At 38.0% G+C, this 144,179-nt stretch overlaps 8 protein-coding genes, 1 long non-coding RNA gene and 3 other non-coding genes across 13 annotated transcripts; 5 read left to right on the top strand and 7 right to left on the bottom strand.

The window, feature by feature from the left end:
* Positions 1–28,026: 28,026 nt before the first annotated feature.
* Positions 28,027–29,117, bottom strand: ch25h (cholesterol 25-hydroxylase). Its single transcript, XM_036571754.1, has one exon. The coding sequence runs from the start codon at positions 29,063–29,065 to the stop codon at positions 28,310–28,312; it is 756 nt and encodes a 251-aa protein (XP_036427647.1). The 5' UTR covers positions 29,066–29,117; the 3' UTR covers positions 28,027–28,309.
* Positions 29,118–35,992: 6,875 nt separating this feature from the next.
* LOC118808872 (interferon-induced protein with tetratricopeptide repeats 5-like) lies at positions 35,993–40,393 on the top strand. Its single transcript, XM_036571752.1, has 2 exons — positions 35,993–36,090; positions 38,573–40,393. The coding sequence occupies exons 1-2, from the start codon at positions 36,086–36,088 to the stop codon at positions 40,005–40,007; spliced, it is 1,440 nt and encodes a 479-aa protein (XP_036427645.1). The 5' UTR covers positions 35,993–36,085; the 3' UTR covers positions 40,008–40,393.
* A 2,076-nt stretch (positions 40,394–42,469) lies between these two features.
* Positions 42,470–47,197, top strand: LOC118808871 (interferon-induced protein with tetratricopeptide repeats 1B-like). Its single transcript, XM_036571751.1, has 2 exons — positions 42,470–42,702; positions 44,454–47,197. Exon 2 carries the CDS (start codon positions 44,455–44,457, stop codon positions 45,880–45,882), a length of 1,428 nt encoding a protein of 475 aa, XP_036427644.1. The 5' UTR covers positions 42,470–42,702; position 44,454; the 3' UTR covers positions 45,883–47,197.
* A 1,892-nt stretch (positions 47,198–49,089) lies between these two features.
* trnal-aag lies at positions 49,090–49,171 on the bottom strand. Its single transcript has one exon. It is a non-coding gene; the product is annotated as a tRNA-Leu (tRNA).
* A 2,930-nt stretch (positions 49,172–52,101) lies between these two features.
* trnal-aag lies at positions 52,102–52,183 on the bottom strand. Its single transcript has one exon. It is a non-coding gene; the product is annotated as a tRNA-Leu (tRNA).
* A 2,814-nt stretch (positions 52,184–54,997) lies between these two features.
* Positions 54,998–55,079, bottom strand: trnal-aag. The gene has a single exon. It is a non-coding gene; the product is annotated as a tRNA-Leu (tRNA).
* Positions 55,080–55,389: 310 nt separating this feature from the next.
* LOC118809568 (interferon-induced protein with tetratricopeptide repeats 5-like) lies at positions 55,390–59,037 on the top strand. The gene is made up of 2 exons (XM_036573012.1): positions 55,390–55,781; positions 56,084–59,037. Exons 1-2 carry the CDS (start codon positions 55,777–55,779, stop codon positions 57,525–57,527), a joined length of 1,449 nt encoding a protein of 482 aa, XP_036428905.1. The 5' UTR covers positions 55,390–55,776; the 3' UTR covers positions 57,528–59,037.
* A 992-nt stretch (positions 59,038–60,029) lies between these two features.
* Positions 60,030–77,842, bottom strand: slc16a12b (solute carrier family 16 member 12b). 2 transcript variants are annotated; one of them, XM_036573013.1, is made up of 7 exons: positions 77,315–77,842; positions 73,876–74,129; positions 70,101–70,204; positions 67,287–67,430; positions 64,991–65,573; positions 63,764–64,023; positions 60,030–60,869 (listed from the first exon to the last, which is right to left on the bottom strand). In XM_036573013.1, the coding sequence occupies exons 2-7, from the start codon at positions 73,986–73,988 to the stop codon at positions 60,637–60,639; spliced, it is 1,437 nt and encodes a 478-aa protein (XP_036428906.1). In that variant the 5' UTR covers positions 73,989–74,129; positions 77,315–77,842; the 3' UTR covers positions 60,030–60,636. The 2 variants fall into 2 exon arrangements, with proteins under 2 accessions (XP_036428906.1, XP_036428907.1); XM_036573014.1 differs by lacking the exon at positions 77,315–77,842 and adding an exon at positions 74,220–74,660.
* Positions 77,843–84,739: 6,897 nt separating this feature from the next.
* Positions 84,740–101,006, bottom strand: pank1b (pantothenate kinase 1b). The gene is made up of 7 exons (XM_036573015.1): positions 100,403–101,006; positions 94,608–94,960; positions 90,524–90,777; positions 87,147–87,323; positions 86,926–87,049; positions 85,008–85,133; positions 84,740–84,847 (listed from the first exon to the last, which is right to left on the bottom strand). Exons 1-7 carry the CDS (start codon positions 100,662–100,664, stop codon positions 84,788–84,790), a joined length of 1,356 nt encoding a protein of 451 aa, XP_036428908.1. The 5' UTR covers positions 100,665–101,006; the 3' UTR covers positions 84,740–84,787.
* Positions 101,007–109,043: 8,037 nt separating this feature from the next.
* LOC118809566 lies at positions 109,044–114,503 on the bottom strand. Its single transcript, XR_005007373.1, has 3 exons — positions 114,414–114,503; positions 109,800–109,883; positions 109,044–109,424 (listed from the first exon to the last, which is right to left on the bottom strand). It is a non-coding gene; the product is annotated as an uncharacterized LOC118809566 (long non-coding RNA).
* On the top strand, positions 113,562–123,992 carry LOC118809565. Its single transcript, XM_036573010.1, has 20 exons — positions 113,562–113,672; positions 114,282–114,360; positions 114,446–114,679; positions 115,327–115,860; positions 116,625–116,738; positions 116,973–117,068; positions 117,256–117,307; positions 117,468–117,592; positions 118,329–118,454; positions 118,561–118,605; positions 118,695–118,763; positions 118,882–118,973; positions 119,424–119,552; positions 120,742–120,871; positions 120,988–121,190; positions 121,552–121,664; positions 121,856–122,346; positions 122,497–122,620; positions 123,447–123,549; positions 123,663–123,992. Exons 2-15 carry the CDS (start codon positions 114,325–114,327, stop codon positions 121,090–121,092), a joined length of 1,887 nt encoding a protein of 628 aa, XP_036428903.1. The 5' UTR covers positions 113,562–113,672; positions 114,282–114,324; the 3' UTR covers positions 121,093–121,190; positions 121,552–121,664; positions 121,856–122,346; positions 122,497–122,620; positions 123,447–123,549; positions 123,663–123,992.
* Positions 123,993–134,340: 10,348 nt separating this feature from the next.
* Positions 134,341–138,229, top strand: LOC118808870 (5-hydroxytryptamine receptor 7). Its single transcript, XM_036571750.1, has 2 exons — positions 134,341–134,835; positions 137,479–138,229. The coding sequence occupies exons 1-2, from the start codon at positions 134,360–134,362 to the stop codon at positions 138,227–138,229; spliced, it is 1,227 nt and encodes a 408-aa protein (XP_036427643.1). The 5' UTR covers positions 134,341–134,359.
* The last annotated feature ends 5,950 nt before the right edge of the window (positions 138,230–144,179 follow it).

Below are 144,179 nucleotides of genomic sequence, written 5' to 3'. Positions count from 1 at the left end.
GAGTTAGAAATTAGAGCTAACGATGTTGCTCTCAACTGCATTTTTTTGTTTTGTTATATTTTTATACACATCCTTTGATAAATTGACCAAACTTAATGATTCAAAATTATAAATATATTAAAACTTTAAAAAATGTTTTAAACATTTGTTTATCACTAATGATGAAAGTGATTTTATGCAATTACTAGCATGAAAATGAATTCAGTGTAACATAAATGACATTTTAATGTAAACCTATAATCATATAAACCTTTGCTGGACAGCAGCAATGCTTTATGGCACAGTGAATAAAAATGATAATGAAAGAATAATCCTAAGAAATGAAAGCCTCTCTAAAATCTGATACATGATAAATGCTGTGATGTGTGCTTGTATTCATGAGTTGTTTCTCATGGTTCATATTACCCGAGAGGAAAAATCTGTGGCTTGAAAATATACGTGAAACCTAACACACCACCTATTCACTAACAAAATCTCCCCTCCGCCCTGCTGCCAAGAACTGATTCTTAAACTTGATATGCCATGATAAGCTAACTGAGAAGAAGACAGAGAGTGTGAGAAAAATACTTTGACCATAAAAACTCCTAGGGGAAAACTACCAGTTAAAAAAAACTCACACTGATGAATATATTAATTTCATGTTCAGACAGCAAGCACTTATTGGTCTGCTGACTTGATATTGTCGGCACCCTGCTGACTGTTTGCCAATGCTGTTCCATGCATACAAGGTCTAACTAGTTTTTAAATGCATTAGAATTAAAATGCATAGAGTTTAAATGCACACAGCCTTTTATTTTGGAAAATAAACAATTAAGAGAGGAAAATGAATGGCTAAGCCTAATATGCTGTGATCGGTTACAGCTGTATAACCAGCTTTATTTCTTATTTTTATTGCCGTTAAAATTTTCTACTAAACTAATTTACAAAGCACAATAAAAGAAAGAAATGAAGGAAAAATAGCTGAATTGGACTGTGAATGAAGTGATGAAACGTGGCATTTTGTCTAAAAATCTTAACCACTGGTGGGCTGTCTGGAAGATGCTGAGCAAAAAGCCAGTGGGCCACCAGTTTTGCCATCAGGCCTACTATTTTTTTTCAAGTATTGTTAGCAGTTAAATAAAAAGCAAAATGACTCTTATTCTTGACTAAAGTCATGATTTAAAACCATTAAAATATATGTTGAATATAAACTTGTAATATAGTAACACGTTGAATAATAAGTTGGGGAACACTTAACATTAAGGGTACATGATCTGCCAGTAATTAAGGCATTTACTAATGAATAACTAATCAGAAAATAATGATTCATTAATCAGAAACAAATGAATAAGTTGTATATTAATAACCACAAGACTAAATTACTAACACATGTACTAATGAATGAAGATGAAGGTGATAAAGGCTTTATTCAGTGCCTGAATTTATTAGGAATTCATGTGTTAATTAATGTTGTCACAAGATCCCCCTGAGACACAGTGCTCTGGAATATTATGAATTGTATGCACATTTTTGAGCTCTCCCGCATCTAGTACACCTGATTGAACTCAACTGCTAATTTACAAGCTCCTGTTGTGCTGGTTGAGGTGTGTCAGAGTGAGAAAAACACAAAACTATGCAGTGTCAATTCTCAATTCACTATAAAAAAAGTAATGATTACTGATAACTCATAATGAATTCAATGTTTGTGCCCCTTAAAGTAAAGTGATGAACCAGTCACACTTTATTACTGATTATATACTAATTCTTCATGATGAGTTCATAATGTTTGTGCCCCCTAAAGTAAAGCGATGAACCAGTCGCTAATAAAATAGCAGGGGTTAATCATTTTACTTACCAAAATGACAGTCATTCCTTTGCCCTCTCAAGAACAGTGATGAAAGATAGGTACAATATGGCTCATATAAAAACATGACATTGATGAAATTCACAGGAATAAAAAGCATATTTTATTATCATCTTATGACCTCTACACAATACACGGAACCAGAGCACGTGAATATGTCACTGTAGTACACTGTAGTAAACCAACACATACTGGTTCTGTAGTTCCACAAACATCTGTAAAACGGACAGAACTGCTGACTAATTAAAGTCACAAAGATATTCATATTGCAGCGGTGTTTCCAAAAAACTCACACAAGCTGAAGATCGAGTCTGTGACTCAGCTTTACTGAAAAACTCAGAACGGAGTACAAAAGAAAGGGGGGAATACGGCGCTAGGTTAGCGCTCGGCTAAGCGCAGTTAGCGCCCTCTCGCTGTCTCAGCTCAGTCTGTTTATTACTAGGCCCTGTGAAGCACTGGCACCGCGCACACACAGCCCTTCACAATAAGAGTCCCTGTCAAAGGAGGAATAAGAAATGAACCAAGCAGCATAAAATTAACATGTGATTTTAACCAGACAGAATAGACGTGCCTGACGCCACATATTACTACTAGAATCACACGACGCTCGTGAGAAACATAAACACCTTACTATTAAAACCAAAAAGGTTTATTGCTAATAAGTAAGCACCAAACCAAATATTTAAGCTACTTTATAACGAATTTAGAAATAATAGTACCTGCAAATCCGTTCTGTTTCACCACAGATTACAGCTGCATGTTTTACACCTTAGTCTAAAAAGAGGTGAGGCACGAACATAAGCTACACTAGCACTCACAACACTCAGACAACAATACCACATGTAAATATTATATCTGTATGTAAATTAGGTATATAATACAGTATGCATATGCATAACTCACCTTTAAAAGTAAGAAAAATGCAAAATATTGCAAAAAGGGCAAAAAGAGAAATAGTGAATTTTTTTTATTACTTCAATTATTTTCATTCGCTTCTCTTAAACATTTTACTAGAGATATTCACTTAAGACTCTATGACCGCTTGACATATAGCATTTAACGCAATTACTGCCATTTACTGGCAAAGAAAAATAGCAGTAATTTCCAGCTGCGGAAACAGTTACAAGTGAAGTGTTACATTTCAAAATGCTGTGTTTCCATTAATAAAACATTTAGATATAGCAATTTTTTAAAAAGAATAATAGATGTATAATGGGAAACACATTTTCATTTTCTGAAGGTGATACTTCTCAGAATAACTATGGTATATATTAAGATAATTCACACTTTTAATTAAATCAAATGCCTATTTTCAGTAAATAAACTAGTTTACAGTTTATTAAACATACAACAGTTTATGTTTCTGTTGTAACAGTATGACATTGCAGTATGACATAGGTAATCATAAATTGCATGAATAGAATGAAACTAACAGAGCTTCTAGCAGTTGTACTAACATTCTTTTTGTATGCTTAATTAACACATGAATTCCTAATTAATTCAGGCACTGAATAAAGCCTTTATCACCTTCATCTTCATTCATTAGTACATGTGTTAGTAATTTAGTCTTGTGGTTGTTAATATATGACTTATTCATGTGTTCCTGATTAATGACTCATTATTTTCTGATTAGTTATTCATTAGTAAATGCCTTAATTACTGGCAGATCATGTACCCTTAATATAAAGTGTTACCATAAGTTGTAATATAGGTTACATACAATACATACAAATATTATTATGTCCAAGGAGCTACTAAAAATGGTATAGGAGCATCCCTTAACCTTAATGTTCATTCAGACCCATTCCCTTCCCTTCACCACCAAGGACACCATGTTTTTACCTTTGGCAAATGGGCAGTGCAGCCCTCTATGTTCTCTATGCTCAACAGACCACAGAACATTAGATTCTTCCTCAGGGTCACTCCAACGCCAGACACTCCACTAGATTAGCGCAGCTCAACATACAAAAACGATTCACTGCCTCAGATTTGAGTCTTATTCTTAAAAGTTGCATCAGTGGAGCATCAGTGAGTGAAAATTGAAACTGTGTTGTAAAGCTACAGTCATGTGAAAAAATTAAGTCAAGGAACATCATTGTACCATAATACAAGTTGTATTGACTCCACACACCCCGTCTCGTCTCCAGGCTTTTTATTTTATTGTTCTGTTTTAAAATATTAGGTTATGAAAAAGTACAAATATGTACTTTTCACCTGGAAAAAACTTATTTAAACCACTGTTGTACCTTTGAGGGAACATTTACACTGTTTGTAACTTGAAGGATAAAATATGTATCTGCACAGAACCTTTATTTCTAACAGTGTGGATAACATTTAAAACAGCTGCCAACATGGCCAGGTCAGACTGTTCTAGTACGTTCAGCCCAAGAGCAGACCATAAGGTGCATAAAGAAGTCTCCAACAATCCTAGAATGTCATCATGGGACCTACAGGTAGCGCTTGTTACAGTTAATATCAGTACATGCATCTAATATCAGAAAGAGACTGTTTGTCATGAGAGATGTGCAAAGAGGTAATCCTTGCTGTCAAAAAAAAGAAAAAAATAATCAAGACAAGACTAAAGTTTGCCAGAGAACACCTAGACAAAGACCAGGACATCTGGAACAATGTACTTTGGACAGATGAATCCAAAGTTGAGTAATTTGGGCACAGTAACAGAAGACATGTTTGGCACAAACCAAACACAGTATTTGAGCACAAGAACCTCATGCCAACTGTGAAGCATGGAGGTAGGAATGTCATGGTTTGGGGCTGCTTTGCTGCAGCAAGCCTGGTAAGCTCTCCATCATAAATCCACTATGAATGTTTTTCGAAGGTGCTTGAGGAAAATGTGTGACCATCTGTCCAAAAACTGAAGCTGAAGCAGAGGTAGACCATGCAAAATTACAATGACCCAAAACATTCCAGTAATTCCAACAAGGAATGGTTCAAAACAAAGAAATAGAGAGTTCTGGGATGGCCAAGTCAAAGCCTGGATCTTAATCCTTTCGAGATGCTGTGGAGGTTGTGCATGCAAGAAAACCCTTTAACACCACACAGCTGAAAGAATTCTGCATGGCGAAGTGGGAAAAGCTTTCTCCCAGTCTGGTAGGCAGTTATAGGAAATGTCTAACTGAGGTTATTTCAGCTAAAGAAGGAAATACCAGCTATTAGCGCATATGGTGTGCTAACTTTTTCCTCAGTAGAAATTGCTATCTTTTTTCTTTTTTGGTTAAATAAATGACAACAAAGTCAAATTTTCATTGTTTTTGCAAAGGTGATGCAATTACATCACCTTTACCTAAAGATATTGTTTGAAAGAAAATCAAATATTGATGTGTCCATGTTTCTTCATAAAGAACTAAATATTTACTGGGGTGTCCTCATTTTTTCACATGACTCTATTTGCCTGCTCACAAACCTGACCCTCTTAAGGTAACAAGGACGGTGGTTTATAAAGCTAGGTAGCTAGTGTATGCTAAGCTACTGCTACCTGCTACTTGGACAGTTCTACATACCATATAGACAGATGTGGAATATAAATTTGAGACTGTCCTAACTTTAAATACCACCATCATTTGTTTATTTTATCCACCTGTTAACCACATCTCAAACATTCACCTAGCTAGGGTAGTGTTTGCTCTCTGCAAGTTTCAGGTTGCCATTTAGAACAGTGAGAGGTTAAAGCTCATACAAAACTAAGCTGCTATGGAGCGGCACACAAATCACCTTTTTCAGATGTGCTAAGAGAGTCTTTGTTTTTAATGGAAAAATGTGAACTCCACGCTATAGTAGCACATTTGACACAAATACCAAACTATACAATTATAATTAGCCATATAAGAAGACTGAACCATTTAACCATGTTTTTGAGTGCAGATGATCTTTAAGTACATTTAGGTAAGTTTTGTGTCTGGCTCTTAGGCATAAAACCTGATGGAATTTCAAATGGATAATTTGGCTTGACCAATGAAAAATTGCCAAAATATGAGCCAGTGAACACTATTAATGAAAAATGAAGAATGCCAGGTGTTCAAAGAGAAAGTCAAGTGAAACAAACTCACTGATTTTTTATTTCACAATCCCATATCACAGTATAGAGAAAGAGAGACGGAGGACAAGAAAGAATGTTAATGATTGATAGATTATTTTGAAAGACTGAGTGACTCAACTACCTATTATGTGTATTGTGTTCAGGCCATGTGGGTTCTTAGGAAGGCTGACGCATTACACACCTTTGCTCTGAATGAGATGGTTCAAATTTGAAGTCTTTATATGTGTTGCTGCTTGCTCTTGTATGCTTTCATGAGCACAATCGCTTTATAGAGGCTTAAGTAACACTGGTGGTGATGACATCAATGGCAGCAAGGGTTTTAGATGAAGTATTTTATATTACTCTTAATGATCACACAACATGGAAGATTAACTCCAGAACAAAGACTGGTTGCAAAGAATCAAGCATGTACAAAGCTGAGCAGGGGTGGACGCAACTGTCTCCACTGCAAAATGATATCTTGGCAAGTGAAATCATCTTAAATTTAGTTTGAATATGTAATATTTCTCAGTTTGAGATTGCTGTAAGAATATTATAAGATTATTTAACATACTTCTAGACATTTTTTTACTATTTTACTCTTATGTCATTAAGTGAAATTGTATCACTATATTAACAGACCTTTTAGCTTGCTTTAAGAAATATGCTTAGAATAAGCAAAATTGTCTGGCGGTACAGATGGATAACATAGAAGAAAAGTAATGAGTACTCAGATTACTTTTACCAGGGAGTAATAAGTAATGTAATGCCATTACAGATTGAGAGAAACAATAAGTAGCTTGTAATTACTTTTTTAAAGATAACTACCCCCAACACTATCTGTACTAACATTAATGCTTGCATTATGTATGGTCGGCTGAGCCTTTGCAGCACTCTGTTCTGATTGAAAAAAAAGGCAACTTTGTGCATTCCTCTCTCTCTTTGCATTTCTCTGCCACACTTGTATAACTTTATGAGATTTTCCATGTCCACTCCCTGAAATTAAACCAAAGAGCCTCTTCTCCATAATGTAGATTATTGCTTTATTGCCTTGTTTGTACCTGTCTTCATTCAGTTATGTCATCACATTACATTGAATAGTCTATGAAAAATAACAAAAATACTAATTTTGCACCATCACAAATAACAGCTATTTTAAAAATGTAATTGGAATAGGTAGCATCGACACATTCAATATATGTTTTTTTATATTTTAATGGGGCCCTTACTGCAAAGATCATCCAACCAACAAGCCAAGGATGCCTCAGCTGTTACATATAGGTATGATGAACAAAATGAAGTGATTCTACTTTGATGTTAGGAAAACTGGTGACCTCGCCAAATGCATGTTTAATATTCTTGACGTTCAGTGGAGCAATACATCAATACTTAATAAAATATTTACGCAGCTCAATCTGTTTTAATTTTCTGTTGTCATTTCTTATTGTCCAATATATAACTATGTTCATAAACAGAATAAAGAATGGATAAATCTGAACAACTGAGGTTGTCATTTCAAAGTACAGGTCACATACAATGGTGGGTCAATGTAGCATTAGGAGCCTTGCCCATGGACCTACCTGGATGGGAACCCAAATGTACTATCCACTTTGCTATCATTATTAGGGATGTACATACTGACTAATTTTTGTTATCCGTAAGCGTTCATGAATGGACATCTGGTTAACTGTGAACAAAAACAGTGAAAAAAAAAGAAAAACAATTAAAAAAACTTATTTCTCTAAACCTAATACTTCGCTTTAGCTCACCTTTTTAGGTGACAGCACAAGAATTTAGCACCACGCATATGAATACATAAAAAAAAATGTTTATTAATCAAAAATAGCTGGGGGGAAATATGTAGGTTTTCATGTCTGATGAGGAACATAATGGTAACTGCCACAGATGAGCTAATGGAGCTTACTGGTGCAACACTGGATGTGACTCATCATTTTCTGCAGATGTTTCTTTTCTCTTCAGTGGGAATGCCTACATGTTAGTTTGTCAATAAAAATATTGTGATTGTTTCTTTTTTTATTTAACATCTGACATCAGCCTATTTAGCAATAAAAGCCTCACTATTTCTTCTCAGTCTTCTCAGTCATATTCTTAACAATGTGCTCTTTGGCAATGCTCCAACATTAAGAAACTTGCGTTTTAGGGTAGCAAAGTATGAAACAACATGCTTACTTGCAAATACAAGCAAAACTTTCACGTTTTTCGGCACCTGTGCAGATCCCTCATCACTACACGGTTATTCATTCCAGCACTAGGACTGTGTACCATTCAGAACTTTTAGATACAGATACCAATTTAATGTCTTTGATTTAGATTCCTGAATAAATCTTTTTACAATTCATTTCTTGTGGTTGTGCTTTAAAGCAGAAATGTGAGTGAGGTAGGTGGTGTTATTCACTGCACTGAAATTAATAACATGCATACGCATGCATATTTGTTAATTTTTTAACAAATCCTTTTGTAGTGTAGCTGTAAGATCATTTTAAATACTACAGAGAGAGTTCACATGAACTCCTGCTTTAACATTTTGCAGGAAACAACATTACACTGCAGACCTTTGAGGAACCAGGGCCTGAGTTCAGCAACCAATGAGCTCAGTAAGTGCTTCAACACTCTGAGGGCTTTAAACTGCATGAATGTAAACAAACCTAACCTGATTCTGAGTTGTTATTTTAAAAAACGCCATGTTTACATTGTGATCTCACTCTTTCATCTCTTACTCGGTTCTGCGTCATCAGTTAAACATTTAAGCACCTTTTAGGGGTTTTTAGCGGGAATAAACATTGTAAAATGAAAACAAAACAGTTTGGCTAAAATTAAAGAAATGATATTTACCAATGCAAAGCAAACATCTGCAAATTGACTGCTTTCTCTTTCTTTTAACCATTTAACATTCTCAAACATCCATGTATTAAGGATTATTTTAAGGATTATAAAATAACTCCATGGAAAACGATGCAAAATGCTGTTATGAACCTCTTACAAATGTGAACAGCTACAATAAGGTTATTTTACCATTGTGGTGACAAATGGGATATGAAGGCTGATGTGTACATCAAGTGTAAATAATAGTCTGTTATATTGAACAACATCAGTAAAGTTGTAACACCACTGACCGTGAAACCAATGACTTTTCTAAAATATAAAATAAAAATTAAATTTTTTTTAATTAAATTTAAAATTACCTAACGTTTCATGAGTTACATCACTGATATATATATATATATATATATATATATATATATATATATGTATGTATATATATATATATATATATATATATATATATATATGTTAATACCTGTTTATTGATGCACAGCTTTTGTTAGCCATCCTCAAGACCTTCAACAGTGACTTTCATTCAATATATGTGTTCATTCCATATATATCAATGCGCATGAAATATATATATGTTCTAGTTACTAAGGCTGCTGTGAAATCAAAAAGGATATCAGCGTGATGTGTATGAAAGGGGTGGGCAAGTGAGTGTGCCAGAGCGAGTGAGGAACATAATGGTAACTGCCACAGATGAGCTAATGGAGCTAACTGGTGCAACACTGGATGTGACTCATCATTTTCTGCAGATGTTTCTTTTCTCTTCAGTGGAAATGCCTACATGTTAGTTTGTCAATAAAAATATTGTGATTGTTTCTTTTTTTATTTAACATCTGACATCAGCCTATTTAGCAATAAAAGCCTCACTATTTCTTCTCAGTCTTCTCAGTCATATTCTTAACAATGTGCTCTTTGGCAACGCTCCCACATTAAGAAACTTGCGTTTTAGGGTAGAGAGAGAGAGCTGAGGTACAGCAGTATGTTATGGTTCTGTGTCTAGCCTGCAGCAACACATAGCTGAAACAGTTGTATTTTCTCCATTTAAAAGTGGTTCCACCGAAACTGTTTCATATAAAAATAATACTTTAGCATTTGTGATGTCACTGCTTTCACCTGCTGTTCTTCATGGACAACATGATTAAAAATCACTGAAATAAGAGTTAAAAAAAAAAAAGAATTATCACATTTTTTGTTGATTAATTTAGGAATGGAACCAAGAATACACAAAAAATTCGGGTTTATTCTTATTTTGATCTTATTTTCATGCCTTCAGAGTTGTGGGACCACAATCGTGTAATGACCCCAAAAATATACTCTGTCAGAAAAAAAGGTTCTGTGCAGGTACATTCTTTGTTCATCAAGGTACAAACAATGTAAATGTACCCTCAAAGGTACAACAGTGCATACTTTAAATACGGTATGTATTTGTACATCTTCATGGCTAAAGATTTTAGGTTTTAAAACAGAACAGTGAAAAAGCCTGGAGACAAGGCAGCGTGTGTGGAGTCAATACAACTTAAAAAAATAGAAATTCAATGGAATTTGGAAAAATTTCCCCTAATTAAAGGAACTGAAGAAGGTCCCTGGAGCATACTACCCCATTGACAAGAGGGGCACCGCTGCAGTGACAGTGTAGTACCTTTTATTTTCTGAGAGTGTATGTTATGAGAGTGAGGAATTGAACTGTGAGCCCACATACATGCCCGTAGCATTTAAGGGGTTGAGTTATAGGAGAGAGTAATTAAAGTTAAGTTAATGCTGATTAATCCACTCAATCCATTGTCTTTGCTTACTGGTCATATGAAACACTTGTGATGAACATAACCACTGTGTGAGGTCTGCTAACATTATCCTAATAGATTTGCGTAGCGCTCTAAGAGCAGCATGATGTTGTTGACAGTAGGATTTATCCACATGGAACCCCCTCACTATTCCGTTTCTCTTTCTCTAGAAACTGCATCATCAGTTCTGGCTTGTTTGTTCCTTCCCTGTGGCTATTAAACGTCTGCTTACAGCTGCACGTCAGAGCCTGTGTTTAATCAGTTTCACTCCTGTCTGCGCTCACTGCATAACTTTCATACTAGTTTCACAGCAGTTTACTGAGCAGTCTGTACTACAGAATATTATTAATAATTAACAATGGATTAATAAGTCTGGAAAATAAAGACATAAATATCAAGCCAGTGTGGGCAAACTCTCCCACAGAACGGTATTTCCATCTTGACATTAGCAAAAACCACAACATGATTAACTATAACCACTGACCATAGCACTGCAAATTCGAGAAACTGTACTGACCTAGATTTTAAGGTCAATATCGGGGGCATATGTCATTCTGGAGAGCCAAATGTTCACTAACATCCAAAAGCATCCTGAAGCTACAGTAAAAAAGCTTTAACTTATCTATCATGTAAAAACTGGAATTCATCATTACTAAGCTAGGAGTAACTTCCTGCTTAGTGGTGAACTGTCAGATAGTTGATTCATCTCAAGTGTCAGGTACTTTACAGGACAATACAGACTTTAATCATCACATCGGTGGTCTCCATTCGATCTGGTGTTTGCATATGTGTCTGTCATTTTTGTCTCTGTTTCCCATCATTCTGTGTACAGAGACACTTTTGAAAGCATAAGATAATTTATAATACCTACAGAGATGGGTACAGTAGCCTGAATCCAGAATGAAGTAAAAATATAGTTACTTCATTGGAACAATCAAGTACAAGTAAAAGTACCTTTCGAAAAAAATAACTGGAGTAAAAGTACAAAAGTATCAGATCTAAAAAATATCCATAGTTCCCTTTAGAACTGTAGTGGAACTTCTAAGTACATCCAGCAAAGGAAGAATAAAAAGTAAGTAAAGAATAAAACAATTGTCTCACCAATACACTTTAGTAGTACTAAGAGTATCATTTACTGAATAGATACTCAGTAAAGTACAAGTCCATGAAAATTTTACTTGAGGTCATGGAACTGAATAAATGCACTAGCTATTACCCACATTTGGTTAGAAACTTTGTCCCAGTTTTTCAATAAAAATCACATTTGGTCACATTTCTCAGTGCAAGTAGACAACAAGAAGCATTGTAGATTAAAATGTGTCACAAGTAAGTATTTTTACGGTAGAACAGTGCACTTAGGATGACTTCTACTCTTTCCAGGATGACCTCTACTCTTTCCAGATCCACTGGACAGTAAGGGTATTACATAAATACATACATACTTACATATGTATATACAGTACTGTCCAAAAAGTCTAACTACTGGTAAACCGCCAAAACATTCACCATCAGATAAACAGAACTTAAAGCTTTCTTCTTTGAGAGAGAGGAGAAAAAGAAGCTCCACTCTTGCTTCAGATCTGAAAAAATCCACTGGTGTTTCTGATTATTCGTTCACTGTGAGAAGACAACTCAACACTATGAGTAGGTATGCAACAGTACAGTGGGTTTTGGGCCACTGTAACAGTACCGTTTTGGTATCAATATATTAAAGAAAAAAAAAACACATCACCCTTTAAACAATGAACTCTTCATTTTGCCTATAGAAACATAAAATTTTCCATTCAGACAAATGGCAGCATGACTTGAGTGGCCTGGTTTCTGTCTCTACTGTATGAGGAAAAAAAATTTAAAATTGAAAGTGCTTCTTGGCTTTGACCTGTATGTGCTTTGTCTTCTCTATTTTAAATAATTAAAGAGAACTAGATAGGTTGTCTGTGTCAGTTCATTTTCAGGTTCTCTCCATGATGTTTCATAGAGTTCAGGAAATAATTTGCTGCTGAAATGTGTGCAGGAGGGGACTTTGTAAAGGCCACCGCACACCATACATGCAGTGTCACGTAGCATAATCACGTAGTGCAGAGTTGCTGTAGGATGCCGGCAGTGAGAGCTAATAATAGCCAGGTTCAAGTTAATTTTTTACTGAATGAAATAAAGCTTTCAGCTTCAGTCATTACACTTGGCATCAGTTTACTACCTCTTCACAAACAGGACGTTATCAAGCTGGAAGATATGAGCTGAAAAAGTCTAGGCTAGTATCGTTAGCTGCAATAACTGACCACTAGCACTTGTCTCTTTACCTAAAAGACTGGCTGCCGGAGTCACCAAGCACTCCTGCATGTCTACTCGGACTGCTGGCACTGGTGTGCACACCTTCATTAAAAACAAAGGTTTCGAATTTTTGGATGCTGTGCAACATGACAAGTCATGCCCAAAGTGTGGTGGCCTTGATTTCTCTTTGTCCCACTAGTGCTCACCATTGTCACATTCAAGGGCTTCAGAGAAATTCTGGTAGGCTCCAGAGATGTTCTGTGGATCTTAATGTACAACATGAGTGTAGTTTGCAGCACAATAAGCAAGTTTTGAAAATTACAGGACAATAACAGCCATATGGTAACTAACTTGTGGCATAACTTGTGCGTGTTAAACCATAGGGGGTGTACGCTCTTAAAAAAGAAGGTTCTTTAGTAAAGAAAATGGTTCTGTATAGAACCATGAACACCGTTTGCATGGTTAAAAGGTTCCCTACATCGTGAAAGGGCACTGTACATGCTTATGTATTCTTTTTCTCTTGAGAATTCTAAAGAATGCCCAGTAGTTTTGGACAGCTCGATAGAAAAGCAATAAAAGGTGCAAAAGTTCTCAATAAGTTCGTAATACGCTCCTAGCTGTCATTCTGTCAGTTTAGGGGTTATTCATTGTGAGACATTTCAATGCTCTAAGTCAGATTATTCCAGATCTAATCAGTCCATTCATGTCAAAGAATAATTGAACAGAGCTGCTTGTGCAATTGCTTACGTACATGGCTTTTAATAATCTCTTTCTGCTGAATCGATGGGTCCTTGCATGCATGAATTTTTTCGAAACGCCGAAGGTTGTATGCTTGTTGAAGCAAAGCCCCATGACAGCCCTGGAAAGCACTGACTGCTTACGCACAGAAGTGTCATATTGTGTTTCTCTGTGCTCCTCTAGAATTGTCTGGGCTTTTAAGAGAAATCTGCATTTTGTATAAAGGTTAAATCATTATGTTTAAGGGCTCACCCAAACAAGTACTTTGGTTATATTCTACACCACAGCAATTCCTGATGTGGAGTGTGCAAAATACAGAGGGTTTGTGGTTGTAAAAGATAAAAGGGGGAAATTAAGAATTAAGATCATCTTGCCATGACTAAAAAAAGAAAACTAAACAGGTTAGAGAACTTACAAACATTATGTACATAACACATAACATTAACAATATAAAATCACAGTAAACTTAAAGGTTAGAGCCCATTTTAAAGAGGAAACAGTGCTTGATGCTGTTCATTTCACCTAAGGAAAATTGTTATTGCTGTAACAAAGCCTCATATTAATGGAATGTTAACTTGATAGGAGAAGCAAAAAAGCATTCTTAATTATAATTTCTTTCTGCAGAACCCTTGGAACCATTAACCAAATGAACTAGAGCACTGTTGGTTGTCTATATGTCTATGAAATGTTGTGACTCTAAGTTGAGCTGCTAGTGAGCAATGAGGAGTGAAAGGAGAGGAGTGAGAGCCCCTTGCTGTGAAAACCTTTGTGCACCCTGCACAGACAGCCATGTCAAGAAAAACAAATAGCACCACTCCAGCTCATATAAAATAAAGAAAACCATTTACACTGAAAACAGTTTTATAAACGATGATTTACTTGCTAACCAATGAAAACAACAATCCACTTCACTTTGTAAATCACATACATTTGCATCATAAAAATGTATTTCATCAAAGTTGAAGAAGGAAGAAAATGCATAGCTCAACTGAGTGCACTCCAAAACAAGCAGAAACTGTATTCCATTGCTACTGTGAAAAAAAGTTAGCATATATTGTAAGTAGGTTTTATTCCAGGTACTTTTAGACCATTTCTATTGGTCAATTCATCATAAATTGTTCACAAGATGAATGCACAAGCAGGTGGGATACCTGCTAGGCAGCCTCCCCTTGTTGATATGTCACTCATTTAATCCCTGAACAGCGAAGATTTCGTAATGATTGGGCCAATAGAAATTCACTAAAATCATTTGGTATAAAACCTCTTTACATTATTTACAATTAAAGTTAAGAACATTTTGGCCTTCTCCTGCAAAGTGACTATTCCCAAAAAGCCTCGCACTTCTATGGGGTGGGTGATGGCCCTCTATCCTGCTTCTCTACACTAAGCTTTTAGATCTGTGTACTTGTTATTCTTCCATGCACTGTCTCTACCCCTTAATGCCACAGGATTGTAAACTCTCTCAGTACAGCTGTGCGTGATGCTACAGCATCATGTCTGGAAGTGGTAATCTCAGGTGGGAAATGATGCTCCCATTCATGGTCCACCCTCAGGTTCCAGCTATTCCCAGGTGAGATTAGCTGAGGTGATATGTGACCTCTGTTTGTCTCTTGTTTTCTGGCCTCCAGAATCTCTGCCAGTTTCTGCAGGAGTTAGTTGTGGTGCCATTTATAGCAACCTCATGCCAGTGCAATCTTCCAGCTAAACAGAATGGGATGGAGGGTTGGATTTGGGGCATTACAGGGTTGGCAGTTTTTCTCAGAAAGGCAGTTTTACCACAGATACAGGTAGCATGTTGTATTGCTTTCTTGCTGCCACTGCCTGACTGCTTTAACTTTGTACTGCCCCTCTTCCATCCTGACTACACAATCTAGGGCAGCAGGATTTTTCAAAGGGACAAAAAAATAATAAAAATGTGAGAAAAAAAGGAGTTACGAGATTTTGACAATGATGACACAAACCTTTGTTGTGGCGACTGATCTTGAGAATCTAAAGCAAACTGAACCGCCCTGGAAACTGAAGAATACTCCTTTTTCAGCATTGTGAATACTCCTTTTTAGGATCTTATTATGTCAACAGTGTCAGGAAATGAAAGCCTTAAAACATCTGAAGATACAATTTTGTGATTCTGAATAAAAAATTCACATAATGAATGCACCACACACAAATCTCCACTGTTGTTTGACTGAGTAGTGGACACTCACCATTGTGCAGTACTAACAGTTCTGCTGCCACATACAAACAAGTAAAAGCAAAAGATTGTTTTCAGACATTTTAGACACTTATGTGGGACAAACCTAGCTCTTAAGTTAGGTTTGAGAGAACTAACATGTTTGTGCTACATAAAGCTTATTCAATTTTTATTTTTCTTTGAAAATTGTCCACCTTCTTTATTTGTAAACTATTTTGTCTTTTTGGCCCTCCGCCACATTGCACTTTGGACTCCCATGACAAAAAAATTGTGCACCCCTTTTTAGAACAATGGGACAATGGGATGATGTGACGTACCTCAGAAACATGCAACATAATTCCTGAGAATGCCAAAAAAGGTCACATATACTACATAGTTAATGTGCACTGGGAATATACAAACTAACTCAATAGCTGTCATACCAATGACTCAGCTAAGTCATGAGCTTTCTTAGCGTCTTCTCTGTAAACTAATTGCTTCTGGTTAACCTGAGTGGTTCCTCAACATGTTGGAGCAGTGCCAAGGTGGCATGACTACATCAATTTACTTTGAATTGTTACCACAGACTCACCATTTTAAACCACAGTGCATACATTATTCTCATAGGACATTGTTTGATGTTTGCAGTATTAAAAGAAAAGGAAAATATTTTTATTAATATTTCATGTGACTGTTTTATATGTCCTGATTTATGCCTTTTTATGTTAAGTAACGCATCCTCCCTTAGCTCTTTCTTCAACACAAGCATTTCCAGCATCACTGGAGACGAAGGCACTGTTTGAAAGCAAACTCTCTTCCTTATGGATTAACACACTTGTTATAAGCATCTTATATTTTACCAAAATTACCCTAGTGGTTTATTTTTTCATCTGACGTACTTAATTGTTCTAAACCTGCCTCGCAGAAAGCTTCCACATGAAATGAAAATACATTGCCTGAAGCCGAAAACATTGCTTTGCGATTGTTTTGAATAAGATTTTGGCCTAAAAGATCAAATCAGTCCAAATCAGTTAAGGTTAACAACTACTGTATTATTATCAGCATCACATATAAAATGGCCATATTTGTTTTGTAGCGCGACTCTTTAATACTTTCACCACCATCAGAACCACAACTGGTTCTGTTGGTTTCTCTACAATGCACCATTTCATGAGTATCGTAAATATCTAAATAAAAAAGGTCTTGTGCTCCAACGAGGCCCCACAGATTAACATTGTTCTCAACAATTTAATTATGTAAAAATCTGTGTAATTGCGTAGTTCTAGCCTGTGGTTAGAAGATTAATAATGTGATTTTCACTTTCTGTACTTTCAAGTTCTGTGGCATTTTTCTTTTTCAAACTAAATTTAGTATTTGGACATGAACAGAATTGAGGGTCTTTTTAACAGCAGTGTGACACAAATGATACAAAGTACCTCGGAAACGCATCATCATCAGAAAATAATTCAGAGCATAGTACCTTAAAATGCAGAAGCCCCATTTAAAAAGTACTTTCGTAATTTAAGTAAATTTGAGAATTTGTACTTTTCTGCTTTAACTTAAGTAAAGAATTTACTGAATTCCTTAGCTGGCTATTTTGCCTTTGTGTACTTCTGCCATGTCTTGCAGCCCATTTTAGGTGCTTCAAACATTCTTCGTTTCAGGTGACAAGCCTCAGCAGAAGTAGTAAATCTGAAACCAGACAGATAGAGGAAATACCTCAGCTTTCATCTCCTACTGTCCCAAAATAAACATTTTCACTGTCCATCTAGGCTGTAACATTAGTTGCACAACAATGTTGCCCTGCCATTTTTCTGTAAATGCCATGCTGGATAAATTTCGGTATCGGGGGACAATGTGCCTTTGTTTTTGTTCCCAGATTAGAGGGACCATGTCATTTGTCTCTGATTTACTCCATTCTCTTTAGACTGCTTTTTTCTTCAAGTTTCTCTGTAATAATGTTTGTGTTTTAGTAAGTATGACACATAAATCTTTCAAGCGTACAATTACAAATATCAAGCGTGACTGGGATTTGAGACATGACACATCCTTTGACCCTGAGCCAAGAAAGTGCACTCTAACATCTTGTATTCCCTTGAAAAAGTGATTGCTCCCTGATTGTCTCACTTTTTCTAAGCGCATTAATGAGTCAGGCCTCAATAGAGGTATCAACCTGTAATCTAAAAAGCCCCCTGGAAAATATTGGATCAGTTTTAGAGAATGTATTATTGATAATGTATCATTTCCAGGCTTTGAATTTTTGTTTTTAATCAAAGTAAAGCAGAAATCCCCCAAGTTACCCTACATACATTTGAGGTTTATGAATAATATTTGCCCATTCATTGAAGTTTAGTTAGCATAGATGTTTAGCATATGTTAACCTAGAAAGACCAAGAAACAACTGATATTATCTCCAAGATTCTTTACATGTAAATGCAGACTGCAGAGAACACAATGGAGAACATCAAACCCAGACCTGACTTTATTTTGCTTTGAGTTCCAGTTTTAATTAACAAGTTAATCACAGCTGTGCTTGGAATTTAAAATGTGTCTGTCTTTAAAATAAAGGTGTCAAAAAGGGAAGCTACATGATATATAATGCATTTCAAAGCATAGTTCCTTGAAGGACCAAATGAGATGTATTGCAAATGAGATGTGAGTGTGGAGAATCCTTAAAAAAATATTATTGATAAAGCTTAATATAAAGGTTCTAGATGAATTAATCCTTTTTTTCTTAGAAATGTACACCCAGCCCAGGTTTTGGAAAACTCATTGAATCACAAGAAATCCTTTGTCTGCTTCCAGACAGGATCTGCCTGGTGTGTCCCACCTTACATTGCTGCCAGAGCTGTTTTGGAAAATTCACAAAAATGGCATAAACAGCTCTGATAATTTCCTAGATAGTAAAGGGCTTTTTCCACTCAAGATCCCCATTTGATGATATAGTCGGATTTGCAGGGGAGACGTATGTGTGAAGAATCTCTTAGATTATCAGAGATGTGGATATCTTAGGTTTTTCCACCTAAGTCTGTGCTATGTCTCAGCATGAGCCCTTTGAGGGAAGACCACTACACTGTGTCATGAAAAAATAAAACAGAAATGATTCACTTTAGTACATTTATTATAACCGATTTACGGCACAGGAAAAGTCATGCAGGGCTGGGAAATCTTCCATTGTATTAGACAGGAAACACCCCTGCTCCCTCCTCTTTTATACACACAGGCCAGGGACAAGCAAACAACACTAATGGCATCTGGAGAAAGTGACATGTTTGAATAAATTACTGTGCTCGTGAATACTGTGTTACTCATGTATTAGTTGGAGGCGCCGGTAGAATGTGGGCTGACCAGTGCAGTTTCCACTGCCTACCTCTGGAAGGTCAGGAAGTACTGGCTGATGACCAATAATCAAATGGACTTTCTCAGCCACCCCACCTATGTGTGTTTCTTGTAAATGCTCCTATTCTGGTAACAGTGAAAAGCAGCACAATATCAATAGCTTCCTTTCCCCAAAATGAATGTATTCTCATTTATTCTTATTTATTTGTTTGTTATTCTCATTTATTCTGACACAAAAAATAGATTGTTAAGATGTAAATTATGTAATTCAGAGTGATTTAATGTGAGGTGGTCTGTTCTTGAGTTCTTCACAGTGTTGGTGATAAGAACCAAAACCAGATGTAATGCCTTTAAAAGCTCTCCCACAGACAATTATTACCCATTTTACCCTGTTACTCTGTTTCCTGAGACATTGTTTTATGGTAGTTCTGAGAGGAGTTTTTGCCCAACGCTTAATTTTTAAACCAGCTTAGGGCAGAGAGGCATATGTAAAGTGTTGTAAGGCACAAACTTATTTTTCCAAATTTACCACTATTCTACTAGTATTACATTAACATTACATGTAAAAACTCAGAAGACAGTTGTTTTGGAAAGTAAATAACATTTAGACATGATGACTGCTGGCAGTGACCTGGAACGTCAGTGATGGCACAGTGGAAACCACAGAGCCACTGATGTTGAGGGGGTTTGCACTTGAAGTTTACCACCAGACTCATCACTATTGGCAATGAGGCCTACCACAGTCATGTCATCTGCAAACTTGAGGATCTTCACAGCTCGTTCCTTAAAAACACAGTTATTGGTGTAGAAACTGAAGAGAAGGAGTGAGAGCACATAACCCTGTGGTACTCCAGTACAGAGGGTCCAGGGGTCTGATGTGTATTCTCCAAGCTGCACCTGCTGTCTTGTTGCTATCACCATTATTGTAAAGAAATCTGAGAAGGTAAGTTTCTCTACAGTCCACCATTTTACATGAAACCACTCTGAAAGACTTTGTTTAAATCTCAACAATTAAATTACATAGAAAGTTAGAAAATTGGTGGGATTAATCTTTAAGGTTAAGTTTTAAGTTTTTCATCACCTGTAAAACTACCTATAAGAAACCGCATAAAATGTTGCTATAACACTGGCGGTATTTGAAGGTAAAGTGATGTACAGGGATTTTACACAAATATTCAAACAGAAAATGTGTTTCATACAATCAACAGTTGTACAGAATAACACTCTTTGTCCTGTTGGAACTCTACAATGTCTCAAAATGCATAATAAAAGATTGCTAGAGAGAAAAGCTCCCCAAAAGTGTCCTGTTTGTCCTTTTAGCTGTGATGTTTGCTGTGAACAGTATTATTTTAGCTTGTTTCGAGCGAGATAATTTATGTCTTCTGGAATTCCACAAGGCTGCAATTAAAAGGGAAAAACCCCAGAGAATCTATTAAAGAAACGGCACCGAATACTCCATTTTTAGACAGGACAAACATGCAAGGGATGTTGAAGGGGGAACTGAGACATCTGTCTGATCTATTTTCCACGTCAGGAAATAGCTCAGGCCTTGTCTGGGCCTTGTCACTGGATGTGCACAATGCATTAAAACTTTTAACTGTGTATGGGCCAGGAGATATCTTGCAGTAAGTCATCTATCCAATATCTCAAAACCTCTTTCTTCTTCCAAGGCAGCTTTAGTTTTGCTAGCCAAATGTGTAACAAAGAATGTAAGAGATCATATATCTGTGAAATAAGAACGTTTAGATGCATTAACCTTTACAATATGTAAAAAGGAGTAGAGATTTGACAACCTTCAATGACGTACGAGCTACTCTGCTTCTGATTCATTTAACTTTTGTGTTACGTGGAAACAAGTGGAGATTTGAGCACAAATGATGAATCTGCATCAGTGCGTGAAATCAAGCGCCAGTGTACCAGTACCTCTTTTAAATATCATTTACATGAAGCATGCCCTAATTCACGCAGAGCTAATAAAATGACAGCATTCAGTGGCTCATGAACCAATGACTGAGCTCGTAGGCAGAGTTTAAGGTCAAGCAGTGGGTGCACTGCTCCCTATACTGACTAAACCTTATAGTGTTACATTTATGATGACTGGAAAGAATAAAATGTGAAATAAATAAAACGTCTTATAAAAAAAGCATTGAACTACACAGACGTCCGGATCCTATCACAACCACTGTGAACAGGTTTGACTCAGTAAGTTTCACTAGAGCAGAGCATGTCACACTAAACCACTCTGAATCACTGAATTCACATTTTAACCATTTAGTTATGCAAAAAATGTGAAAAATCAATGGAATTCCCCTTTAAGTGTATTCATATCAACCCCTAAGTGTACACATATCACTTTTAGAGCAGTCTTATACAAACTTGACTTTTAGTGAATGAAATTACACTGCAGGTCTCTTAACCAAATCAAGGTGACCTGATACTTTTGCACTTTTTAAACCTATTGTAAAAATCTGAACATTAAATATCATTTGGTTCTTTCTTTCTTTTTTGTGCTTGCCTGAGCACAAATCTGAAAAATAATGTTCAAATCAATTAAACCACACAACATAAAAAGTGAGATTTTATCATTAGTTTACCTGTTAAATCACACTTAGTCACAATAGAATGTTTATTTTTAACAAAACAACAGAACATTCATTGTTCTAAAACATGAACGGGTTAAACGTTCTAAAATTGCTTTTATTTAAGCATGCATGTACAACATCTCAAAGAACAATTCATTCCCTTAAACAGTCAAATCAAAACTTAGAAATGGACATAATCGGCAGGGTTCAACTTGTCTCTTGGCTCACTGTGTCATCTCTGATCAAATGCCAGCTGGATGACAGTTATCAGTACTGTATGCCAGTAAGCAGACGCAGTGACCAAAGAAATAACTGGACCAAGACGGCTAAAGATGTAGGTTATAATGGTTGAAATTCTTTCAGAGGTATGATTTTTGTTATAACCATTATACGGGCATGCAACAAATAAGTGCAGATAAAGCAACGTACAACCAGCGCAAACCACACTAGCATTATCCCCTTTAGCTGAACGGCTGAATTCAAGGGTGTTTAAAATGAAAATAAAACACAGAAAATGAAAGACCCTCATTCACCTCCTGCCGTCTGGTCTGTTGCATCTGAAGTAGTCAACTTTGTTTTCAAGAAAGCAAGCATGAACGACTAGACAGTCTGTTGGAGTCAGCCTTAGCATAACATAGACGCCAGAGTGATTGCCACACTTCCTCTTAGAAGCCTTGAGGCCTGACAGTCAGAGGCACAAGTGTGTGGGATGCATGTTTGAGAAAAATGCCATGAGAAATTTAGCGGCACCGAAGTTGGCTCCTTGTCTGAGTTTCCCACTCCACCTTAAATTATGCAGCAGGAACATTCAGCCTCCTGTACAGGTGTCAGAATGTATCTGCTGCTCCAGTTAAGGCAGAACGAAACATTCTAACAAAAAGCTGTCGAATAAGAAACCAGCTTCATTCTTGTGGAGATTCAGATGTAAAACAACATTTAGCACTGTTTTGCGAGGACTGTGGCCTGCATGGCTGGTGTTGGAAAGCAATACAGTCACTGGTTTAATTACGTGTTGTTGTTTTTTTTGTTTTTTTTTGTATATTTTAGATTTATTTTAGTTATTAAAAAATGGTTCTTATTAAAAAGTGAAGGGACATGTGATAATAATCATAAACTACTAACATACAAAAGCATCTTAAGAATCTTGAATGGTTTTATTTGAAAAGAAATATATACAGTGATATATACTGAAATCATCAGAAATTTTAATTATATTGTGATATAATTTTAGGCTATGCCACCTGCATCTGTTCATCATCTCTTTTTGAAAGTGTGGAATGAATGTGTCAGTCAACTGCAGCATGTAAGTCAAAACACAACCACAAATGTTTACCCATATGAAGATGTCCCAACATGTGTTTGTCCACATGTAGATGAGTCAAATATTTAGAGATACATATTCAGTCAAATGTTTACTATTCCTTAGTCTGTCATATTGTTTGTGAAATATCTGGTTGGATAATTTTCGTAACTGCTATGATAGACACGAAGGACTGGTCCATTTTATCCTCTTGACCTGCATGTGAGACATTTGTTCTTTCTTTTCCATCAGCTGGTGATGTTACAGTAAATATGGCAGCCCCAAAACCTAAAATTGTTATTTATTATAGAGCAGAATTAAATTGCTGTAGTTTTATAGCACTCTGAAATGTATTGTATATTAAAAATACTGTACTTAGTTGTACAGTAATTTTATCATAGCATACAATACAGCATGAAATACTTGCTAATTGCTGGCAGTAAGCTACTGTCATTTAAATAATAAACCTTTTACAATGTGGTTTATTGTCTCTCTTTGAAAGTGTAAAATGAATGTTTAATCAATTTAAGATTATAAGTCAAACCACAACCACAAATGTTTATGTCACATTTTGCTGCTTTTTGCAGTTTTATTGCAGTTTCCACACAATCTTCATGGTTTCTTCACAGCAAAACAATTCATAGATGCATAATTCATCAACACCAAAGTCCATAAATATAAATATGTTATTACTTTCACAAACATCTTTAACACAAAGCTTTCAATAAATAGTAGAGTGCATTCAGCTCATTTAAAATGCTTTAAGCAGAAAAGTACTGAGCAGAAATGAGCTGTGTGTTTATGAAATGAGAACATCAGGATTCTCTGAATCAAAAAAATCTGTTCTTTTGATGCAAAAGAGTATTACAGTCCAGCTGGTCTTGTGATTCTCACTCACAGCTTGTCCCAGTGAGTGAAGTATGGAGCATAGTTGGCTTTAAACTTGATGAAGGTCGTGATGAAGGGCAATCCCAAAGGGCACCAGTCTGTGCGTTGCCCAGGGCAGGTCATATCCACAGTGGTCCTCCTTGGTGCACCTTGTGGAAGGTGTGGTACAGCCAGGGCACCTTGTGGTGCAGCAGGTGCCAGACGAAATATTGGAAGTCAAAGAGCAGCAGACAGGACGCCAGTCCCCAGATGACTTCCAGAATCCCAGGTACCTCCACTGGGTAAACCACAGGCCTGCAGTACCAGTGCAGCACACTGAGTGGGAAGATGTAAACCGCATGGTTGTAGAGCGAAAGAGCTGGATCTTGTAGCAGCTTTTTGAATGGGAACATCTGAAGCTGTAGCATTTGTATAGAGGCTGTAAGCCACACCTTGGATCTTTTTTTGATCTGCACAGAAAGACAGATAAAAGACCTTCCAGTGGGAATTTCCAGAATCACAATGCTTTTTTCACCTTTTTTACATTCCAAGCCAGGTTAAACCATCAGAAAGAAAACGGCTCTATTACTGGAAGAGCTTTCCTGTGAAGCGGGAATTGAGACAGGATGGCAAACACTGCCATGTCCTTATTTATTTTTTTTGGGCACGATTTTGTGTTTTTAAGGTGCTGTGAAATACCAGATTTCAATGTTGTATTATTGCAGTATATGAGATCTTTATTTCAGTAGTTTAAAACAAAAGCACAGTGTACTATGTATGTCTTTAAATGGAACATCGAATAATAGCAGTATTAGTTTATACCAATCTGCATTACAATAAGTACATAAGCATTTGTACTGTATTGGCATGCAGAAATGATCAGTATTATTGTAATTTTCTATTTTTATTCTCATAATTGCTCATATAAGGGCAGCATGAAGGGCCTAGTTACAGAGAGTGAATGCAAAGCCTCTCAGCAGGACTGTTAGGAAGAAGAGGAGGTTGTAATCACAGGCCTTTTGATAAGTATTAACCTCTTGAGGAAGTCATGACTTTGATCATTGTTTTACCATAAATTATTGTTGCTCAACCTGGCTTCTGGAGAACTAGTTCAATTTCAACCCTGATATTAGTCACACATTTCCCTTCCAAAGGGGAGTACCATTTCTTTAAATATATCTGCCTATTTCAATATTTCAACCAGGGGTCAGGATGTCTACAACATAACACATACATTTTATTTGCTATACAAAACAGCCATGTCTACACACCTTCTGAATTTTTCTACATTATATTGATAATATTTTCTTAAAATGTCCTGCATACAGCTCTCCACCATGAATACTTTTTACAAATACATTTTAGGCCAAGAAATAGGCGGAGTATTTGTGACCATTTTGTGTAATAACGTTTTTGTGAGGGAGCTTTTAGAGGCATTAAACTCCGTAGACATCTGGTTCCTATGACCACCACTGTGAACAAGTCTGACTCAGTAAGTTTCACTGGAGCGCAGCATTTCACACTAAACCACTCTGAATGACTGTTCACATCTTTTCTTTAATTATGTGAAAAATCTGTGGAATTCCCCTTTAAGTGTACTCATATCACTATATACCAACAGTCTTATTAAAACCTAGCTTTTTCTTTTCAAATTTCAAATTCACTTCTTGGTTGTAGGTAGGTTAGCTATCGCAGCTAAGTTAGATAACAGCTACTGTATGTCCCTAATAGATTTTGTTGTACAGTTTGTTGTAACTCCATGGAGATAATTGCAGAATTTATTAAACATGAAAGTAAACACAAGCAGTCTTGCCAATACTTTGTGGGGTTTTAGCTGCCCATGTAATTTGACTGCTGTTCTTTTACAATCCCACATGTATCAGTTGTGAATATGCTGCCTAGTGCCTGATATATTATTTTACAACTGTAAAGTCAGTAAGTCAACAATGAGCTACTTCACATCAAACCACTCTGAATAATTTTTTTTACATTTCAGCGACTGAAGTATGCAGGCATTTTTTGGAATTCTCCTTTTATCGCAGAGGGTTAATATGACCTGCCAGATTCAGGGATGTTCTTTTACTTCCACAACTGTTTCCAGATGATGTCAGTTTATTATTTCATGTTAGAGATGGCAAAAAAAAAATTGGATGCCCCTTTAAACATTTGAAATAGAATTACAAAAGGCATTTTAAAGCCAAGACACAGTTCAATAAATATATTTGCAAGCTACTAGCCACTGTTGCCAAAACTGATTTTATATGTAATTTGAATTGATGTCTGACCATTCTTTCCCCCTTTTTGTAGGTAATCACCAGTGCTCTTGTGTGATGAGGCAACGCATCACCCATCACCAGAGACTGTCTATGTATGTGTTTGTAATACTTACCTGAATACCTACCTGTAATACTCACCTGTTGTCTGTTTCATAGCAGAGTCAGCAAAAGGGAGGCAGAGCAGACAGAGCTCATTCATGAGTGTGCCGGAGGGCCCACGGCTAGCTCATGGGAGGGGTGATGTCTCCAACCTAGGTCCTAAAAAACAGAGTGAGACAGGTTAACAAATGTGCGCACTGTAATGAAGCACCTGTACCAGTAATAATATATTTTAAGGCCTTATGATACTGGTTATGACTTTGTTTACCTTTGTTTTAACCCACTCTTATAGGACAGCAACACCCCTGCAGAGTGGAATGGATTAGCTCAGGTGATTATACTTACCTGTACTACCAATGAGTCGGATTAACATTTTACCCGCTTTTGTTTGAATTTGCAGTTTTTCTTTTGTATATCTTCACATTTGTAAACAAATCACTCTCCGTTTGAAAAGAACAACTCAGAGTCGTCCTATCTTCAACCTGCAACTGCATCCCACTTACCATTCAGTCACAACCTACCCGGTGACTTTGTGTCAGACAAGTCAGACAAGGCTGTGTTCACATCACAAGCTTTATTGCTGCATTCTGATATTTTACTAGATTTGTAAGCAACTCATATCTGTCATTGGTGTGAATATACCTCTGCCCCAAAAGGACATGTATGCACACATTTTACAAACGGCTGAACACTGTACATGCACACATTTTCCAAATGGCCAAACACTGAATATGTATCTCTGCAGAAAGGACTTGACTGTTGCAACATTCTTATTCTATTTCAGCTCTACAATTGAAAGGTTATGTTCATTGTGTTCACTGAGAACATATAGATGTGCTAAATAATTAAAGAGAGATATTCAGTCAAATGTTTACTATTTTGCAGTCTGCAATACTGCCTGTGATGTATCTGGTTGGTCAGAACTTCTGTTGATTTCAAATTTTCATAATGGCTATGATAGACACCAAGGACTGGTCCATTTTGTCCTCTTGACCTCATGTGAGAGATTTGTTCTTTCTTTTCTGTTAGCTGGTGATGTCACAGTAAATATGGCCACCCCAAAGCTTAAAATTCACTTTTATTATAACCAAATGACTCCAGATTAAACGTACACTGCCAAACAGACTATAATTATTTGATTTACAGACTATCCCTATTGTGTCATTTAATATTTTCTTTTTAAATACTTTAAATTATATATTTGATCATTAAGTACTGAAATGTATTATTGTTCTTTCTCACCTGAAAATGTATAGGTTTTATATTTAGATCGTTTTCTCATTCACATTATTGTCAAAATACATTGTTCCTCATAACTTTATTGTCTAACTATTCAGGAAAAAAGGACCTTGACTATTTAAAAAGATTAAAAAGACTTCAGCAATTTCAGGTTTAATTGTTTTGTATTGACTGAAGAACAAAGACATTATTAATTGTACTGCAAAAATGAGTTATTTTTTGCAGTTGCTTGATATGTATTTTCTCTGCTGCAAATTAACAAGTAAGTATGTAAAAAATAAAATGACTGCGTTTCATTATACTTTAGGCTTATTGCTGTTAGTTCTACTGGACCATTAAGCAGATTGTAATTTATTATACTGCATGACAGAATTGCTGTAATGAGTTTTATAGTACTTTTAAGTGTACTGTAATTCATTACATTGTATATTGAAAATACTGTACTTAGTTGTATGGTAATTTTATTGCAGTATGAAATACAGCAGCTTGTTGGCTAATTGTTGGCAGTAAGTTACTGTTATATTAATGATAAATCTTTTATAGTGTAGTATATTGTCCCTTCTTGAAAGTGTGAAATGAATGTATGAATCAACTTGAGTTTGTAAGTCAAAACACAAACACAAATATTTACCTCATGATTTGCTGCTTTTTGCTGTTTTATTTTAACAGAAAAACAAACATACTTCAAGTTATAATATATAAATAAATATGAACATGTTAATACTATCAACATATTTAACGCAAGACATTTAATAAATAGTAGAGTGCATTTAGCTCACTTAAAATGCTTTAAGCAGAAAAGTACTGAGCAGAAACGAACTGTGTATTTGTGGAACGAGAACATCAGGATTCTCTGAATCAAAAAAGTCTGATCTTTTGATGCAAAAGAGTAGTACAGTCCAGCTGGTCTTGTGATTCTCACTCAGCATGCAGGGTGCCAAACAGCTTGTCCCAGTGAGTGAAGTATGGAGCGTAGTTGGCTTTGAACTTCTGGTGATGAAGGTCATGATGAGGGGCACCTCCATACAGTCCAAACGGCACCAGTCTGTGTGTTGCCCAGGGCAGGTCATATCCACAGTGGTCCTCCACTGACAGCCACATGTTCAGAATGTGGAAGAGCATCTCAGTCATAGGGTGGCAGCCCAGCAACATGGGGTTAATGGCTGCGAAAAAGCCCAGAGACAGCGTCTCCCAAGCCCCAGAATACTCCGTGGTAAGGGCAAAGGTGGACGTGTGCTTGTGGTGCACCTTGTGGAAGGTGCGGTACAGCCAGGGCACTTTGTGGTGCAACAGGTGCCAGACGAAGTACTGGAAGTCAAAGAGCAGCAGACAGGATGCCAGTCCCCAGATGACTTCCAGAATCCCAGGTGCCTCCACTGGGTAAACCACAGGCCTGCAGTACCAGTGCAGCACGCTGAGTGGGAAGATGTAGACTGCATGGTTGTAGAGCGAAAGAGCCAGGCAGTTCCACATCATCCTTAAAGACACCTTGGTCTTCTGCTGGATCTTGTATCTCCTCACCATAGCCACCCTGGAGGACAGCAGGTCCAGCACCACGAAAGGCAGACAGAAGCTCAAGTAAACAGTCAGTGAAAACAGTGCAGGGAAGAAAGGAGACCTCATCCAGGTCTCATACTGTCGGACGTAATCCCAGATGTTCTGTAGCTGGAGCATCTTTGCTGTGTGCTTTAAGCAAGCAGCTGCTTGAATGAGAGCTCTAGGAGCTCTAGCTTTTTTTATAGCTTTTTTTTAATGTGAGCCACACCTCCTATGTCGTAGACATGAGCCCATAAAAGGACTTTGTTGAGGGAGTTTCCAGTGAGGCAAAGCTTTTTTTTTTTTTCCTTTTCTTCTTTTTTTTTTCTTCAAAGCCGTCAGAGACTGAGATAGGAAGTAAAACATAGACTGGCCATATCCTGATTTAGTTTTTTATGGCCTCACAGGCAATTTCTGCGAATGCTACTAAAAGAGGGAGAACACTGATGCGAACTTCCGTAAGAGTCACGAAAGTTGCCAATAACGAGCAGCTTTCATCCGCTCTCATTAGAATACGGTGTATATGATCATTAATGACGTAAGAACGCCTTAACTAACCATGTGAAGTCCCGTTAAATCTTACATAACCGTGTAATGTAATCACGTACATTTAGACATTTCTCTCTGTCTCTCTGAAATCCTCAGCTGCGCATGATCATCTCTGACTCAACTCAACCTGCAGAAGCCCCTTTCACTTTTTTCAGAGTAGCTCAACATCGCCACCTGCCGGCTTTTGTTCAGTCTGATCAAAAGCTTAGTTTAGAATAAAACAAATGCTGTTACTGTTTGTTGCTCAGAGCACTCTGTCTACAAATAAGAAGTAATGAAGCTGTGAGAACTACAACCATCCTCATGCAGATGTGCTGTTATTTTAGTGATATAATAACTTAAGGACATCTAGAAGTACCAACCCAACCTAGGAGGGCAAGAGGTATCAGGGAAAAAAAAAAAACCTCTTTGTAGCTCATATCCACAAACCAGCTGCCACCAACAGAGCCACATATTAACAAAGAAAAAAGGAAACAAAATGTTAATGACTGAAATGGAACTGTGGAAAAAGTCAATTGCTTTATAGTCGTATGGAAGTTTGAACACCCCAGTCAAATAACATGATGTGTTGCTGTTAAAATAAGTAAACGGAGAGCAAAGAATCTGAGACTCCAGAGTCTCTCCAGATCCACCAAGGTCTTTTGGACTCTCCTCTTGAGCTCACCTCACAGGTTTTCAATGGGCTTTAGGTCAGAGAACTGGGATGGCAATGGACTTGTATGTTTCGGATCATTGTCCTGCTGAATGATCCAACTAAGACCCAGTTTTGCCCCAGAGGCAGCAAGAAGCAGCTAGAGTTTCATTATAAATCTCCTGGTATCTCACCGAGCACATAATGCCTTCTTAACAAGGTTTCCATGGCCTTTGAAGGAAAACCATAAAACATCACAGATCCTCCACCATACATAACAGTGGGATGAAGTACCTTTAATTAATTCTTAAATACTTCTTAATTACTTCTTTATTATTAGTCTAACAGTGTATACAGGCATTTTCAGTTGCGTACCTATTTTTGGATCACCATTGCCTAATTTATGAAGGTCAAAACACTTTTACCTCATTTAATTTGTGTTTTCTCTAATTTACCCTATGTTGATGAATTACTAAGGGAATTCGGCCTCTATGGCTCCAAGGATTAAGGCTTAAGAGTTCCTGAAAACTCAAGAGGACTTTAAAAAAGTGAAATATAACATGCTTCAGTTACATTCTGTTCATGGTAATTTCTAGGGGGGTTAGTAATTGTAAAACGGGTGATTTAAAATGTGTTTTTTGATTAAAGTTTTTGTTTTCTTACTTACTTCAATTAAAGGTTACATTTCTGTCATTCATATTTCCAATTGGAAATTAAGCTAATTAAACACAGACATTTTTCCATTACCTTTTTTCATCCAAGTTTTCCAAGTAGTGAAAGTATTGTTTGAAAATATTCAGAAAAAATACCATTTTTAATAATGGTAAAAAAGGAACTAAACAAATGGAACTAGTTACTACAATCCTTTCTTACATTCTTCCTCATTCTTTTTTTAATCAGTTTTAATTTTTTCTCCTGCCTACAATCACAATAGTTGCCCAGGCTGTGCTAATCATTAAAATGTAAGCCCTAGACAAATGCAGATGCGTTTAGAGTACATGATCAACTCCACCCTTGACTGGCATTTGCAGCACATCTTTAAGGTGATCTATAAACAGGCCATCAATGAAAAAAGGAAAGTCAGTTTCGTAGAGTCTTGTTTCACTTGCTCTATGTCACCCACATGTCTATGAACTGAAACTCTGTAGCTGATCATCGTTCTGATAGGAGCTTGAAGAGACTGAGCCTCAATAAGTACATGTTTCAATGTCTTTTTGCTCACACAAGCTTTTATAAGACTGAAATGACAGCAAAATATTTTGTCTTCTGCTTCTGTCTACAATTTTGAAGCCATGAAGCTAGAATATTACTTTACCTGGGAGAAACATGTGACATGAGGACCTGGACAGCATCACTGAGAAGCTGTTGGATTGGGAGACATTTTGTCCCCTAAAGAATTGTGACACTTATTTTAGCATTATGTCATTCATGAGTTACTTGTAAGATGATCTAAAGCTGCTAATTAATACCTCCAAATCAAAATTAAGCAAATACCCATATCACTTAGGAAACACTGATATGGAAGATTTCCTGGAGAAGGTAGAAGAGGATGAAGCTTTCTGAAGCTTAAGAAGAAATTAAAAAAGAACTTTTTGGCTCTAGAGACCCAAACAACATGTCAAATAACATTTGCAGAAGTGCTGTTCAGGCTGGACAGAATAAACAATGACAGGGTCATAAAGCTAAATGACTGATTTGCCCAGCTGAAGCCTTGAAGCCCACTAATGCTGAGATCATAGTGCTTTTGGCAGGAAAAGGTTAAAATACAAGGGAATACTCTCATAAGTAATCTGTTAAATAACAACACACTTTTTGTGTAGGCTTTTTTCTGACAGAGAGAAATATCGCCACCTGTTGGTTTTGGTCAGAAAGTGCCATCACCAAAGTCCAATTTGGGAAAACAGCGTTCCTCAATGCTGCACCAAGCAGAAGCGGGCAAAGCAGCCCAATACCATTCTCAAGTAGAGGTATGTAACGATGGCACAACTTGTGAAGGTAGGCAGTTGAATGGGAGGGCCCAGAAACATCACTCATGACAACTTGGTTTCAAGGTTCCCAGAAGTGCTCATAGTTTATTAAAGCTTCAAAAACACAAATATTTACACTCACGAGAGAACAAAAAATAAAACAATAAAACAGGAAGGAATAACCTTACTGAGCTGAGGATCAATATCTGACTGTTATTCTTACACTCTTGGATCTAAGCTAAGCATGAGTCTGGGGCTGCGAAGCCACACAGAACTCTTCCTACTACATCACCCTCATAGCCGTTCACCCTATCTCTAGCCTGTGGTCTCGCTTTTAAGCAGGTCGACCCTCCCACTCAGGATCTGGGTCGTATAAATCTTATATCTTGGGTGACAAAAGAACAGAATAAGAAACATCACTTATATAGATGCAACATTATAGTCATGGCCATCATAGTCAGTACATATGCGTACACATCTTTTGTTAATCAGCATGCTGTAATGTCTTTTCTTTCCACAGGTTTCTTACGCAGTTCCTCTTCCCTTGGATCATCATGGGCCACTCCAGACCTAGAAAGCAACATGATCATTTGTGCTCCCACTCCTAAAGTGACATCACAACAGATGAGTAAACATTCAGTCTTTACAATGTCCCTTCTTCTTATGCGTGTTCACCATAACAGTCTTCAACAGTCTCTTGAGATAAGGTGTATTAAAAAAGTCCTCATGATGTGTTAGGGCTACCTGACATGATCACAAGGTACTTCAATGAAATACTGACTCAAAAATAAGTAGTAGCTTCCAAAACAACAGGTCAAAATGCTGAATTAGGCACTGTGTGAAGGACTAAAACAAAACTACGTAAAACAAGAAACTGAGTAAATGGAAGTATACAATTTTTTCAGGCCTGACGAACACAATATATTTCTAGCACAGATTGTGCAATTAGAACATAACAAATCTGACAAAATCTGCCTACACCCTAAAATTAAAAGTGTTAAAAAGGGTTCTTTGGAGCAATGCCTTAGATGAACCACTTTTTATTCCCGGAAAAACCTTTCAGTTGTAAACAGTGGATATGTGAGTGTGAAGAATGTTTTTAAAGAAACATAATGTAAAGGTTCTATACCAATCAGGCCTGACATCAGGGCATCAATGCCCCACCAACCAAACATGATGCCCTGCTAAATGGACTAAATAAAAATAAAAAATTATTTATTATTACCATACAAAATGGGGCTAAAACACAACATTTCTGTGTTTTAAATAACTTCTTATGCCTTTGCAGCTGTTTTTAAGCAGCGTGCAGAGCTAAAAACTAACTTCAAGTCGTCAGGTAGCATTTGTGTGGGTTTTTTTCTGTGCTGACCAAGCAATGAAAGATAAGGTGGACCCTCAGTGGAGGAGAGATTAGTGTCTGCAGTCACTGGTAAGCAAAGCTTATGGATCCAAATGATCATAACATATCTAAATGATATAATATGGCTATGCCTGACAACATTAACCAGGTGGCTCTCAGGATTTTGACTGACACTCACAGCACTGTTGCTGCTTTTCAACAAGAAAAAGTGCAACCAGCAGCCTTCAAACAACACAGTTTAAACCCCCAATAAAGGGCTGTGGACCATTTACCTTACTGCCTGCATGTGTAATTCTGTCAAAGAATTCACTCGCTTTAAATGCATAGCCACTTTAATCTGTACATTGTCAGTAGTTTTATTAATCTTTGTGATTGTGCTACTAAAGACAAGTATTGATTATCAGTGCACTGATAATAAATCACACACAACTGCTGATTGCTGCTGTGGACCAATAGATGGTCTATTTTCGCCCACCTCTTTGTTCAATTGTCCTGTGCTGAATGGTTGTATAGTTTTTGTATACTGTACAGAAGAGTTTTTTGTATAGAGTTTGCATTGTTCTATGTGGAATGTAGCACTGTGTCCTGGAGAAACTACATATTGTTCCTCTCTCAACACATCTGTGATGATAATGAAGCTGACTTTGACTTTTTACTTATTGCCCTAAACTACCAGTGGACCTACGTATGTATTCTTTAAGTTTTAATATGTAAGTTGAACATAATAACTTTCTGTGAAGGAGATTTTAGGGGCATTAAACTCTTCAGACATCAGGTTCCTATCACCAACACAGTAAACAAGTGTGAATTTCACAGCAAACCACTCTGAATGACTTCAGAGTTAGTTTACATCTTAGCAAATGAATTATGCAAAACTGTTGGACAAACAGACTGGTTCCACAACAGCAAACGAGTTAGACAAGGCTGCATACTATCATCATTCATGTTGAACCTACATGCGGAACATATAATGATGACTAGAGGAAAATGAGGAATCCAGGAAACAGGATTGGCATAAAAAACATCAGTAACCTTTGATATGAGGATGTTTATAAATCAGAAAATCAGACCTGAAGGCCCTCATAAAGAAAGTTAAAGAACAAAATGAAAACATGGGTCTTCAGCTCTGTATGAAAAAGACTGAGGTTATCACAACAGGAAAGACGGCCAACTTTACCACTGATGGAGAAGATGTGGAAATGGCTGACAGCTTTTGCCCTCTTCAATCCATTATTAACAACAAAGGATCCAGCACAAGGAAAACAAGGATACAGAAGCTTGAAAAGATCTTCAAATGCAGAAACAGATTGTCTCTACACACAAAGATCAGAACTGTCCAGGCTATACGGCCTTTCCTGTGCTTCTTCATGGATGTGAAAGCTGAAATATATAAAGAGCAATACAGGAAAAATAGTGATGCTTTTGAACTCTGGTGTTGGTAAAGACTTCTGAGAGTAAGCTACCTTGGACAGCAAAGAAAACAAACAAATAGATGCTTCACCAAATCAAGCCTCACCTCTCACTCGAAGCCCACATAACCAAACTGAAGCTGTCTTGTTTTGGACAAATACTGAGAAGAACCAATTCATAGGGAAAGACCACAATACTTAAAACAGTCAAAAAAGAGTAAGATGATGACCAGCAACAAGATGGATGGATACAGTCACAGGAATGACAATCCAGCTAGTCATTTATTGTTCATTTGTACATATATTTAGAGCAATTTGTTCATCTAATGTTTTAAAGTGTTTGGGCCTCAAGCCTTGTGGACTAAGGCTCCTCAAAGCTCCTGGCAGTCAGAGGCCCATGGGCAATGGCCCAGTGGCTTGGTCAGTAATCCATCTCTAGACCCCACCCCATATAAGACCATGTCCTGTACTATATATCACTGAAAAGAAATTCAAAGATTTCTGTTTCCTTTGTACTATCCATTTACAAAATGGTGCTTTTACTCTCCGAACTAAAAATATCAGCTTCTTATTCTAATTCTTCTGCATACATGAAATTTGACATATTCATACCTAATCTAACTCTGAAGAATATTACAGAATAATTTATTGATATAACACTAATAGCTAGATTTGTGCTAGATTATGTACTTCAAAATGACCTGAAAAGTTTTTTTTTTTTGTTGTTTTTTTTTTTTTCTTTGAAGCAGTGCATACGATTTCAGCAACTCTCTGGAGAGTGTCCTCGCAGTGAAAGACAAATTTTAACTCTAACATTATCCATAGGCTGGAATTTGTGCATATTTGAGTACATAATGTATGATTTGCATGCCTGGAAAACTTCATAAACAAAAAAATGTAAGAACATAAACTTGCAAAAGACTGTCAATGTTCAATTGATTGTCAGATTCAATGTGATGTCTGTTGTCTTTAACTACTCTACTCCTAAGTAGAGGAGGAGGTGCAGTGAATGTCTCCATGAAGAGGAAACGCCGAGTGCACGAAAAACAAAACTTACGGGGATCGGAAGAGGTCATGTTTTTACATGCTGACATCCTGTATATACTCAATGGTAGATCTAAAGAAACGCGAATGGTTTCGGTTTCCATTCTTCGCTGTGGCTCCAGGGGCGGAGACTTCATAGAGCAGCAAAACCAACAAGAGCTCACTGCACACTGAGATAAAGACCGAGGGCTGATCATCATGAGGTAAGTGTCTATATCTGTCTAAGCGTGTGCGATATGGCAAAGTATACTGCTGTTTTATCACCATACACAATAGCCTACGGGTCACATGGTTTTTTCTGAGCTTTGCTAATTAGAACAGCTAATTTAGACAGTACAGCGAGTTAGAACAGCTAATTTAGATAGTAATGCTTAATTAAAAGAAAAAAAAAACTATTAATAATTTTAAAAAGCCAAAAACTGAATACAGTTACTTTTATTTTTATTGAGCGTAAGGAACAGGAGGAAACACATTAAAAGATAAATAAGACGGGCTAACGTCCAATCAGCTCCTTGTTACTACGCAGCTTTAAATTGACGATGTGACACGACTGGTTGTTTTTTACAAGCTCTATACATCTGGTCTAAATCTGTCTTTTTATAGGGCTTTTATATTTTAGAAATACTAACAATACAAGAATATTTCTAGCAGATTTCTAGTTAAGTAGAAATCCCATTCAGTAATGTTTTCCTGGCGCATCAGAAGTTTGAGGGTAAGGAGCCCCTCAGGTGACATGGTGATTATTTTTAAAAAGGCATGGCCTAGTATTTAGTTTCTTCTGGCCACATATTAAGATACTGAGGCCACCGATTGATATATTGAGGTCATATGGCATAATTCGAACCCCATTTTCCAAAAAAGTTGGGATGCTGTGCTCAATGTTAATAAAAAATAAAATGCATTGATATGCAAATCATGTAAGCCATATTTTTAAAGGAAAATACTACAAAGACAACATATCAAATGTTTAAATTGAGAAATGTTATTGTTTTTTTGACAAATATCTGCCCATTTTGAATTTGATGCCAACAACATGTTCCAAAAAAGTTGGGACGGGGTCATGCTTACCACTGTGTTTCATCCCCTCTTCTTTTAACAACACTCTGTAAGCATTTGGGAACTGAGGAGACCAACTGCTGTAGTTTTGAAAGTGAAATGTTTTCCCATTCTTGACTGATATAGGATTTCAGCTGCTCAACAGTTCAGGGTCTACTTTGTCGTAATGTTTTCAGTGGGTGACAGGTCTGGACTGCAGGCAGGTCAGTTTAGCACCTGCACTCTTTTAATATGGAGTAATGCTGTTGTAATATATGCAGAATGTGTTTTGGCAATGTCTTGCTGAAATAAGCAAGGCATTCCCTGAAAAAGATGTTGTATGGATGGCAGCATGTTGCCAAAACATGTATCATTCAGCATTAATGGTGCCTTCACAGATGTGCACGTCACCCATGCTATGTGCACTAATGCACCCCTATACCATCATGAATACTGGCTTTTGAACTGTGCACTGATAACAAGATGAGTGGTCTTTAGCCCAGAGAACACAGTGTCCATGATTTCCAAAAAAAAAAAAATATATCAAATGTTGATTCGTTGGACCACAGGACACTTTTCCACTTCACCTTAGTCTCAGGCCCAGAGAAGATGGCAGCATTTCTGTATCCTGTTTATGTACAGTTTCTTCTTTGTGTTTTAGAGTTTTAACTTGCATTTGTGGATGCAGCAACAAACTGTTTTCACAGACAGTGGTTTTCAGAAGTGTTTCTGAGCCCATGCAGTGATTTCCACTGTTTTTAATGCTGCCTGAGGGCCCAAAGATCATGACTAGCAAATACTGGTTTTCAGCCTTGTCCCTTGCATACAGAGATTTCTCCAGATTCTCAGAATCTTTTAATGTTATTATGTACCACAGATGATGACAGGCAAAAGTTCTTTGTTATTTTACATTGAAAAACGTTCTTTTTGAATTGTTGCACTATTTGCTCGTGCAGTCTTTCACAGAATGGTGAACCCCTCCCCATCTTTACTTCTGAAAGACGCCTGGGATGCTTTTTTTTTGTACCCAATCATGTTACTGACCTGTTGTCAATCAACCACCAGGTGTTTTTTTTTTTACTATTACACAAATTTACCAACCTTTCGCTGCCCCCATCCCACCTTTGGAATGTGTTGTTAGGATCAAATTCAAAATGGGCATATATTTTTCAAAAAACAATTTCAACATTTGAACATTTCAACATTTGATATGTTGTCTTTGTACTATTTTCAATTATTGTATTGTATTAACTCATGACCTCGATATGTTCATCTGTAGCTAAACTGTATTAAAAAATAATCACCACATCACCTTAGAAACTCCATATGAGGGCGATAGTGAGAGAGTCTGAAACTACAGCAAGTTCCTGTTTGAGTGAATAAAAACATATATACATAATTAGCATTCATTCGCTTTCATTCATTGTGGACTCTTCTTGCACTCTAGAATTTTGATGCCTTGTTCTTGGTATAATGAGATGAACAGGAAGTCAGTAGATGCTTCAAAACTGGCTATCCCCTCACAATCCCTGTGTTGGGCTCAGAAAAGCTTATTGTGACAATAATGCATCGCCATATCACACCCCTATATTAGACTATGTTACTATATTATCAGTTCATGTATGACTCACCTAATTGCTTTTCTTCTAGTTCAACTCAAGACATATTTTTTAAAACCAAACTTCTCCAGCTGGAATGTCATTTCACCTGGGCTCTAAGAAAAGAGGATACAGATCTGACTGATCTTCTGAACAGGCTGGAAGACCAGATTAACTTTGACCTTGGAAGGAAGGCAGGAGTTGCACGCACATACAACTCCATTGGATTTGTGAAGTATCTTCTGGGGTCCCATGATGAGGCTCTAAGTCACTTTCAAAGATCTGTAGAGCTAACAAAAGAATGCCATGGAGAAGACTGTGACAAGCTGCTTGTTGTTCCCTATGGAAACCTCGCGTGGTTGCACTATAATAGAAAAGATTATGAAGAGTGCAAAAGTTACCTGGATCAACTGAAGGAGATCAAAGAAAAATACCCCCCTGATTCTACCTCTGTCCCTTATCCTGAAGTGCTTGGAGAAAAGGGGTGGACCTTTCTCAAGTTTTCTCGCAAGTACTATGAAACAGCTAAAGAGTGCTTCAGGAAGGCCTTGGAGCTGGAGCCAGAAAATGGTGAATGGAATTCTGGTTATGCCATTGCTCTGTACCGCACAGAAATTGAGCGCTCCAATCCTACAGATTCACCCACAATTAAGCAGCTGAGACGGGCCATAGACATGAACCCAGACGATGATGTTCTTAAAGTTCTGCTGGGTCTGAGACTGACCACTTACAAGAAGTACAACGAGGCTGAGAGCCTAGTGGAGAAAGCATTAGAGAACTCTCCAGAACATCCACACGTGATTCGGTATGTTGGGATGTTTTTCAGGCACCAAGGCTCTGTGGATAGAGCCATCGCTTTGTTGAAGAGGGCACTGGAAAGGGTGCACGACTCAAGCTTCATACATCATCAGCTGGCGCTCTCATACAAGAAAAAGAATATCAGTTTGTATCGTGCAGGAAGCCACCACAGCAAGAGTGCTGAAATTCAGCGGGTTCGTAATCAGTGCATCTACCATTTAGAGATGGCCACCACATTGAAGCCCTCCTTCATCTTGGCTATGTGTGAACTGGCTCTGCAGTATGGAGAGAATCGGGATTTCTCAAAGGCAGAGGAGCAGTTTCAGGCTACATTCCAGGTAGCTAAAGAACAAAATGATGCCTGCCAGCTGGTTACTTTCTGTTATGCAGAATTCCAGAAGTACAGTATGAGGTGTGAGTCTCTGGCCATCAAACACTACATCCAGTGTTTGAAGATGGGTCCAGATACAAGTGAAGGGAGGAGAAGTGCTGGACATCTGAAGAGGATTGCAGAGAAAAGAATCTCCAGGAATCCAAAGGATGCAGAAGCATTTGGAATACTGGGATTCATCCATAAGGAAAAGGGAGAGAAACGCCAGGCCATAGAGTGCTATGAAAAAGCTTTGAGCTATGAAGACAATGAAGAGTACCTCAGTAATCTTTGTGACCTTAGGCTTTCTTTACAGTAACGTTATAACTTCATGCCTATTCACATATTCTTGGGGTTATATTAATATAATGGTGTCTCTACAATATATTTACTGTCCTTGGACCATTGCAGATTATCTATAGCTCAGCTCACTCAAATTGTACGCTGGATTGAGTTTTGCATGTGATTAGTTGATGATGTTAAATGAAATTTCACCCTGCAAATAGAAAACTGCTTGTTGAGTCATATATGTTATATAGTAGAAGTTCTTAAGTTGTTTTTTTACTTACTCTGCACTTTATGTTCAAAAAGCACTTTCTATTGATTACTCAAGGTCTAGAATCCAGCAGAGTTTAAATTGTGCTGCACTTTGGCCCTCCAGGACCAAAGTTGGGCACTTCTGTCTTATGAGTAAAATGAATAAAGATTCAACTCAAATGAGAAGTGTCTTTATATCACATCACTTTTATTGCTAAGCTACCATGCAGCCAGACACATTACATACTTTTGAATAACCTGGTGAGATTTAAGCTTCTATAAACACAGCAATTACAAATAAATGATCCCATGGGCCTGGCTTAATTAAGCAATAGAACACAAGAGGGAGTGTGCGAAATAACATCACGACTGTGATTTGGTCGCAGGCACGAGCCGAACGCGATAACACACGATAACACACGACCTCGAGTGTTCTATTGCTTTTATACAACAGTTAAACAAATAAAGTAAGAAATTAATAAACTGGGCCGTGAACGCGGCGTTTAATATGTTTTAATGTTAGCAGTTCCTTTCGCCAAATTATAGTTCCTTAACCAGCAGCTTGTTGCTACGTCAGAATAACGAGCTCCGCTCACTCGCTGCACAGCCGACAGTTCGTTCTCCAGCTCCACACAGACCAACTGACATTTGGGTATTCAGTGTAGCCTCATCTTCAGAGTCTGACCAAATCGGCTGTCGGTCAAATGTGATCTTAAAAGTATCCATTTTCTGTTTTGCACAAAGTAAGAAATAAAAACGTTCAAATGGCTTGAGCGTCTCCTACAGCTGTCGAAGTCGGACGTCTCAGCGGAGTGATACAGTGTTTGTGAAAAACCCGTGATGTTATGGCGAAATAACAGCACGGTTAGAACGCTACTCAACCAATCAGCTTGCGTGGCCGGAACTAACTGTTGTATAGTAGGACAATTTATTATACAATTATACTCACAAAGGAAAAGGGAATAAATGATAATGTATTATACTGACATGATTACATGATGGAGATCAAACTCATCAGATGCCTTTAAGTGAGGTTCATTTAAGACCTGGAACCAGCAATTATACAGTTGTAATAATTTCTGTGTAGTGTTGAAAAATCTGTAAATGAACACTCGAAACGTGTATCGAAATTTAATACGGAATCACTCATACGTTCCTCAGTCACTTCCAAGGGACCCTCATTTACTGTCAGTGATGACTGTCAATTAGGGCTGAAAGCTTAATCTTTTTATTGCAATTTGAAAAAGTAAAATTTTAAAATCGCAAGATGTGAAAAAAAACCATTCTTAGGAAGAAATGTCCTCGTAAAACCCACTTACACAGTTATCATGAAGATTCTGACATTCACCAGTGTTTTCTTAATTGGGATTTGTTCTTAGGTAAGAACAGAATCTACACACTCAAGAGCACAAAGCTCTGAACAGTTCTGCAGTTTAAGAACACGTCATGAATCTGACGTAGAGTTTTTCTTAGAACCTTTCTCCAAAACACGTTTCATTGTTCCTAAATTGCTCAGCCTTACTGTCAATGATCAAAACCAGACACTTGGGTGTACCCCATCAGAGTAAAGAGGAGGGTGAGGAGCTATGCACACACAAATCTTGACCTCAGAATCAAAAATCAAAATCGTATCAAACCTAAAAATACTCATATTACATACAGTCTGAGTCAAAAGCCTCATGGTCAAAAATGATTAATCCATTATTTTCTGATATGTTAATGAGACTTAACTCTCCTTGTTAAGGAAATAGTCAGGAGAAAATAGTCCCTTTTGAGAAAATATAGGGTTAAAAAGGCCTCTTCTTTTTTTGTGAAGCCATTTTGAACCAGTGAGTAGCTTTAAATATTACGTATTGCATGCTTCTTCTTCTTCTTCTTCTTCTTCTTATTATTATTACTATTATTATTATTATTATCATCATCATCATCATCATCATCATCATTACTATTATTATTAGTGGAGATACAGTGATGTGTAATTCGACACGCTTTCTGAGTGAGGTTCAATCCAAGGAAAAATCCCTGCTCACTCCCACACTCCTATAAAACTCTTTCTTAAGTATAACAGTGGTTCCTGTTTCTTTCAAACAGTGAACACTGATGAATTATGGATAAACATATTTGTGCAAAGACGAGTTTCGTGGAATTTAAATCACCAAAAAGAAAATCGTTCAAATCCTGTCGGTGTGGAGTGGACATATCTAGGGGGAGTGAGGAAGGGCGTAATCTGTCTGAATCGGACGGACACATTCTTAAAATGCTTTCGGTTCCCGATTTCTTCCTGCTTCCTGTCTTTTCCTGAAGCTTCACTCTTCCCTTTTCCTCTAAGGACGGGATAAAGCAGCCACACGTGTAGTTATAGTCATAAAAGGGGTTTTATTTTTTTTTGTCTCTGATGACTGCTCGACTCTCCAACCTGCTCATGAACTGTCGCCATTTATTTTTACATCCGGGTTGTGGAAGACGACCTTAATAAGGTACGACATAGATTACATTTCATACCTTTGTTTGTTAATTACTTTAATGTTTGAATTACATAACAAATTTTAGTTTTGCCATTTTATGATCAGCAAAATGTTACTTTGCTGCCTCAAGCGGTATCTCACCGTGTACAGTCGTGCATAGACGAGGCTGGAGTTATCCGTTCCACCTTAAACGCAGCCGCAGAGGCGATATTCCGCCTGTAGATGGCGCTGATGAGTCAGTTTTCATTATTAGGCTGTTTTCAAGCATGGAATTGGTAAATACAGAAAGAGTGGTTAGAATGAGGACATTCTAACGATTTGCATTTAATGATGCTTTTGATAAATAACAAGTAAGAATAATAATAAGTTTTGGTAACAGAGTTTTGAAGTGACCTTGTCAGACACCGTTACCATTTCAATGAAAATAAAGAAAAAAGAATGAGAGGACTCTTCTTTTTGATAAACATGTAACTATTTTATTCATTTGCTCTCATTCACAGATTAAAAAGATCCTGTTCTCTAAGTGCTGTAGATGGACTTTATTCATGTTTATTGTTTATTATGTTATTTAACTGAAACTTGCACATAGGTTGTAGTAAAGAACACTTTGCCCATGTTCAAATGGCACTTTAGTTGTGGAATCATCATCACAGGCCTAATTGTCTGAATGAATATAACTTCCCAAAATAATGTAACTTGATTTTACACAGGCCCAGAGTGACCTCCTAAGGAAGGGTTTTTGTGACATTTTCATATAAATAAATAAGTTAAGAAGTAAATTATTAAAATGAAAATTAAATGTCAGTAAATTATTTGTTTTTGAAATTAAAGATTTAGTAATTTAATGCAATCTATTGTATCATTTAAATATGCATTATTAATATTTAATTAATTGTTATATTAAAATAATTTAATTAATCATTTCACTTTTTATTTATTTAATAATTTCTTTATTAATTTTATGGTTGCCACTTTACTCCACACTGCGAAATAATGAAGTCTGTCAACATCATCCATTAAAGTCAGTGTGCAGATGCAACTCTGACCTATTCAGATTGATTGCTATTATTGTTGTTACATTGTTGTTTTTGTTATGGTTTTGAAAGCATTGTGGCTCCATTCAAACTAAACTTGGCTTCTTATGATACATCAGTTTCAGCTCCTCCCATTTAATGATGTGCGAGATGTTTCTCATGAGTTTGTTTAATGTATTTTACAACCAGCAGAGGAAATTGAATCAAGGGTGCAAACCCAGACTATCGGGAGTACAATACAGGCAGGGGCGTAGCCGAGGGGTGGCCAGGGGTGATCGTGCTGCACTCAATAGCTCAATCAGCTGTGATAATCAAACTAATAAACTGAATCAATCTAAATAGATCAGACTTTAGTGGATGATGTTGAGAGATTTTATTCAAAATTAATAAAATATTAATAATGCATGTTTACGTAACAATTAAATATTGCTTAAAATTGCATTTAATTATTTAAGATTCTATTTCAAAATTAAATAATTTAATGAATCCTTGAATTAAATAATGTTTACATTAATAATTGATTTACTTATTTATTTATATAATAATGTTCCATAACGTTCATAATACAGTTCATAATCTCCCCACTAAAAGTGCCACAATGTGTTCTATTGGATGACTTCATATCCTTGTATATACCTGTAAGCAGACCACAGTATAAAGGGTTATAATTTATGTGTTCAGCCAGTGATTTCCACAGTTAACATACATTACTATCCTGCTGTTTTACAGCATGACTCAGGCTAAACATCTAGAAACTGAACTGCAGCAGCTGGAGTGTCATTTCACTTGGGAGCTGAAAAAACAGGATACAGATATCACTGATCTCCTAAACAGACTGGAAGAGAATGTCAAGATAAATCTTGGTGGGAAAGCAGGAGTTGCACAAACATACAACTCATTAGCATTCGTGAAGTACCTCCTAGGGTTTCCTACAGAAGCTCTCAGCAACTTACAGAAATCTGTGGAGCTCACAAAAGAGTACCGTGAGAATGACTGTGACAAGTGGCTCATAGTCACCTATGGAAATCTGGCCTGGCTACAGTACCACATGAAATGTTATGCTGAATGTGAAAGCTACCTGGAGAAGCTCAGAGACATTGCTGAGAGATTCCCAGCAGAACCCGCTTCTGCTCTCCATCATGAAGTGCTTGGTGAAAAGGCCTGGGCTCTGTTCAAATTCTCTCGAGAGAACTATGAAACAGCTACAGAGTGCTTCAGGAAGGCCTTGGAGTTGGAGCCAAATGAGGGTGAATGGAATGCCGGTTATGCCATCGTTCTGTATCGCACAGAAACTGAGCCCTCCAATCCAACAGATTCACCCACAATTAAGCAGCTGAGACGAGCCATTGAAACTAAGCCAGACGATGATGTTCTTAAAGTTCTACTGGCTCTGAAACTGGCCACTTACAAGAAGTACGATGAGGCTGAGAGCCTAGTAGAGAAAGCATTAGAGAACTCTCCAGAGGATCCACATGTCATTCGATATGTTGGGAAGTTTTTCCGGAACAAAGGCTCTGTGGATAGGGCCATCGCTTTGTTGAAGAGGGCACTGGAAAGGGTGCCCAACTCAAGCTTCATACATCATCAGCTAGCACTCTGCTACAACAGAAAGAAAACCCATCTATTTCAAACACGAAGCCAACGCAGCAAGAGTGCTGAAATTCAGCGGCTTCGTAATCAGTGCATCTACCATTTAGAGATGGCCACCACAATGAAGTCCTCCTTCATTTTTGCTATGAGTGAGCTGGCTCTGCAATATGGAGAGAACCAACATATCTCCAAGGCAGAGGAGCAGTTTCAGACTACATTCCAGACAGCTGAAGAAAAAAAATATGGTTCTCAGGTAGTTCATTTTCATTATGCACAATTCCAGCAGCACAGGAAGAAATGTGAGTCTCTGGCCATCAAACACTACATGGAATGTCTGAAGATGGGTCCAGATACATCTGAAGGAAAGAGAAGTGCTGGAAGTCTGAAAAGCATTGCTGAGAGAAAAATCTGCAGAAATCCAAAGGAAGCCTTTGGAATACTGGGATTTATCCATAAGGAAAAGGGAGAGAAAGGCAAGGCCATAGAGTGCTATGAGAAAGCTTTAAGCTATGAAGACAATGAAGAGTACCTTCAAAATCTGTTTCATCTTAGACTTTCTTTAGAATAACAGAACTTGGCACCTCACATATCCAAATAGTCACATGATGATGATCAACAATGAACAACAGCATTTCTTTAGAATTTTTCAGTCCAAAGAAATCTTTGAAATGCATGTTGAATACAGTTTGACTCTGTAATAAAGGCGCCGCTAAAAGTGCAGTTGTTTTATATATTACTATGTACGTTTATTCTGCACTATATTTTTAAAATATATAAAATATATATTTCCTGCTCTCTGAAATAAACATTTATTTCAGATTAGAACTCAAAGCCTGTTTTGATATCACAGCTCTGCTACTGAACTACCATGCAGGAATCAGCTTTAGAAAATGGTGAAGGACTGTTCAGACAGTCAGGGGGGTTCGATCCACCATCTGGGTGTCAGGACAGAGAAGAGTGTTGATGGTTGTCTTTTATATAGCTGGTCAAGCTAAGCCATACTTGAAGCTCAAAGGGCTTGAGGTTCAGATTTAGTTTAGACTATTTTAGTAGAGGAACAAAGATCCCTAAAAGTTGACAAACCCCCACCTGAGGTAGAACAAAGCACAAGCATGATTTTATGTAACTTTGATATCTCTAATTTGTGAAATGGGTTGTTGTATAATAATAAATATAAATTATTTTACTGCAAAAATTGTGTAATTCGTTATTATTGGGATGTAAACCTGGCTTAAAGGGTGTGTGTGTACATTATCCCTTATATTTTGGGAAACTTAAAATTAAGAATGTGGTCAACTTTAGACTGGCTGTGCACAAAGATATACTCTATGTCCTAAATAAAAGATGACACCAATATCTTTGTCCAGTCATCTAAATACTCTTAAACATATGTGTGCCATAGGCAGAAATTGACTTTAAAGTTCTATGTCAAAACTGTAATGCCTACTTCTGTGCCGTTAATATAATAATGATGCCAAACAGCAAGACATTAGTATTTTGTACTAGACATTGTTTTCTGATCATAACAACAGTTTTTTGGATTATACACCTCATCTTCACACATTAACAGTCCTTAATTCCTTCTCAGAACCAACCTACACTGACCCACAAAAATACCATAAGGGTCTGTTGGTTGAAATGTTTAACACAAAACATAGGTTAAATGCAGACAAAAGAGTAAAACAACACCTCTTAATAATTTAATATATTCTGTGATAATAAATAGTAATAAATAAATAACAAATACAAAATATGACAGGCCAACATAATGTACATTAAAGAATTACGCATATTTTGCAGTAAAAAATTTTTTACACAAACATCCGTTTCACAGACTAGAGATATCAAAGTTATATTAAAACCTGCTTGTGTTTTGTTCTTCGTCAGACAGGGGTATCTTAAAAACTTAAGGCCTTTTTGGGAATTTGTTCCTCTACTATTTTGCCATCAGATAGGAAGGGACTGGTTCATTTTTGGCTTTGTAGGCAATCATCAGGGCTTTAAATCTAGTGCAGGCAACAACAAGAAGTCAGTTAAGGCAACGCAGCGCTGAAGTTACATAAACTTAGGAAGATTGAAGACAAGCCATGCTGCTACATTCAGGATACGTTGCTGGCCCTCATAGGAAATCAGCCAAGAGCGAGTTGAAGAAGTCAAGCCTTGAGATGACAAGAGACTGAACTAGCACCTAAGTGGCCTCTGTGGAGTGAAAGGATCACATCCTCTGGATGTTGTACAGGAGAACATGCATGACTGCATCAATATTAGCCAAAATTGATAACTGGTCATGCAGAATCACACCAAGACTTCATGCATCTTCAGACGGAATGACTAAGGACCTGTATTTCCAGTAGTGTATAGCAACTCTTGATGGGATTCAGCTTCAGATGGGCTGCTATCTATAAAGAGATGTCAGCCAGACATACTGAGATACAACTGGAAACCTAAGTGTCTAAGTGTCACTTTAACTGCTCCATAAGCTCATTCTAATTGCACTACTGTTTATAATTGCACTATTTATACCCACAGACCTTAATCTGTATGTGCCTTATGTCACTTTATTGTTAAATTCAGGGACCTTCTTATATCTATATTATTTTTTTGTTTATATTATTATTATTATTATTATTATTATTATTATTATTTATTATTCTATTTTTCTACAATTAGTGTTTATTTTTACAATTGGTGTTTAGTGTTTATTTAGTGTCTATTTAATTCACACATTTCCTGTTTACTGTCTATTTAATGTTATTGCTACACCATGGGGTCTGAGAATAATGCAATTTAAATACTCTGTATGTCCTGTACATATTGTAGTATTGACTATAAAGCTGACTGACTTGACTTGACTGAAGGTGAGAAGGAAAGAATTAGTTCAGTGACATCAGCCAAGGAATGGTAAGAGAACCCATGAGAGGATGTACAGAATGACACAAAAATGAAACTTATCAGTATGAGTAAGGTTCTTCAGGCAGTTCCATGCTGCTTTTCTTTAATTGGGATATACAAAACACTATCATGGAACTGCATTCTGCAAAACACATTTCTCTTTCAAAGTGCCCTAAAAAATTAAAGAAAAAATGTTTACCTGTCAAAGACAACTTTATACATTTCAAAAGCAGTGTTATTTTTGCGCCCTGCGGTGGACTGGCAACCTGTCCAGGGTGTATCCTGCCTTCCGCTCAGTGACAGCTGGGATAGGCTCCAGCACCCCTCCGCGACCCAGAAGGATAAGCGGTTTGTATGTATGTATGTATGTATGTATGTTATTTTTTGCCATTGCTTATGTTACCTATGCTTACATGCTTACATGTTTACACATTTTTCTTAGATGCTTACATACAGGTCCCAAAACAGTTTTGAACTGAGTCTGAGCGTGAAAATTGTCCTTCACTTCAGGTTTGTATGGAGTCATCACCAGCCCTCCTCCTGGAGATCTACCTTTCTGCTAAGTTCATTCCAAACACAATAACACTTCCGGCAAGTAATAAAGACCTCATCTGAAATGTTGCCCAGTGGTTTAGACAACGATGTAGTGCAGTGTTTCCCACCTCAGTCCACAGGAACCCCTACAAAAATCCAGATTATGGTCTTTCCAACTTCCAGCACAGATCAGGTATTCAGTGTTATTGATTACTTGGTTAGGAGCTGGGATAGAGCAACAGTAAAACCTATTTTGGGGTGATCAGTGATCTGAAAATGCAAACGCCAGCTATGCATTGTTGCTTTTTAACAGTTTAGAATCAACACTGCATGACAAAGAAAAGCTTGCTGGCAGCGGTGGGATTCGAACCCACGCCCCCGAAGAGACTGGAGCCTTAATCCAGCGCCTTAGACCGCTCGGCCACGCTACCACGTGAGCGCACCTTTGCCTCTCAAGGGTGTGCACCAGAATTACGGGACATCGGCTAACGTTATGGCTTGATGTCTTTTTTAAGCGGTATGCTAATGTACTTAAACATCAAACTTTTGTCGTGAAAAAAAAAACGGAATGTTTCTAATTCAAAAATAAAACTTCACCTAATACAAAATAGAAAACAATTAAACACCAAGAATGGCAGAGAAAGGTACAGTCTTTTATTAAACTGAATAAATCAAAGGAAAAATCAAACCTTTTTATGCTGCTCTGGAGGGGATTACCGCTATTACCTCATTTCACCTGATCTGTCTTACCGTCACGTGCAACATTGACTTCACTGAGTTTTATTACAACTGTAACAATCTTGTACTTTTTACATATATTTTGTTTCTTCAGTTAGCCTCGGCCTTCTGTGACAAACACTCTTGTTTTCCCTCTAAAAGTGCCACGTCATCCTTCATTAGCCATTTCGGTTCAATTTAATTAATTAAAATACCATTACATAAAATAATAATCATTGGCCTTGAGTCATTATCTATAAGGGCTATGTTCTTGATTACATCACATCAATTAACATATCCCTCTTTCAATTTTTTTATCTATCAAGAGAGAACAAAATAAGTTAGAATCTATTGATTATCCCTTAATTACATGACTAGCTGTGACTAAACAAGAAAGTGTTAAAATATATGTTTTGCACATGAAATGGGTAAAAAATAAAGTTATGTTCCAAACTAAGTCTCTCTGCATGTGTGTGCAGGCCAGGGTTAAAACTAGGTCTCTCTCTGTGATTGTGTGCAGGTCAAGGCTCTTAAACAATGGCCAAGAGTTCCTTGGCCAATAATGGCCAAAGGCTTCAGCCTTTGACATAATCAGGCCTGCTTGGCACACACCACATAGTCAGGGTCACACAGGCACACACACACAGGGAGAGCTGCTCAAAGTGAGTCATACAGCATAAAATGATTAATTATGATTAAAATTGTTGCAGTTTTTTACTTGAAAAACCTTTCACATTCACATTCATATCCTGGCCTTTCCAATGATTTATCATTTGTTGGGGAGTGTCATTCGCTAAAGGAGTTCTGCCATTTCAAAATGGCTGCCATCTCAGCAACCACATTTTAGCAGTGCAAGATAACGAAGTAGTTGAAAAATATGCAACTTACTAAATCTATTTTTACATGAAATTCATGGTATCACAGGTGACAGGAAATTGACTGAGGCAGAGAAAATTAAAGGATGATCACACTTCTCTTGATCCAGTTTGGGTCAGAAGCAACAACATGTTTAGCAGTTAAATACCTTAATTTGATATTAGTATATCTGTTTTTTTCTTTTTGATCCTATTTTTGTGTATTTTAAGTTTTGCTCTTACTGCTAAATGGACGACTAGAATAAGTGTATGCAGGCATTTAAGCTCGGGATCTGAGCTTCATTTAATTTCCTAATTTATTACAAAATCTCCTTTCACACAACTGTACAGTTAAAAATGAAAACATTGAAGAATAAATTAATTATGGAACTCACCCCATGGGCTCAGGAACACTTCTGAAAACCACTGTCATCGCAGCATCCACAAATGCAAGCAAATTGATGGTATCTCTACCATTGTATGAGGCAGACCAGCCCGCACTCCACACACACACACACACACACACACACACACACACACACACACTCTGCTAATGTCCTACAATGTCTTTACCTCAGGCTGTATGCTACTCCTAATATCGCAGCAGTCATCACTCTTCATATTCCAACACTTACAGCCTGACACAAAACAATAGCAACCAATCAGAAAACCAGATTCACACAAACACACCCAACACTGCAGCACCTTTTGCCCACCACAGACAGAACTTCTACACAGAGAAGATGACACAACTAAGTTAAAATCCGACAGCTGGGATGTGCAATGTTAAACCTACAAAGTTAAAGGTGTACAAACAGTGGGCAGACCCAAATGAAGATGACATAAAACAACAAACAAAAAAACACAACTAATGCGTGACGACAAGGAAAAACAACACAGCAATTTTAAACACCTAAACGTAATCATCCTAGGTTAAAGCATATTGCCACAGCGAGCATGAAACACCTTTATGGTCTATTTACGTCTTACCTGTTATGACTTGATGCACTGAAGTACTCTAATGTGCCATTGTGCAAAACATTCCAACAACATTGAATCCCCTTGCAACAGTTTTGTGATCCTTTGCAAACATTTTGCATCCCTGAAAAACATTTGGCATCCCCCTACAAAATCCATACAAAATCCATTTGTGAAGAAGTGCAAAATCATTACTGACTGTGGCTTTAAAATAAAGTCAAAATATTTCTCTGATATCAGGATTAAAGAGGAGTTTCTAAACAGTAAAATTGTCAAGCATAACCATTTATTCATGTATGTGTGTGTATGTGTGTATGTATGTGTGTATGTATGCATGTAAACTGTTGTGTCAATCCAAAAGTGGATGGAAAGAGAAGGAAGACCAGAGAAGTTGTTTAGTCACTTCTAAACAAGGGTTTTGTTGCAAAACGTGTTGTAGGCCACTTTAAAATTGTCTTTTTTTCATGATATATGTTGTGGAAAATGTCTTTACACATACAAGAAATATCAATGCTATATTTTGATTATTACCACATTTATTACAGGAATAAAAATATGTTTTCAAATAACATCGTGTTATTCTTTTAAAAAAACATTGTATTCCAAATTGGTACCAACTGATATACATGGAATAAAGCTCTTCACATAAACAGGGGAAGTATATATAAAGCCCCTTTCTTGTCAGTCTGTGCTGGGCTGGTGCAGATAGATCTCTAGTATGCCTCTTTCATTTGCTTAGAACTGTACCACCGGTTAGAATCAGCTGTGATTGTTAACACAGCGCAGTGTTAATGTGCATTCAAAACGCTTGCTGGCAGCGGTGGGATTCGAACCCACGCCCCCGAAGAGACTGGAGCCTTAATCCAGCGCCTTAGACCGCTCGGCCACGCTACCACGTGAACGCACCTTTGCCTCTCAAGAGTGTGCACCAGTATTACGGGACATCGGCTAACGTTATGGCTTGATGTCTTTTTTAAGCGGTATGCTAATGTACTTAAACATCAAACTTTTGTCGTGAAAAAAAAACGGAATGTTTCAAATTAAAAAATAAAACTTTACCTAATACAAAATAGAAAACAATTAAACACCAAGAATGGCAGAGAAAGGTACAGTCTTTTATTAAACTGAATAAATCAAAGGAAAAATCAAATCTTTTTATGCTGCTCTGGAGGGGATTCCCACCGCCATTACCTCATTTCACCTGATCTGTCTTACCGTCACGTGCAACATTGACTTCACTGAGTTCTATTACAACTGTAACAGTCTTGTACTTTTTACATACATTTTGTTTCTTCAGTTAGCCTCGGCCTTCTGTGACAAACACCCTTGTTTTCCCTCTAAAAGTGCCACGTCATCCTTCATTAGCCATTTCGGTTCAATTTAATTAATTAAAATACCATTACATAAAATAATAATCATTGGCCTTGAGTCATTATCTATAAGGGCTATGTTCTTGATTACATCACGTCAATTAACATATCCCTCTTTCAATTTTTTTTTATCTATCAAGAGAGAACAAAATAAGTTAGAATCTATTGATTATCCCTTAATTACATGACTAGCTGTGACTAAACAAGAAAGTGTTAAAATATATGTTTTGCACATGAAATGGGTAAAAAATAAAGTTACGTTCCAAACTAAGTCTCTCTGCATGTGTGTGCAGGCCAGGGTTAAAACTAGGTCTCTCTCTGTGATTGTGTGCAGGTCAAGGCTCTTAAACAATGGCCAAGAGTTCCTTGGCCAATAATGGCCAAAGGCCTCAGCCTTTGACATAATCAGGCCTGCTTGGCACACACCACATAGTCAGGGTCACACAGGCACACACACACAGGGAGAGCTGCTCAAAGTGAGTCATACAGCATAAAATGATTAATTATGATTAAAATTGTTGCAGTTTTTTACTTGAAAAATCTTTCACATTATCAAAAAATCTCCCTCACCTTATCGTTCCGAAAACACAATTATTGCTAAGGGGAATATTCTGCTCGTATTCTGGTGTGCCATGTAGAGGACATCCTGACCTTTCCAATGATTTATCATTTGTTGGGGAGTGTCATTCACTAAAGGAGTTCTGCCATTTCAAAATGGCTGCCATCTCAGCAACCACATTTTAGCAGTGCAAGATAACGAAGTAGTTGAAAAATATGCAACTTACTAAATCTATTTTTACATGAAATTCATGGTATCACAGGTGACAGGAAATTGACTGAGGCAGAGAAAATTAAAGGATGATCACACTTCTCTTGATCCAGTTTGGGTCAGAAGCAACAACATGTTTAGCAGTTAAATACCTTAATTTGATATTAGTATATCTGTTTTTTTCTTTTTGGTCCTTATTTTTGTGTATTTTAAGTTTAACTCTTACTGCTAAATGGACAACTGGAATAAGTGTATGCAGGCATTTAAGCTCGGGATCTGAGCTTTATTTAATTTCCTAATTTATTACAAAATCTCCTTTCACACAACTGTACATTTAAAAATTAAAACATTGAAGAATAAATTAGTTAGTGGAAATCATTAGCATCGCAGATGCAAGCAAATTGATGGTATCTCTACCATTGTATGAGGCAGACCAGCCCGCACTTCAAACACACACACACACACACACAAACACAACACTGCAGCACCTTCTGCCCACCACAGACAGAACTTCTACACAGAGAAGATGACAAAAGTTAAATCCGACAGCTGGGATGTGCAATGTTAAACCTACAAAGTTAAAGGTGTACAAACAGTGGGCAGACCCAAATGAAGATGACATAAAACAACAAACAAAAAAACACAACTAATGCGTGACGACAAGGAAAAACAACACAGCAATTTTAAACACCTAAACGTAATCATCCTAGGTTAAAGCATATTGCCACAGCGAGCATGAAACACCTTTATGGTCTATTTACGTCTTACCTGTTATGACTCGATGCACTGAAGTACTCTAATGTGCCATTGTGCAAAACATTCCAACAACATTGAATCCGCTTGCAACAGTTTTGTGATCCTTTGCAAACATTTTGCATCCCTGAAAAACATTTGGCATCCCCCTACAAAATCCATACAAAATCCATTTGTGAGGAAATGCAAAATCATTACTGACTGTGGCTTTAAAATAAAGTCAAAATATTTCTCTGATATCAGGATTAAAGAGGAGTTTCTAAACAGTAAAATTGTCAAGCATAACCATTTATTCATGTATGTGTGTGTATGTGTGTATGTATGTGTGTATGTATGCATGTAAACTGTTGTGTCAATCCAAAAGTGGATGGAAAGAGAAGGAAGACCAGAGAAGTTGTTTAGTCACTTCTAAACAAGGGTTTTGTTGCAAAACGTGTTGTAGGCCACTTTGAAAATTGTCTTTTTTTCATGATATATGTTGTGGAAAATGTCTTTACACATACAAGAAATGTCAATGCTATATTTTGATTATTACCACATTTATTACAGGAATAAAAATATGTTTTCAAATAACATCGTGTTATTCTTTTAAAAAAACATTGTATTCCAAATTGGTACAAATTGATATACATGGAATAAAGCTCTTCACATAAACAGGGGAAGTATATATAAAGCCCCTTTCTTGTCAGTCTGTGCTGGGCTGGTGCAGATAGATCTCTAGTATGCCTCTTTCATTTGCTTAGAACAGTACCACCGGTTAGAATAATCTGTGATTGTTAACACAGCGCAGTGTTAATGTGCATTCAAAACGCTTGCTGGCAGCGGTGGGATTCGAACCCACGCCCCCGAAGAGACTGGAGCCTTAATCCAGCGCCTTAGACCGCTCGGCCACGCTACCACGTGCACGTAAGCACAACGGTCACGAGTGTATCCCAGAATTATGTATCTTGGCATCTGGTATTCTTGGTTACTGCGCCTTTAAAGCGCATTACGAAAATAAATGTGGGCAATGACTGAGTTCCCTTACAACACCTACTGAAAAAGGAACATTAGAAACTATTAGGATTAAAACCAAATGGTTTTGCTTTCTAATAGAGACCACTATTTCCCGTAGAACACCTTTAGATCCCAAAAGGAGGTTTTCTCAGCAGGCAATATTTCTGTGTTCCCTGTCAGATTTTTGCATTTCCTCGTAGAAGCTTTGTGCTCCCTCGCAATAGTTTGCAAAGGACCTACATTTGCAAGGGAACGTAAAATTACGCGAGGGAATGCAACGTCATTACCTTTTTATTTTTTAGCCCCTTAAAGGCTCCGTAATATTCTGTACTAAAGAGGGGGGTCGTACAGGAGGTGGATCAGCACTTTAAATCAGCCTGTTACTGTAAAATGGAAAAATAATACCTGGGTTTTCATTTGAAAGACGAAACACATCAGATACAAATACTGTACAGAGCAGTCGAGCATTTGGAGCGGCAGCTCTTCCGATGTTTGTGCTTTAAAAGCGAGTTAAAGGCTCTGAGACTCTTTCAGTTTCGATTGCTTCCTCCTCGCTTCTTGTTGGTGCGCTGTCAAGACTTTTGTCCGGATCGCTGAAAATGAGGTATGTTTTCTATAATTTTAAAATGAATTTTTATTTACAATGTTTTTTTCGTAACAATATAGATTCTCATGAATGGCTTACCATTTTTTTTTTATCAGACCTAATAAACATGGCTGGATCGCTGCACGTTTTGTTGACGCCTAATTTCTTAAACAAACAAGTAGGAATTACAGGTTAATTAAAACAGGTTGAGCATGATTTCCTAAAACGGTTCTACAGTGAACTCAGTTTGGGTATTTATCTAACGCCCCTGTTCATTATTATTAAACGATTAATACAGTGTATGTGGTGCTGTTTTACAGCATGGCTCAGGCCTCGCTTCTAGAAACTGAACTGCAGCAGCTGGAGTGTCATTTCACTTGGGAGCTGAAAAAAGAGGATACAAATATCACTGATCTTTTAAACAGGCTGGAGCAGCATGACGAGTTTCATCTTGGTGGGAAAGCAGGAGTTGCACAGACCAACAACTCATTAGCGTTTGTGAAGTACCTCCTAGGGTTTCCTACAGAAGCTCTCAGCTGCTTACAGAAATCTGTGGAGCTCACAAAAGAGTTCCATGAGAATGACTGTGACAAGTGGCTCATAGTCACCTATGGAAATCTGGCCTGGCTACAGCATCACATGAAATGTTATGCTGAATGTGAAAGCTACCTGGAGAAGCTCAGAGACATTGCTGAGAGATTCCCAGCAGAACCCGCTTCTGCTCTCCATCATGAAGTGCTTGGTGAAAAGGCCTGGGCCCTGTTCAAGTTCTCTCGAGAGAACTATGAAAGAGCTACAGTGTGCTTCAGGAAGGCCTTGGAGCTGGAGCCCAGGGACCCTCAGTGGAATGCTGGTTATGCATTTGTGCTTCACCGAACAGAATCTGGGTCTTGCTCCAGGCCAGATGATTCGCCAGCAGTTACACAGCTGCGTAAGGCCATAGACACAGATCCAGACAATGATGAACTCAAAGCTCTCCTGGCACTGAGGCTTGCTGAGTTTGAGTCTGAGTATGATGAAGTTGAGAATTTGGTGCAAAAGGCTCTAGAGGGTTCTCCTAATGCTCCTCATGTGATTCGATATGTGGGCAAATTCTTAAGGGCCTATGGGTCTGTAGATAGGTCCATCGCTCTGCTGAAGAGAGCATTAGAGCGCTCGCCCAACTCAGGCTTCATACACCATCAGCTAGCACTCTGCTACAAGTGGAAGAAAATTTCTCTGCAAAAGAAAGAAAGCCGAGATTCACATAGTGCTGACGCTGAGATTCAGAGGCTTCGGCGGCAGTGCATCTATCATTTAGAGAAGGCCACCACACTGAAGACTGACTTCATTATTGCTATGACAGAGCTGGCTGTTCAGTATGGAGAGGATGACAAACTAGATCGTGCAGAACACCTGTTTCAGGTAACTCTGAAGATAGCCGAAGAGAAAAACGAGTTCCTACAACAACTGTATTTTTACTATGGGGAGTTTCAGCAGTACAGAAAGAGGTTCCTGCCCCTGGCCATCAACTACTACAAGGAATGTCTGAAAATAGACCATGGTTCGAGAGATGGGAAGAAAAGTGTCAAAAAACTGACCAAGATAGCTGATAGATATTTAGCAAAAAACCCTCAAGATGGAAGATCATGGGGAATACTGGGATTCATCCATAAGGAAGAAGGAGAGAAGATCAGGGCCATTGAATGCTACGAGAAAGCTCTACAGTTTAAAAGCAATGATGAATACCTCAGTGCTCTATGTGAGCTGAGGCTGTCGTTGTAAAAGAATTACAGAAATAACTAACAGTTTGGAGGAAGACCATGCCTGAAGGTCCTGCTCCTTCCTGTATTATCCAGTAATGTCCAATTTCCATCTATGCTATTCATTTCCTTTAACTAAGTTTCTGAACCATCTCTCCTTCCCATCCAGTCTGTGTTCCTTTGTCAAGTGGGGGGCTGGGGTTTGGAGGTCCAGCTTTCAAGCTTAAAGCAGAAGTTGCCCAGATCTCCAGCTACAGTTGTGTGATCTCTTCTTATACTACAACCAATAATATTCACTTTGATGTAGGAGTAAAACAGTAAAAATGGGCTACAATGTTCTACTTCATACCTTAATGTAAACACTTGTAAATGCTTTATTTGTATATTGTCATGTGGTTCCTTTCATGTACCTAAATATTCATTTCAGTGACTTACAACAGTGAGGAGGTTTACCTGAAGAGTATTTATGACCTTGTAGTTGATTTGGAAACTGTATTTCAGTGAAGGAAGTGAGGAGGACAGCTAGAGTTAATGTAAATCTTCAGTATGGCAAACATAACCATGAAAATGATTAGTTTAAAGATACAGATCACTTATCTGGCTGGTACAGTCATACACAAAAGATGGAAGACCCCTGGTCAAATTACACTGATTCCAAATCACGTAGTTGATTTTTTAAGTGAAAATAGGTTAACATGTCCTCTACAGGGAATAAATGTAAACATTTCATTTCCCTTCTGATTTTAGTGCATAATTCTATTTTATGTTCTTTTTTTGCTGAGTTTTACATTTGACAAAAATAAAGCATAACTTTTGCACAAAGCACTTTGTTTTATTTTTGATGTAAAATTCAGCAAATGAACAGTAATTGTGGTATTATGCAGAATGATGTGCCCTGCAGAGAATTTGTTAATTTATTGTCACTTAGGAAATCCACAGGCGCCTTTTTGCATGCAACTGTACCTTCATAAAGTTTTAAGGCTTTGTCCAACCTTTCCCATTAACCTCAGCTGTAAACTTTATGGGGGACTTTTTCAGTAGAATCACCACTAAATCATTTTAAGTGCCTGTGATGACTGGCTTACACGTCATTACAGTGCTTTTTATGTTATTTTTTTAGCATTGTAAGTGTTTACAAACATTTTAACCAGTGATGTCTTGAGGTGAGCTGTGCACTTTATTTTAACAGAAATAAAAGTCATTTTAAGATGAATCATAGCATATGTTATCTGTCAATATAGTTCTCTGTATTGGTCTTCTAAAAATGTCTTACAAAATAATTACAGTTCATTATCTGTGTTTACTGTAAAATACATTTCAGACTTGTCTTTCATGGAAGAAAAAGCACTACTCGTTCATACAAACGGTCACAGAACATTAACATGCTATTTGTATTCAGACCTGGTCTTCATCTTGCATTGTAACACAGAATCTAGGGCTGGGCGATAAAACGATAACGATAATTATCGCGATATAACTTTTCCTTGATAGAGTGATACGACATGTTTGATAAATGTTCGATATAATACACCACACTCACACGTTGTAGTGAAAGCCTTGGTGGCGTTTTCTACTGCAAGGACAGCGACACTACTCCGCTGTCGCCAGGAGAGGGTGCACTTCCGAGTTTTTCTACATGATTTAGAGAGGGAGGGGGCCAAGAGTAAGATAAGTCTTTAGCAACGGCTGAAACGTGGAGTTATACATTCCCTGTTTGAGTGGAGCGACCGACGATCTGTTCTCCTGTGACCGAGTGTGAGTGACGAGGTCAGTGGTGTAACTATACTGTCCTACAGCGAGCTCACCACTTTCTGTACATCCTAACCAGCTTTAGCAGCGTTAAATCACAACTTTCACAGCGCTTGGACAGTCATATTTAAGTATTGGTGCATTCCCAAGTAACAAAAGTGAAAGAAAGAAGTGGGTTCATGTAAATTACAACCCTGATTTAAACGAAAGTAAACTGAGGAAACTGTGAGGCATTGGTGAGCGGGAGAGTGCTATCTTTCCAGAATAGCTGTTTTTAGCAGCTGGCTAACTTGAAGCACTGCTTTCAGTTTAAACGTACCTAAAAGGAGCACTCCGTTTGTCTGGTGTTGATATTTTGCGGTTCACCACTTAAACTACGATAGTATAGAGAAATCCAGTCGTCGCTAGCTGGTGTCTGAATACTGTGATGTCATTTGTAATGGAATAGCCGAGCGCTCATCACCAGCTAAGAATAATCTGTTTTCTTTCTTAAATTATGACTATTACAAAATAGCCATGCTTTTCCAGCTGGTTAAAACAGCTCACCAGAAACTTTCTCCCACTCTCCCATGACAGATTTGTGAAACGTTCCACTGTTTGGCGAGTGTTTGTTGTGTTCCGACCATGAAGGATAGTTTAAAACAGCAATTAACCACCCAGGAGCAAAAATCAGCCTTCAAACTTGAAAGAAATAATGATTTGACATTTATCGCGATGTGTATCGAAATCAAACAATATGAATTTTGTTTATCGTGATAACATTTTTGGCCATATCGCCCAGCTCTAACAGAAGCATCAAGCAATCTTTTAAGATTGTAGTGAATTGTGCATGTTAACACTGCCCTCTATTGGCAATGATTTTTACCAAGAAGGAATTTGCATGTCTGCTGTTTTAAGACCAACTTCACATGACCAAATCCTAATCCTACTCACCCACTGTAATAAAAACTGCACAGTTAATCTTGTATGAGTGTCAAAAAAACCCTTTCTCCCAAAACATCTAACTCTGTCACACTGACACAGGTTTAGTAATTTTACACAATTCATTAGAAAAAAAACCTCTAACACAGCATATTCATCTGAGTGAAAAATCGAACTGACACATTCTTGAGCTGAATGACACATATGGACCAAGACCTTATAAAAAATGTTTGATGCAATATGCACCAACTCTAACTCACCATTTCTGTTTCTAGCTTTTCATTCAAAAGCTGGACAGAAAGACAGCCAGATAGAAAAGGCACATTGGCAGACAGGTTTTAGACAGTTGAAGTGTGATAGTGATGAGACAAAGGCTTTTTCAAGGACTACAGTAGTTTACACACCTGATTTTTATAAAAATGAGAAAAGAAGCACAGAAAATACAAATGATGGGTCCGACGCTATGAGGTGGCTTTGTTAATAATCAGTAGGTCCTTATTTTTGGTAGTATAAAAGTCTGCCTGTTGGGCTTCACATTGTTCCAGTGTTGTTTTCTTGCTTTGTCTGTTCCTTTGAATTCTCTGGCAGTGGCGGATAACAGTGACTGTGCACAGCAGCAGAGCGCTGGAGATGAGGGCGAAGCCACTCAAGAAGAACGTTGCTGTGTAGGTGCCTGTGGTGTCCACCAACCAGCCTGAATAACAGAAGACATTTAAAAAAAACAAAGGTTCAGGGCAAATAATAGATGAGCAACAGTTTTTAAATGTGTTCTTGTGAACAGCATTTTTAAAAATAATAATTAATGTTAATTAACAACATAAATAGCATGAACTTGATAACAAATAAAACTGATGTTCTGTACTGTGTGTGCGTTTTTTTATGGTACATTTAACCTAAAAGAACTCACAAGACAAAGACTGTAATCAGAATACATATTTAGTGTTTCAAATCTGAACACACTGCCAGTGTTTTAATAAAACAACTTTAGGTTGTTTTAAAAGTAAAACATTGAACACATACAAATGTTAAAAACGTCACAGTAAGACACTACATACAGCTACTTCACTGTTTCAGAGTAATACTGAAATGAAAGCAGTTATACTGTAACACATGACAATGAACTAATTATTAACTCAAATTTAATAATTAACTTTAATTTAAAAATTCACCAGCTTCTTGTTCGAACTCTTCATTAATGTTGTCATTAATGTTGTCGTTACTACATTACTTGATAATCCACATGTTAACATTATGGACTAAAAGTGTTCTAGGTTGTATTTCAAAGAGCTACCAAAACAAACGTATGTTGCAGGCTTGTTTCTAGACTGCTGGATGTACTGGAGTTAAAGCACACTTTAAATTAAGGTGGGTAAAGCCCAACCTCTTTGTCACTCAGTCATAGGGCAGAGCAAGTTGTATCTTTTTTGACTCTATAATATAACCAGGAAAAGCTGTCCAACCGGGCAAAATTAAAAGCTCTCTTTTGTGTCAGAGTAATGGACACCTTTACCTCTCCAGTCTTCCCACTGTTCAACTTACGCTTTCATTTTGAACATTTTACACACAAGCATGTGAAATCATTTATTTGAGACAAAAAACTCTAGACTAATTGTGTGGGTTTGTTTTTGGCATCATCAGTTCATGCTGGTTAGATAACACAAGCCTTGAAAAGATATTGACTGCACAATGTCTTTTTTATTTGAATTTTACCAAGATGGAATTTGCACTTCTGCTGTTTTAAGACCAACTTCACATGACCAAATCCTAATCCTACTCACCCACTGTAATACAAACTGCATAGTTAATGTTGTATGAGTGTAAAAACAATGTCTTTTTTATTTTAAAATGAAATATTGTTAGTAAATTAAATCGCACGACGTAGTCTATTATGCTTTTTTGGCACAATCAGAATTTGGTACAGAAACAAATCTTTGCAGGGTTTAACCCCTTAAATCTGAGGCTTATTACATACTGAAGCTTATTATTCAGTAACTACAGGGGCTTCACTGCAAATTGGTTGAGCAATTTTTAGGTTATAAAAGTGTGTAATAAAACTTTGGGCCATTTAAAGGGTTAAACATTATTACAACCACAAGATATTTAGGGCAGTCAAGCAGTTAACGCAATGCACTATTGGCTGTGTTCACTGTTTTGTCATGTTTAAATAATTTTAAGAAATAATTTTAAGAAAAGTTGCTACTGTAAACTTTCTACTAATTTCTACTAACTGTAAACTTTCTACTAATTGAGATTTTTAATACTTGGAAAATAAGTTCATGGCAAATAGGCACAAATTTGCCCTTTACTCTATTTTTAACTTTTGGGTTTTACATAATGCTGGGTTGTAAAATATGTTATGGATATTTTGAAAAAATATTTCAAGATAAAACTTTTTAAACATTTTATTTACATACATGATTTTCAGAATGTTGAGATGCACCATCTACAGGCACCACAATGTAACTGCAGCACTTTTTAAGTTGCAACAGAAATTTCAAATTATAAGCAGACAAAGAAGAAGCCAACTTCAACCTTTCATACAAGTGGTTAGCTACTAGCATAAGCGCTAGTTAATTTGTACAGACACATCATTTAAATTGGAATAGTAGGAGGATGTATTCCATTAAAAAATCAAAGAAAACTTACCATTATCTTTCCATTTTTCTACAACAAACTGGTTTTGGGCCATAGGATGTTAGCATTACTGCTACTGAGTGCTGAGTGGTTGGTGAGCTGATCAGCTGAGTAAAGCAGTTCACGCTCATTGAGATCATAAAGGTACATAGGCACTGTTAAGTCTTATAACTCGAGCCTAAAAGTGCTAAATATATATATATATATTCAAATGTTTTATGCTGTTCTGAGCGCGTTCTTCAGTATATAAATGATTAAGCATTTACAAACTATACTTTTGCACAAAAGCTCCATAGGAACCCATTCATTTTGGACTTGGACATTTGGACGTCTAGTGTTTAAAAAAACTTGGAAGACTTTATTGAGTGGCAGTAATCCTCACTACAAATTCTCTGTCCTTACAGCCTGACTATAGAAGAGTTCAAAAGAAAGATACTGGGGCACTGTGGGAAATTATTAGCAGTCTAGCAATCACGTTAAATCTAAAAGAGCTCTATGTAAATTCCAGTTTTTTAATTTATTTTTTTTTGTGCCACAATGTTGCTCATTCAATTTACTGCGATTTTTACTTTGTTACTGTCTTGGCACTATAACAGAACTGTTACATTTTGGCTTATAAACTTGTTTCAGCTTCAGATCTCTAAATATGCTGCCATTTGGTTTGTATCCTTCTTCTTGCACTACAACATTACTGCTAACTCTATTCCTACACATCTGAAAATGCATTCATGTTTATTTATGATTTATTATTGACATTTTAGTGATTCAAATTAGGGTCTTTTGTGTCTTGTGTTGGCATTTTGTGTTGCAGAGTTATTACCTGGGACTCAGCACAAACATTTTAAGGCAAATGTCCCTGACATACTGTGAGCATATGATAAATAAAAGACTTTGTCTTTTTCTAGGGTTAGACTTAAACTAGAAGAGACACAATGTGAAGCTAAAGGCACTCACCTCCAATCGGGGGACTAACCAGGTATGGAATAGCATGTAGGAAATATACCACCCCGAGAGCAGAGGAGAGGTATGTCGTCCCCACTACATCTGATGTCACCACGGGTATAAGAGCCACATATGCGCCATCGAAGTAGCCGTAGAGCACTGAGAAAGGCACCAGCAGGGCGAATGTACGAAGAAGAGGGATGAGAAAACAGCAGAGACCTTCCATCCCCACAGAAACCATGTAGCAAATACTCCTGTACTTCTTTAGGCACCTGAGTGGGGTGGAAGAAGGCAGTATCAGTATTGTTAGGCCTTCTATCTATTTATATAATACTGTTTCCTAACCCTGGTCCTGCTCTGCACATTTTACTGTTTTCCCTGTTTTAGCACACCCCACTTCAACTCAGCAAGAGTTTGTTAATGAGCTGATTCGTGGGATCAGTTGTGTGACAGCAGAGAAAACACCAAAATATGCAGAGCAGGGCAACTTCAGGACCAGCATTGGAAACCAATGGATCAAGACCTGCTTAGCTTGCTTCTCGCTATTATTCACCCTGTGCACTCTCTTTTTAACCTTCGCTGTTAAAAATAAAGGCAGAGCATTGCAATAGAAAATCATGTTTGGTTCCCTTAATCAGGGGTTCCCAATCCCAGTGACCCAACACTGTGCACATTTTTGTGCTTTGTCTCAAAAAGCTTATCTAACTCAACTCATTAATTAATTAACAAGTACCTTGTTGGCTTGGTCAGGCGTGTAGAGTAGGGAAAACAACAAAAAACTCAGGGCGCAGGGTCACCAGGACTGAGATTGGGAACCCCTGCTCCAAAGAACCTTTGATAGATGGTTTTATAAAGGAGCTCTGAGTGTGAAGAAACTTTTTATACTTTATAAAACCTCCACATGATGTAACAGTTCTATATCAATTACGCCTTTAATATCTCAGGCCTATCAAATCCTAAGGCTTGGGAAACTGCAAACTGGCTGAGTTATTTTTAAATTACAGGCACAAGGAGTGGAAGCCTGGACCCACTGGCAAGCCTTTCAAAAGGTTAAAGGTTTTCCTAGAACTAAACATCCAAGCTTTTTTAACCATTATGTTTAGGGTGTATTTTTAAATTGTACTCTGTTGACTTATCAGAAAAGAGTAACAGGAAAACAAAGCACCAAAGGTCGAAAAGCATGCAATTAAGCATTTCTCTCAATAATGTCAAACTATGTCAGCGTCCAAAAGAGCCTACCTTCTGTCAGTGAGCCAGCCAAATGTGATGTTGCCGACAATGTCAATGACCCCTAAAATGGACATCAGAAAGGCAGCGTGGTGGTGACTGACCCCCACATCCAGTGCATAAGGCACCAGGTAAACAAAAGGCAGGCTGCAGCCACTGGCCAGGAACAAAAAAGAGCCCGCCAGCACTAGGAAGTCAGGCATAAGCAGGAAACGGTACTCTTGCATGGACTGCAGGCATCTTTGCTGTCTGTTGGCAACAAGGTGCTTCTCATCCACAGGGCCGACGGCCACCAGAGGCTTGGCACTGTAGCCACACTCAGAGTCCACAGGCAGGGGGCAGGCTTCCTCCTCTTTCAGAGTGATTGGTCGTAAAAGTGCTCCACACACACACAGGTTGGACACCAAGCCTCCCAGGATGAGGAGAGCCCCTCGCCATGAGTAGTGCTCAATGAGCATCTGCACCACAGGGGCCAGGATGAACGTTCCAATGCCACTGCCAGACATGGCGATGCCATATGCCAGTGACTTCCTCTCACAGAAATAAACTCCAACCATGGCGATTGCTGGTGTGTAACAGAGGGCAAAACCCAGCCCTGCAAAAACAAGAGACATCTACTCTTATAACAACCTCTTTTTCTTGTATATACACTGCCAGGCAATTTTTTTGGGACATTTAATTTTTCAAAACATATAAATGAGCAAGTTTTCTTCAATGTGTTCTATGTCATTTTGCAACAATGCAAGTTCAAGTTTGAAATCTGACCCCATGGTAACATTTTTTATAGCATGTGCAGAATGGCTACAGCCACTAATAATATTCTGAGCTTTCCACATGCAGCAAGTGAAATTAAGGTCACTAAGTTTTGGTGCAACAATAAAAAAATTTGTTCATTTTTATACCTCACAGTAAGGCATAGACCATATTGACAAGTCTGTGTGACTTTCATGAGGACCTGGATGCAATTTGAGGGGGTTACAAGACGTTATGGTGGTATTTTTACAGAAAAGGTTTGGTTGACAACTGACTTCTTGTGTGTATTATCAACCTTAACCTCATAGTTCCAATGCTAAGCTAAAAAAGCTAAATTTGGACACCATACATGTCTCGGGAGATCAACTACATTTGAGGTAAGTGGAAAATTGTGTAAATTTTGCCCATCAATTCCTTAAAATATAACATTTTCTTGAAGATGCAACTGGTTTTAAGAGACCATTTAAGATTGTCTGAAATACGTAGTATGCAATAATCACCGAAAGCTGAGTGTGCTTCTTGTTTTTGCCTAAAGATATGCTGAGCTGTTCTCATCTGGGAGTGGCTGAGGGCGTTGGACTTGAGGCCGGTACAGGGAGAACAGGATGGGGCCTTCGGCCTCTCCTAGCTCCGGAACATTCTATCATACACTGTCTGTTCATGTTGATTGTGTCAACACCTGTCTAGGGTGTGGGCGTTAAGCACCCCTGAGGTTAGGAGCGGGCGATATATAAACTCTCTGTCGTTCTGAATAAAGCTGAGTCTGTTAAACTGCATTCACCGACTCTCAAAGCTTCCAGACCTGAGGCAGCACAAGAATAGGAGAAGAAGAGTCTTCTACCTACCACCCTTGATGCAATGTCAACACTCATCATAACTCAAACTTCTCAGCTGTTTACCAATTTTTGGGCCAAAAGATGTTCCGTGGGTACTTTTAACAATGGTTTGGATGAACATGATGAACAAGTTGAATGTTGCAAAAAATAAATAAACAGTCTTTATTTGAAAAAAAAGGCTGCAAATCAAACATTATTCTGAAAGTTTAAAAAGAAGGCAAAGTGTCCCAAACTTGGACAGCAAAGCAGTGTTCCCTAACTACACATACACTAACTGTCCAAAAGCGTCCAGAAACCTGCTCATCCAATTTTTGTTCCCAAGCCAACGGTATTATTAAGGAGTTGGTCCCTCCTTTGCTGGCCTTTATTCTTTTGGGAAGGTTTACACTAGATGATGAAACACTGATGTGAGGATTTGATTGCACTACTCCACAAGAGCATTAAGGAGGTGAGGTACTGATGTTGGACGATCAGTTCTGGACCAAAAACAGCACTCCAACCCATCACTTCAGAGAACGTAGTGCCACTGTTCCACAGCCCAATGTAGGCAAACAGGCATGGTCACCTTGTGCGGCTGCTATAAGGCATCTTGCTTCTCTATGCGGATTACATGATGTATGTGCACATTTTGACCCCGTATCAGCAATGGGTGTGACTTAGTGCTGATAATACTAAAATTGAATGGGTTGACTATATGGTCTGAAGTTAGGATGCCTTACCTGTTAACACCCCCAGAGTGAGGTAGAGATACTCCAGACTGGTGGCAAAGGAGCTGAGCACCAAGCCAATAGAGGCCAGAAATCCTCCCAGTATCACTGCCACACGACACGACAAGTGATTCCCAATTAAGCTGCCCAGTGGAGCTGCCATTCAAACACAAAATAAAAGAATGGTTAAATTTCAGATTATAGCAAATGGTGATTACATGAACAATTACAGCTGTTTATTATAGTGGACACAACAATCACATTGACATTAGTTTGTCTTACTTCACTGTAACATATTGCAGGACTTTCAGTTCTCTGCAACTCTTTGAACTGTCGAGGCCAGCTAAAGCTTCACTATCAGTCCCACGATAAGAGGGTTAACACGTCAGCTAACTGCAGTATTGGAAGAGTTTATGTAACATCAATAGTATTGCTTAGGTTCTTTTTTAAGTATTCGATTTTGTTTTTATAAGTCGGCAGTCAAATGCCAAAAATGGCTTTTCCTGAGTCATGTCTGCCTTTAGAGGAATCTCTCTGAAATGCTAGCTGTCGTGACAGCAGATAGCAGTGAGTAGGACAAAAACAAATAGGCCTGCTGTTTCAGGTCAAGCTGTTGTGACACCAGCATGTCCTCTCAAGATGTTCGCTGTGTGTTGCTGACTTTCAAGCGAGAGAGGGGGTCGAGCCTCCTGCAGACTTGAGCTCTTTAGAATGCTTTATTCAACTGGGAAGCCACAAACTGATTGACTGTGTTTTACATCTGTATTTGTCTATCTATTTGATTGAATGCAAATGTGCGGCACAACTAAATTAAGCTTTGTGGAGGGTGGCACCCTACATATATATATATATATATATATGTATATATATATATATATATATATGTATTAGGGGTGGGAGTCTCTAGGCGCCTCACGCTTCTATGCAATTATTGTTCAGTGGGCTGCAATGCGATTATAAAACGATTATCGATGCACCTTGATGCACCTTTTTTTTCTGTACAGGATTTCTATTTTCTTACTGTCTGAGGACTCGGCACTTTTAAAGCAAAGTATTTGTAATAATCCATAATGCATTTACTTCCAATATCTTTTATTAACAAATCAAATGGAAGTGATGTGGCAAGTGAATTAGAAGGCTCTCATTCAGTGCTCTTGTTTGGAGCACAGGAGACGCTGCTGCCACTCATCTGTGATAAAATGCGCTGTTACGGTGACGTAAGATCCAGTGGCAATACATGTCCATGCAGCACGTTACACCTGTCCTACCCGTTTTCTTTAGTGATTTTATACCTTCGGTTTTGGTCTCGTGGTAGAGAGTGGGGGATCGCTGTGTCATTAAAATATCTTGGAGACGGGATGTGTGCAACATAGCACGAAAGCCCTGGTTCGCAACGACTGAGAACTGGTGTGCAGACTGAAGGTCACATAGCAACGCAGTCTCGCCCGGCTAGTAGCTAATGAAAAGGCAAAGAGACAGCTTTAAGACGAACATTTGTAACATTTATAAGCACTGCAGTTGGTTTCCTGGTATGTTAAATCTGCAACGAGAGACTGTCAAACACTAAAAAGTTGAAGATGAAGTCAGCTTCTCTTTTGAATTTTCCTGTTCCACCTTAAATGGTGCTGCATTTACATTCAGTGCCTCAGTCAGAATTTAAGGTGGAACGGGAAAATTCAAACAAGAAGCTGGCGAATGAGAAGCAACTTCAGTCTCATAAAACAGTCGACCGTTGAGAGACATTTTACAAGAAACTATTCACTTTTGAGGAAAAGTGTCCTGGCGGAAATGGGAGGGAAGTGGCTATAGCTAAAGCTTAAAGCAGAGGAAAGTAAGTCTGTGTTTTTGTTTATATTTTTTAGCCTATACTAGGACATCAGCACATACTGAGACATACTGGACATAAAATGTTGTGGCTCCCAAGGTGGTTTGATTTTTGTTGAACGGACAAAATGGCTCCATTTAGGTTGTTGACTCCTGACCTAACCTAGCTTTTACTGCAGAGGGTGCCGGTCGGATTTCTCGATGATCCACTTGTGTTTTTGTTATGTGCACGTCACAGACTGTCTGGGCGCTGCATCTAATTTTAGATATTTAAGATATTTTAATTGCATTTTTTATTAAATTGTATTATTATTTTTATTATTCTGGGATGTCGCTTTACTTTTTAATGAGAATAATGTTTAACAACCAAAATAAATCTGAATTATTTTAATTGAGCATAACAGTAAAACACAGAATTAACAATATGTAGATAAACCTATGTCAGTATTGGTCTCCCCGCAGGCCCAGCAAGAATGGTGCTAAATACTGTTTCATGTCTAAATTTCTACAAGACTGAAGTTATTCTGCAGTTTTGTTTTTTTTTAATTTACCATTCCACCTTAAATGGAGCAGCAGTTACTCTGTGGCACCTCTACATGCACCTGATTTTAACTGCTGCATCATTTAAAGTAGAACAGGAAGTGCAAATAAGAAGCCACTAGTTTCTTCAGATTTCTGAAGTCATTTGTCACATGCGTGTGTCTCTTACAGTCACGCCTACGACTGTCAGACACAGCTGGAATTTGGAAAATATTACACTCATTCACGCTTCAGTATCAACTAGTTCACGGCTTGTATAACACGGCACAATTTAGCAGGAGGAAAAACCATTCACCATGAATGAACAGTGTCAGGCTGTTTCTTTTCAGACAAAACAAAAGCATTTTGCCAATTTTCATTTTCAAAGATCAGATGGCTCAGATTTGATCTTTAGTGTCAAAGGGTTCTATGTTGTCCTTGGAAAAGTGCAGTACTGTCAGTTGGACTCGAATGATCACATACCGCAGAGCATGGTCATGCAGTCCACCAACGAATGGATCCATGCCGTTCCAGAGTAATCACGTGCAAAATGCATTTGAAATTCAACAAAGAAGATGGAGATGCATCTGAAAAACATGAAAAATACAATTACAAATCCAACTTACATACTGCTAATGATATAAATGAAAGCGTACGCACATACTGCTGTGTTCTCCATGAAACGTGCTGCAAGTGCTAGGGCAAAATCTGTTACATGAACTTTCAGTACTGGCCACATAAACACTCTCAAACAAATCACTAAATGTTACATTTTGTGCTATGATCATCCTGAGTTGGGAAGTACTGATTCAACTTCTTCTCTCTGATATCTATTTGACCAAGTACTTGCCGAGTACTGATCCAATACCAGTGCTCTGTTAAGGCACTTAGGTTTTGTATTAAGAAACTACACAAACATTCAGTAGAGGCTAATGTTCCACAGTGAAGGGGCATATGGCAACATTTTTGAAGGATGGAGCAATTTTTTAAAATTATATGTTGCAGAAGTTTCATATAAGTGCACGGTTAACAGGCACAATAAAGGAACTGTTTAGTGAATTGGTTACATTGGGCCAATATTCAGTTTGTTTATTAAGGTCACTCTCATTGATGCTATTTAGTATACTGGATCTAGTTGGGACGGTGAGGTCTACAGCATGTTTCCTCTGAGACACATAATGTCAGCCACCAGATCATTCTGAACTCATGTTAACAGAACATCACTGGGCAGCTCAACACACCTGGAGGGGACCACTGCTACATCAAATCAACAGACACCTGTGTTGGCTAGCGTTGTGCTGATTAATGGAGGCAGAGGGAGGACCATCCTACCCACCCAGAGAGTCAATTATGCTCTCTCGGACTGCTGATGACAGGGATCGAACTTATGATGATAGAGCCAACACTTGGACAAGTCAAGTTTCATTTATCAAATATCCTGCCTGAACCAATCATGTTCACGCCATCCCACAAATGGAGATAATTTTGGTCAAAAGAATGCAGGCCGCTTAACTCTTCTTTAACCACATTAATGATTCACTAATTTTGTTTTAACATACTGCAATGGTCATTGTAAATGCCATATGCATCAATATAATTGCAAATATCATATTCTGTCAATATTGTGCAGCTGTAAAGAGTACTGAGCATCAGTTCTAAGCAGATAAGAGGAGACACTTTGGCTTGCAGTTCAGCCATTATTGCTGACTAGCTGGACAAGAGGAAGCCCTGTGGGTGGGTGGGGGCTGGGGGGGCTGTGAAAGGGGTAATGAGGCACAAGCTTTAACCTAGCCTGCGTGCACCTGAACAAACACAGAGAAAGCACCAGGCAGGCCAGCAGGGTCAAAATACTTGGAGTGAGTACGACAGCCGACGACTCTCACAAACTCAATCATTGGCCACAGAACACACTCACGGAAAGCTGGCTAGGGGCCATCAGAGGGAGATACGTCCTATAGTCTGCTGTGCACTAATCAACCTGAACACTGTGAACACACTTTAGCCCAGAGCAAGCCTGGTTAAGGCCAAAGGGTTCAAACAGCTCCTCAGGCACTAAACCACACCCATAAGTACATTTAACACAACAACAGCCTCAAACCGATCTTTTGCCTATAATGAGAGTTTCACCATCGGTTGTCGTGCAAGTTATTTATCACCACATATCTCCGCAGGAGTCAAAACTTAGTAACAAGAGGCCTGGTTGGACATTGATGGCTTAAAGGATCAGTGCCTTTGTCTCCGATTAGAGAGATAGCGTGACACACCTATTTGCTTCTTACTAGACTCATTTTGCGTGCTTTACACTAATTTGCATGACACTCCTTAACTGCACCCATTTCTGAAACTAGGACATGAAGTAATTATAAACAAAATTCTGAAGTGCACAAAGAAAGCCTGCAAGTTCCAACTGGTTTGTCTTCCAAAATTGTTCTGGCACTTTTCACAAGTCAAATAGATGGAAATCTAAATATACAAGTTGCTGATAAAAGAAATATATGATCACAAACCCATCCATAGTTATGGTTCACGCAGTATCACAGGCAGGAGATAAAACATAGATCACACTATCTCAACATCCCTGCAATTCCCCATGGACGAAAGACAGGCCGCTAAAAAGCAGTTATTCATGTTCATTTAGTTACTGACACTACTCAAACAAAAACTGAACAGCCATAAAACCACTATTCTTCAGGTGTATAGTAAAAATAAAGCCTCCAATATCAGTGATTCTAAGGGACCCTCTGATCCACATTTGTGCTTCAACGTAGCTTGCAACACATTGGGCAAAAATGTGGACTGTCTGTAGAGCCCTGAGGACCAGTTTGAGAACCACTACCCTATTTGGTCCTTGGCTTGGATGCATGGTTCTAGGAAAAAAAAACTTTAAATGGCTGCAGAAACTTTACATTATGTATCCTCATTATCTTACATGTCATTTAAAACAACCATTCTTAAAAACATTAATTGAAAGGTCTTTACAGAATCTAAAGTGAGTCTTCTAAAGCACTGCTCTAAATAACCCCTGACACCTTTATTTTTAAGAGGATATTAGACATTAGTAGCAGACAGTGATTTATTAGCTTTTAAAGCACTATGTCCACTTTGGCCCCTTGTTAGAAGACGTGTTTACCAGCAGGTCAAATGTAACCTGAACTGGAAGGCTGGGACATAAACACTAGATACCTGTTGTCACCCAGTGAGCCAGTAGATTTGTTTTCAGTGATTCTCAGACTGAGCTAAATATAATGTTCTGGATGACCTCTTTCCAAGACTTAGAATATTTCCACTGGTACGTTTTGAACATATCACAATATGACAATATGAACTGAATTTATCCACTTAATTGCTGTACTTGGGCGCTCACTTCAATTCCTCACTCTCATAACTACATATCTTACATATTAGTTCCATAGTAGTTACTGAGTGATTTGGAATAATTACTGATTAATAACTTAATAAAAAGCATGAAATTGAATCCCCTGAACTCCAGAATGGTGGACAAATATTCTTTCTTGATCTTGGAGGGGAAATTCTAAGTCTAAAAAAGGCTAACTATGTCTGCCCTAAATAATAAGCAATACAGTTCAAAGACGTAGACCCTGAGGGTTTTTATGTGGATCCACACTTCAGTTCCTTACTCTCAAAATTACACCGCACAATTCATAGTAGTTACATAAATCATTTATAGTAATCACCGAATAATAAATCTTAACTCTGAAAGAAGACTGAGGGGCATCAAAACTAGCATAGCCGTAGCAGTGGACACTGTAAATGGAATCTGCAAACCTCCCGTTACTGTGCTCCACAACTCCACTCTGTGCCATAACGCATATCTGCACAACTACACAAATGAACACAAATGTTCACACCACTCTGGCATATACTGTAAGTAATAGTACATTTTATGTTTACTCAGACTTTGCACATATTGATTCTTTTTGTCTCCTTTCACACTAGTTCTTCATTTATCTACTCTCTTGTCTTTTATTATATATGCTTTTATTCCATTTTATTTTACTTTATTCTTTTCTGCCTTAATTAATATTTTAATTTCTTTTGAATATCTGTAAAGAGTCTGTATATTTCCTCGTAAGTGTAACATATTTGGCGAAATAAAGTAATTCTGATTCTGAACTAAAACAACCAGTCAACAGAAAACTGCTGACCTGTTTATCACTTAGTGTGTTTTTCAATGTGTAGAATTCAACAGAGAGAAGATACAGTCTAGAGGCAACACTGTGGCTCAAATAAGGCTTACCTAGTTACAGCACGAGTGCAGACAGTGACCACAAAACAGCCGGCCACAATCATCCACCCCCAGCCTCCATCAGGAGGAAGCACTCCTGTCTTCTTCTTCCTTTCCTGAGCCATGGATGCCGCATCCACCTCTGCTCCTGCCTTGTCCTTAGTAGCAAGACCCACGCGCACTCGAACACACCCACCCCCACACTTTGCACACCTCGCTTCTACCACACGCGCCAGTCATGGAGTTCCCACTGTAGCTGTGAGGACCTGAACACAAGATGAAACATGCAAAGGAACATGCAGCAATAAGTAACAAGACTGGCTAAAATGATTAACAAGCAGTAGCTCAGGTCTAACCTATGGCAAGCTAGACACTTGATATGGAACATCATTCAGGACTTGGTGCACTGTACACTGGCCTTTTCCCAGCATGCACGGGCAGCACACACGGGCAGCACTAATGATTCACAGCTGGCCAGAGCGAGGTGGCAAGTTTTCTCATGACGTGTGACCTCTTCAGGCGAGGTGTTTACGAGCCTGGGGGCCATGCTAACTCAGGAGTTACCAGATTAACTCAGGAGCCTGCAGTCTGCCTTGCTGACCCCCTTCACCCTCTTGAAAAGCTGAGGCATGTTTTAACATGCTCTTCCTGGAAAAACATATTCAGTGGGTCACAGTTTCACATTACCGATCTGCTTCTCCTCAACCATAAACATACACAAGCAAACACATTGATAATCAATTCAAATGATTCGTCCTCATAGATAAAGGTCAGAGTTTTGCAGGCAACACAAGCTCCAAATTTCAGTTAAAGCTTTCAGCCCGTACTTGCTGAAGGCTATAAACCAGCAGCACACTGAATTAAATGTAGGTAATTTTAATGAGCATTTCCACATGAATAAAATTCATGACATCAACACTGTGTTTTGGCCACAAAAAGACTTTGGACACTTTTATAAACTTTATTGAAGCTTCATAAAATATACTTCAAAAGTGTTTAACAAAAAGAAAACACTTTAGCACAGCATCAAACCTGTGGTAGACTCTTTGTGTGGGGAAACTCTGGAGAAGAAGTCCAACCAGTTTGCGGTAATTGCACAGTAAAGCCCAAACATGAAACGTCAAAGTCTGGGTCTGCTTTTCCTGTTTTTCTTACAGTGGTGTCGGCGAGCTTGCGTTCGTTGACGGGATCTTGAAGTTAAAAGTGTACAAAACGCATTTTTGGATGCAAACATGCAAAGAAACTGCTCAAGCGATCATGGTCTGAAACACACCAGGTCATGTTGTCCAGTGAATCACACTTTGAAATTCTTTTTGGAAATCATGGATGCCGCGTCCTCCGGGCTTAAGAGGAGGGGCCACCCGGCTTGTTATCAGCGCACAGTTCTGTGATGGTATACGGGGGAGAATTAGTGTACATGGCGTGAGTGACGTGCACATCTGTGAAGGCACCATTAATGCTGAACGATATATACAGGTTTTGGCAACATATGCTGCCATCCAGACGATGTCTTTTTCAGGGAATGCCTTGCTTATTTCAGCAAGACAATGTCAAACCACATTGCAACAGCATGGCTCCATAGTAAAAGAGTCCAGGTGCTAAACTGGCCTGTCTGCAGTCCAGACCTGTCCTTCATTGAAAACATTTGGTACATTATGAAACAAAAAATATAGCAAAGGAGACCCTGAACTGTGGAGCAGCTGAAATCCTACATCAAGCAAAATTTATTTTTCAAAGAACAATAGAATTTTGGAATTTCAACATTTGATATTGTACTATTTTGACCTTGTACTATTTTCTATTAAATATAGGTTTTAGATGATTTGCATATCGTTGCACTCTGTTTTTACTTACATTTTGCATAGTGCCCCAACTTTTTTGGAAACAGGGTTGTAAAATATCTATCACTTGGTTTGACATCTTGTTTTTCTAACACAACAAACTAAGCATGGCACAAATGACCAAATACGTTTAAAGGCCACTGCATTTTATTCATGTACAAAGTTTGTACACATTCGAATCAAGTCAATGCAATGTATCAGTGTAAAAGCATAGGGCCTGGCTCTATGTACGCTGCCTGGACAAAATGAAGGAATACTTTAGTTTCAGTAACCTCCTTCCTCTTCTCTTTCCTGTAACTTATTAAAAATAACTCATAGTTACTCATCACTTGAATAACTGCGAAGTTTAAAGGTAACTATTTAGTAACTTCTGTATTTAAAAAAAAAAGAATTTATGTGTTATCAGTTTATATCTACATATACACTGAACTGTGCTCACCTTCTTTGTTCAGCAGCAGGAACAGTTCTTATGCTTGACTAGTTTTATGGAATGTAATATGTATGTCTGAAACCTTCATCTAAAATCTTGAATCTGGTCACATGCAACGACTTGCTGTGCACAGCTGTCGGTGACTTGCAATGGCCTAGAGGTGTTACAGGGGGGAAAAACTAATACTTTGGACTTTTTGTATGTATGGTATGTATCAGTGCAATTGATAAGAAAAACACAATAGCATCTAGCAACTCTCCAGAAGTAAATTACAGACAACACCAAGCTGGCTACAATATGTGCAAGAGAGGGAAAGGACAGTATTGAGAAGGACATAAAAATCAGGTAGGCTACTTTTTATTTTCATTGTTTGGTCAAGCAACATAGAGTACACTGCAATTACATTAAACTAATATGGTTATGATCACACCTACATCCCTGAGCAAACCTCACTCCAAACGTCTCCTGTGAATAAAAACTTTTGCGATTAAAAGAAATCTCTCATTAAATAGTTTCATGTATTCTTCTTCTTCTTCTTCTTATTATTATTATTATTTGTTGTAATCATAATTAGACTACCATCTTTTTTAGAAATACTGTTGTACATAAAACAGGATTAACTGTGTAATTTAACACCGAAAAACAGACATACTATAATCCACATTTAGATGAAGTTAAACCGGAGAGGATTAAAAGGTCTAGTTTCAACGGGTTTTCAGCGTTGAACAATATGAGCACTTTACTGTTGACAACGTCTGAAATCAACTTTAATTCAACAGTTCTACGTTGAACTGAACAACAATGAAATCAGCGGGGTTCCAACGTTCCTTTGCTCTCTGGGGTCACTTTTAGAACGTGTTTTATTCCTGTAGGACTTGTAAACGTTAATAATTACTTCACTGACTATCAGTGCTATTTGAATGTGAAATAGATTGTAGTTCAGAAATAAACGCTGCATAAGAAACTGGTTCAGTTTTATCATGAAACTGACATGAAAATATGCTAATTAGCTTAGCCCTGGGTTAAAACAGTGGCAACAACATTAAGCTACAAGACATGAACTAAGATTGCAAGAGCCATTTAAACTTAGCTTCCAAATTTCGCAAGGTTAAAACTAGTTAATAAAAATGAATAAATAAATAAATAAATAAAATAAAAGCTGAGAACAGAAAGTTCTTACCGTGTATGAAGGCAGTCTGCTGCTCTAACGGCCTGCTCCTCATTGGGCTTCTGCACCTAGAATAACTCAGCTCACATTCATAAACACTGAACCTTCCTCACATTGTATCGATTCAGTGGCTCCTGCATCTCTCCTCCACCCTCCAAACGTTCCCTTCAGCAGCTGCAGGAACATCCAGCGTGTGTGTGCGCGGGTGTGCTCACAAAGCTCAGGCACCTCTCAGTTCTCCAGCCCCCAGAACACGTGGAGACAAATTATGCAATTACACATGTGCGTGTTCCCCTCTCTGTGGACCACTCACTGCTCCGAACAGTCTACCTGCCCAGCACAAGAACAATAAACCTACTCTTACATGTAATTAGCTAGCAGTAGTAATGGAGTACTGGCAGTGAAAGGTTGTGTCCTGTGAGGATATTTCCATATGTGACCGTGTTGACGCTGAACTGAACGCCATGGCAGCCACATTTGCCTAATTACTCAACAAATGACACACACACATAGACACACATACACCCAAACACACACACATGCACACACACCCGTACACACATGAACGCACACACATACACATCCAGACACACGTTTTCATACCTTATCAGGGCGAGGTCATACATATGTCCTACATGTTTTAATACCAAGAACATGACCCATATGTACTACATACTTAAGTTTGCAAATAAAGCATTATGTCCCATTATTTATATATTTAACTCTCTATATACAGCACCCAGCTAAAAAAGAAACCTGGTTTTAGAAACCAACCTTAGCTTGTAGTTTTGACTGAATGTGTCAACCACAAGTCCACAGTGTTCTATTTGCCCTCTTACTCCTCATTTCTCAGTCCAATTGAGGAATTCTTTTTGGCTTGGCGTTGGGAAGTGTATGACCACCAACCACACGTCCACCTGCCTCATCTGCAAGCAATGGAAGAGGCATGCAGAGACATTAAGGTGAAGTCAGTCCAGGGTTGGATACAGCATGCAAGGTGCTATTTTTCCTGTTGCCTAGCCAGGGATAAGTGCTGAGTTGTCTTCTCACAGTGGAAGGATGGACAGAAACACTTTTCACATCTGAAGTAAGAGTGGAGCTAGATTTTCTCCTCTCTCTCAAAGATGAAAGCTTGCTGTTTATCTGATGGCGACAGTTTTGCTGGTCTACCAGGTCTTGCACAAGTCTCACGTCTGTATCTGTCAATGAATTTTTGAAGTGCAGTTTTGGAAACTCCTGTTTTTTCCCTTATTCTCCTTTGACCTTTCCCTTTCCCTGTACAATATTTTATCTAATCCCCTCAGAAACATCTTCTGAAAAAACTTGTACTTAATGGCTGTTTCCATTAGAAATAAAAAAAAAAAAAATGAAATGTGGTCTCTGACTTTTGGACACTACTGTATAATAAGAACATGACCCACATGTACCATATATAAATTTCTGTATGTAATAATAGTCTCATATATACTATACACAGTGAGGTCCAAAAGTTCACTAATGAAAATGCTTCTGTTTTTTCAAGTTTTTTTTTTTTTAATTGCAAATAATTTCTTAGACTAACAATTTGAAAAGTTGAATATTTGAAATGTTTATGTCAGGATTTCTAAATATTTGGTATAATATGTCTCTCTTTTACCTTAATGATACTATGTTCTCAGCTGACTCCTTAAATATGTGCAAAAGCCTCTGAAAAGTAGATCCGAGTCATCTGTACATTAGCTTCACTAGAAGAGATGAGACTCAAAAAATCTAACCTTTTTTTGTACAAAGTATTAACATGGCAGATTTTCATACTGACCTCACACTTAAAAATATGGTTATTCAAGGGTTCTTTAGTGAAGAAAATGGTTCTATATAGAACCATTAACACTCAAAGAAAAAAATTCTTCAGACTGATAGAGAGTGCATTTTAAATGGTTCTATATGGAACCTTTTTTTAATTCTTAAGTTTAAATGATCCCAGATCCCAAGTAATCTCAGACTTTTGGACCCCACAGATTTTTAAGTTAGCATTAACTCGATAAAGGTAATGAGCCCATGCTGCCTGAGTACTGGTGCTCAGCACTAAATTAATGTCTTACAGACCTGATGGAGCTTGTGTTAACTGGACTGGTTTGTTCTGTTTTCTTCTTTTAAAATGACACCAAAGTGAGCCTTACATAATATTGTAAACATTACCCAGACACAAAGCAGATTTACGGAAAAGAAACAAAACAAACCATCTAGCAACAGGAACACTGCTTTTTCATGGGCATTACATCAGAGAATATCACAATATGTCAGTATCATGGTATACTGGTAAAGACCATATGTCACTCAGCACTAGTACCTGTGTGGAATAATATATGTAATGTATTATTGCACACATTCTATCATGTGATGTTATATTTAATATATATATATATATATATATATATATATATATATATATATATATATATATATATATTACAAATTATATAGTAATATATTTTCCATTTACATTTAATATCGAGAAGATTATTAGTTCAGCTCAATAACACTGAGATTAATAACTGGCTCATCACCTTAATTTATCAGTCTACTCAGGCTTCAGTAGGACCTTCAGTGTTTGTAAAGTTGTTAATTGAGGTCCTCTTTAGTTTGTCTAACAAGCATGTTTGCTACATGCTGTGCACAGATCCTAAAATATTCAATAAACAAACATTCATGGTGTTTCCTTTGAGAACTGTATGATTTTTACTAAGTGGGTAGGTATTCTAGATGTATTCTCCTAAAATGTAACTGTATTCTGAATACTGCCTTTCTAAAATATAACACTGAATACAGATGCTTAATTTCCGTATTCTGAGTACATATTTCCAATACTTGTATTATGATATATAATAAGCCAAATGAACATAACCATAATCTTAACCACAATAACCAAAAAATAATCTGTTTTGCCTTCAGTTATAAGCAATAACCTGTTTTTATAAAAACACTTTAAAGTCAGGACATTTGTGCTCTTAATGTGTATGAAAATAAAACACCAACATACAGACAACTGTGCACTCCACACACACACAGCCTGCATTCAAATAAGCAAATACTGAAGAACTGCGTACATATGTACCACATTTGGTAAGTATTCAGGGTTTATTAACAAAAAAACAAAACATGTAAGGTGAACAGAAAAATGATCAAGATTAATGGTGTCATGACATGTCAGAGCTGTTCATTCCACAGGGCAGGCCTAAATAAGCCTTGGATACCTCTACAACACGTAAACACAAAACACTGACGTAGTGATGCTGTGAGAGCAGACTGAATATCATACTCCTAACTGTGAAAGAGTGAGTGGTTTATTATTGAAATAAAGATCAGGCTTAGGAAGGAGTTTATGATTCAATTATATTGAATCTTTCAATGCTTACAGATTTATGAACATGCATCAAGTATGACTAAAATGCAGTGAAAAAAAGTGATGCACTGAATTTAGTTGAATAAAAAAAAAACACCATCATTTCCACATTAATAAAATTTCATTCCAAAATGCTGTGTGTCCACTTATAACTACAAGAGGTTTGAAAGGAATAACAGCTGACATAACATACTGTCAATAAATGCATCTTTATTTTATTAATTATTTTGTGTAAAGCCAAAATCAGCAATCTATACTAAAAAAAAAAAGAATGAGAATGAATGAAAGTGACATTTAAGATTCTGGAATGAAACTTTTCATGTATTAAGTTAATACAATTTTATCTTTAGGTTTTGCATAATGTATATAACTGATGTGGAATTCTGGAATATGTAAATTCTGTACTTTTTTCAGTGTGGCTGATCAGAATAAACAAAATGTGAAGACCAAACATGCTTGAGTATACATTGATAGGACCATTCATGCAATAAGCTGAACTGGGCCTGGTACAAAGCACATTCTCAACATTAATGGAAAAGTATGTAGTGCCTCGATTTATCTTGCCCTGTTTTGCATACATGTCATTCTTCTTGGTGTAGTTATTATAGCTTGCAGTGGCTCAGAGCTTAGAACAGTATGTTCTAACACATGCATTCAATTTCCTGAAGGAAAAAAAAAACAAAACAAAACAAAGAAAAACCATGAACAGACCAACTGAATTCAACACAATGGAGGATTAACATTTTACAGAGACATCTGGACATAGCATTAGAAGAAGGAGGCAGATGCACAGATAAAAGTCTGGATTCCATCAGTAAAAGGCACCCCTTAAAACACGTGAAAGTTGCTGTAGTGGCTCAGAGTTGTGTTGGACTGCCATCGTGCATATACAGATACTCAAAGTCAAAATGGCGACCAACTGCATAAGGCAGAGGACTGAGCAGAGGTAATGGGAAAAAAAAAATAGAAGGACGAAATGAAAAACGTGTAAACTATCGGAAACGAGCTCCAGCATCACATACGCTTACAAACATATATATAAATGCTTGCCTTTCATTAGCAATAGCATAAAAGGCCCTCAATTACACACATTTCAGAGTATACACTTTGCAGGAAACGGAACACTTTCTTACTGTCATGTCACCTCATGTTTTTGGTGAATTTTGTACACCATATGCAAATGCCAGACACTCTTGACACTGTGAATGAGAGAACAAATAGGGGAACAGAAATTAAATTACTTAACGAAATCGCTACATTACATAATCTCATTACATTAACACACATAAAAGTTCGGGTAAAATCTTTCAGTAACGCTTCACTCGAACCCTACTACGCTGACATAATCACGGCACAAACATAGATTGTCATAACCGATTTCGTTAAATAACTTAACAGTGTCATGTTACCTTTTTCCGGTAATGTCGTAATATTGGATGTCATGACAGCTTGTGTCACATGCTAACTGTTGCTGTGTGCTGTGTGTTACCTATAACATTTTGACATGTCATGAGATGTACTGGTTATAGTAACACGCTAACCTGTCATGACCACTCATAACAGTGTATGACATTTTCCATGACATGTTTATGGCATGTTTATGTCAATATTACGTCAGGCTCCAACAAAGTGTTAGCAACTTTTCCTTCTCCTACAAAGTTACCCCTTCGGAAATACAAGCTTATGTTCCATAACAGTGATGACTTAAATTAGAAATACAACTTAAATATGTGGCTGATGTTTGGTGCTGGGGGCAGCACGGCCCAGTGACAGCTGGGATAGGCTCCAGCACCCCACCGCGACCCAGAAGGATAAGCGGTTTAGATAATGGATGGATGGATGGATGTTTGGTGATGATGCAAGCGGAGGACACAGGAAACTCTGAGCATTTTGAAATGGAATTTGTTTTGATGCTAGGATATTTTGACTTTATGCACAGAAATGTATGTCTTTTTATTTTCAATATCATTTAAACATCTGCTCCATATGTCTGGAATACTGCAAAGCAAATCAAGACATGGACAAAGCACAGACTAGTAACACAGTTTATACTCTGCATACATAGCGTTTTAAAGTGCTGCCCCAGCCTGCTGCTGCAGCCTAATTCAGGTACACCCACAAAGCTTGGGGGGAAAACAGCAAACAATAGACTTTTTTAAAGAAGAACGCTGGGTTCTTAACCTATATACAGCTTGTAGTGAGTGGAAATTCCAGATCTTCTGGATTTTTGGAATCCAGCATGTTTGGCATGTCACCAGAAACCTCAGCTATCTCCCTTAGTTATAAGTCATCCTCTATCTCTCACCTACTTCATCCCTTCATTGTCATATACATGTAATATATAGCCACATTAAAGGAATACTCCAATATTTTTCAACCTAACCTCTTTCTGATTCATCTGTAGCATGCAGTCGATTACCATGGACAGTACCCTGCACTTATAAAACAACAGAAAACTTTTTTTTCAAAAACACTTTCAATAGAAACCACTGTGAACTGGCTTCCATTCTAAGCACGTTTAGAGTCAATTCTGATCCTTAGTCAAGCACAGGGAAATAAGTGTTCAAGGTTACTGACCGAATGCTACAGGTAAAGCAGACAGAGATCAGGTAACAATACTGGAGTATTCCTTTAAAGTGTCTTGCCAAGCAGACTACTACAACTACTCAGACTACTTTCATTATTATACACAGCTTTGAGGAAGGCAAATTAAAGATACATGTTAATGTCAACGATACGTGATGCTGGGCCTCTGAGAGAAACATACAAGACATAGAGAGATGATAATGAAGGCATTTGTTGAAAAGGCAGGAGGAAAGGCAGGAGAAACGTTTACAGGCTCGATTAGTAGTTTCAAGTGAAACTGATACCATCATATAATGCCACAAACAGGACAATCAATAAAATGACACAATCTGCAAAATATGGATTAAATAGAAACAAATAAAAAACAACAACCTCTATTACAGTGTAAGTACATCTCAAGGGTAAAAATAAACTAGTTGTGTGAGTGAAGTAGTCATTCAGTGAAATATGGGATAATATCAGAGCTGATGCATATCATATTTTTTTCTGATCAGAAATCATTCAGCACTGAACTACTAACCTAACAAATCGATAAGCCGTTGATCAGCAAACACAAAGCTTGGTCCCCAGAACTGTCTCCATAGTTTAAAAGGCTGTGTTAACAGATCAGCATTTGGCAGATGGTTAAAAAGGGCTCTATCAAACTGGCTAATACTGCAAAATCTTAAAATATGAAGGCCATTTACTATCAGATTGATGATGCAGAAAGTCAATTTAAAAGTCCAATAAGTAATATATTTAAATTTCACCGGTCCTCTGACCAGGTGATCAAACCTAGGTCTCTCATGATCACCACTGCTGGACCACAGTGCTTAGCATACTAAAGTATGCACAGTAATGCTCACAAGTTAGCGTCTTGGAATCACATGCCTCGTTGTATACTGCATATTAGAGATTAACTGCTTGTCAAATTGTTGATCACTTGGTTTTCTACACCATCTGAACTGGAATTACCTCCAGTTTTGCCCTTGCCATTACCACTGACGTCATGTATTTTGTCAAATTTCAACAGAAAATGTTACTTATTAGACATTTAAAAACTAAATAATTTAGTGAAATTCTCACTGAATATTTATGCACTGTAGAACAGGCCATTACTCTGCAAAGGCTTGGGTCAAAGCCATGTTCTAGGTCGATGGTTTAAAACAAACAACACAAAGTGATTTGTGGAAGTGTTCAACATTAGTTTAAAACAAAATTAGTCAATTTTGGCTTGTACGGCACAGTCTACTAATACAAGCATCTTCATTTTTCTTTACAGTAGACTGTACCATGAGAGGCTTCCTCCTTAGTGGTAAATACATAACACTCACCTCCAAATCCCATTCACATATCAGGATTAAGCTTGCAATAAGCTTAAAAACAGGGAAGGAGAATACAGGCATCGTCTTAAATATCTTAAACATTATCCAAATGGCTTTTCCTTGTTATGGGAGGAGGCTTTCCTGACATCTTACAGCAGCTTCTGGTTCTGGAAAGTATTTTTGTTGTTGTTGTTGTTGTTTTTTTTGAGGTCCTCAGAGGTCTTCAGTCATCCTCAGTAGCTCTAGGAAGGCACCAACAGCCCCAAAATAACCCTGCACACAACAGGATGGCCCAGATCAGTGAGATTATTGTTTGTCATACATGCACACACCACACTTAACCATCGTGCGAAATGTAGGTCAACTAAAGGCACTGTTAGATTCATGTTTCATGGTAAATATGACGTTCAGCGTACTGAATAAAATCACTTACTTCATGTTCCAAAAACAGGGCTTTCAGTTGTCCTTTTGACCAAAAGTCCATGGCATATGCTAGCAGCTTTGTCGACACTGTGTTTATTCGCAGGAAATTCCCAACAAATACAACCCTTTCAATTCTCTGAAAACAAAAAGAAATAACATTTGATAGTTGTAGGAGTCTATTTACACAAAAGAGACAGAGATAAACTCTACTACACATGCTTATGATTACCACAGTGACTCTGGGAAACACAGCCAGAAAGGTAAAGTTTTGGCTGCCACCTAGCTGTGAGTATCTGCATTGCAGCGTTGGAGGCCAACGCAGCTCTGGTCAATGATATACTTCATAAGTAGTACAATAAATTGTATGATAATTATAGGTGCACTGCAGGTAAAGATGGCACCAATCCTATACCGGTTATTGTTATCATGTAGATATCAGAAAACACTGCACTGGATATTGAAAAAACAAAACAAACAAACAAACTAACAAACATGAATTCAATCCAATCCTGTAACAAATCTAGCCTGAAACAGCACACGTTCTCATTGTGTAGGATGATGCTCTTAGCTGTATATTTCTTCCTGAGGGCTAGTAGAGTGTTTGAGAGGTTTCAGCACAATAGCCTACTTTTAGATGTTTATTTAGAATTATTAAATGAATTGCTATAATTTAAAATAGCTAATTTTAAAATTGAGTAGTTTAAAAAAAAAATACACTGGATCTGTCCTGATATTGGTTGATCCTTAAGGTCAGAGTCAAAACTGCTATCAGACAAAAAAAAAGGTGGTATCATGTAAAGGTGGACGATATGGTACAAATACAACATCATGATACTTGGAATTTCAGGGTATGACACAGATTTTATTTTTTCCGACATCAGGCAAGTTGAAACAGACAAAAAAGGACCAGTGGAGTCAAACATAAAACTATCAAGACCTACAAATAAAATTAAGCATTTCACATATTGCACTGTGAATTCCACTTAAACAGGACTAATTATACTATTAAAGTTATGCTATCATGCTAATGGAGTTTACTGATAATATCCCTCAATACACTCAGAAAAGCATGTTGTGACATGCTTTAACACAATTTATCGCAATGATTATAAATATTTTCTTATTGCCCAACCCTAGTATCATGCCATCTCTATTGGTAGGTCATAAGTGGAGGTCATCTTCAATGCATACATCTCAATGCACGTAACTTCTGTAAATCCCAGGCTATAAACATCCTAAAGACCCCTTCCATGTCTTTGTTCTGTAATCACTATAACATATTGTATCTTATAACTGTACGCTTAAATATTCAAAATGTAACTGTATATAACACTCACTGCAGATTTTATGTTACTTCAGATTACTTTGAGCATTACATTTTTTCTATACTGTTTCTGTATTTTTAATTATTTTGTAAATAATTTGAGAATCTGACCACATAATTTTACTGGCCTTTTGTTCCTTAGAGCTACACCACCATGTTTAATTCAAGTCTTATAACTATTAGTTAAACATACACAATATAACAGCAAAACAAACGTAAGGATCAGAATCATTAACAATATTGTTGTGGCTCATGTCGTTGTTCTGTGTGCTTTGATAGCCCTGTACAATGCTGCTTGATCTCCAGGCCACAAGGCAACACTGTAAAGAAGCTGAAAGCACACAAATGTATTTCCAGCAGCAGTGGCATCTTCTTTTGGTGTCTCTACTGGTAAATCAGTGTTGTTAGGACTTAGGAGCACTCATATTTGATTTGCATTTAGAGCCACATAGAATCATGTATCAAATAATAGATACTAATCAACATTATGATCTCACAAATAGTATGTTAATGAACACAATGTATAAAATGACAATACCTAAACTCCTTTAAAGTTTCACTGCATTGATGTTAAACTATGAATGAAAAATTAAATGTGACAAACCTCATTCACAGCACACATACGGGCAATGGAACCAATGTTGTTTGTGATCGTGACAAGAGTAGCTCTGGCTAAGTCCTCTTTGCTGATGCTATCACGTCTGTCCTTGCTCATCATATGACCAAAACTAAGTGACCAAAAAAACAAACAAAAAAACTTTTAAGTGCTTCTGTACAGAAACACTGAATCTTTAAAAAAAAATTTTAAATGAAATTGTCTAGTACCTGGATGCCACAGCAGATCCTTGAAGGCCAAAGCGCTCGTAATCTCCACCATAAATGTCCTTTACCAGCTTGTCAACGTTAGTGCTGTCACCCTTTGCTGCCATCTCTAGGGCCTCCTCAAACGTCTCACAGCCAGTCAGCAAGCAGCACAGGCCAAGAAAAGTGCCCCCTCCCAAACTGGATAAAACAAAATGGAGGAAAAAAACAAACAAACACGAGAATAGGTACATATTTTACAGACACAGCACTGAGAGTATTTTGTGCTTTTTCAAAATCATATTACACACACACACACACGACAGAAGTCTTTTTCAAGTGGCAAGAAACAAATACGACCTCCGCAGCAAACTATCAAAAAACTTTTTCTGCAAATAGTGATAAACAGTGATGTACAGTTACTTTATATTTGATTAACTTAAAAACAGAAAAAAATAAAACAGAATTGTGGCAAAAGTTTGGACACCCTTTCAGTTGTAAAGTCTAAGAACGTAATGAACTTGTTAGGCCTTAAATGACTCATTAGGACTGGTTTCAGCAGGTCAAGCACTGTAATTAGGAACTGTCAGCTGATGACAGCTCCAGAACATAGAAAACTTTTCAAACTTTGTGCCAACACTCAACAACAATGGGCTCCTCTAGGCAGCTGGCTAAGGATTGTTATCAAATGTTAAGCATAGGAGTGGATCCATTATGCTTTGTGGCAGCCAGTGGCACAAGAAATATTGCATGAGTAGATGGAAGAACAGATCATGCTAAATATGAGCAAATTCTGAAAGCAAATGTGACAAAGTCAGTTAAGAAAGTGAAGCTGAAAAGAGACTGGCTTCTACAACAAACGCAAAAAAAACTTTTGTATTAGCCTCACAGTCCGCTGACCTGAACACTATTAATAATCTGTGGGTAAATCTTATAACCGTTGCTCATGCAAAACGGCCCAGGAATATCACACTAAAACAAGAACAGACAAACTGACTAAGCAGGGTGTCCAAACTTTTGCACATGACAAAATTACTACTTTGACTACTTTTAAGTTAATCAAATGTAAAGTAACTGTATATTAACATTTGCAGGAATGTTTTATTTTGCTACATGGCTATTTCAACTGCAGATTGTGCAATACCACTTCACTGATACAGATATTTTGATGCCAAAACCTTCAGAACTGACAGAACAGATCTGACAAACTGAAGCATTTCTCTTAAGATAGCCATCTAAAAGTAGACGATATGGACAAAAGTACTGGGACACCTACACATTAGACCTACAGGAGCTTTTATGATGGATTTAGAATGAGATCATCGCAAGTATAACAGCTTCCATTCTTCTGGGAAGCTGTCTACAAGTTTTTGGAGTGTGTCTGTGGGTATTTTTGCCATTCATCCAGAACAGCATCTGTGGGATAAGATACTAATGTTTGACAAGAGGGCCTGGCTAGCAATTTTCATTCTAGCTCATCCCAAAGGGGTTTGATGGGGTTGAGGTCAGGGCTCTGTGCGGGCCAATCAAGATCTTCCACACCAAACTCACCCAACCATGCCTTTATGGACCTTGCTTTGTGCACTGGGGCACAGTCATGCTGGAACAGAGAAGGGCCTTTCCCAGCTGTTTCCACCAAGTTGGAAGCATAGAATTGTCCAAAATGTCTTGGTATGCTGAAGCATTAAAATTTCCCTTTACTGAAACTAAGGGGTCTATGCCAACCCCTGAAAACACCCCCAAAGCACGATCCCTCCTCCACCAAACTTTAGAGCTGGCACAATGCAGTCAGGCAGGTAATGTTCTCCTGGCCTTTGCCAAACCCAGACTTATCCATTAGACTGCCAGATAGAGAAGTGTGATTCATCACTCCACAGAATACATTTCCACTGCTCCAGAGTCCAATGAAGGTGTGCTTTACGCCACTCCAACCGGCAACTGGCGTTGTGCTTGGTGACATAAGGCTTGCATACAGCTGCTCAGCCATGGAAACCCAATTTTTGTGCTTATGTTAATGCCAGATGAGGTTTGGAACTCTGCAGTTATTGAGTCAGCAGAGCGTTGGTGCACTATGCTCCGCTTCCACTGTTTTTTAGTAATACCAATCACAGCTGCTCGTGGAATATCTAGAAGGGAAGAAATTTCCTGAACTGACCTGACGTAACGGTGGCATCCAAGTACCATGCTCAAATTCAAAATGAGCTCCTTAGAATGACCCATTCTTTCACAAATGTTTGTAAAGGCAGACTGCATGGCTAGGTGTTTGATTTCATACACCTGTGGCAATGGGACTGAATGCAACACCTGAATACAATGATTAAAAGGTGTGTCCCAGTATGTTTGTCCACATACTGCTGTTCACTTGTTCACACTGCTAAAAAACTACATAGTCTACTACAGAAAAAACGATGCTGATTTGCATTTCTTCTGAATATTTTAAAAGGCTTTCTTTTGTTTGACAGCTTTCACCAACAACTAATCAGCTCTAAGAAGCTTTGGTCTTGTTTGGTTTCAGAAGCTAATCTGGAATTTAGGGATTCAGAATCAGAATCGGCAGATCTTTGCTCCAACATGATCAGTAAGTGGCCAAGATACACGTATACCAAATTTTCAGAGCGTAATTATGCAATACTTATTGGGCTATATGGCCAGCTTCCTATTCTTTTCAATGTGGCTCTTTATTTGATTCAAGTTATTTAAAGAGACACTTGAATTTTTGCTTACACAGCAGTGCTGCGTGAATTTTTAAACATCTTAGTGTCACTGCTGGGCTGAGAATAGTCCACCAACTAGAAATATCCATCCTGTGCCCACAGATGAAGAACTAGAGGATGACCAACACAAACTGTACAGCAACAAATAAGCTACTGTCTCTGACTTTACATCTACAATGTGGGCTAACAAGGTAGATGTGTCTAACGCAGCTGCACTGCTGTGTCTGATCCACTCATACCAGTGCAACACACACCAACACACCACCACCATGTCAGCATCACTGTGGTGCTGAGAACGGTCTACCACCCAAATAATGCCTGCTGTGTGGGGGTCCTGTGAGATCAGCATTTTTTGCTTGTATTGGCCCCATACAGACACTGCGTATCAGATCTCTAATTTCTAAGTTCTCTCACTTTTAATGATCAGTACAGCTCATTTTCTGGTCTCTACTCCCTGCTGGCAATGCAAGTATTTGTACTCTCTTTGGACTCACAACTGGAAAGAACACAAGAATAATGTTTCGATATATATATATATATATATATATATATATATATATATATATATATATATATATATATATACACACACATATATATATACCACATCATGAGTCCTGAGGTCCCACACTGATTAGGTGAGAGCTCACTGGAGTAATTTTATTGACACATACAGACATTATTTACCTGGTGCCTGTGACACGTTTGTAATCGTCTTTAGAGTAGACTGCCAGGATGCTCACTCCTGAGCCAATGTTTACCAGCAACATGGGAAAAGGGTTGTCAAGGCAACATGGCTGCTTGACACAGTTTTCAGGGTCAGAGGGATTTTGGAAAAAGTAGCACTCTGGGTGGCCATTGAAGCCAACCGAGTCAACATACAGCAGACCCTGAATCAGACAGTCCAGCTCGTCCAACTTCTGCAGCTCCAGATTAGCCACCTGCAATGGAACACAGCCAGTGAGAGCAGCACAAGCAAGAAAGGCAATGTGAAGCCCCTCCACAAGACACTACACTGTCTCTGCTCATAGATCAAACTAGCTTAGCATCTTGTTGATTTTTGAGAACCAACTTAGTGATGTTTTGGGAATGTTTGTCCAATAATACTCAGAACAGGAAAATGTACAACCATATGGATCTTCATATTAAAGGCATCACACAGTGAAGTAAGAAACTGCTGAAAGAACTGTATTGGGTGATATCTGTTTCATAATTGAAAATAAAAATAAATAACAAGAGCCACAAAGATAAAAATTTACAGATAAATAGTATGTAATTCACAAGAAAATTAGATCCACAAATACATAATACAAGAAGTAATCTCCAGCCAATCAGAACATAAGACAAGTCTTTCAGTAATGCCCACATTACCCCAATCAATCACTGCAAGTTTGTGCCTTACAGAGCAGCAGGGACGGAGTATTTGCACAGCTCCAGGGCAGGTGGGTTCGCAGTGGGCGAGTTTTCCAGGTAAGTCTGGAGAACTGCTTGTGCTTGGGAAGTTAAAACCATATACTATTAAAACAAAACTAAAAAGAATAGAGAATTTATTGGAGTGTTAATGAGTTACAAACACGATACAGCTTTCTTCATTTGCTTTTACTACACAGACAAATGTATAACTAATTTAGCTTCATGCTGTCTAAGTTCTTAATATTGGCAAAGAAAAATATGTAGTTTTTCAGTGTATTTTGCACACAGAGTTCTTTTCAACTTGCTCATTAGCAACCACCAGTCCTTAATGTTCGCTAACTAGCTACCTAGAGCTCTGTGGAAGCAAGACAACCAATCAGTGATAAGTGATCACATTTATATAGACACCAAGAATATGATTCATAAATCAAAGAGAATAAACTTCTTGATTTTTTTTATTTCTATTATTCCATTAGTTTTCGAGATGAACCAATAGAGTAACTTAGATGACTGCATGTGAAGACTAGGTACAGCTTGGTGTTACACACTGCTGTGTTAAATGGTTGAGATGTAAACAAAGTCATTCAGAGTGGTTTGGTGTGAAATGGTTTATTGTAGAGAAACTTGTCAGCTCAGATTTCTTTACAGTGATGTTGATAGGAAGCAGTCATGATGTCTACAACACAGATATTTCACCTACACGTGTATTGAGCTTTTGTATGCAATGTTGATAACGGTAAATTTGTTGGAAATTGTTGTACTCTTATTTGGTTATGGTGTGGAAAAAAACCCTTTACTATCTATTAAAGGCTTGCTGCAACTCTCTGGCTTTCTCTAACTGGACTTGTTTGGGCTGAAAGTTAACCACCGTTTTTCTGCTTTAAGTTGATGCGTGCATGTGGACATTTCCTGTTTTAAAAGCTTTTTTTAGATTCATAAGACTCAACTTGAGATCTATAGGTAAATAGACTGCCTGCTAGTAGTAAAGCGACAGTATATTGCACATGTACATATCAAATAGAAGTGATGCGTGATGCCGATATTTTGGCAAATGGCCACTAATTTTTGTCTCTTAACAGTCACAGTAGCACAGTCCATAATTCTATGACAAAGGTTTTACAGTTGTCATATCAAGTCAATCAGTAAAGCATTTACGTATGTCAGTACGTCAATATTTATGCTTCTACCTACATTGAAGTTACCGACTTATGCACACAAACACTAAGTAAAATGGGCCATAAAAGTAGCTGCACTCCAGCAACTGATGGTGTATTTTAAGACAACTCTGGCCCTGGAGTGCCACAGTACAGCACAGTCTGGTGATTTCTTTGCTCAAACAACACTGAACCTGGTAATTAATGGATGAGCTGAACCAGGGGGTATGGACAGGGCCATCACAAAGCTGTGCTAGACAAAGGTTCTCCACCAGAGTTGCCCATCCTTGCTGATGTTAAAGGTAGTTAATCTTACCTGTGATTACATACACCACAGGGTCAAACAGATAGCATGGTAATACTGCAAAGCAGTTTTTCTTAACCTTGTTTCTTACGACCCACAGCTTTGCATGGTTTCATGTATTCCTTGACTTAATACACCTGATCCAGCTTTCCAACTGATTATGAAGCACTTCAAGAGCTGCATCAGGGGTGCTGAAACTGTGCAGTGCTGTGGGCCGCCAAGAGCAGGATTTAGATTTGCTGCTCTGGGTCTTTCTATGATATTTGTGAATTTTGTACATCTACATGTATCTTGAGAGAAACTCAATTTTTATGTCTCAATAGAAAGTTTAACATATATTTATAGCTTTTAACATTTTTTAAATTCTGAGATTGTGACGGTTTGGCAGACATCTAGTGCTAGTACTGTAAATACTTAGATTTTACTTGTGATTTTTCTTGATCAAATTAAATTTTCTTGATCACTAAAATAGTCAATAGTGCTGTGGTGCTGTTTTCTTGGTATGTAGAACTCTCTGCTTTTTTACTCTTTAGTTCTGAACTACCTTACAATCCTTAAGTAGCAATCAATATTCAAAGATAAACATATCAGGCTTGTTTCGACAGAAAGTGTAAGAACAGCGTTTTCTACCTCAGCTGAAGGGCCCTATAGAAACAATGATTTTAAAGCATGTCCATAAACTAGGCTAGTGCCATTATGATACTGAAGGTAGGTGGCTGAAAGGTGCTACACTCAGCTTGACAAACCACAACATTAGCCAAAGATGGAGACAAGTTATTACTAAGATTACAAATAACCTAGCTTTAAATTAAGTAGTTAAAGTTGCAACTAGGTTAGTGTCAGGTAGTAAACATTTGTGCAGATTAACATTAAACACAGCAGGCTGTAAAAAGTTACCTTACAGGTTCCTCTCCAAAACTAATGGAACAGTACAAATAATAATAATTTAAAAAAAAAATCACTTTGTTTTATTAATCATATTACCGGTGTCTAATGTAAATGTGATCACTTATCACTGATCGGTTGTCTTGCTTCCACAGAGCTCTAGGTAGCTAGTTAGCTAACGTTAATGACTGGTGACTGCCAATGAGCAAGTTGGAAAGAGTGACCCTGTGTGCAAAATACACTGAGAAAATGACATATAGGAAAAGGAAAATATGACGAGCTTAGTCAACATGAAGCTAAAGTTAGCTAACTAGCTAGCCAACTTAGCTATACATCTGTCTGCACAGTAAAAGGAAATGAAGAAAGCTCTATCATGTTCGTTCCTCATTAACTCTCTAAGAAATTCTCTATTATTTTTAGTTATGTTTTAATAGTCCGTGGATTTAGCTTCCCAAGAACATACAGTTATCTAAACTTACCTGAAAAACTCGTCCACTGCAATCCCACTTGCCCTGGAGCTGTGTGAATACTCCGTCCCTGCTGCTCTGTAGGGCTTGAGCGTGTTTGTAAGTCCTCAAAACATTCGTGAAGTGATTAGTTATTTGTAAGATATAAAAAGTTTGTGCATTTCAAATTATGCATTTGTGGATCTAATTTTCTTTTGAGAATAACACACTGTATATTTGTAAATCTTGTTTTATTTTTGTGGATCTTGTGTTATTTATTTTCAAATTATGAAAACATATCATCACATATAACTGGTGAAAAACTAAACATCAACTAAAACAGTGGTCCACTAGTATGCAAATTCTTTTGAATCTTAATTTTGTCCACTCATACGCTTATAACAAATTGCACTACAAACAGATTATATGCCACTAAAGTCAATATTAACTATGGATGATAAAAGAGGTTGAGCCTGGGCCTGTTATAAAAAAATAAAATAAATAAAACATAAAAAAAGTAATATGGACCACTGTGCTAGAACATCCTCCTGTAACATCCTACTGCTCACCGTCCTGAAGTCTTCCTCAAACTTGTACGCTCCCCCTCCAGTGGCACAGAGTGTGGTGTGCAGGCTGGAGAAGTTCTTGTCACGGCCCATCTGAATGAAGCTATGCATGTCATGCGTGGGGAAGCGGATGAAGTGCAGGTTGCCCTTGCGGCCACACATTGTGAGGTTCTTTAGCTCCAGGTGCACATCTCGGATGCCCGTGTTGCCATAGGCTACATTGGAAGTAAGGTAACGGCGAATGCTTTTCAGGCTCTCCACCTCCTCCTGCTCCTCCTCGGCCGTGATGTCTTTTGGCTCAAAATAGACTAGCTTCACCAGAGTGCCTCCAATATCCATGCCAAACCAAGGGAAGGCTGCAAAACAAATGGCCATTAGAAACATGTATTTTCCCCCTATTTTATCAAGAGTAAAAAAAGTCTATATGATATCCACCAACTATTCTGATGATTAATCGAATAATCTGAGTTGTTAAAAAATAAATAAATGAAAAATAGCAAACCATGCACAGTCCTTCAAAAATACTCTGAAGAAAAAAGATAAACTAGGACCTTTGCAGTCTTAAAAATTACATAATGTGTTGAAAAATGCAAAATGCATGTATCCACCCATGCTCTGTTTCTTATTGTAAGAGAGAGCAGAGAATGTAAAAATACCCCTCATCTTGCAAACTGCCAATTAAGCACTACCACTACACCAAGAAGGTAAATTTGAATCAACGATTTTTAATCGCATCATCAGGTTTTAATCAGTTAACTGTGCAAGCTCTTAAACATTCCTTCACATGCCCAAAAGACATAAGTGACAATAACTCATGAAAGTGGAAGAAGCCCCTGATATTAATGTCCTTTGAAAGATGAAACCTTTTGTTGTGATGGTGTAATGGACGCTACCTTTCCAGGAAGACAGTCTGACAATATGAAAAGCACTTTGGACAAAAACAGATTGTCTGCCCCAAAAGGTCCGCGTTCATCATGTCGATGCTTTTAAATCAAAGTATCATAAGTATGAAATGCTGGGAGCAGCCGTGTTTGACGTGTCAGTGTTTCCTGAGTCAAAAGTGCCTTGTTAGTAAATGTGTTGATTAAAAGCTATTATAATCCTCTTACACAACAAGTATTGCCCATGTACTGGTCGTTTCACTCTTTAGTCCATGGAACACAGCAGTAGAGCCTTCAGCAGGCAGAGAAAGTTAAAGAGGAATTCCCTGTATTTTTGAAAATATTTAAATAATTCAATTGTTAACATATAAACAGAGTAATTCAAGGTGTTTTAGTGTGCAATTCTGAAATTTACTAAGTCAGAAGTGCAAAGCATTTAATATCTCTAAAACCTACATCAGAGAAACGACAATAAAATGGCTAGAATACTGTCACTATCCAAAGAAAAACATGTATCTGTTTTTTTTTTTTTTACTTTTCTACATCATTCGAGCATAGGCAGCTTCTCCTTGACGTTGTGGAAATATTTTGTGCTGAATGGACCAACAGAGATACTCCAAGACTGCTCGGAATAAAACTTCTTTACATAAATGACACTGATAGTACTTTTTTTTTCGAAATTGGTGGAATTTCCCTTTAACAAGGTTAAGCCCACAAATTTATTCTTAAAAAATTAACACTGTACTACAGTATAGTTTCAATACAGTATAAAATTTCAATCTGGTTTTAGGCCACATCATAGTACAGAAACAGCACTAGTAAAAATTGTAAATGATCTATTATTATTTTCTGATCATGTGTCCTTGTTAGTCCTCCTCGATTTTAGTGCAGCATTTGACACAATAGACCACGCTATCTTACTTGACAGACTAGAAAACCTTGTAGGGGTAACAGGAATAGCTCTTTCCTGGTTCCGGTCCTACCTCACTGATCAGTATCAGTCTGTTAATATAAACGGTGAATCATCTGTTCTCACAAAAGTAAAATATGGTGTTCCACAAGGCTCTGTTTTAGGACCTGTATTATTCACATTATATATGCTACCACTAGGCACCATTATCAGTAAACACGGCATAAACTTCCACTGCTATGCCGATGACACTCAGTCATATTTAGCAAGCGACCCAGACGATAGAATTAAACTTAGCAAGACTGAAGACTGTATAAAAGACATAAAGGACTGGATGTCGAGTAACTTTCTCCTTCTAAACTCAGATAAAACAGAGGTTCTGCTTCTTGGTCCAAAAGTAGCTAGAAACAAACTGTCTAATTTTACACTTAAACTTAACAGTTTCTTAGGTGCATCAAGCTCATCTGTAAAAAACCTTGGTGTCATTATAGACCCTGATCTGTCCTTCGACGCACATATAACTAATATTACTAGAACAGCCTTCCTGCATCTCCGCAATATTGCTAAATTGAGAAATGCATTATCTCTACAGGATGCAGAAAAGTTAGTTCATGCATTTATTACTTCTAGGCTAGACTACTGTAATGCCCTGCTGGCTGGATGTCCCAGCAAAAGCGTTAACAAGCTTCAGTTGGTCCAGAACGCTGCAGCCAGAGTTCTTACAAGAACCAGAAAGTTCAACCATATCAGCCCAGTTTTATCAGCCTTACACTGGTTGCCAGTAAAATTTCGGATTGATTATAAAATTCTCTTGCTGACTTATAAAGCACTAAACGGATTCGCCCCGCTGTACCTGAGTGAACTTCTCTCTCACTATGAACCATCACGCCTACTTAGATCACAAGGTGCTGGCTTACTCTTAGTACCCAGAATTAATAAAGTTACGTCAGGGGGGAGAGCCTTCTCATACAAAGCCCCCCAGCTTTGGAATAGTCTTCCTGTTAATGTTCGGGACTCAGACACAGCCTCAGTGTTTAAGTCTAAGCTAAAAACTTACTTGTATAGTCAAGCCTTTGGTAATTAGTTTTCCCTGTTAGTTCTATACCTGCCAGAGTCTCTGCTAACACTGTAATTTGTGATCGGTCACCCATTACAGAACTGACTCTGTGTGTTTTCCTCTCTGTGTGTTTTCCTTTCTTTTCTTCGCCGAGTTGAACAGCTGCCCATCCTGTGCGTTCTGATGCTGCTGCCTTTTCTGCCTCGATCGGGTGCCACTGCTCGCCAGCCCTCTGGACCGGCTTACCAACATTGAGCCTCCTGCTGTACAACGCCGTGCAAACCTCCCCCTCACAACCTGACCCCACTGATACTACTGCTGTTGCTGCATGAACTATTCAAAATTATTCACTTGAACCAATCAATCATTCAAACTAATTCAAATTAATCAATCACCCATTGTAGAACTGACTGTGTGTTTTTCCTCTCTTTCCTTTGCCGAGTTGAACAGCTGCCCATCCTGCTGCTGATGCTGCTGCCTCTGCTGCCTTGATCGGGTGCCACTGCTCACCGTGCAAACCTCACCCCCACAACCTGACCCCACTGATGCTGATGCTGCTGCCGCTGCTGCAGCATGAACTGAACTATTCAAATTAATTGTTTCCTTCACCTTTACCCTGTTTTTGTACTATAATACTTTATACTAACAATGTTTACTATCCGGTGTCGACCAGAGGAGGATGGGTTCCCCTTCTGAGTCCTGGTTCCTCTCAAGGTTTCTTCCTGTTTCTTAGGGAGTTTTTCCTTGCCACTGTCGCCACTGGCTTGCTCATGGGGGCTCGGACCCGGATTTCTTTCTGTAATGCTCATTTCCTTGTAAAGCTGCTTTGTGACAACACCTGTTGTAAAAAGCGCTATATAAATAAACTTTACTTACTTACTTACTAGTGTAGTGTAATTGTCTTTGTAGCTATAATAGTGGCAAGATGAAGTAAGCACTCCAAAACACAAGATGTAGTCCAGAATCTTTGTGTCTAAAGGATTAATAAAATAAAATAATCTTAGGAGATGAAACTCATTCTCCATGTTGCAGTGGAAATATTACATAAATCTACAACACCAGTGTAGGCTGGTGCTGTAAAAGTATTATCAAAAGGGAAGGCCATTTTGGAGAGAAACTGAACTTCACTGTTAGTGGATAAACTAATATGTTATCGTGAGTAATAATTACGCCTTTGCAACGGAAAACTGTATGTGTGACATTTTTTTGTAAAAACCACATAAGCATGGTATGGCATTGTTTGATGCTCCGTATTCAAAACAAAGGGGTCACTAAAATGTAAATAAAGCATAGTCTGGCTTTTAATGTAATTTTTTCATGTAATGTTTTTAATGTAAATGCAAAATAAAATAGAAAGCAAAAGAACTGATAATCCAACAAAAAATGTGTAATGGTTAATACATGATTTGTTGTTGGAGGGGCTCACCTGTACATAATTGCATTAATGACTGACGGGGATCTCTCACTGTCATTGAGCCTAGGAATTAAAGCCCTGTTCTGTTTAGCTCAAGTTCACTCTAGGCTGTCGCCGTACTTACTTGTGCTGTGGGCTATCTCCTTCAGTATTTCTTTAGAATGCATCTGCTAGCTTTAGACCCCTTTAAACAATGCTTCATTGACTTGATGAAGAACCTTAGGCTTAGTCCAACAGAGACAGCATGACTGGCAAGAGCACATGTAGGTGAAAGGTGTATTTACACCTTGCCATGAGAGAGAGAGAGAGCAAAGTACTTCACAGCCACAAGGAGTGACAATAAAGCAGGCAAGCAAAAGACCTGTCACTGGAACCCACACATGCAGGCACACACCGATCTAAGATAAGAACTGCTGCACAGTCTCAAAGTAGGAGAAAAATGCAGTTGCTTTGAGTGAACAGCCTCCTAGGTATGGATTACAAGCAGGAACGTACAAAGGCAGCATTCATGGTTAATATGCCAAATGATTGCACACAATTTAATACCAGGGACTGTTAAAACCTCAAAAAGTACCAGGCTGTCGAAACAGTTCTTTGGTATTTCACGCCTTACTACATGTCTTAGCGCGTGAGTGTGATAAATCCTTACGACACTAGTGAGAATATTACTTGCCCTAATATCACAAAGCTAAACATCGGTTTCAGTCGATATAATTCGGTTCGACTGCAGCCCAATGAGAGACTCTGCGCTTCTAAGTGTTGAAGATTCGCTCCGCCCCGCCCCTCAGAGGGCTGCCCTTCCCTCATTGGTTGAACGTCATGTTGATCATGTGAGACACGTTTGACCACGCCCACAAAATCTGCGTCGTCCAATGAAATCAGCACAACGAGCGATACCTGATTTCACAACACAAAATACCATCGGCACTATTTCAGAGCACAATACAGTCTGTTAGCTAGGTTAAGATCATAGCACGAACATGAAACATGTATGTTTTATGTTTTAAGTGATTTTTCTCTTCCTTTTTAGCTACGGAGCAAGACGATCTTAAAATAAATATAATAAAATGTAGTTTTAAAGGTCCCACATCCGGAACTGTTGACTCTTCTCGAGATAAAGACACATTATGAATCCTTCAGTGGGAATTCAAGGACACACTGGAAAAGCACTGCATATTTTATATGACTGAAGGTGTTAATTTTAGGGAGGCCTGACTGCAGTTTGCTCCTAATCTCGATACGAACAGACAAAATGTCCATCTGTCATCTTACACTATGGCGCCGTTTCAGAGTAACGTTACCTGAATTAATCAAGTCCCCTAAAACAAAACAGGCCTGCATGCACTGCAAAGCCGTGTATGCCGTGAGAGCGTTTATTAGATTTGTTTATTCCACCGTTTCACATTCCGAGGAGCCAGTCCAAAATATGTTAAATGATTTTTTCGCAATGTCAGCGCCGTCTTTGTTCGAGGAAGAAGCGACTTAGCTGAGTCTAAAACAGAGGCTGAACGAGTGTTTTGTGTTTGAAGGACTTACGGGGTCTGTTCTTCTTCCCCGAGTCCATCCGTCTCCTGAGTCTGCAGCGTTTGGCAGGCGAGCCATTGTTGTGAACATCAGGACGGTGAAGATGGTGGAAATTTTCAATACCATGATGGCCACCACTACAGTTAGTGCCACTGGCGCTGCCTCCTCCTCCTCCTCCACCAGCTCCTCCGTTTGACGGATGAAACCCGTTCAGCAGCCCGTTCGTGTAGTGTGTAGGAGTGCCCGTTTGGTCGGGTGACTTGGCGTTTTCCATAATTTCACACGGTATTGCGGGAGCCGAGCTGAGGCGGGTCTGAAACGGCTGAGAAGACCGAGGCGGTGAACGATTCCGTCTTTTCTCCTTCGTTGTGGCCAAGGTGCCTCCCAATTCTCGGTATTTTTCACTAAGAGGTGAACATATGGAGGCTCACAGGCGGTCTTAACGGAGAGATGGAGTCAGAAACCGTTTCTAGAGCGTGAATTTGAGGTCACTATCGGTCATTTTTTTTCTTTTCCTCACGCTTTTTTCGCCTCACTGTTGTAGCTTCCGAGTCAAATACCCGGCTCACGACGTCACTCCACACAGCGAGGCTCGTGTGTTTTTTCCACCCATATTCCGATAAACCCCGCCCCCTGCGCGGGGATTGGCTAGTAGTCCATACTCCTACCTCTATTCTGACATACACCCACCCGTTTTCCAACATACTCCTACCTGTTTTCCGACATACTCCTACCCGTATTCCGAGAAGGTCCTCCTTTTCACGCCGGGATTTTACTTGTAGTTTGTTGCTCATGTTAGCCAATCCCAGCGCAAGAAGGCGGGGCTTGTCGGAAAAGTGTTCTAGAACTCCAAGCTACCCAGACCGACGGATTGCTTGTAGGCCAATCGTAGAGCAATGGGCGGGGCTTGTCAGAATACGGGTGGGGAAAAATAGAACGTGTCGTTGAAACGCCACACATCTGAGAGGTGAAGAAGACATACTTTACCAGTTATACAACGACAAGACAATCAGCTGAGTAGCCCTGTCCAGCAAGGACTTTATGATATGCTATTTTATTAAAACAGATACTCTGAGATCTAACAAGATCCTGAGTTAATTAGTCAATTTACTCATTAACGTAATTAATTTAAATTCACTATTTGATACCCATTGAAAATGCCATAAATAATCAGATAACTCATTAATAACATATTGTACCAGTTTTTAGGTGCTACTTGACTATCGGTGGTCCAGTGATCCAAAATTTATATCATTGTGTTGTCATTTCTCATTACTATGTCCACAGGGAAAAATACTAAAAAACACTTTTGAAATTTGCTTAAAATAAAATATTATTGAATATTATTATTGAAAATATTTAGATAGGCAAAATTCTTTATCTAAACCAACAGACTACAGTATTCATCTTTAAAACCAACCAAAAATCAAACAAACAAACAGACATAACAAATCTTCAGTGAACAGTCAGTTCATTTAATTTCATCCTACATTAGCATTTACTCTTTTATCTCTGCTCATATTTTTGTGGTTTTTGTCCTTTCTGTAGATTTCCTGCTGATACTCGTTAACTGACGTCATCTTGTTTGAAGCTATACTAAAAACATCTTTACATTTACTTCAACGTCTAAATGTGCCATATATGTAATGTAAAAACATTCAACTATAACAGTCAAATATTTCATCTATCTTTATCTTCATCTATCTATGCAGTCATTTAAGAGACAACACAAGTCTCCAAGTCACTCTGTGCTGTCTGAGAGAAAAGTGTTTGAGTGGTTTAAAATAACTTCAAATTAATATTCAAACCTTGGCCCATATTTATTTATCAAGAGTTTCAAAGTATACACACTAAGATCAGGTTTCATCAGTTCATGTAAGTCTGTTCAGTGTTACATAAAAGCTATAAGCTGACCCCACATCAGCGTTCTTACTGTGAGGAGTTTGATTAATATGGGCCATTGTTATTTCTAAAACACGTGTTTTTAACCACTGACAAAACAAAAGTGACCATACAGTCCATATAGTAATCATAATTCTTTAGACACTTTGGATAATCTTAAATAAAGCTGTCATCACTAGTACTTTTGCATTCTTTGCAGTTGATGAATCCCTAAAATCTGTGATCCGCAGACTTCACCAGACGCTGGTATCTCCACTAATAATGCTCTGCCAGGCCTGTAATGCAGTTTCAAATCCTGCTTGTTTTGAGGGGTTTAAGTGTCAGTAGTGTCACTGAAATTCAAGTCCAGAACAAAACACTTTTCTACTTTTCTAATTGTTTTAGCAGTATGTTTGGTGTCATTGTCCTGTTGCAAGCTGAAGCTCCATCCACTGAGTTCTGAAGAATTTGATTGGACATGAACAATTAAGATACTTCTGTTTGATGCAGAATTCATTCTGCTGCTGTACAAACTGCAGAAATTCAGAGAGTCAAAGTAAAGACAAAAGAGCACATATGTGAATAATATGCACATTGTTTTAAAACAAAGCAGAATATGAGAGAAGTAAGAACAGATATAGAACTGATGTTCCTCATCGAGGAAAATATATAGGGTTGAGAGCCAAGGTGTGAAATGCGGGAGGTTCTGCTTTACTCAGCTGTTTCACCCAGTTGGCCCTTTGATAAATATTTCCAGTAAACAGCAAGTGCCCAATTGAGCGTACCTTTCAGAACTTCATAGTACGCTGCAGTGCAGTGTGTGGGGTAGCCCATTTGTATACTCTATATCCCAAAAGTTTGGGAGGGAAAGTGGACCCATTTCCTAATAAGAGGAAAGGGGTATCATCTTGATTAAAGACTGTGTTATTAATTAAGCCCATCACTCTCATGTCTGCTCAAAGCAGTATAGCTAAATCAGCTAACTAGCAAGCCTGGCTAATCAACATAGTCTTTCTGTTATTGTTAAATTATTGGATCTAAGTTTAAAATCAGAATGTGAGAACATCACTTTAAAGGCAAAATGGAGGACGATGTCAGTCTTACATCTGTGAACACTGGAAATACACAGAAAAACACTGGAAAGTACTACTATTGGTGAATTCATGTCTTTTGAGTATATTGCAATCTACCTTTTTAATGATACACCTGTGTTAATAATTGCAATATACAGACCTCCAAAGCATCCACAAACTACAATAAGATTCTTCTCTCTGAGGACTTTAACTTGCATATCGATAATTTTTCAGATAGTAATGCATTAGAATTCATTAGACTTCTAGAGACATTTGATTTGAAGCAGCACATGGGCAGCTCTACCCACAAGCTAGGTCACATCCTGGATCTGGTCATCACTAAAGGTTTAAATACAAATGTGTCCCAAATCTCTAATGTATTCATATCAGATCATCTCTGTATTTTCTTTCAAATCAATTTAGAAGAAGAAAGTACCTGAAAGTTACTTTAAAAAAAGTCGCATTGACTCAGAAACAGTTGAGAAGTTTAAAACCATTTATAGTGGTTCAGCGAACACAAATCTGACTCCATCCTGTAATGATCTAGTCTCTGATCTAAGTGCTAAATCAGAGCGCTTATGGAGGAAAACTAAACTGTAGGTACATTATGATATTCTTAAAGATCAGATCTCAGTCTATAATAATGCTATGAAAATATCTAGACAGTCATACCTCTCCAGTGTAATTAATAGACACAAAGATAATACCCAAATCCTTTTTTCCACCATAGGCCGACTAATTAACCCTAACTTGTCTGCTAGTGTGTCTCATAGTGATTTATCTTCTAAAAACTGTGAAGAGTTCGCAATTCATTTTCAAAATAAAATAGACCTGATACGACAGGGTGTAGCTCAGCTGACTAAAACAAGCTCCAATAATGTTCCTGATAAGCCACCTACATCAGTAATGACATCTTTCTCTGTTATCAACTATCAGGAGCTTACAACTATTTTAAACAAACTAAGTTCATCCACATGTGATCTTGACCCTGTTCCTACTCTGTTTTTTCAGACGCTTTTAAAACTGCCTTGGTGAAGCCTCTCCTAAAAAAGAGTAGCATGGATCCTTCTGTACTAAATCATTTTAGACCAATTTCAAACCTACCTTTTCTAAGTAAAGTCTTAAAAAACATTGTTTTCAAACAACTAATGTGTATCTAATATCAAACAATTTATATGAGAAGTTTCAGTCAGGTTTTCGTTCTAACCATAGTACAGAGACAGCATTGATTGTGTGTTATAAATGACCTTAGACTCAGCGCTGATGCACAAAATCCTTCTATTTTGGTTTTATTAGATGTTAGTGCAGCTTTTGATACTGTTGACCACAAAATTTTAATCCAGCGTCTTGAATACTGGGTCGGTCTCTCGCGCACAGTTTTAGAATGGTTTAAATCATATTTAAGTTATAGGCAGTTCATGGTTTTACTTGGAAATCCATCCATCCATCCATCCATCATCTAAACCGCTTATCCTTCTGGGTCACGGTGGGGTGCTGGAGCCTATCCCAGCTGTCATTGGGCGGAAGGCAGGATACACCCTGGACAGGTCGCCAGTCCATCGCAGGGCAGACAGACAGACATACATACAAATTCACACACTCACTCACACCTAAGGGCAATTCAGCATGTCCAATCAGCCTGACTGCTTGTTTTTGGACTGTGGGAGGAAACCGGAGTACCCGGAGGAAACCCACGCAGACACGGGGAGAACAGGCAAACTCCACACAGAAATGACCCTGGTCACCCAGCCGGGAATCGAACCCAGGCCATTCTTGCTGTGAGGCGACAGCGCTACCCACTGCGCCACTGTGCCGCCCCACTTGTAAATCATTCATCAAAAATATTTGCCATTTCTCAAGGTTTCGTTTTAGGGCCTTTGCTTTTCTCTTTGTTCATGCTGCCTCTAGGTGATGTCATAAGGAAGCATAATATAAATTTTCATAGCTGTGCTGATGACACCCAGCTATACATTTCTATTCTTTCTGAAGATCAAGACTCTGTAGACAGACTAACCAGCTGTGTGTCAGATATTTCTTACCCCACATGTAAACACGGTCACTAAAGTAGCTTTTTATCATTTAAGAGTTCTGCCTTTCTATCTCAGAGTGACGCAGAGAAACTTGTTCATGCATTTGTTACAAGTAGACTTGATTACTGTAATGCTCTTCTTGCCGGACTTCCTAAGAAAACTACACATCCCTTACAACTTGTACAAAATGCAGCAGCGCGCATCCTAACAAAAACAAAAAAGAGAGATCATATCACTTTCATTTTGAAAGAACTGCACTGGCTGCCTGCATCATTCAGGATAGATTTCAAGGTTCTACTACTAGTTTTTAAAGCTCAAAATAACCTAGCACCTGCTTACATCACAGAGTGTCTGTCTGTTTATGTTCCGGCACGCAATCTAAGATCTGCAGGTAGTGGTCTTCTATAAATACCCTCTGTAAAATACAGAAAACATGGAGAGGCCTCTTTCAGTTATTATGCTTCTAAACTGTGGAACTCAATTCCACCTTTTATTAGACAGTCAAGCTCAGTGCTCACTTTTAAGAAGCATCTAAAAACGTATATCTTTAACTTAGCATTTAATTAAAACTCTACGTCTCGTGCTATTTATTTCTATTCTCTACGTCTCGTGCTATTTTTATTTATCTTTTTCATTTTCTTCTGATTCTAAATAAATACTAATGATTTCTTGTATAACTATATTTTATCACCTGTCTGTAAAGCACTTTATGATAATAATAATTATATTAATAATAATAATAATAATAATAATAATAATTACCAAGTGATGCAAACAGCTGCTATAGGCTAAGCAGATGGATATATGTAAATGTAACAGTTCTCGTAACATCACAACAGTTAATTCCTAACAGGTCTGATTTTGTGGCATATTTCCTATTATGGACTTCTATAGACTAGGAAGTGAACGCAATGTTTTGGAGCTTTAACAATGTTTATATACTACATCACACTCTTTGATTTAAAATTTAGTTTTCCATGATTCTGACCATTTCTATCTTTTAATGTGTACAGATACAGGGCTTAATTTAACTGAAGGAGGACAAGAGCTATAAAATAAATAGGAAATACAGAACTAACAGATAAAACATCAGCAGAAACAGAAGGGAGAACGCTCATGTAAAATTAACTAACTAAGTCAGTTAACAGTGTTCATTAGCCATATAAACAGACTGTTCACTTAAGATGTATTTGTAGTACTTTTTGTAAGTAAAATTAGTGTTTTGTGTTGGATTATTACTAAATAAATGTCACAAATTCAGCAATAATTTGATAATATTTCAAGCAAACCTTGTTAAGTTGCTCTTTGAACTTGCAACTTAAAATGCTAATACACTGATGGACATTTCATTTTAATGACACAGATTATTGATTAGCACTTAAAAACCTGAAGAATATTATTGATATGATTATTTAAAAAAGAGAAAAACAGTTGAAAAACTAATTTCATACTTTTACCTGACTTGGACTTTAGACTAAAATCCTTTTGCTTTAAATGACTCTATACCTTAATTCTGTTCATTTTTTTTTTAAAGAAATGATTGAACATTCCATTTTGTCACTATCATAACACTAGCAATACGTTATCAAATGTTCTAGTAGTTACTGGTTTGGTAGTGACAATTTTGGAGCATTTTGAGCAGAACTCATTACATCACTAGCAAACAGAGCTTTGAATAGTTGTGCACATATAAAATCATAATATTTTTCAATAAAATACAAACATGTTTACTTAATTGCCAACAATATGTGTTTCAGGTGTGACAGTTCTTAATGTTACACACTGATCTTCAGACTTTTGCTCACCATGTGGACATGAGGGACAGAGGCTCTGCCTATGGACTAAAACTCTTGTGTTTCAGCAGTGACATGAAAACATGAGCCATGTCTGTTGTAATGACATGTGTTGTAATGTCTGTTGAAAATGAGAAAGCAGAGACTTCTTCCTGATTATGGTATACAATGTAGAAGCACTTCCTCTGTGCACAGCTGTGGGTGTTTTTTTTTTTTTTGGCACACACTGAAGGTCTTACGAAACTCTTAAAAAAGAGCCATGAAAATAATAATAGAATAAGTGTGTAATACGAAGTGAAAAGTTTCACTTATTTTGAAAGAAACATATTCAAGCTGATTTTTAATGATATGGTATACAAACTCCAATGACTCCACTGGGACAACTTTTTTTCATAATCTACACAAATATCGAAAATAAATCCAGTATGTTTGGTCACCAGTATGTAAAATTTGTAATACAAATGGTACAAGAAATCTAGAAGCTTCCAATAAAAAGTTAAAGCTCTTTGCAGGCTAAGGCTCCACACACCCTGGTAATGAAGTGAATGCAGTTCAGTGTGAGTTTGTTTGAGTGCTGAAAGCTTCAGTTACATCAGTGTCCCTGTGCTGGCGCTTGCATCCAACTCACACCTTCACAATTTGGGCTGTGCTGATGAGTTAATTAGAGCTGGCTCTCATAGGTGAACAGTTCAATAACGTGTTCAGTGTCTGAGTCACAAGGCTTTGATAAATCAGCTAAAGAAAAAAGAGGAGATAACTTCAAGTCCTTTTGGAGAAAGAGATTATAAACCTATGCCATTTGCTAAACATTTTGAATTGCCATCCATTTAGGCATAGGGAAATTTCTTACAATGGATTCAAAATGACTTAAAGGCAGAACTAGATCAACCATATAACAGTGAAAAATTATGTTTAGTTGAACTACAAACCCCTTGGCTCAGTGCTGTGATGCATTAGTGACACAGTTTGTAGTCCACTTTCAGAAAACTCCCATAGAAATCATGTGCTGTAATATCATGTATACATAAAATAACATGTATTATAATATGAATTAAAGGAACATTTCAGTGTTTTTCAATTTAATCTCTGCATCTGTATGGTCAATTACCACAGAAAATATTCTGAATGTGTTTGACTCTGTAAGTAGTAAAAGAACAGAGAACCCATTGACTCAAATCATGCTTGAGAAAATAAAGAAAAATAATTAACTAAGCTTAACTAAGACAAAAGCTAAAAGAAAGAAATCAGCTTAAACTTAAGAGAGAAAGAAAGAAAGAAAGAAAGAAAGAAGGAAAGAGGTGGGGATGAGAGCACCTGCTGGTGTCTTCCCTGCCTAACACAGACTTCAACAAAGCAGTTATACCTTTATGCAAATTCTATGTAAAATATTCAATCTACATATACAATTGCTGATTCATCATTACCAATCAAAACTATTATAAAGCAGACTTGGGTTCAGAAATAAAACTGAACACAGTGTCATTGTTGAGACTTAGTCAACAAAGATAGTATCCATTACGTGCATCTTAATGATGTCAGCAAGAGTCACACTCGTTCAGGCCCAAAACCCTAAATATAGTCACCTTTGACCCTGTTGTACGATGTTGGGAAAACCCAATTCCAACGCCTGTTGCCGCCATGTCTGGTAGGATAGATTGGAGATTGGCATAAACAAGTCACTATCTCATGTCATAGCATCCTTCTCAAGGTCAAGAGCCTCACAGAGACACAAAGGCCAAAAAATAGGTGTTATGAATGTATTCTTAAGCAAAATATACTATATTAAAAAGATTCAGATTTGACTATGAGCGATCTACTTCCCTTTGCTCCCTGCTTTAAGACAATATGGGATCAAAAATCTTCATGGCATGGATAGACTCCCACAAACAGTGTTCAAAATGGCATACAAAGTACAGGTATTATGTGATACAATGCACAAGCCCATGGCAACAGAAACCTTGAACCATGACTCAAAAGGAGGACCCAATCCTTCTCTGGGTGACACTGGACAGTGAAGCTATACTTAGCTTCTGTCAAAGTGGACAGCTTAAATTTCATAAAGTTCTGAATCTGGTAAAATCTCTGAAAAGAAGTAATGGAAAACATAGATGACTTTTAGTCTTCTGGTCTGTATGCGACTTTATGTCATGTAGAACAGGCATGTGCAGGTCATACTGACGAGAGGTCACCATTACGTCATTCAGATAGTTTGTTGTCTTGCAGTCCTTCAACAGGAACACTCTGAATATCACGCCTCCTGAAAAACACAAAATAACCTCCAAGGTCTGATAGGTGGTCATCATGACACAACAATATAGCAAAGAGATCTCATATACTTAGCTTGCATGTGACTAGAACATGATTAGGTGTGTCTGAATTGATATTTGATATTTATTAAAATGATTAGCATTCTTAAGATGATTAAATCATTTTACATAAAAGGAAAAGGATATGTAAGTGGGTACAATCTCCAATCTTGAGTCAATGGGTTCAAGATAAAATGGGACCATCCATTCCATGGCAGTCTACATGACACCTATGAGTGGTGGGAGTGATAACAGATGTCCCTATTACCAAGCATGAGAACAAGTGTCTCTTCATCTCAGCAGTGTGCATGCTGGGGCCTACCCACATCACTCCTCATGCGAGACACCAGCTCTCCATCCGTCATGGATCACAGAAGGTAGTCTTCATGACACTGGTCAATCAAACATCTCTAGAGGTGGAAAGTAATGAACTACATTTACTTTCGTTACTGTACTTGAGTACAGTTTTGCCTGTAAGGGTACTTTTTGTAGTAAAATTGAATCAAACCACTTTTCTTGAGTAGATTATTAATGAAAACTTTTACTTTGCTACTTTAATTTTTTAATAATGTTACAGAGTAAAAATACATTTTGCATGTATCAGCTTATAAAACAATTACAATAAGATGTGGTTAAATTGAAAAGATTCAGTTCTGAAAGCCAATGAAAAAACAGAGAAAATCACAGCAACACAGAGCAGCTCCCAGCTGCAAAATCACTACAGCGGTGTCCTGTTTAGAGGAGAAGGAAAGAGGAGAATTTTACCAGCATACACCTGGAGCAGACTTTATCAAAACTGTCATCTTCATTCGTTTATGAATGAACTAAAGAAAACAGTGTTATGATCAGCTGCTGAACACGAAACCGGTGAGATCTCCACTTTCACAACTCAGCTTCAGACTGAGGGAGCTGCTAATCCTAGATAAACAGGTATGGTGTTTATTATTTTTTATGACTTTGTTCAAACAGGTGGCTATGTATTAAACTGGAAAACTGTAGTATATGTTTTATTACAAGTGTCCATCAGCCAGCTAAGCTTCTTTAGTCAACATAGGTATCAGCCAGTCTGTTTTACCTGAATAAAGTAAAGTTTTGTTGGAGTTTGGGTGCTTTTTAAATGTACTTATGAAATACATTTTCGAAATGTATTTATGAAATATATTTTTACGGTGTCTGAAAATGGCCAAAAATGTATTTGTTCTATTTGCACTTAATAATGCACTTATTTGTATTAGCTTTATTTTTTCAAATGACAGAGAGTATTATAAGGATAAAAAATATATAATGTCTGTTATGCGATATACCCCAAACTCCACACACACACACACACACACACACACACAAAAAATGGTTTGGTTTCATCTGTCCAAATAATCTTGTTCCAGTACCAGGCAGGGTTTTTAGATGATTTCCAGCTAAGTCTAATCTGACCTATCTGTTCTTGAGTATTACCTCTAATTTGCACTTTCAGGTAAACCCTCTGTGTTTACATTGACAAATATCTCTCTTTATTGTAGACTTTGACAATGATACGCCAACCTCCTCTAGAATGACCTTGACTTGATTAGATGCTGTGAAGTGAGGTTTTCTTCACCACAGAAAGAATTCTGCGAGCATCCACTCTAGATGAATTGTACACCCTGGACAGGTGGGCAGGCCATCGCAGGGCAGACAGACAGACATACACATTCACACACACTCACACCTTGGGGCAGTTTAGCGTGTCCAACTGGCCTGACTGCGTGTCTTTGGACTGTGGGAGGAAACCAGAGTACCAGAGGAAACTCACACAGACACAGGGGCATATTATAACAATTCCTAACTAAATTAAACATATCTTGAATTAGTATTTCTACTAGTCAAAATGAAATTATGGAAATGTGGAGCTGGATTGTATTCTGGCCAAAATTAAAGTGTAGATATCTGTGATTAGAATTTCTACTAGTACAAATGTCATTGTAAATATCTGTAATTGTATTTTTTACTACTAAAAATGTAATTATAGATAAGACAATGAAATTCCATGTAAATCAATGGTAACGTATGACAAGACAAAATTTACTTATGGATATGTCATCCTGGTAATATGGCTAGTCAAAATAGCTTTATAGATATGAATATTTGATGACTAAAGATCATGACTAATAATAATTGCATAGTATATATCTGGAATTGTAGTTTTTACTTAGAAACTGCATTAAAGATCTTTTGAAATTAAGTTTGTACTAGTAAAAACAGTTATGAATTTGTGAAAAATCTTATCTTGACCTGTCAGATCTTAAGTTAAGACAAAAAGATAGGACGTTTCTGTAAAACGGCCCCTTGTTCATATCACCACTGCTTTCAACAGTTCTGACTCAAGAATTCTTCTTCAAGACAAGCGCATGTTTGTCATAAATGGTGCAGTCAGTCACATGACTGTAGCAGTCCTTCTTTTCAGGGTCCTTGAGGACCCCCTCTAGTAGCCCCCAGTTGCACTAATCTGTCAGCTGTGAAGCTGATGACTGGTAGATTATTAATAGCTCTAGAGTTATGATGGAAAGTTTAAGAGGACGTGTTTTCCTGTGTTTATTTACTATATTAAAGTTTGGAAAGGGTGTTATTAATTTATTCATGTCGTTTTAAATTAAAATAGAAAAACAATCACGGTGTTAAGATAATCTTTGTATTTCTTTAACCACACATTTCTGTTAAGACTCAAACTTCCAAAAAGTCCATTGGTTGAATTTTGCACTGTGCAGTGCTGTTTCTTTGGCTCTGCTCAAGCTGTTTTTATGCTGAACTGTGCTGCCCTCTTGTGGCGGTTCTGAGCTAAACGACTGAGGTGGAAGGTGCTGGTGTTTGCAGTTCTCCACCACTTCTGCAACGGATCAATCATGCTTCTTTTTCATTTTAACCAGTAACTTGACCAGAATTTCCATCTTTACCTCAAACCAGTTTTCAGTTCATTAGCAGCGCGCTATCGTTTTCTGTGGACATGTTTTAAACTTGAAGTCTGGGATATAGAAAAGATGTCGCTGTAAAAGTGACAACAAACACACATTTAAGAAATGTCAGAGTTGATAAAAAGCTGCATTTTTACCAAAAGAGGCTCAACAGACTTTCAAAACGTCAAAGCAAACGTCCACATAAAGGAATTTAGAGACAAAAAGACGCAAAAAGATATGCTTGGAAATAAATGCAAACAATCATTAATGCAGTGAAAAATAACAATAGGTTCATGTTTAAGATATAATTATTACAGTAGTAAAGAAGTCTCTAGCTGTAGTTTTTGCACTGTTTTTTGTGAGGGGGGAGTCAGTGAACCCACCTGTGAAGAAGGAATCTGTCCTGCATAAACACATTTATTTAAAGCCAGTTTGGCTACATATGGTCTTATTAAATAAACATTGTTATCTTGACTTTTATTTTGTAGAAATAACTGGACTAATCATCATTATCTTAAGTTAGGCCGATGTTTTTGAAAATAGATTATTATTTCAGTGGTCGCTAGATGGCGCTGTCATTCTTTTGTGTTTATTGCTACTGGTACAAAGAATCAAACGCTTTTATGTAATTTAGAGTCTCAAACGTGATCAGAAAATTGTCTGGACACAGAAACAATTCATTTCAATAAAATAAAACCATTGAAGGTTTTTCAGTCTATTAGCGTTGTTTAGTTTAAATGTATTGTATATGATCCCACGCAAATAACTAACAGATCAGATCACACCCCATTCCAACTTTACCCAGTATCAGAAATATGTACAGTTATTAATGCCAAGCGAACCGGATAATCCCCGCCATGTCCTGCCTTTGAAACTGTGACCGACCCTGATGGGCGTGTCAGCGGCCCCCTCTCAACAGGAGTGAAAACAGCTCAGCCAAATTTTTGATAGCTGATTGGGTGAGAAGAGTTGGCCTATTCAAGTTTCAGCTTTATTGCTCAGCAAAGCCGTTTATTCGTTTTACAATATTGAATAAAAATCCCACAATATCATGAAAAAACATTGTTGTCCACTTTTTTATAAACCAACCAAAATCCGCCCAGTTTGGAACCCCGCCAACACTGAGCAGCGGCAGCAAAGAGTCACGTGAAATGGCGACGCCATAGAGCTTCTCCACTGTGACATCATACTCAGAGCTACCAGCTGACATTCCAGAAAAACAGTGTTTTTCTCTTCAGAAGCGCGTCGTTACAACGATAACAGCACAAACAGGTCAGTCTGATTCTATGTATGCAGGTTTGTTCACAGCATATAGTCTTAAGTTCTCTAGAACGAATGCAATGCTGAAACTGCAATTTTGTGAACTGCAAATTCTTCATTATAAAGGTTTTACTAACTGCAGTATGTCAAAATATTGACTTAGTTTTTGAAAATTTTAATGTCGTATTTTGAAATAATCACTTATTTTTTCGAGATGTTGACATGATAACATGTATACTTAAAATATTGACCTATCCCCAAATAATTGCTCGTTTTTCCATAATGGTCGTGTGTTATTGCGAAATAATGAAATATCATTTGTGAGAGACTTTTTAAATACTGCTGAGAAGGAAGAAAACAATAAATATACATTAAACAAAGTTAATAATCTGAAAATATTAATGAGTTTCATTCAAATTTGTTGTAATTTCTTTGTCCAAGCTTTTTCAGATGAAGTTTGTACATATGTTTGAAACTAGCCTTATGCTTCATTGGGAGAGTAAATTATTTCTCACTCAACTGTCTGATAATGAAGCAATTGTTGCATTTTCAGACAAAAAAACTGTATATTATTTTGTATGACACTGAAGAGTTTTGCTTATTTTTGATTCTCCAAATCAGTTTTCAGTGATTGTATGAGAAAAGAGAAGAAGAGCGAAAAGTTATGAAGAGAGGCAGAAAGCACCGAAAGACAAAGCAGGTACAACATTAATAATCCACAGCAGTTATTTATCAAACTCTGAAGGAGCTCACCTGAATTAATCCAGCCTTTTTCTTTTGTGAAGTCAACAGCTTTGGAGATGAAGCAGGAGCAAGAGCTAAGCCCCCCACCCAGTCCCCCAGCCTGCGGGTGCTGGAGCAACTGCTTCCCCAAAATGTCCCTGTTCTGCAATAAGGGCAGGAAGCAGGAGAGGCAGAGAGAGCAGGAACAGCTCCAGCAGCTTCAGACAGAGAGGAAAAAAACGGAGCTGACTAAGACAGAAAAAATGCAGAAGAGAAAGAAGGAGAGGCAGAGGAAGGTAATTCAGCCCAGTTATTGGTTCATCATTTAAATGATAAACTGAGTATTCGCAGGTCAATATAAAGCTGTGTTTAGCAGATTCTCCACAAGGGGGTTCTATTAGAATTCAAACCACTGTTGTGAGTCTCACCGAAAGTTCACAACAGCAGGATCGCACTAAAGCACGTATGTTTATTACAGATTTCAAGAATATGAAGTGATAGTATTTTTTGCTGTCATTAATTGTGTGTATATGAAGCAAAATGTTTATTTAGGTCTAGGCTGAACAGCTCAGCAGAAAGCTAATGGGCTAACAGGCTATTCCAGTCATAGTAAGACTTAGACTTTACTGACGAAATCATTGTAAAACTTACAAAAGTAAAGAATATGATACTGGATTGTCTGTTGCAAGTTTGCTTCAAATATCTATGTTTGTGTAGAACTGACTAAAGTAGTGTTAAACTCTGTGTGAGAAGTGAATGTAAACCACTGCTAGTTTGGCACTAAAATAACATTGAAGCGCTAACAGAATTTCACATCATCTTAGCAGTTAAACTCACACTAATTATAAAGTGAAAATTTCTTCAAGTTCTTCTTGCATACTGTTGTTTAATTAACCATGCAGTCTTTGACCTTATTTCCTAAAATTCCTCAAAATAATTTCAGAATATGGAGCAGGAGAACGATAAGGAGATCAGAGATCTGGAAGAGGCAGTGAGGCTGCTTGAGAAAGAGATTCAGGAATTCAGAGAGAGAAAGAAAGAGCTGAAAAGAGAGCTGAAGACACTGAAGATGAAAATCGCAGGAGTAGAGATGAAGACTTCGAAAACCAAACAGACAGAGGAGGAATGGAAGAGAGAGATGGAGGCAGTGAAGGAGAGAATGGTACAGGAAGAAAAACAGAGGGAGGAAAAGAGGAAACATGAGTTAGATGGACAAAATGACATCATCTGTAAGGAAATATTCATCACCATGGTGAAGATGAAAAGAGAAATTGAAGAAGAGAGGGAAAAACAGGATGATAGAAAAATGGCTACAGTCAGTGAGAAGCCGGAAGTGATGAAGGAGAACAAGAGTCAGGAACAGCTACTCCAGGAAATGGAGAAGCAGACAGAGGAGGAACAGCTGAAAGAGAGAAGAGAGAGTCAGGAGGCAATAGAGAGCGGAAAAGAAGTTCTCATCGAGATGGAGAACCTGCAGGTGAGACTCAAGCCATGGGCCTGTAGAAAAAGGACACAGGGGTGAAGAGTGGTCAAGGTTAAAAACTGAGAGCCTCATTCACCAACCATTCTTAAAATCATTTCTTTTGAAAACTCACCTACGCAGTATTCAAGTAGATTCGCCAATCTGTTCTTATTTGGGAGTCGTTCTTAGGTAAGAACAGAATCTATGCACACTCAAGAGCACAAAGGTGCAAACAGTCTATAAGAACACATCATGAATCTGATGTACACTTTTTCTTAGGACCTTTCTCAAGAGAAATTAAAGAAAAAAATTTAGGAATATATTGGTGAATGAGACCCAGTGTCTCCAATTTACTTAAGGATTGACAATCCCAGGCTAATTACATACTAAGGCCTATTATTCAGTAACTACAGGGCTTCAGTGCAAACTGGCTGAGCTATTCTTAGGATATACAAGTGTGTAATAAAACTTTGGACCGTGGCCATTTAAGGGGTTAATCCCTTTAAACCCTGTGCTTATTATTCAGTAACTACTATAATTTTTAAAATAAATACTTTTTATGTATCTATTAAGTGCCATCATATCACTGTTTTAACAAATATATTTAAACAAAGACAAAGTCATATTTCTCAGGGGCTGATGAAGTCTGGACGGTTGTTTAGATGCAGTTCCAGAACTCACGCATTCTGTTTTGTTGCGTTGAATAACTTTGTAGGTAACGTGGTTAGATTATATAATATGTACACTTGACGAAACAAAAGCATGTCTTAATCTCTCAGATGGAGCCAGCAGCACCCAGCACATCTAGGAAAAATGTGGTGCAGAGAATGCTGTCCAGTGTTCTGTCCAGTGTTCTGTCCAGTGTTCACTCCAGAGTTCAGTCCATCATGGAGGTAATTACTTCCTCCCACACTATGCAAAAAGATACATTTACATGATTTTTTTAAATGGAAAGCTGAGGTTGAAATCTGCTCCTTTTTTAATTAACAGTATCTGAGTCAAGAAGTTTTAATGAATCATTTCACTGTTAAATTTTGTTTTTGTACACATTCAAAAAACAAATTGAGCACTTTATTTACTGAAACTGTATATTTTTGTTTGTGTACCTTTTTATCTCTGCTCTACAGTTCCGAAAAAAATTCTTAATTCAGCCTGTTCAATATGAGGACAAGGAGCTTAAGGATGAGTCCCCACCTTGTCCATTGGTGCCACTCGGAGCTCCGGTTTGTCTTTTATAAGTTTAACAAATATATTAAAATATTTTTAATTAGCTCTTTATTTCAGCATTTTACACCTAGACTCTCTCAATGTCAACGTCATGGGAAGCTATCAAGTGTAAAGTAATCTTAATCGGGAATATATTAGGAAAGGATGCAAATGGGTGTCTTTTTGCTTTTTTTCCTTCCACAGACTGGGGTCCTGACTATACACATACGAAGCTGCAGAGACTTCAAGAAAAACAGTATCCTTAGAGTTTATTCCAGTCTCACTGTTTTATGTGTCTTGTCTGTGGGTTTGTGTTTGTGACGATATCTAGCTATGAAACTATAATCAGTTGATTTTGTCTGCATAGATCAATTGTGCTGGTTCTGGTTTGGCTGTTTTCCTGACCCCTGCACCAGCTCATATACAGAAAGGCATGCTATGTATGGTGAGGATCACTGTGGGGAGAATGGTGAAGTGCTCCCTGCTGCAGCCCTTTGAAGACAACATGACTTTCAATGAAGTTAAACACTTCTCCATACAGGTCAGTATTACTTATCAGTGTCTGCTTCTTGTGTAAAACAGACAAATAAGTAAAGTTAAAATTAAAGATACTCTGGACATTAAATTTGCATATCACTCAAATGATGCTAATTATTTTCGATGCCATCTTAAGGGATGTATCATTACTCTATTTGCAGAAATGAATTTTATTAGATGAGCGCTCACAGGGGTGAGGGATCGAGTGAATTTAAGTGTTTACTTCAGCAGCAGAAGTCACAAATCAGTGCTATCTGCAGTTGCCATTTCAAACCTGGAAATAAGCAAACAAAATTAGCATTAAAATACTTTGATATGCTTAATATTTTAAAACCACACCATTTTATTAGCAAACTACTCCATCTGTTATACGAGGCTGCTGATACAACTCCATTACTTTACTCGTCTGTCTTGCTAGCTAGCAATTTACAGGCTACACAGCTAGCAACAACAACAAATAAAGACAGTGTATTTTTATATAAACTTTATAGCCAGACAAAGAAATGATTAACCAAAGTCAAGCTATAGGATTAAGCACTGCAATCCTTCTTATTTTAATTTAGATCACAATAATATTATTCACCACAGTAATTGTGCCAAAGATAATTTGTTCAAATTTGCGTTATCATCCAAGCTGAGTAAGTAGCTACACAGATGAGAAGAAACTACACAGATGACAAGAACTGCTTTGCCGTAATTATTGAAATCCTTCTTGCCTTTGCTGACTGTTTGTGTTGCAGATCCAAAAAGAAGAGGCTCTGGGGGTCCAGAAGTCCAGTTCAGTGATGGTGGAATTGATTGCTTTTGATTCAGCTGCCTCCAAACTCATCGGCAGCACCACCATCAAGTTGCAGGAAGTCTTTTATGTGAGACACACCTTTGTTCACATATCTGTAGAAAGTTGTCTTTTAAGCCACTCAGTGTCTCTGACTACCGATAATGACAACATAATGATTCTTTTTTTTCCAACAGAAAACATCAGTTACCCAGCAGATTGATTTGAGGCTTGGACGCGAAGTAAGCCTTGCTTTCGAAATATTATATTATTTTGTTTTCAACCTATGTGGAAGAGAAAGAGATGTATGACTGATTTCTTACATTTTCAGAAGGTGTGCAAGTTGGATGCAGACCTGATCTTTACGTACGGATCCTTTGGCTATGGATACTCCCACCAGGTTGGTGTTCAGAACAGATGCAGATTGTCTAATATCTATAGAAATGTGGTGGTCATGTTGCTGCTTGTAATAAAAAAAAGATCTTGATGTTGAGCACATTGTTTTTCTTTTGATCCAGAAGAAACATCCTGGAAGGACGATGGACAATCTGGTGAAGGAGTCCCTCTTTTTCCGCTGCCCACCTCCTGAGGACAGAAGAGATCCAAACTAGTGAGACACACAGACATTCTTTAAAACAATAATTAAAATAATACTTATATAAACATTTATAATGAATAAATTACTAAATAGATATTTTCAGCTCTAAAATTCAGTTGGGTGATCCATGCATATGATCACACCCATCAGTTGTGTTCTGTATCATTATTCTGTGGAATGATCTTTAACCGTTACGTTGCTTGACATCTGTAACCTGCTGTTAAGAAACGACTTTGCTTACCAGAAGAACTATGTACTGCAACTATTATTCACAGTAATAACATCAATAGATTTATGGTATTTTGTTGTTGTTTATCACCACTGCAAAATCACTGTTACATATGGCCTCTTGTGTCTTATTTTATTAATGAAATATTTAAAGATTTGACACTATCAGTAGATAATGTTACCATTTTAAATCATATTTTCTTCAATTGACATATTTCTCTCTCTATCTGTCAGTAATGTGATGACCCCTTGCAGACCATCCTCAGTCAACATCATGTCCTCTCTGATGCAGCGAGACACACAGAGAGACAGAGAGTGCAGGATATCTGCTGGTGTAATGGACTGCGTGGAGAGGAGAGGCAGGTCAGTGTCAAGCTTAATCAAGGCCTAAGCTGAGACTAGCATGGAGAAGCCACACAATGAACTTGGTCTAGGCCAGGGCAAATTATATAGTGATTCTGTGCCGTAATTTATACCACATAAGAGTAGAGCTGCAACTGACATCTGTTTTTGTAAATGAATCAGCTCATTATGACTTTGATTAGTCAGTCACTCATTTAAAAAAACTGCAGTTACTAGAGTCTTAATAATTTAATATTTCACAATATTATACACAATGTTTTATATATCAACAGTACAAAGATTTTTTTCTCTAAATCATAATTGCAAAAAACAAAAGGACTTATCAACGGCACAGCAACAGATCTGTGTTCCCCTCCAATGTGCTGTTTTACTCAGTGTGAATGGGGCAGAAAGAGTAACGGAACAACACATAAACAAATCCTATATGGCAGTACAATCACTATGCAGGCAGGTTGATTTTAAAAGAGCTTTGCATACTTTTGCATTGCTATTCGTATGGTTTCTCCTCTAATGATAAAGCAAAAATAAATGAAATAGTTCTGTGTGGTTGGTAACATTATATAATCATATCTGATATTGCTAAGCACACAGAAACAGCTCAGTCATCACTTATGATATTCTATATATGATTTCTAACCACTGGGTGGAAGTAGGGATTTTCCAAATACATCCACGGGAGCTTGGCAAGTAAATCTCAAATATGGATGGAATTAAAGTATGTGTAGTAGACATTTTCTTTGATATCACACAATAATGTTCCTCCAACATAAGTGGAGAGAGGGATGGCAGCTTTTTACAAGGAGAGGTGGCTTTCGTCATGATCAATGTTTTTTTTTTTTCTAAGATGCTTACCCAGTCATTCTGACATGGTGGGTCAGCTCGGTTTTACACACCAGATAGGGAACTCTCTTTTTAGATGACCTTAAAGTGGTGTTTATATATTTATTTTTTCTGTCATGCACGCCTTCAATATAACTAATTCATAAATGGATTCCTTGCTAACAGTCTTTTGTTATCAGTGTTGTCAGTGATGTTGATTAGTTGTTGCAGCTCTACATAATAGGGTTGAACAGTTTAAGCATTCCTAATGTTGATTTAACTTTCATGAGAATCCTTGTTATTTGGTAATAACAAATTTGAGAAAATCTAACAATCCATGACTCTTTATGGTTTTATTTGTGTTTTCCAGGTTGTCACAGCTTCACAAAGTCTTGGAGGAGTGTGAGACAGGAGAGCATAGAGTGCAGTTACTGGAGAGTTTGATTTTGAAGACAGGAACTCGCACCAGCTCTCCCTGCAAAACAAACCAGAGCTCTGAGGTGTGTGGGATGGTGTTGCACATGCTTACCACCTCTGTATAACTCCAGTGTGTATTGTGGTGAATTGTTGTGTTAGATAGACTACAGTGAAAGCAAGGTATTGTTGTCTGTGACAGGTCCAGTCTAAAGAGGAGGAAGAGAGGAGAAGAGAGAAGAGGGAACATGATAAGCCAGAGGAGAAAGTGAAAAAAGGCAAAGCGAAATGTAAGACAAGGAAGTAAAGCAAGGCCTCACAGTCTGCTCAGCTGGCCTTACTCCCAGTCTCATTCTTTGATGGCCTCCCAGTCTCCTGTGGATGAAACTCAAGTATAAGTGGAAGGTTCGATCATTTTAATTAAAATTTTTCATGCATGGAAAGAAGCGGCCAATTCCTGAAGCCCCTCTCTTAGAAACAAACTTGGTTGATGAATTAAGAAAGTCAACATCAGAAGAAAAATAACATGTCTGAACTTGTTGAAAGAGAATATCATTAGGTACAGGCTTTCACTGCGGCTTTTACCACTGCATTGACAAGAATGAGCAATACCAGGAACCCAGTAGTAACAAGAGCCATTTCTTCATATTTGCAGTATTCAGCCGTATTAAAATTCTTATCCATGAGAAAGGCCATTAATGGGGGCGGGTATTACACTGTCTCTTTATGTATTTACTTATTTGATCCATCATCCATTTACACACAGGTCTTTACCAGAGCTTCGCATGTCTTATCCAGAGCACAAAATGTCCAGCCTATGACCGGCTGCTGGTGAATCCCATCCTCGTTGCCAAAACCGTTCAAGAACCTCAGACACAGGTAGAGGGTGCGATCATATTAATTCAGTGTTTTCATGCATGGATAGGCATGGCCCATTCCTGCAGCTCCTCTTTTGGCTACATTTCATAACCTTTCAAGGCATCGGACAGAATGTATAGACATATGGCTTTCGTTACACCCATCCCAAACCTTATAAGGAATTTCGACTGTTGGTTTGTTTTTCCCCACAGTACAAAATAAAGTGTGGTGTCTGAAGGTTGAATGTTGATGGGCCCCAATTTTCACAGCTGCTCAGCCAGATTTCCAGTCTTCTGCTCTGATTACCTCCCAGTCTTCTGCTCTGATTACCTCCCAGTCTTCTGCTCTGATGGTCTCCAGCTCAGCCGGACCCCCAGTCTCTCATCCTGCATTGGGACTCATCAGCTACAGCTCCATCCTGTTTCCGCCTACACAAAATTCCACACACCTTTTTCTTCTTCATCTTACATTTCTCATATGCATTTCTAAAACTTTCTCAGTGTTTACAGTTCTCCGTTGTTCCTCGTGTTTTGGCCCTTGCTCTGTTTTCCTGGTTTCAGATTATGGATTTCTCTTGTCTGCCTGCCTACCTGTGTACTGACCTCTGCCTGTGCCCATGATGATGAGTACTGGAAGCCCCATTGAAGCTGGTCATCACATGTGGGCTGCCTACAGTTCTAGTTTACAGCTGATCCAGCACCAGGTATCGCAATTGGGTTGATGTCAGCAGAAAGTTCTGCATCATATATTGGAGAGAAAAACAGAATGAACCTAATCCAATTCTTTAACTTTAAATCTAGCTGAAATAGCTACAATGCCAATTTCTATTTTTCTGTCTCTCTCTCTCTCTCAGAAATGTGATGACTCCTTGCCCACCACTCACATTAAACAACATGTCCAGTCTGATGCAGCAATATGCATGGAGCAGAGTGCAGGATGTCTGCTGGCGTAATGGACTGCATGGAGAGGAGAGGCAGGTCAGTGGCAAGCTTCTTCAAGGTTGAGACTAGTATGGATGAGCCACACTGAACTTGGTCTAGGCCAGGGCAAATTATAAAGTGATGGCAGTAGTGATTGTGGAGTTGACAACCATTTCCATAATGGCTTAATCAGTCCATCATTACCTTGATTAAAAAATTAATTGGGAAAAGAAAAATGCACCAAATTCAGTGTTTCATTCACTAAAATACAAGGATTATTCTTGCTCTGTGTTACATCATATTTGCAAAAAAAATTAAAGGACTTTAATTAACTATTAAATCAAGGGTAATGGTGTATTCAAACAACTGGGTGGAAGCGGGGGTACTCCAGATACATCCAAGGTAACTTGGTGTGTAAATCTGGCCAGAACTAAAATATGTATAATAGAGATCTTAGATTACTAACATCTAATTGTATCACTTAATCACATTATTCCGAAGACCAATGAATCCCTTTTAACAGAGGGATGAGATCCCTATGCATCCCTCCTCAAATCGTTCCCTGAGTGCAAAAGTACAACAGTACAGGCCCAAAAATTGGGCAAGAGGTTAAACACAGACAGTGAAAATCAACTGGCAATGCTTCGCAAAGAGAATGTTGTTTGAGGGAGGTCTTATAAGGGAAAGGATGAACATGTTACCACTGACAGGTTGTTGCAGCTCTATATAATAAGCATGAACAGTTTTGACATTTCCAATTTTAATTTAACGTTCATGAGAATACTTTTGATGAGGAAATGTTACAAATTTGAGGAAATCTAACAAACCATGATTTGAGCCAGAGATGAACAACTCATTATGTTTGTTTTTATATCTTTTCCAGGTTGTCACAGCTACATAAGGATAGGATGCAGTTTCTGGAGAGTTTGATCTTGTAGATGGGAACTCACAACAGCTCTCCCTGCAGAACAAAGCAGAGCTCTGAGGTGTGTGGGTGTGGAGGTGCACATGCTTACCACTTCTGTATAACTCCAGTGCTAGTGTGGTGTTTAGGAGTGTTATGTATATGTTTAAAGTGTGGTAATGTTGTATGTGACAGGTCCTGCCTGAAGAAGAAGAGGAGAGAAAAAGAGAGATGAAGAAGAATGTGACAACAAAAAAACAGCTAAAGCAAAGCCTCCCAGTCTCCAGCTCAGTCGGATTAAAACCTTATTTAATAACTTGATGTAGCTCTAATAAATAAATTAACTAAAATGAACAACAACTGTATAAATGATAGGTGCACTTTTTAAAATACTTTTATTTTACTACTCTTTCGTTTGACACCTATGACACTGAAGTCGTTATCTTTCAGATGGAATTTTGAAGAAACAAAAAGATCAGATTTCTTTTGTGTTTCCACTTATTAAATTTCTAATTGTTAAAACTACATTCATTTTAACGCAATTATTCACTTTAGTTTTTATGTTGAATGGAAATCCTTATTTCCCAAAGTAAATTTCACGCTATTCAGACATAGAAATAATAACATTTCAGCAATGATTAGTTTTACTTTACTACCATGTGTTTAAAACAATGAAAATCTTACTCACAGGCACCTCTCTTTATACATAACCACTCAAACACATAAACATTAAACAGTGTACCCAATTTAAACCACAGCAAGAAACAGTAAAATACACAACCAACACAACCTATTAAAATGCATTGCTATTTAGAGTGTGAGTTGAATTAGCAGCCATGTCTGATCATTGTTCAGCATTCTGATAACCTGAGTTTAAAAACTGTCCTTAATCCTTGTTGCAGAATGAAGTCAGTGGTTCCTCCTACCTGATGGGTGGTTTCCCTCAGGATGTTTTGTGCTCTGTTTAGACAGCAAATTCTATAAAGACAGTCTAAAGGTGGGAGATGAGAGGCAGTCAGTATGAGCAGTCTTTACAGTCTTGTACTCTGAACTGGTTGTGTGCTGATCCCATACTGTAATGCATTTAGATAGAATACTCTCTTCAGTGCAGTGATGAAGCAGGACTAGAACAGGAGTGTTCAGTTTTATTCACAAAGGGCTCATGTGGTTGCAGGTTTTCATTTCAACAAAACAGGATCTCACATGATCAACTGTTCGAAGACTGACCAGCTGATTAGTGGAATCAGGTGATCTGCTTGTTTGGAATGAAAACCTGCAGTCACACTGGCTCTTTGTGGATAAGACTGAACACCTCTGAACACAAGTGTTTGTACTGATTCAAACTTTCTAGACCAAAAATCAAAAAATTACAATTTTAATACAAAATTACTGTTGCGTCTTTTTCATGATGGTTTTAGAGTGATCTTCCCACATTAGATCACTAGAAATGTGTAAGCCAGGCTGTCTCTAACTGCTTTCCATCTCCACAGTTCCACCATTTACAGTAAGAGCAATATGAGCCGAGTTTTTCCTCCACAAATCTACTATAAATACTTTAGTTTTTCTTATGTTTAAGGCAAAGAAAGTTTATTTACAGAGCACAATTCATACACAACGTAGTACAGAGGATTACAATCAGCTTTTTGTTCGAGTTTTCCCGTTCCACCTTATCTCAAATAATTATTTCTTTCAAGTTTGAAGCCATGGGAGCCATTTGTCACTGGGAGAGTGGGATAAAGTTTCTGGTGAGCTGTTTTTATCAGCTGGAAAAGCACGGACGTAGTTTTTGTAATAGTTATAATTTAAGAAAGAAAAGATTATTTTTAGCTGTCTGGTGACGAGTGCTCGGCTATCCAGTTACAAATGCTAAACAAGTGGCCAACAACAGTGCTAAACTGTTTAATTTCTCAACAACGTCAGTTTAATACGAACAGCAAACGTTAAGCTAGCTGGCTCCTTGTCAGACTACAGTATCATCAATTCGCCGTGTTGTGCGAGTGACAGCGCTGTTTCAAGTTAGCCAGCTGCTAAAACAGCTAGCCTGGAAACATAGCGCTCTCCAATGCGTCACAGCGTCCTAAGTTTACTTTCGTTTAAATTAGGGCTGTAACTCACATCTTCCTTTCACTTTCGTTGCTTGTGAACGCACCAACACTCAAATATGACTGTCCGAGCGCTGTAACAGCACTTTAGTTGTGAGGACCAGACGTGATTTAACGCTGCTAAAGCTGCACTTTTTAAAATACTTTTATTTTACTACTCTTTCGTTTGACACCTATGACACTGAAGTCGTTATCTTTCAGATGGAATTTTGAAGAAACAAAAAGATCAGATTTCTTTTGTGTTTCCACTTATTAAATTTCAAATTGTTAAAACTACATTCATTTTAACACAATTATTCACTTTAGTTTTTATGTTGAATGGAAATCCTTATTTCCCAAAGTGTTGTGCAAGTGACAGCGCTGTTTCAAGTTAGCCAGCTGCTAAAAACAGCTAGCCTGGAAAGATAGCGCTCTCCAATGCCTCACAGCGTCCTAAGTTTACTTTCGTTTAAATTAGGGCTGTAACTCACATCTTCCTTTCACTTTCGTTGCTTGTGAACGCACCAACACTCAAATATGACTGTCCGAGCGCTGTAACAGCACTTTAGTTGTGAGGACCAGACGTGATTTAACGCTGCTAAAGCTGGTTAGAATGTACAGAAAGTGGTGAGCTCGCTGTAGGACAGTACAGTTACACCACTTATCTCGTCACTCGCACTTGGTCACGGGAGAACAGATCGCTGGTCGCTCCACTCAAACAGCGAACGTATAACTCCGTTTCAGACGTTGCTAAAGTATATTTAGCCGCCCTTTTTTACTCGTCGCCCCTCCCTCTCTAATCATGTCGGAAAAACTCGGAAGTGCGCCCTCTCCTGGCGACAGCAGAGTAGTGTCACTTTCATTGCAGTAGAAAACGCCACCAGGGCTTTCGCTAAAACGTGAAAGTGTGAGAATGGTGTATTATATCGAACATTTATCGAACATTATCGCTCTATCGAGGAAAAGTTATATCAATATTATTTATTATATATCGTTATTATCGTTAGCGGTTTATCGCCCAGCCACGGTAGCGCATATTTACCGATATAGCTGTAAATAAAACCTCTAGGTAGGATATTTTGATAGGCTAAAACTCCTTATACTACCTGTATTAAAACTACGAGGCTGAATTTAGCTTCTTTTTTCGCAGCTTCTTGTTTGAATATTCCCGTTCCACCTTAAATGGTGCAGCAGCTGTGACTAGCTATCACAAACATTAGCAAACGAGACAAAATACCGACCTGTCGGTTGTGTGAAACGGCACAATAAGTTAATGTCACTCAGCTGTTAAGGGGAAATAGAGAAACATCCTCATATTATGTCTTTCAACCCTCCATGAAGCTGAAGTCAGCTTCTTTTTCGCCGCCTACTTGTTCAAAGTTCAGAACGTGACTGCTGCACCACTTAAGGTGGAACGGGAAAAGTCGAACAAAAAGCTGGCGAATGTCCTGAGAAAATGTCCTCAGAAAATTGTTATTAGCATTAAAATAATAATAATTAGGATATTCTGATTTCGAAATGAGTTTATCCGGGGGTCAGCAGTGATATTAAGCTCAGTCTGTACTGGATTAGCCTGAGTGCAGGTACGTTTGTAGATCTTTTCAAATCATGCTATAAGGAAAGATCTAGCGTGTCTCAGTGAGCATCAGATGAAGAACAGAGAACTGGGGAAACCTGGTGATTTTGTTCGGACTGCTTTTTATCTGCCCTCAGTCTGTAAATGGAAATGTCTACTGCCAAAACCTGCTTAAGGAGGCTGCCAGTCTAATGACGTGAATTCAGTGCGCAGTAGTTTTAGCTCACATGTAGCAATATTCATATTTAACGACCTCGTAGTTCAGAGGATCCAGTGGTCTTCAAGAGAAGAATGTTCACAGGACAAAACGTATCGGGTTCTGAACATTTTTATTTATCACAGGGAGCGATAGAGGCGATTTTTCGGAAACCCTATTCATTCTGCCCATAGAGAAATGAAGCTTAGACCCGGAGTTCCTAATATGGGCATAACAACATGGCGCCGACTACAAAATGACGACACGACTAAAGTGGTCTCTTATGATCAAGAAAAAAAAGCCATTTAACTTAATTTGTATGGAGAATAGCCCCATCAGGCGACAAACCAATGTATCTGCACCAAGGAGCACCCTAGAGATGCAGGTTTTCAGCACGTTTATATTGAAGGATTTCGTCTGCATTTTTAGTTTATTTCACAAAATCTGAGCTGTTAGGTCTGTAGGCTTAGCCTAATCTTAGCTTTTATTCAGTATCTTTCATATTGTAATGTGTGCAGCTGCTAAAAGCTTGACACATTTCCTAATTTATACATAAACGCTGTGTCTCTTTACCATGTATGGTTAGAGGAAGTAGCACAACACTCTACACCTACTTTATCAAATGATTAATTATAGTTTTAAAACAATATACATTATTTCTCTTTGGCAATCCAGTGTTCTTTTTGTTTTGACTTCTCCTCTCAATCTCCTTATCTAAAGTATCTTCATACTTTATAATTATTTTAAGTTTCTAAGAATAATAAATACTCTGATTTGTCGCTCTGCTAACAACACGCAAGATGGCATTAGCCCTTAAGTTCCCGCCTACATCAGTGCGGTCATGACAGTGAACACAAATGCTGAATGACCAGCACTTTTGTGGTAATTATTCATAACAGTTGCATTTGAATGACAGCTGTCACACCCAAAGCAGTAGGAAGGTTATTCGTCCAACTTCATCTTATGTCCCACCTTTTCTGAACTCGACTTATCTTCAGCCTACAGTAGGTGTATATTTTAATAGCCACTGACGGTACAAACACAAACGAATTAAGCCTCTCATCTGAGCCCCGCAGAGCAGCGTCAACTGAAGACGTCAAGATTTCAACATGCGTAATGGGGGGGAACAGGGGGAACTGAATTTACCGTAACACCGGATCAGAAGAGGACGACAGTCGACGCTCCGACCCAGACCGTCACTTGCGATGGTAAGTTAGCTAATACTTTTTCTAGCACAACGACAAAATAACAGTTAAAATATACTTCACGACTCATTTGACTGACCGAGTGGAGAGTTCGTTTTCTGACTGGTCAGTAGTCACAGATTTAGATTTTGTTGATATTTGTTTTCTGTTATGTCCGCCTGTCTTTAAGGAGGCTAGTAATGTTAACTGACTTTAGCCTAAAGCTAAGCTGAAGCTCGGTTTGTTGTGGCAACAGGTTACCACAGTAATTAAACGTCAAACCTGCATTTCATTCATGAGAATTTGGTGACTGAAGATTACAGTTACTCTTTATAGTGCACAGTCTATTCGGTGATTATTTAAATATTTACAGATAAACAATTCAAACATTTTATTTGACCATTTTCCTTAGGAAAGGACATCTTTTCATCCTGTGTCTCCATCCCTGAGGTAATCTTTCTCTCTCTGAAATGTGAAATGACTAAAGCTGTGGAGGATCATCATTCTGACTTGAGGACACGACACATATCCCTTCTCTATATTAAGCATGTTTCCATGTCTTGTCTCTGGAGGTGTCTCTGTTTAAATGAACATTTCTAAGCTTTGATTAATGTTACAGTCTCCTCTAAACATTCTGTTTTCTTTTCACCCATCCCTGTGGTAGACCTGCCAGGACGTGGACAGAGCACACAAGATGTTTGCGTCCATTTATTCAGAGTGGATTTCGGATGGCAGCAAGGTCCCTTTCAGTTTTTATTTTGTTTATAACACACTTTTCCACAAACGTGTGGGCTGACTTTGTCTAAGGTAACAGTAAGACCCATGAATTTTTCTATTTTTCTATTTGATTCCTGCAGCTGGTGGAAGTGAACCTCCAGCACAAGGCCATTTACAGCGGTCTGGAGTCTGAGCACTGGTGGACTCTCACGTGCTCTCACTACAGGTAGGGCTGAGTCATTGAAAATGATTTTTTATGTGAAATGTGAAATGATTTTAATGTGAAAAGATGTGCTACAGTTTCTTTCTTTCAACCTCATGTCTTTCACCGTGTTTACAGCTTCCTCCCCTGCATCTTGCCAGCACCAGAGCTGTGGCCTGCATCAAAGTAAAGCTATAAACTAACTTGGATTATAAGGCTTTTGGACCAAGGTGTCCAGAGTGTTTAGGGAGGTTTCCGTCAATCCGGATGGCTGCTTCAGGTGTCTCGACTCCAGAGATGCCCAAACCCTTGAGGCACCAGCACCTTCTGTGTTTTCACCCAGACCACCAGGACCACCTCCAGGATGTTAATAGCTGCAGGACCTTTAGACTCTGTCTTCTTACATCCCTTTTTCATTATTATAGTAATGGCTTCTTCATTTTTCTATCTATTTGTATGTGTTCCTGTATGTGTGTGTTTTTCAGGTTCAGTCACTGTTCTCCATAACCAGAGACCCTAAACATTGGCCAGTGTATGAGGAAATGGAGTATCACATCTACTCATCACCAACGAGGAAGTATTTAGATCTCTCTCTCTCTCTCTCTGATTATCCACCTGTTCTTCATTTTGTGATGTTTGTACTTTTCTTACCACATTTATGGGATTTTGTATAGCTGTTGGATTATCTGTGATCTCGGGATATTTAATGGATGAGGTATCGACTAAAGTAAATCTGATCCAGTTCAAAGCCGTTGCTTCTTTTTAGCGCTCTGTTTGCTTCGCTAACGTAGAGGGACAAAAAAAAATCTGATAGCGCGGCGTGTTGGAGCAATATGAATTCATAGTGTGTTCGCAAAACTGTAAAAGCGGAAGGCCCTGGACAATCACTGGTCCATCACAGGGCAGATACACAGACATCTACATTCACATACACTCACACATAGGGGCAATTTAGCATCTCCAATTGGCCTGAATGCATGTCTTTGGACTGTGGGAGGAAACCCATGCAGACACGGGGAGAACATGCAAACTCCACACAGAGAGGACCCTGGTCGCCCAGCTGGGGAATCAAACCCTGGCTCAGTAAATTCTCATTTTCCAATTTCAAAAACTTTTTCTTTTGTGTTTCCAGTTCTTACATCTCTAATTGTTAAGACTACATTCATTTTTATTTACTTATGTTTTTTATTAGGTTGAAGTAAATTTCACAATATTTAGAACTTACAAATAAAATCTATTATTTTTCACTTACTGGTTTTATGGCTCTTTTTTAAAAAGTTTCAGTAGATCTTCATTGTGTACCAAAGAAAACAGCTGTGGACAGAGGAAGTGCTTCTACATTTTTGGTGTTGTGACCAGGAAGAAGTCTCTGCTTTTCCACTTCCACTAAATATTACATAAATTCTTGATTAAAAAATTGTGGATTTTTTTCATATCACCATTTCGACACATCCACTTGAAAGCATTCCCGTTAACCATGGCCAGCACCCAAAGTTTTATTACACACTTGTATTACCTTAGAATAGCTCAGGCAGTTTGCACTGAAGTCCCTGTAGTTAACCATGGCCAGCACCCAAAGTTTTATTACACACTTGTATTACCTAAGAATAGCTCAGGCAGTTTGCGCTGAAGTCCCTGTAGTTAGTGAACAATAAGCCTTAGTATGTAATGAGACTGGAATTTTAAGGGGTTAGTCACTTCAGTCCTAATGAGATAAAATTATAAAATACTATATGTTGTAAAGTAGATGTTTTATTCCCTTTAAAATACTTAGTACAACAACAGTATGTAGATTATAAAAAGAAAAGTTGGGATTTTCAAACATCATGTTGCAATAATGAGTAATTTGGAAAATGTTACTAAAAATTTAATTAAAATCAATGAAATCATTGTTTTGTTTTTCTTTGAATTTCTTTTCTTTTAATTTTATTTTAATATCCACAAAAAAAGACATTGTTTTAAGCACTGCTTTAGTCTTAAAAGTTGGGTGTCAGTATTTGTCAGGGTTGTGAGATTAACCCAAACGCCCAAATACATAGCACTGCTGTAAAAACTGCAGTCCCTCCTGCTCGCCACCAGAGGGTGACATAGAGACTTTTCCCTGCACTTCCTCTACTGCTGGTCCTGGAGGGCCTGATTCCTGCTCGGCTTGGTGATTTTCTTGTTCAATCTCACTTAATTACTTGGTTTAGTTAATGTCTTAGAGCAGCAAGATCACCAAACCGCACCGAACAGTGCCATCCCTGCTCTACAGCAATAATCAGACCTGGATGATCATGTTATCGATCCCTGGTCACAAATGTTTGGTGGGCCCTTACCTTTTTGGGTGGTCAGGAAATTTTTATATCACAGCAGGTTACATGAGGGCTTTGAAGACCTTTACATTTTTATTTTAGCAAGAAGTCCCCCAGTGACAATGGAAAAATACCTCCTTTAGCCTATTGGTCTAAAATATCATTAAGTTAGATTTTCACACAGTTTCTCAGTGGAGTTTCACTAACTAGCTAAGCCAACTTGCAACATGTACAGATCAAGGAAAAGTGTGGGTTGTCTGGGGGGCCCTGAGACCATGTTTAGAACCACTGATCTGAGCCAGTTCAAACGGAGACTTTATATGATGCAGTATAGGACACATTTAAAGAGTCTAAATGTTCTTCTTGATTCTCAGAAGTATAATATGGTGAACATTGGGGACAGTAAATTGTAAATCTTCAATAAAACAGGCCTTCTACACCAGATGACAGTTAAAAGTCTGTTTAGCTGTAAAGTCGGATGTAGGTGAGTGACATTGCCTTTAATCGCTGCGAAATCTGAATGACGCTAAACTAATTCCTTCATACACCTGAAGAAATCGGTGGTAAAAAGTGTACAGTGTCAAAATCTGAGGTAATTAACAACATAATATTTTAACCCATTTTCTGCAGCAGAAAAAGTACTCAATTTAAAGTGTGAACACGTGAAAATCTCACTCAAGTAATAGTGAAAATGGAGCCAAAGTGAGCTGCATTTAAACATACTCAAGTATAAAAAAGTAAATGTTTAACAAATACAGTTAAGAATTAGGATTTTTTTTTTTAACAAAATCACTTTAACATTGTGTACAACCATGTTACTTAAATATCAAACTGATGGCGTACTCTTTGGGGCCATTGCAATGTCATTAGCTTAGCTGTGGTGTAGTGTTTAATCAGAGTTTAAACCCAAATGAGTCGCGTAGGTTCTTAAGCTCCACTGCTGTATCCTTCAAAGCTGCAGTTTAAAGCACAGCTGCGGTTTACACTAAACCCAATTGCTGGGTCATTAAAATCACACGTCTGCCACTAGATGGTGCTAGATGCCACTGTATATCAGGTTTAACTGGGGTTTATCTCAAACCTGTTAAAGACATGGTTGTACTAAGGTGTAAGGCAAGATTATTGTACTTGAAGTGCATTTTCATATTTTAATTAAATGCAATATTGAAAATGCTGTGTCCAAAACCATATACTACTATACTATTAGCATGTCAAAACTAGTATGCCAACAATAGAAATCCTTTCATTAGTGTAGTATGTGGTTTCACAGTCACACAGCGAGGTACCAGACTGTAGTGCCAGTGAAAAAGAAGAAGCTGTGGGAAACAGTGTGCTTTTAAGGCGAACGCTCTTTTATCAAACTGACAGCAAGAGAAAACCACCACTCAGCACTTACTGACATGGCTGGGAAGCAGGCATGTTCTAACCACACAACTTGCCTTCATAGTAGACGCTAACCCACCCAACTACCCTAAAACCCAGCACAGAATCACACAGCCAACACTGCTGTACTGTTAAGCTAACAACAACAACAACTTAGACAACCAAAATTAAAGTCTCTCATACCACCAGCTCAGCTCCTCCCGAGAGCCCCTTCGCATGGCTGCTTTACATGGTCACGCCTCTCACGCTCCTACGGCAGCGTGGTCAGTGCCAGGATATGCCACAGTGCTCAACTAGACACAGCCTTATTCGTTCAGCCTGCGTTATGTCTTTTCACAATGTGGTGTTCACAGAAGCTAAAGATGACCTGTGTTTAGGCTCTCACTATTATTGATTCCATAGGGAAACTGTAGCAGACATTCATTTTATCTCAGCAAGTATTTATTTTTAATTTCCCCACACAAGAAAGAAAGAAGGGAAAAAAGAGCGACTGAACAATTCAAAATGATTTGCAATGCCAAGAATGCATTGTCCGTAGTGTCTTCAGTCTGAGGTCACTGTGCAGAATTAGTAATATAACTCAAATGATGGACTAAAAAAAAATCTGCTTTTCAGATGTGCTTTGAAGATCTAAATGAACATGGTAAAAATGTATTTTTCTCTCTAAAACATCTTTGCAGGTGTTCAGTTTCAGTGATACATGAGCAAAATACAAAACTTCCAAAATGACTTCCAAGTGTAAAAACAAATATGTTCATCCTTAACCCGCTGGACTTTTATGGACCATCCTGTAATTATCTGTAAGGCCAGGAGATGGCAGTAGAGTCAGTCTCCCAAAAGAAACTACAAGCGCTTTTCTAATATGCCTAGAAGAGCGAATTATATCCAACCTCATGTTCATCACAGAGGATACTCAGTGTAGCATTAACAGTGTTTGGTTCTCTATTTGATGTTTTAGTTTAGGCTAAAGTTGAATTCAAGCGTCATCTAAAAGAGGCAGACGCGCTGAGGGGAGCTGTGACGTCACTCGGCGCATAAAGTCCTTCAGGGAAAGCAGCTCTCAGGCGCAGTGGGAAGTTGTCAGTGTTGGCTGCTGTATCGTGACCACTTAAGGAAATGTAAGGAGATTAGAGGGGCAGGCGCTGCCCATTGTGAAGGAAATGACACTTGAAACTTTACCAGAAGTCTTTATTCGATATGAGCACTAGACTGGGCGAACAGCTTGATTTCAGCACCGAGGACAGTTCACAGCTGGCGGAATGAGATCCTCCCGGAGTGAAGACGGCGTGCAGGAACTTGTCATGTCCAGCCTGACGTCCAAGATCCTGGACGTGCGTGTAGGGCCAGCGCAGGACACAGCGACGACTACAGCTTCAAGTTTTATGGAGAATGAAACCAGCTGTGGGGAGCAAATCCTGAGCTATGGGAAGACGGAGAAAGTGCTCATAGGAGGAATTCTGACCATGCTCACCTTCTTAACCATCTGTGGAAATTTGCTGGTGGTCATTTCCGTGTGCTTCGTGAAGAAGCTGAAACAACCCTCCAACTACCTGATCGTGTCTCTGGCCGTGGCGGACCTGTCCGTGGCTGTGGCTGTGATGCCTTTTGTGAGCATCACTGACCTCATAGGAGGACAGTGGATCTTTGGGCGCGTTTTCTGTAACGTCTTCATCGCTATGGACGTGATGTGTTGTACAGCGTCAATAATGACTCTCTGTGTGATCAGTATAGACAGGTGAATCTCACTTTTCTTGAGACTATACTGTACAACTCTCCACTGTCTTCTCACTTGCACTGATTACATGAGTCCAGCTCATGTAAACACACTGTCAAAGGGGAATTCCACCCATTTTTTAAAGTTTCTGCTTAATTAAATGGTTGAGATGTAAGTAATTTAGAGTAGTTTGATCTGAAATGGGCTGTCATACACTTTTAAAAAAGATGGTTCTTTAAGGGTTCTTTAGCAAAGACAATGGTTCTATATAGACTGATAGAACATTTTTGAAAATGTGCTATAGAAAACCATATAAAGCACATTCTCCATCCATCAGTCTGAAGAGCCATTCCACCATGCAAAGAATTGTTTGAACATGCAAATGGTTCTTTAAGTGTTTGTGGTTCTATGCAGAACCATTGTCTTTTCTAAAGAACCCTTCAAGACCCGCCCTTTTTAAGAGTGTAGAGACACATACCAATTCAGAATTGTTCACTGCAATGGTGATAGGAACCAGATGTCTGAAGCCTTTTAAAAGCTCCCTCACAGAAAGTTATTATGGTGAAATGGTTATGTATGCATGGCCTGATGCCTCAATCATTGTTTAGTAACATTTTGACCTAAAATGTACAATTCATGGAAGACAGGTACATGCAGGTGTTGTGAGGCAAAATAGAAACCCAAAGAAAACTAATTTTAAGGATTTGACATTGTTTTACCATTTTCAACATTACATGTCACTGTTGTTGGAACAAAACCTCATAACTCCAAAATGAGAACTTTACAGGAGAAGGAAAAAACATACTCTGCTTTGAATGTAAGTCAATAGAACCAGACTTTGAAAGTGAAACATTTTAGATGAATGCTAAACAGAGCTGTACATAATTCCATAATGACCGAAAAAGCATTTTAACATTCAGAATAACAAGAAGATTAATGTCCAGAATGCCTTGTGTTTGAAAAGTGGTGATCAAATCATAGAAAAACACCGGATCAAAAAATGACTGTAAATTAAGTAAATAAAAAGACAATAAATTATTATAGTATAATTTAGTAACTTCTTGATCTTTATTCCAAAAAATGTGAAATATAAAAATAAATAATACATAAAATGTACATTGTATATGTTGTTACTGCATAAAATAACAGCAATTATTAATATGACAAGTTATTCCAAACTTCTGTACATAGCATACTTATTGGAAACGAACACTTAAAAAAAAATCACAGCCTTTAGACAAAATTCACATGAAGAATTGTATGTTATAAGTATAGACGATAATCTCCAGTGTGGCATCATTCACAACTGCAGTGTTTGAACTGAAAAGATGAAGTGGTGCATTGAGTTTGATTCTTGAACTTGATTCAGATGTGTATATCATTTCTACATGAATAACCTATATTACATCAACACAGTTGTTAAGAGTAACTGAACATCAAAACTGTGTGGAAGTAATATGTTTTTTAATGTGGAAATGCTGTACACATTTGAATCAAATAATTCTTCAGTGCTTGTGTCCAGCTAAACATGAATGAACATTGAGATGTGTTAATTCTACACAGCAAACTTGTTTTTGTTCATACATAATGCAAAATAAGCAGTTATGGAAGAGCAGCTTGTCTCCATCAGTACAAATTAGTGTTATATGCATCATTCTACTGAAATGGTTCAAAGTTCAAAACATATTTTGGCAAACACAGCTTTGTACAAATGTGTTTGATAGTGACAATTCGTGATACTAAACACTGATTTCCAGACTGTGGGACACATTTACTTCAAAACAATAGGATCTAATAGCTCACCATGTGGCCATGAGGGACAGGGATGCAGTCTCACTGCTCTAAAAAGCAGTTGTGGCTAAAATAACTTATTAAAACTTATTAAAGTTATTGATTAGTTTTTATTTAAAAATAAAACCAAAATCTTTCAACTTCACTTTAAAAGAAATCAAAACGATCTTTTTAAAACAGCACTGGAAAAAGTACACATTATTTTCTTGTTAAAATTTAGGGGTTAGAGTTCAATTAATGCCTTGCATTTAAATAGATCATAAAATTGATTAAATTGATCCTTATAATTATCTAAGGCCTGAATGTTTAATTATCTTTTTTTTAAATAGATTTTTTACTTTGGGACCACAATTTAAACTAATTCGGTAGAATGGTCCATACTTTTTCTCCATAATTTTATAACAGTATGTACAAAAACATTGTAACATTTTTTGATGTTATTCCAATGGAATAGGGCGGCACGGTGGCGCAGTGGGTAGCGCTGTTGCCTCACAGCAAGAATGGCCTGGGTTCGATTCCCGGTCAGGCGACCAGGGTCATTTCTGTGTGGAGTTTGCATGTTCTCCCCGTGTCTGCGTGGGTTTCCTCCGGGTACTCCGGTTTCCTCCCACAGTCCAAAAACATGCAGTCCGGCCAATTGGACATGCTAAATTGCCCCTAGGTGTGAGTGAGTGTGTGACTGTGTATGTCTGTCTGTCTGCCGTGCGATGGACTGGCGACCTGTCCAGGGTGTATCCTGCCTTCCGCCCAATGACAGCTGGGATAGGCTCCAGCACCCCACCGCGACCCAGAAGGATAAGCGGTTTAGATGATGTATGTATGTATTCCAATGGAATAGCTCTCTCATTTCATCTCATTTCTATCCCTCTGTAGGTATCTTGGCATAACAAAGCCACTGACATATCCTGTGAGACAGAGTGGAAAGTGTATGGCCAAGATAGTGCTGTCAGTATGGCTCCTGTCTGCTTCAATCACACTACCTCCTTTGTTTGGATGGGCACAGAACGTGAACGACGACAACGTGTGCTTGATCAGCCAAGACTTGGGCTACACCATCTACTCCACAGCCGTGGCCTTCTACATCCCAATGTCCGTCATGCTAATCATGTACTACAGGATATACAGGGCGGCTAAAGTGAGTGTGGCCAAGCATGCCATCGCCATCATACCTAAGGCTGAGGAAGCCAGCGTAGACTGTGTTTCGGCCGTACTGAAGCTCCAGAGGGATGCTGAGGACTGTGCGAGCTTTGCTCGTCTTTTGAGGAGTGACCGCAGGAACATCTCCATCTTCAAGCGTGAGCAGAAAGCAGCAGCTACTTTGGGTATAGTGGTGGGGGCCTTCAGTGTGTGCTGGCTGCCTTTCTTTCTGTTGTCAACCGCACGGCCCTTCATCTGCGGCGTGACGTGCAGCTGCGTGCCCTTATGGGTGGAGAGGACCCTGCTCTGGCTGGGATATGCCAACTCCCTCATCAACCCCTTCATCTACGCCTTCTTCAACAGAGACCTCAGGACCACCTACCAGAACATCATCTGCTGTCGATATCGTAACATCAACCGTAAACTCTCAGCAGCCAGTATGCATGAGGCGCTCAGACTAGCAGAAAGGCCTGAGGTCATGATGTAGGTCACTTTTACTGGGATAAATGTTTAAAAATAAGGTGTCAAAAAGTGTTCATAAAGGAATAGTTTGGCAAAAAACTTACCCCAAATGCAGTTGATCAACCAAGGTGTTCTTTAGTTTAGAACTGTAGCTACTAGGCTAATGGTACTAACATTTGGAGAAGTTGGAAGAGTCAATAGTCACCCAAGCTGTTTCTCAGATACATGCCGAAATTTTCATATATTTGTTTCACGTTATGTCAGTAAGCTACATAAATTTGTAAAAATAAAGGGTTATTTACACATTTAAGCTACGTTATCATCCACATAATGTCCTGCTTTCAGTAATATGCCAGCTCTTTTCTGGGAGCCTGGAGTGCAGGGAGTGTTGTAAAAACCTCACTACACAGGTAACTGGCAATAACAATAAACCTTCAGTGCTCAGTCAGCATCCCCTGACACTTGCATGTGGGTCAAAACGATGAATAGACTGGTCAGTGGAAGCACTAAAGACTAAACCAAGAGAAGATGAATGGTTCTGCAAAAATCTCAATTGAAAGCTTCTTTAGGAACCCAACAGTGGTTCCTCTGTGGCATTGTTTCAAAGAACATTTTCTGGCACCTTTATTTTTAAGATTGTAGGGAAGAACTAATGTGATAATGAAGGAGATTTTGCGAGGCTTTTACACTGAGAAGCTTTCTTTTTTTGATGAATTGTTTATTGCTGGAGTGGCACTGCGGCTTAAGTGCAACTCAGATGAAACACATTTTATTCTAAGGATTCACCAGATGTCTCACTTTATTCCAGCCTCGCTCCCCACACTGACTTTTTAATGAAGGAGAAGATTTTTCACAAAATAAATGTTTCACAGTCATTGGTATGGCCATATTGTAGATGTATGTAATAGGCTCATATTTTCTACCAATATATCAAGTACAGTGATTAAAATTTGAGACTAAAAAATTGTTGCAACACCAATAGAAAACCCATTAAGCAGTAATACAGCACAGTATAATGTAAGTATCCATGCTTAAATTGTCTGACATAAGATTGCTTACAGACAAGATTACATTTGCAAGTCTTTTGTTTCTATGTGGGTTTATATGTGTATATGACTTTTCAATGAAGGAGAATGTTTATTCCCTAGTAATAGTGTGTAGGTGATACTGTAACAGGCCTATGTTTTCTACCAAAACGTCAAATTCAGTGGTTCTCTTTAGGGAGTACAAATCTTTGCAACAAATGAAAGAGTATTGTACCCCCTCAGCAGTAATACAAGATTACTGCTGGATATTAATGTTCATGGTCCATATGTCCTCTGAGTTTTCTTCAATCTGAAGAAAATATTCAAACTGATCAAACTGTATGGTTAAAACATGAGTTGTCACTTAATGTATCACGGTAGCCGTTTTCTGCAGACCCCCTAGTGGGCATTTCACTGGCGCAATGGGAATTGACAAGTTATTTCAGAGACGTTATAAAAGAGGAGACTGGTCACTGGTTGAAATAAGAATAGGAAAACTCATAACGCCCAACATGGCGTCTCGTTATGGGGAAAGTCTTGACCAATAAAAAGCCACTCAGTTTGCTGTTTAAGCCACCAAGTGGGAAAAGCCAAACGCTTTTCCAAAGTGGAAGCATCTTGGACAATGTCACAGTTTGCTGTTTTGTGAGAAGCAAAGGACCTATTGATAGATATTTTCCCCATTTTTTTCATTGTGTGAACAATCTGGCAAAATTTAAAAAAAGGAAACAATTAAAAAAACCACACCGTTTGGAATGAATGGGAAAAGATCATAATGCTCAACATGGCGTCTGTTTACAAGGAAAGTCAAGCCCCTCAACAAAAAGAGTCAATCAGCTTGCTGGTTAAGCCACAAGCTGGAAAAACCCAATGGGGTATCATGTCAACTGCAAATATATAAAAAAAAAAATTCTAAAGGTGTATAACATTAACCAATGTCAGATTCAAAATGAACAGAGAAAAACTATTGTTTTTACTGTGATAAATTTTTTAAAGTTTTAATTTGTAAACAGTCAAGACAAAAAGACATTGCTGCCAATATCAGAATCCTATTGTTGGAACCAAACTCTTAATTTTAATATATGTGAATGTAAGATTTTATTAATGTAATGTAAGTTTTTATTCAGTCATTTTGGACCGTTTCCATTGGTCCATTCAAAATGAAATGTTCACACAGTGTTAAAAGCAGCTGCTGTGCTCAAATTATGTAGAATAATTAAAAGAAAAAATGGACATGTGGTTTTGATATGATTATAATGATATGTTTAACACAGTGGGGAACCTGAGGGCCTTCTAGTTCTTCAGAGAAGGCTTAATGATACCTGAGAAATAAAAACAAGTCTGTAAGTTTTCATTCATTTTTTTAATAAAATCGCCATGCTTGCTGTATTTACACTGCAAGAAATTGCATTTTATGGCTACTCTGAAAAGGTGTTAAATTCAGTATTTTGGTCACACATGACTACTGTTTTTTAACAAAATAAAAAACAATTTTATTGTTAATAAGAGTATGAACATATGTCTCACTGTTAATCAAAGGTGTACCTACACAAAATGTCATCACTTAAGACCAATCACCAATCGCTATCAGCATCACCTGTGCCATTTTACACTATGCAAATTTTACTTATTGCACATGAATGCATTAATATAAGCATATGATTCTGTAATGTGATATTACTTATGATTGTCTGTGCACTTGTTTGTAATGTTTAGTGCCAGAACTGCACTTGTAAGCCTCTCATTTGTCTTTAGATGTGGGTTTAAGGTGGCACACATTCCTGTCCCCCACTCAGTGGTCTTGTTTTCTCTGCCCTTTAAATGGGCAGCTCATTTGCCTGTCAGTGACCGTCATTTCTTATGTGGCTGCAAGCTCAACTTGTCGGACCAGTAGAGATTAGTCTTATTATTAGAAGCAAGGCCTTAATTGTCTTGTAGCTGTGATAACGGCAGGGGAGAATGGAGAACATGAAGGTGCCTTTCTGTGTGTTTTTTTTCTGTGTGTCAACACGCTAAACCACAGGTGGCAAACTATAAATGAGTATTGAGGTTTCACGTAGGTTAACCCTGTACAGAAAGTCATCATATCCATGGATGGAAGTTTGTTATTATGAACCAACATTAATATGTAATGAGTGCTAATGAATGAAGCATTGGTTAAAAAAGGGAAGGATAGAGTATGAGTATAATGAGCCACATATTTTCAGGTTTAATATGATTTCTCACACTGAGGTCACGGTTCAATTTTCAGTTTAAAATGTTCTGATTCTTCATATGTTACACAGATTGTTTTGGCTCAAAAATAAACCTTTTCAGTGTCTGGCACACCAAACAATATTAACCCCAAATACCACAACTCCTAGGATTTATAAATGACTTAATAAAACCCAAGCCATTCGCATGCAGTTGTTCACAGCATACGTCCATCCCTTTTCACCACCTACTTGACCCTGATCTGACATAATATCTTAGTAAAGCGTTGGGGAATAGATTTGACAAGTTTCTGGAACTGTACTGAAGGGATTCTTCCAAAAGCTATTCCCTCAATTGCTGTTTTGATGATGCCGGTGGGGAGCACTGTCTAAACAATGGTCCAAATTGTAAAAGTGATCAGTCAGAACAACTTTGTATTGATTTAGAGCGACCCTTCCTTCTAATTGGATAAAGGGACTCAAACAATGCCAGTAATCAGCTCTCAACAGCTTAACAGAGCCTCTGGACCCTCTCAATTTTCAAGCATTCAGACCTGTACTGTTCTCTTGGTGTATGCTGCACATGCCCTCGCCCACTTGTAGAGAATATGCCTCTCTATGTAGGGTGAGCTGTTCTTGCTGGAATAGTCTGATCATGTCCCGAGAAACAATTGGTCCTTTATTTTTTTCTTACATATGCACCAATGATCATCCCTCTTTCAAGCTATTCAGTCTTTTCTTCTTGCCACCTTATTATAAAATCAAGGTCAGCTAGGCCTTTTCAAGATTGTCATACATTCCACAGAGCATGCCAGGATCCTGTTGTTCATACATTACACCTGTGGGCAAAGAGCTGCTAGTTATGTTTCTGTATCGTATATTTAGTTTTTCCTTTAATTTGTTACTTGTCTGTTGGTCTGATCTGGAAAAAAATGGACTGGAGACACTGAAAGGCTAAATGAAAAGAAGTTGTTCAGCTTTGTACAAACTCAGTGGTAAAGTCAGGGGTGCAAATGTGACCTGTGGGGGTCCAACAACAACATGCAGCAAAGTAAATGTATAACTACAGTCATGTAAGTAAGTACACCTCATGAAATGTTTCTCTATGTAATATTTCTGTAATAGAGCAAAACGTTATGTAATAGAACAAAATGTTATCTAATAGAACAACAAAAAACAATGAAAATTTGACTTTGTAATTATTTATTTAAAACTGAGACATAATTGTTTTCTGTTGAAAAAGTAAATACACCCCTGGCTTCAGTAACTGGTGCTGCCCCCTTTTGGCAGAAACAACTTTATGTAGGCATTTCCTATAACTGACTACCAGTTTCTAACATCTACTGGAAGAAATTATTGCCCATTCCTCCGTGCAGAATTCTTGGAGGGGTTTGAGGGGTTTCTTGTATGTACAGCCTGTTTCAAATCCCCCCACGGCATTTCAATGGGATTCAGACCTGGGCTTTGTCTAGGACATTCCAGAACACTCTATTTCTTCCTTTTGAACCGTTATTTGGCGGAATTACTTTGGGACCATCTCACATTCTCCTCAAGCATTCCCTGGTATGAAAGATAATTCATAGTTGATTCTATGATTGCAAGTTGTCCAGGCCCTGAGACAGCAAAGCAGCCCAAAGCCATTTCCACCACTATGCTTTACAGTTGGCATATAGTTTTTCTGATCAAATGTTGTCTTTGGTTGGTGCCAAACATTGCTTCTGTTACTGTGGCCAGACAGCTCTGTCTTTGACTCACCTGTCCATAGCACATTGTTCCAGAAGTCCTGGTTCTTGCCTAGATATCCATTAGCAAACTTTAGTCTTGCCCTGATGTTCTTTATAGACAGCAATGCTTCCTCCTCCCATGTAGGTCAAATTTGTGCAGTTTTTTCTAATGGTAGATGCATGTACTTCTACATCAACAGTGGCAAGGGCTACATGAAGATTCTGTGATGAAATTTTGGGGTGCTTAGAGACTTCTTTTAGCAGCTTGGTCCGGACAAGTTGGCAGTGGTTTTAAATCTTCTTTATTTGTAGATGATCTTCCAGGCAGTGGAATGATTGATTTCCAATGTTTTGGATATCTTCTGAAACCCCTTCCCAAAGTCACCTTTCTTTCTGAAGGCCTCAGAGAGCTCTTTTGATCTGGGCATGACGATAACCCACAATAACAAAGGGCAAAGCAGACCAGATATCCGAGATTTAAATAAGACAAGTTCCTCCAAGATATTCTCTAATGGTGTTCTAATCATTAGCACCTGATTGGGTGCACCTGATTTCAGTTGGACACGTGAAGCAGTTATATACACCGATCCTGCTTACCATTATGACCACCTCCTTGTTTCTACACTCATTGTCCATTTTATCAGCTCCACATACCATATAGGTGCACTTTGTAGTTCTACAATAACAGACTGTTGTCCATCTGTTTCTCTGCATACTTTGTTAGCCCCCTTTCACCCTGATCTTCAATGGTCATGACCCCCACTGGACCAGCACAGAGCAGGTATTATTTTGGTGGTGGGTCATTCTCAGCACTGCAGTAACACTGATGTGGTGGTGGTGTGTCAGAGTGTGTTGTGCTTGTACAAGTGGATCAGACACAGCAGTGTTGCTGGAGTTTTTAAACACTGTTTCTACTCACTGTCCACTCTATTAGACACTCCTACCTTGTCAGTCCACCTTATAGATGTAAAGTCAGAGACGATAGCTCATCTGCTGCTGCACAGTTTGTGTTGGTCATCCTCTAGTCCTTCATC

Source organism: Colossoma macropomum, unplaced genomic scaffold (assembly GCF_904425465.1).
Source record: "Colossoma macropomum unplaced genomic scaffold, Colossoma_macropomum, whole genome shotgun sequence".
In the NCBI taxonomy this organism is placed as follows: Eukaryota; Metazoa; Chordata; class Actinopteri; order Characiformes; family Serrasalmidae; genus Colossoma; species Colossoma macropomum.
Note: the sequence above shows the minus strand (reverse complement) of the source record. Positions and strands in the feature narration are given on the sequence as shown.

Coding starts and splice junctions, on each gene's coding strand:
- LOC118808871 (XM_036571751.1), top strand. CDS start 44,455: ATGACTCAGGCTAAACATCTAGAAACTGAACTGCAGCAGCTGGAGTGT.
- pank1b (XM_036573015.1), bottom strand. CDS start 100,664: ATGGAAAACGCCAAGTCACCCGACCAAACGGGCACTCCTACACACTAC. Junction 90,778..94,607: donor TTGAGGAAGACTTCAGGACG/GTGAGCAGTAGG, acceptor GTTCCATTGCAG/GTGGCTAATCTGGAGCTGCA. Junction 84,848..85,007: donor CCCTGTTTTTGGAACATGAA/GTAAGTGATTTT, acceptor TGTTGTGTGCAG/GGTTATTTTGGGGCTGTTGG.
- LOC118809565 (XM_036573010.1), top strand. CDS start 114,325: ATGAAGAGAGGCAGAAAGCACCGAAAGACAAAGCAG. Junction 114,361..114,445: donor AGCACCGAAAGACAAAGCAG/GTACAACATTAA, acceptor TCTTTTGTGAAG/TCAACAGCTTTGGAGATGAA. Junction 114,680..115,326: donor AGAAGGAGAGGCAGAGGAAG/GTAATTCAGCCC, acceptor AAATAATTTCAG/AATATGGAGCAGGAGAACGA.
- LOC118808870 (XM_036571750.1), top strand. CDS start 134,360: ATGAGATCCTCCCGGAGTGAAGACGGCGTGCAGGAACTTGTCATGTCC. Junction 134,836..137,478: donor TGTGTGATCAGTATAGACAG/GTGAATCTCACT, acceptor ATCCCTCTGTAG/GTATCTTGGCATAACAAAGC.
- slc16a12b (XM_036573013.1), bottom strand. CDS start 73,988: ATGGCTCAGGAAAGGAAGAAGAAGACAGGAGTGCTTCCTCCTGATGGA. Junction 65,574..67,286: donor CACTCTGGGGGTGTTAACAG/GTAAGGCATCCT, acceptor TTGTTTTTGCAG/GGCTGGGTTTTGCCCTCTGT. Junction 64,024..64,990: donor GGCTGGCTCACTGACAGAAG/GTAGGCTCTTTT, acceptor CACCCCACTCAG/GTGCCTAAAGAAGTACAGGA.
- ch25h (XM_036571754.1), bottom strand. CDS start 29,065: ATGCTCCAGCTACAGAACATCTGGGATTACGTCCGACAGTATGAGACC.